The sequence below is a fragment of the Trichomycterus rosablanca genome, chromosome 4, assembly GCF_030014385.1.
Source record: "Trichomycterus rosablanca isolate fTriRos1 chromosome 4, fTriRos1.hap1, whole genome shotgun sequence".
Classification (NCBI taxonomy): Eukaryota; Metazoa; Chordata; class Actinopteri; order Siluriformes; family Trichomycteridae; genus Trichomycterus; species Trichomycterus rosablanca.
This window is the reverse complement of record NC_085991.1, coordinates 44,448,201-44,589,208: the sequence shown is the minus strand read 5'-3', so window position 1 is coordinate 44,589,208 and position 141,008 is coordinate 44,448,201. Positions and strand designations below refer to the sequence as shown.

At 39.1% G+C, this 141,008-nt stretch overlaps 3 protein-coding genes and 1 pseudogene across 4 annotated transcripts; 2 read left to right on the top strand and 2 right to left on the bottom strand.

Moving 5' to 3' along the window:
* The first annotated feature begins 18,119 nt into the window (after positions 1–18,119).
* LOC134311952 (basement membrane-specific heparan sulfate proteoglycan core protein-like) lies at positions 18,120–46,567 on the top strand (annotated as a pseudogene).
* A 36,369-nt stretch (positions 46,568–82,936) lies between these two features.
* kcnj10a (potassium inwardly rectifying channel subfamily J member 10a) lies at positions 82,937–114,187 on the bottom strand. 2 transcript variants are annotated; one of them, XM_062994383.1, is made up of 6 exons: positions 114,174–114,187; positions 101,870–102,229; positions 101,516–101,727; positions 100,255–100,386; positions 99,316–99,493; positions 82,937–83,557 (listed from the first exon to the last, which is right to left on the bottom strand). In XM_062994383.1, the coding sequence occupies exons 2-6, from the start codon at positions 102,225–102,227 to the stop codon at positions 83,178–83,180; spliced, it is 1,260 nt and encodes a 419-aa protein (XP_062850453.1). In that variant the 5' UTR covers positions 102,228–102,229; positions 114,174–114,187; the 3' UTR covers positions 82,937–83,177. The 2 variants fall into 2 exon arrangements, with proteins under 2 accessions (XP_062850453.1, XP_062850452.1); XM_062994382.1 differs by lacking the exon at positions 114,174–114,187 and adding an exon at positions 111,113–111,201.
* A 15,993-nt stretch (positions 114,188–130,180) lies between these two features.
* Positions 130,181–134,369, top strand: pnp5a (purine nucleoside phosphorylase 5a). Its single transcript, XM_062994385.1, has 6 exons — positions 130,181–130,357; positions 131,128–131,297; positions 131,811–131,914; positions 132,039–132,214; positions 132,346–132,536; positions 133,674–134,369. The coding sequence occupies exons 1-6, from the start codon at positions 130,335–130,337 to the stop codon at positions 133,886–133,888; spliced, it is 879 nt and encodes a 292-aa protein (XP_062850455.1). The 5' UTR covers positions 130,181–130,334; the 3' UTR covers positions 133,889–134,369.
* Positions 134,370–137,280: 2,911 nt separating this feature from the next.
* dusp19b (dual specificity phosphatase 19b) lies at positions 137,281–140,233 on the bottom strand. The gene is made up of 4 exons (XM_062994386.1): positions 140,002–140,233; positions 138,754–138,800; positions 138,237–138,389; positions 137,281–137,651 (listed from the first exon to the last, which is right to left on the bottom strand). The coding sequence occupies exons 1-4, from the start codon at positions 140,231–140,233 to the stop codon at positions 137,466–137,468; spliced, it is 618 nt and encodes a 205-aa protein (XP_062850456.1). The 3' UTR covers positions 137,281–137,465.
* Positions 140,234–141,008: the final 775 nt, after the last annotated feature.

Below are 141,008 nucleotides of genomic sequence, written 5' to 3'. Positions count from 1 at the left end.
GTGTACAGTAAAAGTCTTGATTTAACCATTCAGAACCTGGAAGTTCATTTCAGTTCCACATGTTTATAAAGTGTTATTAATAAATGCTGTATAAATACTTTCACAAACACATCAGTGTGGAGATGACATGCTTACAAATACATTCCTGCACACACACACACATCCAGCTGTTTGAGCAACAGTATGCACACCCCCACCAAATACATGCTTGCACCTGTGTGAGAAAAAGTATTCAGTTACATGCTTGCACACACACAATCACATATATAAGCAAAAGTATTTACACCCCCTAGTAATTCACTCTAGTAACCACCTTCAACATGATAGCAAGCGCCCTAGCAACCAACTAGTAACAGCTCAGTACCCCAAGTACACCTTGGAAACCACCTAGATACCTTTTAGCAACTGCATAACTACACCTTAACATTCAATCCGTTACCACAGCAATTAATATACCTTAGCAACTACCTAGCAGCACCTTAGCAACCCCCAGTAACAGCATAACAACCACCTGATATGCCTTGGCAATAGCTTGGCAAAACCTTGGCAACATTCAGCAACCATTTGACATCTTGTTAGTAACTGCCTAGTAACACTTACAACAACTTGTTAACATTGCAACCATCTACCTACACCTTAGTAACCACCTAAGAAAACTTTGACACCCAATGTCTACAGTGTGGCAACCAACTAGTAACACATTAGCATTTGCCAAGCATGCCACACACAATCACCTGTCTGAGCAAAAGTATTCATACGTTCACTGAATACATGCTTTCACACACACACACACACACACACACACACAATTACCAAAAGTATTTACGCTTTTGTGGAAATATTGTGGAAATCAAGCTTACCTGACGTATTGCACTCGTCTCAGTCTGTGTAGACGTCACATTAGAAGTGGGATTCAGTGGCAGAACTAGGTGATCTCTGTAATTAGACTGATTAAACTGTGTGTAAAGTTTGTTAATTGTTACAGTTGTGGTCAGTTCATACAAGAATTATAATTCTGTAATCGGAATTCTAGGAAACTAAAATATTTAGGTACGGTGTCCCACAGGGGTCAGTATTGGGACCTCTATTATTTGCACTTTATATGTTACCATTAGGAAAAATTATTATTCATGAACATGGTATCAATGTTTACTGCTATACAGACGACACACAGCTGTATATATCAGACAAAACCCAATGACATTAACACAGTTAGTAAGATTGAGGATTGTGTAAACGACATAAAAGACTGGATGTCATGTAATTTTTTTCTACTTAATTTAGATAAAACAGAGGTATTATGTTGGATCTACGTCTGTAAGAGATTAGTTGTCTAACCTGGTGCTAAACCTAAACACTTTCTCTGTTACTCTCAGCTCAGTAGTATAATAATAATAATAATATTATAATTAAAAATATCACTAGAGCTGCTTTCTCTCAGCTGCGTAATATCTCTAAAATAGGAAATGACCTGATCCATGTGGTTATAACTTCTCGGTTAGATTATTGTAATGCTCTTCTCACTGGATGCTCTTGTAGATCCATAAACAAACTTCACTTGGTTCAAAATGCTGCAGCTCGAGTGCTATTTAGAACAAGAAGGTTTGATCATATTAACCCTGTTCTATCATCTCTACACTGGCTGCCAATTAAATTCGGCATTAATTACAAAATACTTTTACTACCTATAAAGCGCTACATGACTTGACCGCACAGTATTCAAGTAAACTTATTGAGCACTAGAATCCAGCATGTTTACTTCGTTCACAAGGTGCAGGGTTACTTATAGTTTCTAGTAGGGCTGCACAATATTGGAAAAAACTGACATTGCGATGTTTTTTTCCCCTGCGATATACTGTATATTGCGATATTAAAACAATGCAGGAATTTTCACCACATTTTAATAATATCTTACTCTAAATAAGAGGCTCGTCTGTGAAAAATGGTGGTGCCTACAAGGGATACAAAAGATTATGACAAGCTACATCTTTGTACTCGGTTGAAACTGAGCATTAAACTAAGAAAGCTTCAATATCACATAAGGGAATTAACAGGATTGACAAAATGGGTCATTTAATATTTTATTTTACAATCAAAACCTCTTCAAGTGGTAAACTTTATTTTTTTAAAAACTATACAAACAAAAGAGCAGCTATACACCTGTTCGAAATCCGAGATGCCTTACTAAGCTCACTACTGAGGCATCTTAATATTTCAATGTTATTTTGACTCAAGAACGAGTGATTGCGGCATCTCTTCTTTCACAGATAAATAAACATGGCTGATGGTGCGGACAAAGTTATTTTTAAACGTAAATAAATAATTACTAATTTTTAACTAGTGTTTTTATTTGCAAGTTTGGGCTTGTCAGCAAATGTAACCGTTTTCTGTATATGAATCGAGATGTTATATTGACATGTTAGCGCTGTCCCACCTCATTCCATTGGCAAGATGCTAAAGGCGAAACCCGATGGAATCGCTGAGTAGTGCGTTCAAATTACCTGCCTTATAAGTCAATGACTTATTAGAATCCTCTCTACTGAGGCAGCTGCCTGTGTAGGTAGTAAGACAGCGAGGCAGCTCACTAGGTTTTCGAACACACTGGTAGATATGTCATGGAAAATGAGAACGGTTTGAATTTTCGTTTTGTGTCGTTATTCGTCCTGCAATGTGACTATTGCGCATGCACACATCACGATGACGATGCTGAAACGATATATCGTGCAGCCCTAGTTTCTAGAATTTAAAAAGAAAAAACAGCAGGGGAAAAGCATTTTATTTTTATTATTTTGCTTATGCATTTTCTCCACCCTGGTTGAGGAGAGCCGAGACTGACACACGCCCCCTCCGACACGTGTGCAATAGCCGACTGCATCTTTTCACTTGCGGGAGGTGAGTTCATATGCAGATCAGCTTTGTGTACGGAGAGCCACACCCTGATAAATGCATTGTCCCTCGTGCAGGTGCCATCAGTAAGCCAGCAATTGTTGTAAGTGCTTCAGTTATGAGGTCCCTATCCAGCACCCTGTATGAACGACAACCAATCGTTGTTCATTTAGACGCCCAGCCTGCCGGTTGTCAGCTCTGCTGTGCTAGCGTGTTTTACCGCTGTGCCACCTGAGCGCCGGAAAAGCATTTTCTAACATAGCCTATTCTCAATTTTTGAGTCCAGATTGAAAACATATTTATTTAATTTATTTATTGATTAGTCTTTCAAAACTAGAGTTGTGTGGCTCTGATTCTGGGGGTCTGGAATCTGGAATTTGTTTTTAATTTTGCTGAATGCTGCGTGTTGGCTTCTGGCTGCACCTGGTTGCACCTGGTTTTTGACCCCTGGGACCCGAACTGCCTACCCAGACTATAGACAAAGGTGCAGAGCTTGTGGGTTCTAGGTCTTAGAAATTTGCAGTGATCAGGGATGTTGGGTTGCTGTCGTTCTGCCTCTCGTGCGATCACTCAGGTTTGTTGATGGTGGGGGAGCTGGGCACTAACGTCATGTGAAAGCCTTCATGACTGTGTTACCTTCTGGTTCTCACTTTTAGTTATGATGTGTGGCGGGGTCTGCATGGGTAAGCGAAGAGGACTACTCTCCCAACCCTGAAACTACTTCGACAACGCCACCCCACTTTTTTATAAAGGGTAGGGGGTCCCTGCGAGGTTTCTCAAATAAATGAGAGATAAGGCAGTTTAACATGAAAATGTACAGATATAAAACACTCACCTAATTACTGCACAGGTGTACTCAACCACATGCGGACAGTGATGTCAGGGGAAGCTGCGGTCTAACTCTATACTAAAATTACAAACACATAACTCACCATTAACCGCCTTAGCCACATGTAGCCATCACTAAACCACGTCTAATGCCAGCGTGAACCCTTCCGAGCCAGCCGCTATTGACTCAAACAGCCTATATAAAACATAACTACACTTACCCAAGTCGTGAAAGCGAACCCGGTTAGTCAGTGGCATCCAAAGACCTACACATAAGCAAGGCTGGTGACCTGCTTATATCTCCTGAAGAGATTCACTTGGGGTTTACTCGTAAAACACCGAACTCAGCTCCCGCACGCCAAACGACCCGGCTCCCCCTTTGTATGCCAAAAATGGAAGTTGACGGTACAGGTGACCCCAAGGCTTTTATCATCCCAATCAACGTCCAGCATTAATTACCGCCATTCTCCACACCTGCGCACAATTTATGAAAACGCCACAAAACGCAAACAAAACATTGCAAGACCAAGAGGTCTAATAAAAAAAAAAAAAATAACTCTGCACCTCGATTCCCAATAGAATGCCTCAGTCCCACCAAATTGCTCACTTTCCCACCAAATTGCTTACTTTCCCACCAAATTGCTCACTTTCCCACCAAATGACTCACTTTTTCGTGATGGTGAAGCCGGTTAGTCAGTGGCATCCAAAGACCAATACATAAGCAAGGCTGGAGACCTGCTTATATCTCCTGAAGAGATTCACTTCGAATTTACTCGTAAAAACACCAAACTCGGCTCCCACAGCCATGAAAGCGAAACCGGTTAGTCAGTGGCACCCAAAGACCAACACATTAGCGAGGCTGGAGGCCTGCTTATATCTCCTGAAGAGATTCACTTCGAATCCACTCGTAAAAACACCAAACTGAGCTCCCACAGCCGTGACAGTCACACATGCCAAACATCCCGGCTCCCCCTTTGTTTGCCAAAATGGATAATTTACTCTTAATGATTTCATATCACATGTTATCTAAATCTAACGTTGTTTACTCTAAATCTAACGTTGTTATGAGGTCGCCCTCGACAGTGGCAAGGAAAAACTCCCTTAGAATTACAGGAAGAAACCTTGAGAGGAACCAGACTCAGCAGGGACCATCCTTCTTCGGTGGTCTGGAGGATATATAGCAATAAATAAATAATATGAGGTATTATTCAGTCCAGTCTGTAATAAAGTCTGATTTAGTCTGATTCCTGATTCAGATCTTCCATCTTCTCTTTTTGCAAAATGTTTTTTAGGAAGAGGAAGAAACAAAGTTTAAATTTAAATACATCTCTCTCTGTAGTGAGTTCTTGACATTCTTGGTGCAAACACGCCAGGTCCTGTCACATCTGGCAGTCTCGACTTCATTCCTTAACCTTGGGCAGGTAAACAGCTTTCCATCATAAGGACCTCGGGGTAAAACAACAGAAACTGTAGTTAAAAATGTAAAATGCGAGTTGAGTAAAATATCAGTTTTACAGAGAGAGTTTTAGACTCCGGCAGCCACCACCATCAAACCTGAGTGATCGGACAAGAGAGGCAGAACGACAGGAGTATTTGTGTAATGAACAACTTGACCTAACTGAAACTAATGAAACAACTATATTTTGATAATTTGCAGTAACTTAAAGCATATTGCTCACTTTATCTTAAAGATATTTTCTGATACTCCTGTGATTGAGAGTTGCCACAGCATATCTAGACCGCATTCCAGACTTTTTACACTGGATGCCCTTCCTGATTCAGATCTCAGTGTTGGGCACCTTCCAATGGCTGTGGAGATCGTTTCAGACCATGGACTCCATCACAGAGGTCAATGTCATGTTTTCTAGGAAATTCTGGATCACCACAAGTTTCTATGACCAAACAAGTTTCTGTGAGGTCCCTGCTGAGTCTGGTTCCCTCTTAAGGTTAGTTACTGTAATTTTAAGGGAGTGTTTTCTTGCCACTGTTACCCTTGGCTTGCTCAACAGGGTTTTTTGGTCTGTTGGTCTTGGATGCTGTAAAGTTGAAAAAGCATTTTACATTTGAATTGAATCACTATGGTGAGATTATGTTTGTCTTCTGCTCTCATCTTCTCTTTTTGCAAAATGTTTTTTAGGAAGAGGAAAAAAACAAAGTCTGATTATACAAAAGGAAAGTTAAAATACATCTCTATCTCTCTCTCTCTCTCTCTCTCTCTCTCTCTCTGTCTGTCACTCACATGCTATGAGAACAGGAAATGTTGGAGCTTTATCACACACTATCACTTTGTCATTTAGTCATTCAGTCAGTGATCAGTGGGGCAGGATGGAGATCAGTCCACTCTCTCTGATGTTCTGTGAGTACATGTTCTCTCTGGATCTTCATTAGAGTGATTAGTGGGTATAAAGTTCTGCTTCTAGTCTGAATGAATAAGTGATGAAGTTTTTGTGAAAGTACAACACTGTACCTCTATATGTGTGTGTGTGTGTGTGTGTGTGTAAATATGCATGTAAGACTCATGCTAAAATTTAATCACATAAAAATGGGCCAATCCAGCCTTGTAGCAGTTACTGTAGGTACCACACAGCACCAGGGTCTTAGTGTCACTTCTGTTGCTATCTGAAAGAAGTTTGGTATGTTCTCTGTGTCTGTGTTCTTTAATTTTTCATAGATATGTAGGAGTGTTGGTAACTAAATTAGGTAGGTGAGTGTGTGGTGGTGTTTGATGTTTGTGATTGGTCACAGTTTTAGTAATCTTCACAAAAATGTCTGTATCTCAGGTGACATGTTGCCCAAATAGGGGTAAAAGAAACCCAATCACTGCACAATCAGCAAAATTAACACACTAGCCTAAATAATCGATTGTTTTATATCCAGGTCCTTTCTGTGTGGAATTTGCATGTTCTCCCTGCTTCTTCGTGGGTTTCATACGTGAGCTCTGGTTTTCTCCCACAGTCCAAAGACATGCAAGTGAAAGATGCAAAATTGTCCATGACTGTGTTTGACATTGAACTTGTGAACTGATTAATCTTGGGTAATGAGTAACTGTCATGGATGTAACCAAAGTGTGTAAAACATGACATTACAATCCTAATAAATAAATAAATTAATTGATTAATTAATTGTTTTATAAGCTACTATTTACTTATTTCAATATAATGTTTTGGATTATAAACAATGAATACATCACTACTGTTTGTAAACACCCTCTATAGTAGAGGGAAAAAATGCAATTGTATTTATTATTTTTATTGTAAATATAATTATTGAAATGATTATTATTATTGTTATAATAATAATAATAATAATAATAATAATAATAATAATAATAATAATAATAATAATAATAATTATTATTATTATTATTATTATTATTATTATTATTATTATTATTATTATTATTATTATTATTATTATTAAAAACATGTGAATTGTGTAGGGGATGGCACGGTGGCTCAGCGGGTAGCACTGTCACCTCACAGCAAGAAGGTCCTGGGTTCGATCCCCAGGCGGGGCGGTCTGGGTCCTTTCTGTACGGAGTTTGCATGTTCTCCCTGTGTCTGTGTGGTTTTCCTCCCACAGTCCAAAAAGCATGCAGTCAAGTTAATTGGAGACACTGAATTGCCTTATAGGTGAATGGGTGTGTATGTGTGTGTGTGTGTGTGTCTGTGTTTGCCCTGCGATGGACTGGCGCCCCATCCAGGGTGTTACTGTGTACCTTCCACCCATTGAAAAGATGGATTGCTTATTGGATAAGCAGTTAAGACAGTGAGTGAATGAGTGAGTGAACTGTTTAGGTTCAAGCCAATTTTTAAAAATGACATTGTGTTGTTTTAGCTTCAACGTCTTGAAAATAGCAAGTGTTTTTCTTCTCCATTAAAGGGTTAATTTGGTTAAGATCAGAGTGCTCTATTATTGAGCGACAGGACACTAAACTTCTAGAGGACAAATATTTAACCACTTGTTGTTACCTGATATAATGTGCCTTTAGTGCACATGTTCACTTCACATTTACATACATAATATCTTTATATTAAAACAATCACTAATGTATAAACAGTGTTTTCCGTATCAACATTTCATATCCATTACAATATTTGTATAAAGTGGTTGAATATTGCTCCCACACTGAATAAATAAAGAATAAATGAAATAAATTGATCAAATACAGAAGAAGAAGTCTCTATACACTCAGTTGAAGATCTTAAATACACACATCCTTCCTAAAATTTACAAGAACAGTTGAGGTTTTAACACACACTACAGGTCAGTGAGTCACAGGATGGAGCTTAGTCCACTTCCTCTAACGCTTTCATTATTGAGCAGTCTGACTGTCCTGTGTGGTGCTTTTATTGTGTTGTTTGCTCCTTAATTTCTTTACCTGAAAACTGGTCAAAGTTTAAAGTTAAAGGTGTATTAAATGAGCTCAGAGGAGACTATCAGTGGTTCTTTCTATGAGAGATCTTCAAACTGTAGTACATGATAATCAGATCTCTTTGACTTTTTGCACTTTTTGTGTTGTGGTGTAAGTCCCCCATTATTGATGAAATGAAAACATGGTTTCAGAGATTCCCTCTTAATTTTCCAGTTTAGTTATTTTAATCTCCTGATGGTGAATCCACTACTGCTTGCACAACTACCAATCTGATCAAGGAGAGCCGGATCACCACACGCACTCTTCGACACATGTCCAATCTGTGGTGGGGTTTTATGGTTTCTATACTAATCTTTCTGTAATGTGTCCAGCTGGGCTTGGTTGCAGAATCTTACTTTATCTGCTGTGCTAGTTATGACTGACAAAGGGGCCAAGGAGGTGCTGACGATTTACTGGTCAGTTTCTCTTAAAAATAAGGATCACCTGAGCCTCATGAGCATTAATTCACTCTAGGTGGGAGTGTTTCTATATGTCATGAATTCTTTTTCAAAGACTTGCTAGCTCCTCTGTCTGGTAATTTGCCTTTTTTTGGAACTGTACCAGATACTCGTTAGGATACTGGGCTTTGGGAACTTACCCAATGTTGCATTTTTTTTTATTTGGGCATCACAGCGGGACCGCTGCCCCAGGCAACAAGACCCAGTCTTACAGTAATCATGCCTGTGTGTGGCTAGTGAAACTGTTAAAAGTAATTGTTAATAAAATCATAAAACTGGGGACTATGTGCAATATGTACAACCTTTAGCTTTTCAGGACCTCTCAGGACCTGATGGGTATATTGAGCACATGATCAAAGTGGTGTTCTAAGCAAGAATTTGGCTGGTGCCCCTTGCATCATTCATTCATCAAACATTGTGTTGATACACTCAGACACTTAATAGTTTTATGTCTTTAAGATTTTTTTTTTAAATAAAAAACTATTACAAATACAAGTGACACGTTTGATACAAGATTAAACAAATTATAAATACAATACAATCCATTTTTCACTCATTGTCTTTCTTTCTCCTTCTAGCCTGAAATCTGTAAACATGAATTTCATGCCCTATGAAATCTTCCAGTTGGTCAGCTTTACTTTATTTTTCTCTAAATTTTAAACATTTAAGACTTATATTAGGCATATCTAAATCTGGCAAATCTTTTGTGTCTTGCTGACATCATTGTACCAGGGAACTTGTATTATTGCACCACTGGATGGGCACAAATAAATTGATTGTCATGTCTAACTAGGCACTTATCACAAGTTTCCAAGATTAGCTCCATAGCTCAGACCGATCTTGGCTTGACACAGTTGACTCACACTTTTTATCCTCGTTTGGCCCTAATTCCAACACATGTAACGTGATTGCAAAGCTTTCTTACAACCTCTGACAGATATATGGGTATGTCTATAAAATGCACAATTGTTGTGACAGCCAATCATTCGATCAGTGGTCAGTGGGGCAGGATGGAGTTCAGACCACTATCTCTGATGATCTGTGAACAAATGTTCTCTCTGGACCTTAATGATTAGTGTGTATAAAGTTTTCATATACAGTCTGAATGAGTGATAGTTTTTATGTGAGATTAAGAACATTGTCCGTATTTCAGTAGCACTGCCACACAACCATATAGCATAATAAATAAACCCCCTATTATTAACAGCTGGTGAGCTTTTAAAATAATTAATTCTTGTTCTTTTCTTTAAATATTATAGTACATTTTTCTTTACAAATTGTGGCCAAAAATCTAAAAGAGTATTTTTAAATAGACCACATCACTTATCTAGATGTTGTTTTGCATACTTTGGTGGTCAGATTAAAGGTTTGCTGGTGATTATGTTTCTAAGCAGTTTGGACTGTGCAAGCAACACCACACAATGTGTCACAATGCACCTCCACCCCTGTGTCAGTTAAACCTTCCTGCTGGGTTTATTTTTGGTATACTGAATGAGGTTTTTGCTTTGCCCTTCCTGGTCTTTAAGATCTTGCCTTGACTAACAGTTCAGGATGTATTTTTGCTCATCATACACAACCTCTGAACCAGCCCAGATTGTTAAAATATGAATATACTTAATATAATTATGTAAACATATTGTATTGTTCTTTTCAAAATGTCAGGATGCAATTCGGCAATTTTCTACAGTCTTGTCATTACAGTTTAATTTACCTTTGCTAAGTCAGGGCTAATTTAGCAATTAACTTAAGGTGGATTTATGCACTAAAGTGGTTGAAATCTTCTCTCTGTTTGATGGAGGTAATTCAGTTACAGTTACTATACATATAACATGTAAAATAGTTCTAGTATGATCAAACAGACCCTGCACATGAGGAAGTGAAAGATCTAAAAGCAGAGACAAGTTGGCCTGCTGTGGTTTAGCTTCTATTCTTATTGGCTTCTGCAGTAAAACATGATGATGTACAAATGTGGAGATGTGGGGTAACTGACCACTGCTACTTATTCCTACAACTCATTATACTGAGCCAAAAGCAAACATGTTCACACATCAGTCTATGCTTAATTCTACATGTAATGAATGCGAGCCTGAATTTTGATAGTGAATATGCAGCAGTTGCTGATTTACTGTCATTTCTGCTCATTTTTTTATTCCATACACATCACCATCTTACAGTAGTGTTAAAAAAAATAGCAGTGATTTTAAAATAGCGAATAAAGCACAAAATCAATATAATAACTTTTATTTCCATAAATGCAAATGCACTGAAAATACTACACTTTCAATTCTAAATCAAAACATTAACAAAATTTTGCCAGTTTGTGTCAATCCTTTACAGAAAGTTAAGAAAAATGAATATTAGGCTGTTCAAAAAAATAGCAGTGCAGCATTTTTCTTTAAAAACTCAAAAAATTTATCTATAAACTGAAAATGTTTGAGGTTTCACTTTACTTTAAATTACTGAACTAATATTTAGTGGCATAACAATTGTTTCCAAGATCTGTGTTGCATGGAGTCGACCAACTTCTGGCACCTCTGAACAGGTATTCCAGTCCAGGATGATTAGACTATATTCCACAGTTCTTCTGCATTTTTGGGTTTTGCCTCAAAAGTACGCACTTCAGACATCAGCCCACAAGTTCTCTCTGGGATTGAAGTCAGGGGATTGGGCTGGCCACTCTATTACCTCAATCTTGCTTGTCTGTAGCCAAGATGTTTTGGGTCATTGTCATGTTGAAACATCCATTTTAAGGACATTTCTTCTTCGACATAGGGCAACATGATCTCCTCAAGTATTCTGATATATTTAAACTGATCCATGATCCCTCGTATGCCATAAATAAGCGTAACACATGGTATGAAAAACATCCCCATATCATAGTTTTGTACCACCATGCTTTACTGTCTTCACAGTGTACTGTGGCTTGAATTCAGTGCTCGAGGGTCGTCTGACATACTGTCTACGGCCACTAGACCCAAAAAGAACAATTTTGCTTTCACCAGTGCACAAAATGTTGAGCCGTTTCTCTTTGGACCAGTCAATGTGTTCTTGGCAAATGTTAACCCATTCAGGACACGTCTTTTTCTTAACAACGGGACTTTGCAAGGAGTTCTTGCTGGTAAATTGGCTTTACTTAATCATCTTCTGTACTCACTAGTAACTTCAGATGTTTCTTGATCTTTCTGGAGGTGATCATTGGCTGAGCCTTTGCCATTCTGGCTATTCTTCAATCTTTTTAAACAGTAGTTCCACGCTTCCTTCTGCGTCTTTCAGGTTTTGGTTGTCACTTCAAGGCATTTGAGATCATTTTAGCTGAGCAGCCTATCATTTGCTGCACTTCTCTGTATGTTTTTTCCCTCTACAATGAACTTTTTAATCAAAGTACGCTGTTCATCAGAACAATGTCTGGAACAACCCATTTTACCCAGTATTTCAGAAGAAAATGCGCTATGACCAACCTGTGCAACATTTGCTACCCTTCTAAATTAAATAAGGGCCAAAATTGACACCCGTTCTTCTGCAGAATGAATGACTTCACCAACTGAACTCCTCACTGCTATTATTTTGAACAACCCTTTTTCAATCAATGCTTCGATTACTCAGAATGAGTGGGATGTATGTCCTAATTGTTGGGTTTGTTTTGTTTTCATTACTCTACTACACTTTCAAGTAAATGATTTGCTATGTAGAAATATCACTTCTACTAAAAACAGTGATTGATCAGGTTAATGGTGTTGGACTGCTATTTTTTTGAACACCACTGTATGCTGCTTTAGATAGTGATTACTTGTGGTCATTATTAACAAAAAGATTAACAAATAAGACAGGAAAGGTAAAAACATTCAGGTCTATTTTCTAACATTATTACTAACCCTAAATTGCCCCAATCCCATTTTTGGAATGTGTTGAAATATCTTGTTTATACTGTCTGCAATCAAATAAAAGCCAAAGTAACAAGCACTGCATTTTTTATTTAGCATTTTCTATACTGTTCCAACTTTTTTGATTTGGGGTTGTAATTAAAAAAGCTTTTGAAATGTTATCTTTTAAGTTTCAAAGGATTTATGGTGGGTTGTGGGAGGAGTTTTAGGTATAAAATATTCCAGTTATCCAATAAAGGAGAAAGAGATCGACTCTGCAGTACAAGTTCAAGATGTTTAGTAATATAGAGATTGGGAATTTACAGAAGGAGGTTGACTTTATCCTGCCATCCTATCCTGTTCATTAAACAACTGTTAATTATTTTTACAGTCTGTTCAGGTACATCGTGAAATACTGAAATATTAGAAAATAATGTTAGCAGCATAGGGTGCACAGATGCCAGTAATACTTGTTTATACTTTTTGGCTGTGGTACAGCTATACAAGCAACCTTTGGACCTGGTGATATTTTTGTGGCTGGACTAATCACTGTCCAGCTGAGATGTGTTAAATACTGGATCATTTAACAAATATCCAGTAAAGTGGTTTTATCATGTAAGCTTCAACTGGTCACCACTGTACTTTTTTGCTGATGTTGTTTGTTTTTGTATAACATAAACTGCCATGACATGAGAGAGTACCTCTAAAATAACAAAATGTGTATCCAGTTTATCTTCAAGTCAAATCTTCATGTGCAGTTACTGTATTGTCCAACATTGTATTAATCAGCCTTCAAACAAGGGGCATTTGGGTGGCACAGCAGTCTTTTTCTTTCTCTAGCCAGTTATCTGAAAGTGCATGCAATGCTTTATAATGTGCTAGATAATGTGCTACTGACCGGCTAGGCATCCATGCAGATGAAGTTGGCTGTGCCTGAGGGAAGAGGGTTGAATGGATTTCTCACTGTTGCTACAATTGCAGTTGCAGCCTCTGCTGGATGGTTAAGGTACCTGCATGAGGGCTGATTGATTCATGAATAGAGATGTGTGTCTATCCATGCATAATACTGCTCTTTGTGAGACCCTGTCTCTGGCAGGTGAAAAAAAGCGGTTGATGACTATACACGTGTTAGTGAAAGAGAGTGATAGTCTACAGCTCTCCTAGGTCAGGGTGTGGTTCTGTAGCGCTAGAGGAAGTTACATTCAAAACGTTTGGGAATTAGATTGAAAGGAAAAGTGGGAAATGCTAAAAATAAGATTTAATTAAAAATAAAAAGCACACTGCACTAGGAAGTAGGTAGGTAGCTGGGATTTATTGCCACGTCAGCACTTCTCCACTGCCTCCGCTGGTCATACACGGCTCCACAGTCAGCAGAGCCGAGTCCTGTAAATTCCTGGGCACGACCATCCGACAGGATCTTAAATGGGACAGGCATGGCACAGCTTTAGAAACTTAGACTGCCCCAAGCTCTGCTGGTTCAATTCTACACTGCGATAATCGAGTCCGTCATCACAGCTTCTATCACCGTCTGGTTTGGCTCGGCGTCTCTGCACACCAAACGTAAGCTACAGCGTACAGTGAGATGTGCAGAGAAAATCATCGGCTGTCGTCGTCCCACCCTAGAAGATCTACACTCCTCTAGGATGAAAAAGAGGGCAAGGAAGCTTATGGCAGACTCTTCTCACCCTGGTCACTCATTTTTTCAGAGGTTCTCATCTCAGCGGAGACAGAGAGTGAGAGCATTAAAGACTCGTACAAACCGCCACCTCCACAGCTTCTTTCCCCAGGCAATCAGCTTACTCAACAAGGACTACTCCCACATCCCTCCGTTTTAATAAATGCTCGTGGGTTTCACACAAGCTTCCCGCATTTTAATAGTTAATGCACATATGCACCTTATGTGTAAATAATCTCTATTGCACAATTTTTTATCACTACTATATTGTTTATTTTATTCTATGTATATATATACCATTGTTTATTGTTTATTATACGTTTAGATATAGTGTACCTTTTACTATTTAACTTGTATGTATGTTGACACCTGCACCTAAAGAAATTCCTTGTACATCTGCTACTTGGCGAATAAAAAGATTCTGATTCTGATTCTGATTCTGATTCCGGCTATATACGTGGCATGTTGAGTTTTTGTTTTTCATATAAGGTTAAAAACATTTGTAGAGGGCGGGGTGTGGCTTTGTACTCCCATCGTTTCTTTTATTATATAAGGTGTTCTAGTTTGACGTGTGTTAGGTCATTTTGTATTTTCCCTGGTGAGGTCTTTTCGACGAGGTCTTTGATGTTGTCTGCACAGAAGTGTTGCTGTCTTTGTCGCTGCAGGCTAGGGCATTTTGTCAGGGTCATGTTGCAGTTCTGGCAGGTAGGGGGTTCATCTCCTGTAAGTAGATGTTTATGTGTCAATTTGGTGTGTCCTATGCGCAATCTTGTGTGGATGGCTTGATGGTGTCGGTTCTCCATCCTGTAACCTATCGGTTTTATGTTAGGTTTGATTTCTTGTAGTTTGTTGTTGGTTTGACTGTCCCATTTCTCTTGCCATTTTGTGTTTATGAAGTCTTTTATTGTTGGAAAGGTATCTGTGACTGGGATGGGGAGAAAGGTTATGTCCTTACTTCTGGCCGATCTGGCGATGTTATCCACTCTTTCGTTTCCCTGTATTCCACAGTGTCCTGGTATCCAACAGTATTTTATATTTTATTGTTTATCTTCCAGTTCCTTGTCTTTGATCACAATTTTGGTTATTATTGAGTTGTCTGTGTCCATAGAGTCCAGTGCCTGTAGGCAAGACTTTGAGTCACTGCATATAAGAAAGTATTTGTGTTTCTCTTTCTGAATATATTCTAGGGCTATTAATATAGAATAGGCTTCGGCTGTGAAAATAGAGCAGAATGCACTAGGAAGTAAAATATTACACCCGTCTCTTTTTGCAGTAGTCTGCAGCAAGGCGGGAAGTGCTTTTTATACCCAATATAAATAAATGATGAAATAATTAGATGTTTGATCTTGGAATACTGCTTCTCATGTGAATGCTCCTTACTGAACAGAATATGGTATTCCATTATCAAGCATCTCCACGATTAGAAAGCATAAGAAAATAATAAAGAGGTAAAGTGCAGGTTTTATTGTATTTGTACTGTTTTTTAATTGTATATATGCAATCCCACGGGACCATGAAACGTATTGACAGCGTTAATTTTTATAAAAATTATACATCCTTATGGGAAAACATATAAAGGCCTGGCACTCAAATAAAGGTGTGTCTCTGCATTGTAAGTTACTGGGTGTTGCTGGACCCACTGCAAACCTGACTATGATGAGTGCAGAGAACCTGCTATCTAGCTCCAGATGTTAGTTGAATGAGAATCTCTTTTTGAATGTGGGAGATCTACTTCACTTCTAAGTAAATAAATAGGACAAACCTAAAATTGCTTTTAATGGTCATAACAACAAATAATTGGGCAGAAAATTAGCAAGAACTGAAAAGTGCACTAACATTTGCAAATCTATTTTTGCCCTGGAGTGCATTACAGCAATAAACCTGCATTAACCTACGTCCCTAAAAAGAATAAAAGATGCTGATATTTAATTTAAATTTATTTTAGTTCACTTAGGTTTGGGCAATAAGTGGGTCAGTTTCACTTATAATTTCTTCAGTGTAATCTACACTGAGTAACCATGAAGCTTTTTGTATTATTATATATATTTGAGCATACATTAAATGTAAAGTTTCTTCTTATTTACATTCATCCATTAATCACATTCTTAACTTTAATTTCATGTTGTTAAATTAATTGTAATGTTTTTGTTAGTGAATTTATCTACTTATTCTCATATCATTTATTCAATTTCATATATGAAGTATTAAAATACATTTTACAATTTAACTATTCAGATCAACAATGTAGCTGTGGTTTTGATTTTAATAGATTTTCAGTGAAGTAATAGTTTCACAGTAAAGGAGGATAGAAATGTGTGATTAATGGCCACAGCTTCCTGTTCATGTTTCATGTCACAGAGTTCCTCAAATAGAAGAAACAAGTTCACACACTGCAAACTGCATCAGTAGGTGAATTATATTAAACCTCTGTAATCCCTCAATATCACCTTCCCCAAATCATTGTAAATAAACACTCTTTATTTTGCTGTATACACAGAATTGGGTATCACTGTTTTATCACCTGTCCAATATGATTTCATTAGAACAAGCTCATATAAAAAGTGGGGTTGTAGTAAAATCTATGTGAATACGATACACCAGGGGTGTCAAACTCATGATTCAAACAGATCCGGCCCGCCACGTCATTTTATGTGGCCCGCGAGAGCTTTAACGACTGTATGATTGTTGTGATGGTTTGAGTTGTTACAGAGACGCGTTTATAATTTAATGGGACTCCTGAGCCTTTAAGAGTCAACCGTTGACATCGTAGTCATGGCAACTAACTTTGACCTTCGCTGAGAAGCCAAAAAAACTTAAAAATATGGAAACAGTGAAGATAAACCGGTGACAAACGCAGCGACGTGTGTGTGTGTGTTTTGCCTCCGATTGGCTCTGTAACGTTTTCTGCTCTCATCTACATCAAAAGCAAGAACCGCTTACGATTTACCAAAGTGAACCACGAGTTTATATAACGTGCTGATAGAATCGACTCAGATGGGGTCGGGTTGAATTATCTTTTTAAAGTAAATATTTCAATCAGCAAAATTGCATCGTATGTACGATGCACAACGTTAATTATGTTATTTTAGGTTGTAAAGTGCGATAGTTGGAGCTTTGTAGCTCAAAGTCTGGATCAATCCACTGAGCTGTTAAGCTTAACATGGAGGTGATGTTTATATATCACGCGATCGGATCTGCTGAATTTAGGAAATATCGGCCGATCGCCAATCGCATATTTTGATTAAAAATCGGCCGATTTCGATACATAGCCGATCGATCCTCCCATCTCTAGTTTTAATATTTTTATTGTAGAAATGAATGATTTACACCATCTTCTCTGTTTTCTCTTTTAGTGCTGATTTTACTTGTCCAAGTAGGAAAATCTGAAGGTAATTTCTCTCTTTATATTGTGTACATGATTAATGGTATTGAATTAATGTGTGTTATGATGCAGAATTCGAGCTTTGTACAGTGGCTGTGTTTTTAATGAACTTTTACTGAGGTGCTTATGCTGGTTCCCACTGTTCAGCCTGTTGTATCACAAATACTCTTGTGGAAGTTGGTGTCCACATTCTTCATAGCATATAGTGTATGTTTCATAGCTTCTCTTGGATGGAATTAGCTGACGAGAGAACTTAACACAGGGGAGTGGGGTCCTGTGGGTTGGGACAGAACTACATTAAGCCCTACAGTGGAGGTATCATCCTCTGTGATGAAGGGGACCTTGAGATTGGGTGGTTTCAACACTGCTGGATCCATGGTTGACTCATTGACTGGTTGAATCATTCTGTAATGGGGGTGATGAAGATCACAGAGGAAGACTCACCACCAGAATGATTCTGGTCCCAAGTGCAGATACTAGAGAGCATCAGAAGTGGTAAAACTTACTTTACCAAATAAAACTAAATAAAAGATTAATTAAAATGTAAACAAAAAGAGACAGTTGAATAAACATAAAAGGATCACTGTCTGAAGCTGGATTGGATGTGTAGTTTGCTATGCTCTACTGCAGACCAAACAGCCTGACCTACTGTTCAACAAACCGGGAGGAAGGTGTCAGAGAGTTCTCCCATGATAATGCTCTCGCCCACCTACAGCTAAAGGGAGGTGAGAGCGCTATGGTCAGAGCGCTATGGAAAGAGTGCTATGGTCAGCCAACCAGCTACTTGGTCCACCAGTCCCTTGACACACTGATGAAGTGCTTCTCTCACTAAAGGAACTGAAAGTGACAGAAAAATCCCCAAAATGGGTTCAAAGAACAAACACAGCTGAAAAAAGTGTCTTCCAGGAATGCAGAAGTGATGGCAAACAGTTAGCAATAGCCTTCTAAGGCAAAATAGTAAGAGGTCTCATATATTCTTTATAAAAGGTGAAAATTTAAGAATAATTACAGGCCAGTTACCAATATCAACTAAGTGTAAACAGTGATTCAACATTGCACCAATCTCCAAGTCTTCCTTAAACAGCCCTAGAGTCAGGTACAGTGCATTAGTGCTCATCAGCGCTGCAGCTACTGGGATTCATAGTCTGTTCAGGGTGACTATAACTGGCTGATCTCTCGTTCCTGTCGCAAGACTTATATATACAGGCTGTGTGTATTGAAATGGTGTGTATAGCATTAAATGAAAGAATATTTCGATAATGTTCCATTTTTTTATAATAGTAGTTGACATACTGTATTTTTAGATTTAAATTTTAGACTTATGTCAGATGTAATGTCACATGTCTTACAAAAGTTCCAGCTTTGGCTTATTAGTTTATAGAATATTATTCAAACGTTTTGGGGCCGTTTTTAGCAAAAATATTGTGTGTTTTTTTTTTTTTTTTTTTTGTCACCATTGGTTTTCCCCCTGAACCTCTCACATGAATGCCATTTTTTGCCCAGTATCTTTCTTACTGTGAATTTGTGTACATTAACCTTATATATGAGGTATATGAGACCTGCAGATGTTCATTTGGGTTTTTTGTGATATCCTGGATGAGCCATTGATAAGTTTTTGACTCACGCTGTGGTTTGCTGTAGTCCCAGAGCCATAGCTTTCCATACTGGTAGATCAGTGACTTTGTTGCACATTTGTATTTTTATCTCTTTAGAATGTGGCATTGTATATAGGGTCAGGTAGGGCTGAACAGCATTTCTCCTTTAATAAATACACTCATCATTAAAAATTATTTATTGCACTTCCTAGCAAAGGTTTAAATTTGAAAAATTAAGCCAAAAAGTAAGCTGAAAGTTTACTTAAACTGTACAAACCTATTTTAGGTGTACTGAAAAAAACCCTCTGATGTCTTTATTATTTCAACAGTAAAACCCAAACCAACTGTGACTGGAGTTCCTCAGAGCTTCATCTACACTGGAGAAGCTGTTACTCTGTACTGTGAGCTGCAGGAGCAGCAGTCTGCTGAATGGACATTTATCTGGTACATAAATCAGTTTCCTCTAACACCAGTAACCCCAAACACCAACGCACTCAGTGTGCCAACCACTTATGCAGGAGAAACAGAGTACCAGTGTATAGCACGCAGGGAAAACTACTACTCAGACTACAGTGATAGAGTCAAAATTACAGTTAAAGGTACGACATGTTTTTTTTACTTTTTCTTACAGCTAAAACATTAGAAGTGCATTGAACAATTCAATTAAAATGATGTTTAATGATTGAATGATTTATATGTTTTTAAAGTTTTTGTCACGTACTGACACTGAGACTTAAAGCTGATTGTGTTCATCTGTGTGATCCAGACTAGCTGTGTTATTAAGAATTTTTATTTTACAAAGATGACAGTGATGATTACATAGTTGCTTGTCATCATATGTTTGGACACCCATGACATTTTTATGCGATTTGTGTTGTTTGTTTTGTAATCTTCCTCCTTTAAAGAGATGTACATAAAAAATAATCTGAGAGCGGTTCCCTGCACTTCTTATACTATATTATGTTTTTTAAATAAACACTCCTTCATAGGAAACAATTGCTGAACAAAAACTGTAATAATGCATTGAACACAAACAAGACAGTAAAGATAGAGTCATATATCCACCATAAACCGAATGTTTACAAATATCTTCTTCCCAAGATGATGCAAAATAAGTCCAAAAACAGTTGACCAAAGTAGACTTGTAGGGTTCAAAGTTTATACGCCTTACCGGAAGTCCACTTCAACTGAATCAGTTATTGCGTATAATGCAGTCCTTATCCATACCCTTAGTTAGTCCTTATTAAAGTTGAAAGTCCTTATCAAAAATCCAGCAGTTAATAATGGGTAGTGGATTCCCAAATAAACTCCTTTTCTACAGAAGTAGGAATATTCATGCATTAATCATGTAAATATACAAAAGGAAATTAGCATATAGCATTAGCAATGTAAATATACAAAGGAAATTAGCATATAGCATTAGCATCTACCTTCCATAATGTTTCCAAAAAGAGAAATTATACCAAGAATAATGATAATCAAAACATAGTTTGCAGTACTTACATCTAGGCATAACACATCAAAGTTTCCTAGGAAAGGAGCCTTTAAATCCTAAAAAAGATCACACATGCAAAGCAGCACACCGAGTACCAAACCTCTTTCGCTTCCATCAGGAAAATGTTGTGTCTACTTCTTTTCACAAAAGAAAATATGGGTAATTCCCTCTCTATTGCCCCCTAAGGGAGACCAAGGGAACTGACCAAATGTTACTCTGGTGTTAGTCACCAGGTCTGTTACAGTTTCTGTCTGTTTTTTTTACAGTTTAACATAAACATATTTTTACCAACCTAATACAAGAAAAGACTGCCAGCTGCCCACAGAAAGCATTTGCAAACTATTATATTTGTCAAAAATGTTACCTTTTGCACATGTGCAGTTACTATTTTAGCTTTTTTATATTTAAGTTCATCAGATTTTATTTATATACCTTTGTCCTTGTGTTTTGTTGACAATTACTTTACTGGCTTGTCCCAGAGATCCCAGTGTTGTGTGGATAAAATAAAATAGTTCAAAGTTCAAAATTAACTAAATGAACTGAAGCGTACGTTGGTGTGATAGGGGATTCTATCCTCCTGCCTTGCTGGAACTGCAGTTTCGGACACGTCTTTTCTGTTTTCCAAGAGCTGACCAGTTCTTATTTCTACACTTTCCCTTTTCTATTTACTTTCTCCATTGTGGGCTGAGACTGTTACTGTGTCTTTATTTTCGTACTTTGTTTGTACAACCCCATTTAGAAAAAGTTGGTATAGTATGGAAAATACAATTACAAAAACACAGATGGAAACAGTGTATAGATCCCTGAATTTTATTTGCATGCATGATTCTATTTTTAAGTTGTATATAGAAACACATAACATTTTATTTAGGTAACATTAGCATTCAGAGTCACTATGGATTAATTCAGACCTCTTGTTCCAGCCCACAGTGGGCTCCTACAGGTCCATTGCTGAATTATTTTCAAAACAGCTTTATGAAATGTTCCACTTCATAGTAGCCAAAATGTAGTCAAGTCAAATATATTGTACAGGTGCTGGTCATAAAATTAGAATATCATGAAAAAGTTGATTTATTTCAGTAATTCCATTCAAAAAGTGAAACTTGTATATTATATTCATTCATTACACACAGACTGATATATTTCAAATATTTATTTCTTTTAATGTTGATGATTATAACTGACAACTAATGAAAACCCAATAAAGCATCAAAACACAGATATGATTATTTCATAGATCTATTAAGAAAACCCTTTAATACTGTGTTTGTGCAGAAAGAATACTGGGAAATACTGTTCTAAATTACCATTTAAACACCTATAAATACCTGAAACAGTCAAGTTAGCAGACATTATCTATAAGTAATTGACTGTAGCTAAATAAAAAAAAGTGTTAATTAAAACAGTCCATGTAAACGCTTAGTCCATATAAATATCAGATACGAATGTGTTTTTAGAAAACTACAAACATCACAAATATAAATCATGTTTATAACCATGTGATAGAATAACCTGAATAAACTGTAGAGATGAAACATCACACAGAGCTTCACTTTTCACCGGAGGGGGAGGAGGCGGAGCTACACGGTTTTGATGGACAGCTTTAGCAGCCAATGGAGATACTCGTTACAGAGATCGCGTGGTTTCATTCATCTTTTCATTAACACGTAAAAAAAGTGAAAACCGCTAAAAGTAGTTTATCATCGGACAGTTCATGCGCTTTACATCCTAATTCATCTGAAATACAGATAATTACCACAGAGACACACATGTATATGCCAAATAAAAATAGTTAGATTAAAAATTTTAATCTTGATTAAAATTAACGCGATTAACGACAGCCCTAATTTATATATACAGTGTATCACAAAAGTGAGTACACCCCTCACATTTCTGCAGATATTTAAGTATATCTTTTCATGGGACAACACTGACAAAATGACACTTTGACACAATGAAAAGTAGTCTGTGTGCAGCTTATATAACAGTGTAAATTTATTCTTCCCTCAAAATAACTCAATATACAGCCATTAATGTCTAAACCACCGGCAACAAAAGTGAGTACACCCCTAAGAGACTACACCCCTAAATGTCCAAATTGAGCACTGCTTGTCATTTTCCCTCCAAAATGTCATGTGATTTGTTAGTGTTACTAGGTCTCAGGTGTGCATAGGGAGCAGGTGTGTTCAATTTAGTAGTACAGCTCTCACACTCTCTCATACTGGTCACTGAAAGTTCCAACATGGCACCTCATGGCAAAGAACTCTCTGAGGATCTTAAAAGACGAATTGTTGCGCTACATGAAGATGGCAAAGGCTACAAGAAGATTGCCAACACCCTGAAACTGAGCTGCAGCACAGTGGCCAAGATCATCCAGCGTTTTAAAAGAGCAGGTTCCACTCAGAACAGACCTCGCGTTGGTCGTCCAAAGAACCTGAGTGCACGTGCTCAGCGTCACATCCAACTGCTGTCTTTGAAAGATAGGTGCAGGAGTGCTGTCAGCATTGCTGCAGAGATTGAAAAGGTGGGGGGTCAGCCTGTCAGTGCTCAGACCATACGCCGCACACTACATCAAATTGGTCTGCATGGCTGTCACCCCAGAAGGAAGCCTCTTCTGAAGTCTCTACACAAGAAAGCCCGCAAACAGTTTGCTGAAGACGTGTCAACAAAGGACATGGATTACTGGAACCATGTCCTATGGTCTGATGAGACCAAGATTAATTTGTTTGGTTCAGATGGTCTTAAGCATGTGTGGCGGCAATCAGGTGAGGAGTACAAAGATAAGTGTGTCATGCCTACAATCAAGCATGGTGGTGGGAATGCCATGGTCTGGGGCTGCATGAGTGCAGCAGGTGTTGGGGAGTTACATTTCATTGAGGGACACATGAACTCCAATATGTACTGTGAAATACTGAAGCAGAGCATGATCCCCTCCCTCCGGAAACTGGGTCGCAGGGCAGTGTTCCAGCATGATAATGACCCCAAACACACCTCTAAGACGACCACTGCTTTATTGAAGAGGCTGAGGGTAAAGATGATGGACTGGCCAAGCATGTCTCCAGACTTAAACCCAATAGAACATCTTTGGGGCATCCTCAAGCGGAAGGTGGAGGAGCGCAAAGTCTTGAATATCCGCCAGCTCCGTGATGTCGTCATGGAGGAGTGGAAAAGCATTCCAGTGGCAACCTGTGAAGCTCTGGTAAACTCCATGCCCAGGAGAGTTAAGGCAGTTCTGGGAAATAATGGTGGCCACACAAAATACTGAAAAAGGGGTGTACTCACTTTTGTTGCCGGTGGTTTAGACATTAATGGCTGTATATTAAGTTATTTTGAGGGAAGAATAAATTTACACTGTTATATAAGCTGCACACAGACTACTTTTCATTGTGTCAAAGTGTCATTTTGTCAGTGTTGTCCCATGAAAAGATATACTTAAATATCTGCAGAAATGTGAGGGGTGTACTCACTTTTGTGATATACTGTGTGTATATATATATATATATATATATATATATATATATATATATATATATATATATATATGTGTGTGTGTGTGTGTGTATGTATGTGTGTGTGTGTGTACCTATTAGGCATAACATTAAAACCACCTACTTGTTGCTACACTCACTGTCCATTTTATCAGCTTCACTTACCATATAGAAACACTTTGTAGTTCTACAATTACTGACTGTAGTCCATCTGTTTCTCTACATGCTTTGTTTAATGGTCAGGACCCCCACAGGACCACTACAAGAAGAAAAAGCATACAACAAAGAAGTTAGCATGGGCACTCTAAAGTAGCATCATACACTGAAGGGTTCACAAGGGTTTAAACACAAACAACTGAGTTTATATTTTGTATCATTATATGTAGCATAATATCATTTTTCAGTTTTTTACTGTCCCACAATTTTTGTAATTTTATTTGTAATTAGACTTAATCACTATGATTATATAGAGCTCACATTACCAGAGCAGGGTGAGTTTATAACATGTAGAACTGTTTGTGATCACATTTATTTGGTGTAACTGTACAGAGAGACCAAAAGCTGTTCTGAAGCTGCTGACTGGTGGACGAATATTGAGTGGAGAACAAGTCACTCTCACATGTGAAATACAAGACACAAGTGAGGACTGGATGTACAACTGGTTTAAAGATAAGCAACAACTTTTCTCTGCTAATGAGAACAGAGAATATTCATTCACTGCTACAGAGCAGGACAGTGGTAGTAGCTACACCTGCAGTGGACAGAGTAAAATTCACTCCCAAAACAGCAATACTGTTACACTGACTGTATCAGGTGAGTGTGTTCATCTCTTCTACACACACATATTCACTTCAGCATCACGTCACTACATTCATCACAGATTACGATCATTACTTTAAACATTCTACTATTAGGCTATAGTCATTGGGAGGTGCACTTGCTGGTCCCAAGCCAAGATAAAATAGGGAGTGTTGCATCAGCAAGGGCATCAGCTGTAAAAACTGTGCCAAATTATGAATGTGGACCAAAATGATTTACATAATGAAAAGATTTTACACCAATTAAAGGTAAAAACACCAATACAATGTCTCTCCAACTTTTTAGAAACCTTCATTAAGATTTTATATCATAATTTATTAATATTTATTAACCTCTTCATTCAGATCAGGGTTTAGAGTTATTTTACAATAAAAAAAATTTAATAAATGCTACAGACACATATCTGTTGACAAATCCTCTGTTTGTATCGTAAAAGAAAAAACACTCTGATATCTTTATTATTTTAACAGCAAAACCCAAACCAACTGTGACTGGAGTTCCTCAGAGCTTCATCTACACTGGAGAAGCTGTTACTCTGTACTGTGAGCTGCAGGAGCAGCAGTCTACTGAATGGACATTTACCTGGTACAAAATAATTCAGAACCAACTGACACCAGTAACTCCAAACACCAACTCACTCAGTGTGCTGACCACTTATGCAGGAGTAACAGAGTACCAGTGTAAAGCACACGGGAGAAACTACGACTCAGAGTTCAGTAATACAGTCACAATTACAGTTAAAGGTACGACATGTTTTCTATTTTTTATTACAGCTAAAAAGTTAAAAGTGCATTAAAGAAATGACACTTTTGTTTAATTCTATATTGTTTTAAATTTTAAATGATGTTAAATGATTAAAGTTTTTGTCATGTACTGACGAGACTAAAAGCAGATTGTGTTCATCTTTGTGATCCAGACTAGTTGTGTTATCAATAAAATATTTTTTACAAAGTGAAGATGACAATGATGATTATGTAGTTGGTTGTTAACATAACATGTGGGCATCAATGACATTTTTATGTGGCTTTGTTTGTTTGTATGTTCATTGCTAATTTATTTTCAAAATTGCCTTTTTAATTTTTTAAAAATAGCCAAAAATGTATATAGAGCAGTTATTATTTAATGTAGGTGGAATAAGAACAAAACTTGCTCTTCAGCCACCTTTTGTTTGATTTTCTTGGAGTCTGCATTTAGCAGATTAAAACTGACTATTTCAGTGTTTAAGTCTCAGTTTGCATATTTTAGATAATTATCTGTAACCAGGAGTTTAAGCACACAGCTAAAAGAACTGGTGATTATTTTTATTTTTATTACATTTGGGCTTGTCATAATTGGGCTTGTGATAATTTAACTGTTTTCGGTACATGGAGGTAGATTTTAGCAGGTTGTGTCTCCTCAGCCCATTGGTTTGAATGGCCTGAGACTAACTCTATTAGTATATGAAGCAAAAACTGTGATGACATTATCGTGGTAACTGTTAAATAAGTAGTCTAAATAATTTGCCTAATAAGTTTGATATCTCATTAGAATCCTCTCTAGGAAGCTGCCTAGGTAGGCAGTAGCCAGCAAGGCAGCTCACTAGGTTTTCAGACCATATATATATATATATAAATATATAAATATATATATATATATATATATATATATATATATATATATATATACAGTGTATCACAAAAGTGAGTACACCCCTCACATTTCTGCAGATATTTAAGTATATCTTTTCATGGGACAACACTGACAAAATGACACTTTGACACAATGAAAAGTAGTCTGTGTGCAGCTTATATAACAGTGTAAATTTATTCTTCCCTCAAAATAACTCAATATACAGCCATTAATGTCTAAACCACCGGCAACAAAAGTGAGTACACCCCTTAGTGAAAGTTCCTGAAGTGTCAATATTTTGTGTGGCCACCATTATTTCCCAGAACTGCCTTAACTCTCCTGGGCATGGAGTTTACCAGAGCTTCACAGGTTGCCACTGGAATGCTTTTCCACTCCTCCATGACGACATCACGGAGCTGGCAGATATTCGAGACTTTGCTCTCCTCCCCCTTCCGCTTGAGGATGCCCCAAAGATGTTCTATTGGGTTTAGGTCTGGAGACATGCTTGGCCAGTCCATCACCTTTACCCTCAGCCTCTTCAATAAAGCAGTGGTCGTCTTGGAGGTGTGTTTGGGGTCATTATCATGCTGGAACACTGCCCTGCGACCCAGTTTCCGGAGGGAGGGGATCATGCTCTGCTTCAGTATTTCACAGTACATATTGGAGTTCATGTGTCCCTCAATGAAATGTAACTCCCCAACACCTGCTGCACTCATGCAGCCCCAGACCATGGCATTCCCACCACCATGCTTGACTGTAGGCATGACACACTTATCTTTGTACTCCTCACCTGATTGCCGCCACACATGCTTGAGACCATCTGAACCAAACAAATTAATCTTGGTCTCATCAGACCATAGGACATGGTTCCAGTAATCCATGTCCTTTGTTGACATGTCTTCAGCAAACTGTTTGCGGGCTTTCTTGTGTAGAGACTTCAGAAGAGGCTTCCTTCTGGGGTGACAGCCATGCAGACCAATTTGATGTAGTGTGCGGCGTATGGTCTGAGCACTGACAGGCTGACCCCCCACCTTTTCAATCTCTGCAGCAATGCTGACAGCACTCCTGCGCCTATCTTTCAAAGACAGCAGTTGGATGTGACGCTGAGCACGTGCACTCAGCTTCTTTGGACGACCAACGCGAGGTCTGTTCTGAGTGGACCCTGCTCTTTTAAAACGCTGGATGATCTTGGCCACTGTGCTGCAGCTCAGTTTCAGGGTGTTGGCAATCTTCTTGTAGCCTTGGCCATCTTCATGTAGCGCAACAATTCGTCTTTTAAGATCCTCAGAGAGTTCTTTGCCATGAGGTGCCATGTTGGAACTTTCAGTGACCAGTATGAGAGAGTGTGAGAGCTGTACTACTAAATTGAACACACCTGCTCCCTATGCACACCCGAGACCTAGTAACACTAGCGAGTCACACGACATTTTGGAGGGAAAATGACGAGCAGTGCTCAATTTGGACATTTAGGGGTGTAGTCTCTTAGGGGTGTACTCACTTTTGTTGCCGGTGGTTTAGACATTAATGGCTGTAAATTGAGTTATTTTGAGGGAAGAATAAATTTACACTGTTATATAAGCTGCACACAGACTACTTTTCATTGTGTCAAAGTGTCATTTTGTCAGTGTTGTCCCATGAAAAGATATACTTAAATATCTGCAGAAATGTGAGGGGTGTACTCACTTTTGTGATACACTGTATATATATATATATATATATATATATATATATATATACTGTATATATATATACATACACCCCTCACATTTCTGCAAATATTTCATTATACCTTTTCATGGGACAACACTGTAGACATGAAACTTGGATATAACTTAGAGTAGTCAGTGTACAGCTTGTATAGCAGTGTAGATTTACTGTCTTCTGAAAATAACTCAACACACAGCCATTAATGTCTAAATAGCTGGCAACATAAGTGAGTACACCCCACAGTGAACATGTCCAAACTGTGCCCAAATGTGTCGTTGTCCCTCCCTGGTGTCATGTGTCAAGGTCCCAGGTGTAAATGTGGAGCAGGGCTTTTAAATTTGGTGTTTTGGGTACAATTCTCTCATACTGGCCACTGGATATTCAACATGGCACCTCATGGCAAAGAACTCTCTGAGGATGTGAGAAATAGAATTGTTGCTCTCCACAAAGATGGCCTGGGCTATAAGAAGATTGCTAACACCCTGAAACTGAGTTTCAGCAAACAGTTTGCTGAAAACAAGCAGTCCAAGAACATGGATTACTGGAATGCCCTGTGGTCTGACGAGACCAAGATAAACTTGTTTGGCTCAGATGGTGTCCAGCATGTGTGGCGGCGCCCTGGTGAGAAGTACCAAGACAACTGTATCTTGCCTACAGTCATGCATGGTGGTGGTAGCATCATGGTCTTGGGCTGCATGAGTGTTGCTGGCACTGGGGAGCTGCAGTTCATTGAGGGAAACATGAATTCCAACATGTACTGTGACATTCTGAAACAGAGCATGATCCCCTCCCTTCGAAAACTGGGCCTCATGGCAGTTTTCCAACAGGATAACGACCCCAAACACAACCTCCAAAATGACAACTGCCTTGCTGAGGAAGCTGAAGGTAAAGGTGATGGACTAAACCCAATTGAGCACCTGTGGCGCATCCTCAAGTGGAAGGTGGAGGAGTTCAAGGTGTCTAACATCCACCAGCTCCGTGATGTCATCATGGAGGAGTGGAAGAGGATTCCAGTAGCGACCTGTGCAGCTCTGGTGAATTCCATGCCCAGGAGGGTTAATAATAATAATAATAATACATTCAACTTATATAGCGCCTTTCATAATACCCAAGGACGCTTCACAAAGTAATTACAGTCAAGAAAAAAAATCAAATAGAAACACGAGAATGAAAGTGTTGAGTAAACAAGAACGTTTTAAGAAGAGATTTAAACTCAGAGAGAGAGGAAGAGAGACGAAGAGGGAGAGGAAGAGAGTTCCACAGTGTCGGGGCAGCAACACTAAATGATCTACCACCCATGGTGGTCAACCTAAACCTAGGTATAACAAGGAGACCAGCATCAAACGATCTTAGCCTGCGGGAAGGGACATAGCGATGTAAAAGATCAGCCAGATACAAGGGAGCCAGACCATGAAGTGCCTTGAAAGCGAGCACTAAAATTTTATATTGGATACGTTTTTTGACAGGGAGCCAATGGAGTTGTTCAAGTACCGGGGTGATATGTTCATGTTTTTTTGACCGGGTCAGTACTCGGGCAGCAGCATTCTGAGCAATCTGCAAGGCTCGGAGGGATTTTGAAGGAAGTCCATAAAGGAGAGAATTACAATAGTCGAGTTTGGAAGTGACAAAGGCATGTACCAGGGTCTCAGCAGCTTTAAACGAAGGGAACGGACGCAAACGGGTGACCTTTCGAAGCTGGAAGAAGGCAGACTTTGCCAATGAATTGATATGTGGCTCCAGTGACAGGGGAGGGTCGAGCAGCACCCCGAGATTACGTGCCTTAGAAGAAGACTGAACAGAGATACCAGCAATAGTGAGGGATGTGTTGGTGAGAGAAGAGACAGCCAATTTGGAGCCAATAACGAGATACTCCGTCTTATGAGCATTCAATAGAAGAAAGTTTGCACACAGCCATAAGTTGAGATCACAGATGCACTCGGTGAGGGATGGGGGTGGAAAAGGATCAGATGGTATAAGGTTTAGATCAGGGCTGCCCAATTTGGGGCCCGCGGGCCAAACTTGGCCCGCCGTCTCTTTTTTCTGGCCCGCCTCACTATATCAAAGTAGCGCTTACTTTTGTCAGTAGCTGGGAATTTCTTTTAAGTGTTGAACTGCCTATAACGCTAGCTGCAATTCATTGGCTGACCACAATGTTACATGAGACAGTGGATAGGAGAGGGGGGCGCTGTGGAGCTCCTGTCAGCAGACATGATGACACGAGTGAGGCTGTTAATCATGGAGCGTATGAGGCAGTGGCATTGGATAAACGAACATTTAAAAACAGTTTGAATATTTTTTCACCGAAATAGATTAAACCGCAGTTTGCCTCATCTGCGGATAGAGAGTGGCTGCACTAAAGGAGTACAACATCCGTCAGCATTACGAAACAAAACATGCACACCTGTTCTCAAAGTACAGTGGCGAGGAAAGGTGAATATATTGAATATTTGAATATTGATGGTATATACGTATATATACAGTATATATTTTGCTTTGCATGTTTTTCTTTACAAATTTACATTTGTTCAAATATTTCTGCTCCTAAAAAGAAACATCTATCATCCGTTGAAATAAATAAAAGCACTGTTAATTAGAATAAACAGTAGTGTTTTATTTAACAACAAAAACGTGATATTTTTAAATTTAATGCAATATTAAAATTAGGGTGGGCGATTTTCACGATTAATTCGAATGAACGTTTTCACACGATGTTAGAAATGTGACAATCGCGATTGTTTACATACTTTATATTTTAATTAAAATACCAACATGTCAGTTTAATATCAAAAGAGTAAAAACAGTAAACGGAAGACAACAGGGGTCATACACGGTAATAGTTAGATTCAGAAATAAGGAGCGCAAACACGATCGGCAAAACTTCACAACGAGACTCACAAACAGAAGAGTTTAATTAAGATTCATGGAATCGAACACAGCTGAACTGAATCAAAACTCCGGAGTGGGAGGACCAATCAGAATTGACTGACCGGAGACTTGTGGTAGTCACGTGACAGTCTGTGAGAGCATGGGAGTTGTAGTCAATATTGTTAGAAGCGGAATGTGCCCCTCCATCCACCCCCCAATCACAAGGGGACAAAATGAAAGCTGAGTGATTACTTGTGGTCCCCCAGTGTAGATACTGATACACTAACTTCATTGGTGAAAACAGTATACAGGCTTGTGTTTCTTTTAAGAAATCTGTAAAGAACTTTTTGTAGCTTTGCACTTTTCTTAATGTAAGGAGGTTCTGCTGCAAATTACTTAAAGTGAGTTGTTTGTGAGCTGTTCCTAAAAAGCATATAGCTAATTAAGATTTATGTTTATTGTTAATTGTTATATTGTTATTGTTATAAAGTTTGAGTCCCTTGAAAAGATAATTATAGGTGGTGCTGTTACTATTTTTTCACTTCTGCAGTCTTTTAAATTAAAATGCAAAAAAAGTCTTTTTTTTTTCAATTGCATTATACAAAAACAACAAAAAAAAAAAAAAAAAAAAAAAACACAATCAGAATCTTTTTTTTTTTTTCAATATCGCCCAGCCCTAGTTAAAATAACTTTTAGTTTTGGCCCGTGGCCCCTCACTGAGATTAAATTTTGGCCCCTTATAAGGAATTATTTGGGCACCCCTGGTTTAGATAAACCTGGGTGTCGTCAGCGTAGCAGTAAAAATTTAACCCATGGTGACGGAAAATTTCACCAAGGGGCAGGATGTAAATAAGAAACAGCAACAGTCCCAATACTGAGCCCTGGGGGACACCCTGCTTAACAGGAGCAGCATCAGATGTGTGTTTACCTATGCCAACAAAGTGATGCCTATCAGATAGATAAGATTTAAACCAAGTCAAAACTATGCCGGAAAAACCAATGTCAGAGAGCCGGGTTATGAGAATTTCATGGTTAACCGTGTCAAAAGCAGTAGTAAGATCAAGGAGTAAAAGGATAGAAGCAAGACCTTTATCAGAGGAAAGAAGAAGGTCGTTGAGTACACACAAAAGTGCAGTCTCTGTGCTATGACGGGCACGAAAACCAGATTGAAAGGTGTCAAAGAGATTGTTAGAATTCATGTAGTCTAGTAGCTGGGATGCCACGACACGTTCCAGAATTTTTGCAATAAATGGGAGATTAGATATTGGTCTGTAGTTACTTAATATGGAGCTATCTAAATCAGGTTTTTTAATTATGGGAGTAACAACAGAAGTTTTCAGAGCTACCGGAACATGACCAGATTCGAGAGAAAGGTTGACGAGGTGACAAATAGAGGGCAACAAAGAAGAAATAACTTGCTTGAGAAGAACTGTAGGAGCAGGATCAAGGAGTGAGGTAGTGGTCTTGGAACCTGTTATAATTCTAGTGACGCAAACAGGATTGACAGATGCAAAAGACGAGAAAGTGTGCAGGGAAGAGGAAGTACCGAAAGAGATTGGAGATGAGAGCAGTGATTTACATGTCTGATCATTCAGTATATCCTGGTAGATGTTTGAAACTTTGTCCCTGAAAAAGTTAAGAAATGCATTACATAAATCCAATGATGGAGCTAGGGAGTCTGAGGGGGGACGTAAAAGTTTATTTACAGTAGTAAAGAGTCGCTTGGGATCCAGGCCTGCCTTTGTAATTGTAGAAGTGTAGTAGGTAGTGCGAGCATTGTTTAAAGCCTCTTTATATCTGACCAGATGATCCAGATAAGCTTGATGGTGAACATATAAGCCTGTTTTCCTATATAGACGTTCAAGACGCCTACCAGCTGTTTTTAAACCACGAAGTTCTGCAGTAAACCAGGGTGAGGAATGCGAGGAGGGCACAGACCGAGTTATAACTGGAGCAAGGGTGTTAAGGGTATCGGCCATAGACTGATTGTAAACAGAGATGGCCTCATCAATGTCGCATAGCGAGGTAATACGAGGTAAACTGGAAGATTCCAGGACAGAGGAGAAAGCTAACGGATCAACAGAGGAGATATTACGGTAAGAGAGAAAGGTCTTAGATGGGGGGTTAGCAGTGTGTAGTGAAATACATGATGTAATAAACAGATGATCGGATATTCCAATATCATGACCTGATACATTAGTGATAGTTCCCGCTGAGGAGCAGATCAAGTCCAAAATGTGACCATGTTTATGAGTTGAAAAATCCACATGTTGATACAAGTCAAAGCAGTTTAAGAGTGACAAAAAACCAGTAGAACCAGGAGATACAGAGTCAATATGAATATTAAAGTCACCAAGGACGACCAATGACTTTGACAGAGAACTGACAGTGGTTAGGACCTCACCAAGTTCAAGTAGGAAATCGGAGAAGGAACTGCTAGGAGGACGGTAAACTAACAACACAACAGTTGGACAAGGGCCCAGGATCCTGAGAGCCATGTACTCAAAGTGAGCAGTTTCCTGCATCTTACACATAGTTATTTTTAATTTACTGCTAAAAAAGACGGCTAGACCCCCACCACGACCACTCAGCCTAGGTGCACAAAGATATTTAAAGCCAGGTGGGTTGGCCGCATTTAGATGAAAGAAATCGCCTTGTGATTGCCAGGTTTCAGTCAGGAAGAGCAGGTCCAGGTGATGATGTCCGATGAGGTCGTTAAGGAGGACGGCTTTATCAGACATGGAACGGCAGTTGAACAGGGCCAGGTTTAGCTGACGACATTGAGCAGATGAGGTCTGAACAAAAGTGGGCAAGACCTTGGATCGTGGGACCTCACTTAAAACACTAAAGTCCACTCCTCGCTGGAACATCGATGGGTAGCTCCTAGGCCCAGGGACCAAGCCGTAAATCACAGGAATACCCGAGACAGATGACGAATGCACAGAGTGTTGATGTCTGTTGCCACGGTGGATGTAGTATGGTCGACGTGTAATGCCAATGGAATGACATAACTTGTAAGTTGTGGAGTCAAGACGATATGAAGAGCGTAGATGATAAAGTTCAGCCAAGGAGTAAACACGCTGAGAGATTTCTTTAAGATCTGGCAGCTGCCACATGACTAGGCGAATAATCCACAGGTAAGTGATCCAGACAAAAGGTAACATAACAGATCCAGGAAATCGTACAGGTACAAGTAGGCTCATGCAAGCAGAAGACCTACATGTATCCAACCGCTTACCATACAGTCACCACAAAGATGCCGGGTAGCTAAAAGCTAGGCTGCGTTAGCCCGAGACACAACCCGAACCACAGACCGGTATTCAGCAATGGACGTAACTAAAGCCGGACTGGTAGTAAACAACAGATTGAGAGAATTGAAGTTCACTCACCCATGTTGAAGCAAGCGGAACGGGCTATGAGAAGAGCGCTCGCACACAAGCACATAGCAACCGGCTAAAAGTGGAAGGCTTAGCATTAGTCGTGATCCAAAAAAGCGAGGAGTCAGAGTAGAAAATCCAGAAAAAAACAGTCCAATTCAGGGCCAAAAAATACAAAAAGCGAAAAAATAAATAAATAAAGCACATGAAACAAAAGAAAGAGGATCCAAGAGCAGCGGCAGGAGCGGCAGAACAAAACGCGCACAGCGTACCCTATAAATGCACGACGCGCTGGATTGTGCATTGGGTTAAGGCAGTGCTGGATAATAATGGTGGTCACACAAAATATTGACACTTTGGGCACAATTTGGACATGTTCACTGTGGGGTGTACTCACTTATGTTGCCAGCCATTTAGACATTAATGGCTGTGTGTTGAGTTATTTTCAGAAGACAGTAAATCTACACTGCTATACAAGTTGTACACTGACTACTCTAAGTTATATCCAAGTTTTATTTGTATAGTGTTGTCCCATGAAAAGATAAAATAAAATATTTGCAGAAATGTGAGGGGTGTACTCACTTTTGTGATACACTGTATATATATATATTTTGGCTTTGTTGTAAGACTGCAGGTGCTAGACTGGCCTGTCTGCAGTGCTAACATGTCTTACATTAAAAGTGTGAGACATATTATGAAGAGCAATATACAACAATATAGATCTCTGATATTTGATCAGCTTAGGTGGTATATCGAGCAAGAATGGGAAAACAATCCACATTCACAACAATAGCAGTTGGTGACCTCAGTTCTCAAACGTTTACAGAACATTGTATAAACGTATATGTATTTACAAAAACTCTGAACTTGGTTAGTTGAGAAATATTTTGTCATCCTGTATTACAAAATTATTTACTCTATTTACACATTAAAGGAATTTCATTAAATGGTTTAAACTTTAACTGAGGTTAATCTGTTTTTTTCATAGAGAGACCAAAACCCTCAGTGGACATTAAGCCTGATAATCTGGTGTTCACTGGAGAAACTGTCACTCTGAGATGTGATCTACAGGATGGAGGCGTCTCTCTCTGGCAGTACAGCTGGTATAAAGATGGTTCTGATGTCAGTAGTAAACAGGAGTACAGTATCAGTGGTGTTGATGTGACCCATGCAGGAAGTTACACCTGTAAAGGAAGATCAGGCTCACGTTCTACACACATCAGTGATGCTGTTACACTGACTGTATCAGGTAAGTGTGATCATCTCCATGAGAAACTCTACTGACGTAGAAATGAATACAAACCTACAACATCACACTGCAGTTACTCTCTAACACTCACTCTGATCAAACTGATGTGGTATTTTACACAGTTCTCTCCAGAATTACATGATTTGATGTAGACGTTCCTCTCTGTAGAAGTGATAACTGTGGTAAAGATTTCACATCCTGCACTGTGTGTTTATCTCCTCCAGCAGTGAAGCCTAAACCTAAACTCACATCCAGCCTTAATGGAGCAGCACTAACAGGAAACTCAGTGACTCTGTACTGTGAGCTGGATCCACAGTCTGCTGGATGGAAGTTTTACTGGTTTAAACACACACAGAACCATCAGACTGAAACTACAACACACAGCTACATCATCAGATCAGTTAGTGTTTCTGATGTGGGTCAGTACTGGTGCAGAGCTGGGAGAGGAAACCCAGTCTACTATACACACTACAGTGATGCACTCTGGGTAAATGTTACTGGTGAGTGACATTCATGCCTGCAAATACAACCCCAGATCAGACAGTTGGGACAGCATGGAAAATGCAAATAATAAAAAAAAACAGAGTTTCTTACATTTATTTTGACTTTTATTTGATTGCCGACAGGATGAACCTGAGATATTTCATGTTTTATCTGCTCAACTTCATTTCATTTATTAATAAACCTCCATTCCTGCATTTCAGGCCTGTAACACATTCCAAAAAAAGTTGGGACAGCATTAACCACTTTGTAATGTTGCCATAACTTTTCACCACACCAAAAATACTTTTTGGCACTGAGAGACCAAGTGATTTAGTGTTTCAGATTTTATTTTGTCTCGTTCTTCCTGCAAACACGTCTTAAGATGTGCAACAGTACGGGGTCGTCTTTGTCGCATTTTTCCTTTAAAAATTCTCCACACATTCTCTATTGGGGACAGGTCAGGACTGCAGGCAGGCCAGTCCAGTACCCGTACCCTCTTCTTCCGCAGCCATGCCTTTGTAATGTGTGCAGCAGGTGGTTTTGCAGGCAGCACATGTTGCTCTCAATGTACTTTTCTGCATTAATGCTGCCATCACAGAAGTGTTAATGACCTTTGCCAAGGGCACTGACACACCCCATAGTATGACAGACCCTGGCTTTTGGACTTGTTGCTGATAACAGTGGTGATTCAGTGCTGATTCATCTGACCACAATACACGTTTCCACTGTGTGATGGTCCATCTTAGATGCCTGAGAGCCCAGTGAAGTCGACACCGCTTCTGTACATGGTTAACATAAGGCTTCTTTTTTTGCACAGTAAAGTTTTAAGTGGCATTTGTGCATGTAACTCTGTATTGTAGTGCTTGACTAAGGTTTGCTAAAGTAATCCCTCACCCATGTGGTTATATCAGCTATTGTTGAGTGGCGGTTCTTGATGCAGTGCCGTCTGAGGGATGGAAGATCACAGGCGTTCAGCTTAAACTTGCACCCTTGGTGTTTACACACTGAAAATCCTCCCGATTGCATGAATGTTTTTTTACTTAGTAACGTGTTACTCTAATCTGACCGCATTTTTCAGTAACGAGTAATCTAACGCGTTACTATTTCCAATCCAGTAATCAGATTAAAGTTACTTATCCAAGTTACTGTGCGTTACTATTTTTGTCATTTTCCTTAGTAAAAAGATATATTTTTGCTTTCTTCTTGCGTCTCGGGGAGTGACGTCTGGCCTATGCGACAGTTAAGTCACGGGCTGCATCCGGAATCGGTTACTTACAGAGTGTGCACTAGATTGGAGGAAGTGTGCACTACTCGGCCAACGCCGAGTGATGACGTGAGGCCGTGATGACGTGAGGCCGTGATGACGTAATATCACCATGGTTACAGACTCATTACAAATCCCACTCGCCAAAATGTAGGATATTTATCGTCTTTTTGTTATTTATTTGTCTTTAAAAATGTTATTTTATTTATCTTACTTACACTTGTGAACAGAGGACTCCGTTTTCCGCGTCTTTCTTGTTTCTTAATCCGCTTCAATCGCAGCTCCAGTTGCATTATGGGATACATTAGCGGACCGCATTATATAACTAATAAAGTAACTTGTAATCTAACTTAGTTACTTTTAAAATCAAGTAATCCATAAAGTAACTAAGTTACTTTTTAAAGGAGTAATCAGTAATCAGATTACTTTTTCAAGGTAACTATGCCATCACTGATTGTTTGTAAACATTTTAATAATTTTCTCACACATTCGTTGACAAACTGGATCCTCTGATCATCTTTGCTCATCAAAGACACAGCCTTTCCTGGATGCTGCTTTTGTACCAAACCATGATTACAATCACCTGTTTGGAATCACATCATTATTTAGTTTTTCCACCTCATTGCTAGCCCTAAATTGCCCCTGTCCCAACTTTTTTTGGAATGTGTTGCAGGCCTGAAATGCAGAAATTGAGGTTTATTAATAAATGAAATGAAGTTAAGCAGACAAGACATAAAATATCTTGAGTTTAAACTGTCTGTAATGAAATAAAAGTCAATATAAGAATAAAAGAATAAAAAATATTATTTTATTTGCATTTCTATGCTGTCCCAACTTTTTCTGATTTGGGGTTGTACTAAAGCATTATGTTTCCTAAATTATAAAACATCACTTAAATATATTATGTATTAATATAACAGTAATTGTTGTGTATGTGTGTGTTGGTTTTGATAATAAATTTTAAATATATTTTTGCAGAGAGTTCTAAAGCTGTGGTGACCATAAAGTCTGATAATCAGGTGTTTAGTGGAGAAACTGTCACTCTCAGATGTGACATACAGAGAGGAGGAGATGCTGAGTGGAGATACAGCTGGTATAAGAATAATAAAGACATGTTTCCATCCAGAACAACACAGGAGTTCAGTATCAGTTCTGTTAGTAAGTCTCATGGGGGTAAATACACCTGCAGAGGTGAGAGGAAAAGTGACTCCCAGAAATCAGAGATCAGTGATACTGACTGTATCAGGTGAGTGATTGTTTAGATTTTTATTTATTGCAGAAAGGTTAATATTGAGAAAATAAATCACAAATATGATATTTTGTATTTCCTGTGTAACAGAGCGACCACAGCCAGTACTGAATGTATCTGTACAGAACTGGCTGACTGAAGGAGACTCAGTGACTCTAAGCTGTGAGGTTAAAGGTTCCACTACAGGCTGGATATTCAGCTGGTACAAAGTGATTCAATACAGCAGCAGCTTCATTAGAAGAGAAGACTTAGTTCTCCTCTCAGACAGCAGCAGAGGAGCTGGAGGCTCGTACACTCTCAGTCCTGCTGTTCTCAATCACACAGGGGTTTATGTATGTAGAGCAGAGAGAGGAGAACGAGTCTATCACACAGAGTACAGCCAACCACAACCACTGTGGATCACTGGTAAGAACATCTAACAATAAAAGAGCTCAGTTAAAGTGTAACACACTTATTTTTCAAAAGTATGTGGACGCATTTTATTTATTGAGTTTAGCCGTTTCAGCCACAACCACTGCTAACATTGCTAGAAAATCAATAATAAAAAATAAATCATATGCCTTTTAACATTGTGGCAACAGTTTGGGGAAGGCCTTGTACTGTTCCTGTGTAATTGTGTCCCTGTGTACAGAGCAAGGTTCAGACATTATCTTTGGTTCGATGTTGCAGTGAAAGAACTCCAGTCGCTCTGACCTCAGAATGAATTGGAACATTAATTGCAAAACAGAACTTCACATTACTCATAAATGCTCTTTTGACTAAATAAGCACAAATTCCCACAGAAACACTACAAAATTTTGTGCAAATCCCTTCCTGAAGAGTGGAGTCTGTATTAGCCACTGAAAGGATCGGTACCTACATTTTCTTGTCTATGATTTAAAAATACATTTCTAACAGGCTCTAACAGGTCAAGTGTCCACAAACTTTTGGTTAGCTGGTGTATGTGCATCTTAATTAAAATCAGATTTTTTATTTACTTATTAAAATGTACACTTGTCAAGCACTTTATTAGGAACATGCCTTAAATGTGAGTTATTTTGCCATTTTTTGAGCTACACCTGCTATGTAGATGCAGTGTGGGTATACTCACTGTCTATGTTATCCATCAACACTGCTGTGTCTGATCCAGTCATACCAGCACAACACACACTAACACACCACCACCATTTTAGAGTCACTGCAGAGCTGAGAATGATCCACCACCTAAATAATACCTGCTCATTGGGGGCCTGTGGGGGTCCTGACCATTGAAGAACAGCATGAAAGGGGGCTAACAAAGCATGCAGAGAAACTGATGGACTACAGTCAGTAATTGTAGAACTACAAAGTGCTTCTCTGTGGTAGGTGGAACTGATAAAATGGAAAGTGATTGTAGAAACAAGGATGTGGTTTTAATGTTATGGCTGATCATTTACTGACTGTAGTCAAATGTTCTTTGAGTGGTGTACTGTTCTCAGCACTGCAATGAAACAAACAATGTAGTGACATGTAAGTGTGTGTTGTACTGATATAAATGTATCAAGTGCAGCAGTGTTGTTGGGATTTTTAAACACTTAATTGTAAATACAGCTAGAAAAGTAAACTTTAACCAAAAATATAAAGCCAACAGCATCATGAGATCAAAAAGTGTCTATTGATAAAAGATTCTGATTAAAGGAGGATTAACATGAATTGTGCATGAAAAATATAGTTAACTGTCTCTAACTGAACCTCTAATAAGTCTTAATATATTATGTGTTCCTAATAAAAAGTGTCAACAAGTTAATAAAAATCCCAACAGCTCTGCTGCACCTGATGCACTCATACCAGTACACAGTGCTGAGAATGGTCCACCATCCAAATAATATACAGCTAGTAGGTCCCTATAGGGGGACTAGAGTCTGATGACAAGGTATACAGAGTATCAGGTAAGCTACAGTCAGTATTTACACCCCCAAAGTGAACAAATATGGTAGGTGTAGCTTATGAAATCACCAATGAATATAACTACAGCTTTGTTACTAACTGCAGAATTTGTTGTTTTATGTATTTTATATTTAAGATCCAGAGCTGAAAATGTTAAAAGCACTAAAATATTTGATTGATTGATTGACTGAATACTTTACTGATCCCTGAAGGGAAATTGTGGTGTAGCAGCAGCAATTACAATTATTACAAACATCACACAACGACGAGGTAGGAAAAAATAAAAATTAAGATATAAAACCTAAAAGATATATAAAAAAGAAAATAGAATATAATAATTAAAAAAATAATATAAAACATCTAACAGAACAAAAACTAAAAAGGGGGGAGCCTAAAGGTGCATAAATAGACATTGTGCAATTTAAAGCACTGCAAATAAAACAGTACCATGTGTAAATTGCACCAGTGAGAGTCATTATAGGTTGCCACCGCTGTGGGCAGAAATGACTTCCTATAGCGCTCTTTATTGCAGCAGAGTTGGCAGAACCTTCCACTGAAAGTACTTTGCTGTTTAATCAGCAGGTTGTGTAATGTGTGTGTGGTGTTGTCCATTATATTCAGCAGCTTATGTAAGATTCCCTGCTCAACAACTAGCTCTAGGGGCTCTGGAGCAAAACCCAGCACAGAACCAGCCTTCCTGATAAGCTTGTTAAGCTTTTTGGAGTCTTTGGCTCTAATGCTGCTTCCCCAGCAGATAGCTGCATAGAAAATTGCACTTTCCACTACAGACTGGTAAAAAATGTGTAGCATCTTGCTGCATACATTGAAGGACCTGAGCCTCCTTAAAAAATAAAGTCTGCTCTGGCCCTTTCTGTAGACAGCCTCTGTGTTACGCTTCCAGTCCAGTCTGTCGTCTAGATGGACACTAAGGTATTTGTAACTTTCCACCACCTCCACCTCCTCCCCCAGGATGCAGAGAGGTTTCAAAGCAGTCCTGGTCCTCCTAAAGTCTAGGACCATCTCCTTTGTCTTGGCCACATTTAAAAGAAGGTGGTTGTTCCTAGACCACGAGACAAAATTTCTAGCACTTGTATATGATTCTCATGTCTGTTTTCTGCTTTATAAAAGTAATTTTCATTTTTGTGTTTAAGGTGAATCTGGTCCAGTGTCTCTGATCATCAGTCCCAGCAGAACTCAACACTTCTCTGGTGCCGCTCTCTTACTGAGCTGTAAAGGACAGAGAGACTCTCTTGGATGGAGAGTAAGACGATACAGAGAGAGTAAAGATGTGTCAGACTGTTCATCACCTTGGGGATCAGCCTCTGGATCTACATGCAACATCAGCTCTGTCTATTCATTGCACACTGGAGTGTACTGGTGTCAGTCTGAATCTGGAGGCAGCAGTAATCCTGTCAACATCACAGTGCACTGTGAGTCTGTATGTGGTGTGTTTATTGCCAAGTGAGAAGTAAATGCTTAATCAGAGAATATTTACAGCAGAGAAAACTATTTAAGATTGTTCCTGGTTTATGCTCATATTAAACATGTGTGACCTCAATACAGCATCACTAATGTACAATTGTGTTTTTTCTTAAGCTGAATTTAAGATTTGAGTCTGACACCCCAATTTAAAGTCACATATTAATGTAATACCTGTATTGTACATACTATAAAGAAGGCAAACACAGAGAATGAAGAAAAAACTTCAATTCAAATAAAGATTCAATTTTTAATATACAGTACACTGTTAATAAATGAACTCTTTTTTGGTATTATTAAATGTAAATGTTCTTTGCACCCACAAACCCTTAGTAAATCAGTGTCATAGTGTAATACAACTGTCAGTTTGTTTTAATTAAAATAATGTAATTGCTGTACATGTATTATCTCTGTTCTAGATGGTGATGTGATCCTGGACAGTCCTGTCCATCCTGTGACTGAGGGACATTCTCTGACCTTACACTGTTTATATGGCAAATCAAGGCCTGAAAACCTGCAAGCTGATTTCTATAAAAATGGTTTAGTCCTCAAGAACCAGACAGAAAAGTTGTTCATTAACAGTGTATCAAAGTCAGATGAGGGTTTCTATCACTGTAAACAGCCAGAGAAAGGAGAGTCACCAAAAAGCTGGATCTCAGTACGAGGTACAAAGTTATTTTATGTTACTTAGTTGATGTTAAAACACAACAGATTTAATGTGCAGTGATTTATTTACATTCACATGTTTTGTTTTTCCAGGCTCAGGTTCTGGATCCAGTGGTTTAATTATAGGAATTGCTGTGGGACTGAGTTTGTTCTTGTTGTTCATCATCTTAATGATTCTGCTGTGCTGCTACAAAAGCAAAAAAGGTCTGATAATGGATTAAGCTAAATTTTATACAAAATAATCAAAACTTTTTCTACATACAAAGAATAAAACATATTATATACTATATGGACAAAAGTATCAATAGCTAACAATTGTAATAAATCAGTTATATAAAGGAAAGTCCAACTTTGCAGCAACAGTTTAGGAAAGGCCTTTTCCTGTCACTCTATATTAATACCATTTGTACATAAAATGTAATGTCCAACAAGCTCATGGTCAGGTGTCCAAATACTTTTGGCCATAAAGTGTAGTTTAAATGACATGACTATTAGTACATTACCAGGTATAACATTGTTGATAGCTGCAAAATAAGCACAGGTGCTCAGGTGACTAGCACACTAGAGCTGGGTCTTCAAATACATTGTATCGAATCTCAGCTCTGCCACCCGGCTGGGCTGGGCGGCTGCATAAACAATGATTGGCTGTTGTTCATAGGGTTAGGAGCAAGACGGATTATGGGTCCTCATAAGTAGTGCAATTACGACCTCTGCTGGCCGATTGATGGTGCCTGCACAGGGCTCAGGAATAATGCTGATTAGGGTGTGGCTCTTTGTGTACAGTACTGATCGGTATATATGAACTCGACTTATGCAGGTGAAAAATTCCGTATGTACTGAGCATGTGTTGGAGGGTGTGTGTTTGTCAGTGAGAAGCATCCTCAGTCAGCGGTGGAGGGTTGCATCAGTGGATCAGTGGAGGATGCATTCATGGTAATTGGTCATGACTAGATTAGGGGAGAAAATTGGTTTTAGTCATGTGGTTGTAGTATCATTAAGAAATGTATTTACCTTGTGGACTGGCCTGAAGCACAACTCAAAGATGAACATTAATATGAGCCAACTATGGTCACACTGTGGTAAGGTCTGATCAGATTTTCTTGTCATTTATTCCTTTCATTTTCATTTCTTACCACAGCACAGTTTTTACTAGCTTATTATTGTGATTCATTTATACTCTGGTCCTGTTCCTTACTCCCCATGTCCTGTTATTGTTGGATCTGTGTTCCTGATTTATGCTCCCAGTCCTGTTGCTAGTTCCAATGTCCTGTTCCTGTGTTTCGTGTGTATTGCTCTTACTATTTTGATCACTACATGTTCACTAAACTATGATTGTGGATTTGCCTACAATTACTCTGTCTACCTGTTTACTGATCCCTGCTATGGATTATCACCATGTTTCTTGAATCTGATGGTAAACCTGGTATATCTGTCCACCTACCATTACAATGCCATGCAAATATTCATTTATTTTGTACAAAGTAAACCAAGGTGTTACAGTTGTTGACTGAAGATAAAATCTGACTCTGCAGGAAAGCAGCAGAACACCAGTGAGAGATCAGACCAAAACCAAAGCCAGTCCAGAGATGAGGACTCTCAGTCAGGATACACACCACTTCAAGCTGGTCTGACAATGACTTACTTATAAGTATAATTTAATGCAAAACTGTGTTCTTAATAATATGCTACATATTGCTTTAGTTTATTCACATAAATTCCATCTATTCGTTCCACTAGCACAACTGACTTTGTGTGTTAATCTTTCATTTGTTTTCTGTAGGAACTGAACATGTTTATGACGATGTGAAGCCAAAGCCTAACAGTGACACAGGTAACTTTATTTACAATATTTACAACCTCAACTATACAGTAAATTGCAGAAATCTCTGTAGTTATTAACACACTCCACTCTGTGATCAGAAAATGCAGCAGCTGGACCCAGCAATGCCATTTACTCACAGGTCATCAAGAAAAACAAGAAAACAAATAAAGGTAAACTCACAGCAGTCCACATACATATGTTTTTTTAATATATATATAAAGATAACAACAGGGAATGTATTGCTTTAAAGACCTGTGACTAATAATCCTTTCTGACAAAACAGGAACTCCAAATATAGTAGCAGTGATGTGTTAGTGAAGGGAGCATAGCTTTCTCACCTGTTTTCCATGTATTATCATTTTTGTTTATGCATTTTCTCCAATTTTTCCTCCCGATTTAGCGCATCCACGTGGGTAGCAGTCGTATGCATTTTTTTTTTCACCTGCACTTTGACGAGTGCACATGCAAATCAGCACTGTATTCTCAGCCCTGGTTTGACTTTACTCACCTCTCTGCAGAGCTTTGTGTGACTCTGTGGCCAAGAGATGTGAGCTTTCTAGCTTACGCTAGCTAACTAGCTTCATAAACTTGTACCAAACTCCTGCCTAAATTTACTATCACTGTTTCCTAAAGAATGTGTTTACATTTGTGTGTTTTGTATATTTTTTATTTATTGTTATGTGCCCCCTTTGAGTCCATAACAGCCTTCACTCTTCCGGAAAAGCCTTTAACAAGACTTGAGTGTGTACCTGTGGGAATATGTGCCCATTCAGTCAAGGGATCATTTGTAGGGTCAAGCAAGAAGCTGACTTGGAGTCAACATTCCAGTTCATCTCAACCATGTATAATGGAGTTAAGATCAGTTCACACCAAACTAATCAAACCATGTCTGTATGAAAATCACACAGTTCATTTAACAGTGAAGTTAATTCCATTTGTAACTGAGATAAGTGCAAATTCACTTTTTTAAAAACACTGACACACTAACTTTTCCATTTGCATTTCTTTATATTGTAGGCTTTACCTTTAAAAATAAATATAAACTGATAATAAATCAACAATAAATAAACTATACATTTTACTTCATGTTGGCTACATGGTGCACTACATGTGTACAGTGTAATTGTACTAGGTTTGTACTCTATGTATGTTTGTTTATTAGGATTTTAACGTCATGTTTTACACTTTGGTAACATTCATGACAGGACAGGTGTAGTCACTAATTACACAAGGTTCATCAGTTCACAAGGTTATGGACAATTTAGTGTCCCCAGTTCAAATCACTTGCATGTCTTTGGACTGTGGGAGGAAACCGGAGCTCCCGGAGGAGCACGGGGAGAACATGCAAACTCCACACAGAAAGGACCCAGACCGCCCCACCTGGGGATCGAACCCAGGACCTTCTTGCTGTGAGGCGACAGTGCTACACACTTAGCCACCGTGCCACCCAGTACTCGATGTAAAACACACTAAGTTGTTCACATGCTGGAAATGGAATAATATCATGCTATTAATAAGATACATGTGCATTCCCAGCATATACTGTACATTTCTATGTTTTACATAAAAGTTAATTAACACTATTGTGGTAAAAACACAGTGTTTAATGTGAGTTATGTGTATACATGAGTACATGACGTAATGTATACATGTTATTTGTCTTTGTTATTTGTCTGCTATTACAGATGTGGATGCTGAACCCAGTGACCTGACTTACATCGAGCTTGATCTGAAACCAAAGAAAAAAGCAAAAGCAAAGAAAAAAGAAGGTAAAACTAAATATGAAAATTACCTGCTGTTAAAACTCACTGTGTAATATATCATGGAGAACATGATTTCTGATTCCTTGGTTTAATTGCCTGTTTTACATTATTATAATATTTCATGATTTTCTTGTAAGGATCTTATGAATGTTATTCTCTTTTTTTATTTATTTTTTAAAGATAAGGACAATAAGGATGAAACTGTGTACTCAATGCTGAAGGCCAACTAAGAGGTAAGAATAATGACAAAGCTCAGAGTAATAGTTAGGATCCAAAAGCAACTTTAAGATTAATCAGATTACAAATCTCAACTAATGGTTACCAGTAAACTGAAGCTAAAATGTATAATACACTGATCAGCCATAACATTAAAACCACCTCCTTGTTTCTACACACACTGTCCATTTTATCAGCTCCACTTACCATATAGAAGCACTTTGTAGTTCCACAATTACTGACTGTAGTCCATCTGTTTCTCTGTATGCTTTGTTAGTCCCCTTTCATGCTGTTGGTCAGGACTCTCCCAGGGCCAATACAGAGCAGGTATTATTTGGGTGGTGGATCATTCTCAGCACTGCAGTGACACTGACAATGGTGGTGGTGTGTTAGTGTGTGTTGTGCTGGTATAAGACACAGCAGCGCTGCTGGAGATTTTAAATACCTCACTGTCACTGCTGGGCTGAGAAAAGTCCACAAATCAAAAATATCCAGCCTAGCAATAGATGAGCGATTGTCTCTGACTTTACATTTACAAGGTGGATCAACTAGGTAGGAGTGTCTTATAGAGTGGACAGTGAGTGGACACGGTATTTAAAAACTCCAGCAGCGCTGCTGTGTCTGATCCATTCATACCAGCACAACACACACTAACACACCACCACCATGTCATTGTCACTGCATTGCTGAGAATGATTCACCACCTAAATAATACCTGCTCTGTGGTGGTCCTGTGGGGGTCCTGACCATTAAAGGACAGCGTGAAAGCAGGCTAAAAGGTATGTAGAGAAACAGATGGACTACAGTCAGTAATTGTAGAACTTCAAAGTACTTCTATATGGTAAGTGGAGCTGATAAAATGGACAGTGAGTGTAGAAACAAGGAGGTGGTTTTAATGTTATGGCTGATCAGTGTATGTCATTGTTAAAGCTGTACTTCTTTTGGGTTTGAGGAAATTAGAGACTCCTTTTTGGAGAAACTGGAGAGACACAATTTGTAGAAGAACATTTTGTAATCTTATGTTTGTATTTATCTTGCTTCTTTTTTAAAGAGAATCAAATTTTGACTGAAGACACAAGAAAGATGTATTCATTTTTTCTCTCGTTTATTTATTGTTTGTTGTTTTTCCTGCAAAAATCTTCTTTTCTACTTTATTATTTACTCTCAAAAATATTAAAAATGTAACTGATATTTGTTTACCTTGATATTGCTGTTATAATGTGGTAATACTTTATAATGCTGTTAATCCACATGTGCCATGACTTGTCAGTTTGTTCTAGTTTTTTTATGATGCACCTGCAATTTAACTCTCTTAGTTGCCTCAAAAAAATCATTTATAGCTAAAAGGTGCTGTTACTTGCAATCAGACTACCTGGTCTTACCTGTGTAGCTGTTTTAACAGTTTGAAACATACTGTATTTAAAACAGTCTCTTTAACGTTTTAATGTTTCATTACTTTAATATGTACAGTGTATCACAAAAGTGAGTACACCCCTCACATTTCTGCAGATATTTAAGTATATCTTTTCATGGGACAACACTGACAAAATGACACTTTGACACAATGAAAAGTAGTCTGTGTGCAGCTTATATAACAGTGTAAATTTATTCTTCCCTCAAAATAACTCAATATACAGCCATTAATGTCTAAACCACTGGCAACAAAAGTGAGTACACCCCTAAATGTCCAAATTGAGCACTGCTTGTCATTTTCCCTCCAAAATGTCATGTGACTCGTTAGTGTTACTAGGTCTCTGGTGTGCATAGGGAGCAGGTGTGTTCAATTTAGTAGTACAGCTCTCACACTCTCTCATACTGGTCACTGAAAGTTCCAACATGGCACCTCATGGCAAAGAACTCTCTGAGGATCTTAAAAGGCTACAAGAAGATTGCCAACACCCTGAAACTGAGCTGCAGCACAGTGGCCAAGATCATCCAGCGTTTTAAAAGAGCAGGGTCCACTCAGAACAGACCTCGCATTGGTCGTCCAAAGAAGCTGAGTGCACGTGCTCAGCGTCACATCCAACTGCTGTCTTTGAAAGATAGGCGCAGGAGTGCTGTCAGCATTGCTGCAGAGATTGAAAAGGTGGAAGCGAAAGGTGGAGGAGCGCAAAGTCTCGAATATCCGCCAGCTCTGTGATGTCGTCATGGAGGAGTGCAAAAGCATTCCAGTGGCAACCTGTGAAGCTCTGGTAAACTCCATGCCCAGGAGAGTTAAGGCAGTACTGGGAAATAATGGTGGCCACACAAAATATTGACACTTCAGGAACTTTCACTAAGGGGTGTACTCACTTTTGTTGCCGGTGGTTTAGACATTAATGGCTGTATATTGAGTTATTTTGAGGGAAGAATAAATTTACACTGTTATATAAGCTGCACACAGACTACTTTTCATTGTGTCAAAGTGTCATTTTGTCAGTGTTGTCCCATGAAAAGATATACTTAAATATCTGCAGAAATGTGAGGGGTGTACTCACTTTTGTGATACACTGTATATAAGGAGATGTCTATGTCAAGAGAGGAATGTCATATTTTTCTACCAGTTTAAGGTGCTCAAAATCGTGCTACCACTTTTAACCAATCAACCCTTTAACTAATTACATACGTTAACATTACTCAAACAGCTTTATAAAATGTTGTACAACATTCCTATCATTTTACAGTATTTTAGCTTTGATCATGCTTCATTGTTTGTTTTATCTCATGAGAACAGTACAGCACATAACTATAATAATTTTTTGTTATATTAAAATTTTTAATGTGAATGTACTTTTTAAAATCTATTTCAAGCATTTGTCAAATTGTTTTATATTTTAATGATTTTATTTCTGTTTGACATGTGTGCCTGTAATTGAAACTACAGTAAAATGTGTATATTTGAGAATTTAGTGGCCTCTTTGTCAGATATAAATTACTGCAACCAAAATCCATTTGTACCATCAGCTGTGGCATGGGCTGTAGCCATGGCTGGATTACTGACCTGGCCAGTGGGCACCCAGGGGCCCTTGAGGTCAGGGGGCCCCGGGGGGCCCTGGCCCAAAACATTTTGCAATGCCTATCAACATTTAAGATACAATATATTTTTATTTCCGAGGGCCCTCCATTTTAAGGATCCTCTGAATATTAGGGACTTTGACCCCAGGGCCTCTTGGTGGCCCTAGCCATGCTTTTGGGCCCTAGCCATGCTTTTGGGGGCCCTAGCCATGCTTTTGGGGGCCCTAGCCATGCTTTTGGGCCCTAGCCATGCTTTTGGGCCCCTTATGAAAATGGATGAGGCGTTGTGGCACTGCTCTGACTTCGACTTCTGGCTATTAGGGGTCCTAGGAAAGAGGGGGGCATATTTTTAGAGGGCCCTGGTTATGAGAGCCAACTCTTTGCCCAGGGGCCCAGACTATCCTTAATCCGTCCTTGGCTGTAGCAAGTTGCAAGAAGAAAGTCAACATAAAGAGGCAAGTAGTATTTAAATAGCAATTACAGTGCCTAAAAAGTAATCAGTCCTCAACCCTCATTTGAGATGTTTTAACTCGACTATGAACTGAGTAAAGAGCAAAAAAAATTACATCTGAAATCTATACAATCCACATAACACCAGTGCACTTTAAAATAGTTTTAATTCAGGTAATGTCAGGTAAATTAGGGTGTGGTTAACAACAAATCTGAGGTCTCATCACAGATGCTTAATTAAGTTAAAATTAGGACTCTGACTGAGCCAAAGTTTATTTTTGTGTTTTTGTGAAAAAAGTAAAAACTATTTTAATTTAAAATTGCTTTGACCAGAGGTGACCAAAATTTTGCATTTAAGTTAGATTAGTTTGTAGAGTAGTTTTACAAAATAGATCTATACTAGTCCACACAAAAAGCTATCCTACTTCTTTTTTAATAATTTAAAAAATTCAAACAACTAATTTACTACCATTAAACAGCGATTACCACCAGCAAAACACCAGTGACAATTAACCAGTGAAAACTTTAACATATACTGTACATTCATATCTGAATTCTGTACAAAATAAGGCAGAGTAATCAGAAGCATCATTTAACTGAGCACATGCACATCCCTGGTGAAAAAAAGTATACTTAAGTATACTAATCTTCAATATGCTAAAGTTTGTGTTTTGGTATGGTAGCCTTAGTCTGTGGGAGTCTTTTGTGTCCCCTTTAAAAAATACTTTTTTTGTTCTCAATGTTTGCCTCCATTCTGCTTAATAAAAGCCTTAATTACAAATCCAGATCTTGACTGCTTACTTCTAAACCTACCCAACGCTGCGGTACAATAACCGTTTTTACAAACTACACCTACCACACAGGTAGATGTGTCCAGAATAGTGCTCGTGTCATTAGTGATCATGTTGTTATGTTAAAGAATAGCCACTAGGTGGCACTAAGTACACTATCAATGCGGAGGATGTTTTACATGTACCGAGTACCGTCTATTTTTCTGTTCGGTTCTTAAAATGACTTCAGAAAAAGGAAACAGTGTAAAACCATGCTTAGGAGTATAAATCTGCTCTTAATGCCCTGGTACTAGACACATTTCAGAGGTATTTAAAAAAAAAAACAATCTCGAGTTACATTTTGGTGCAGCACTATAGGTTTATGCTCTAGAAGCATCTTTGTGTTTAATTTAAAAATTCAACACAGACAATTGCTAACCTCTTTAAACTAAAGTATAACCTTGACAGAAAAGGGACCATTGTGTTTTATTTTTAAGAGCTCAGTATTTTTTTTCCCCAGCAAATGTAATAAATACACTATATTGCCAAAAGGCCAGTCAAGTTCTTTCACACCAAACTCACTCATCCATGTTTTTATGGACCTTGCTTTGTGCACTGGTGCGCAGTCATGTTGAAACAGGAAGGGGCCATCCCAAAACTGTTCCCACAAAGTTGGGAGCATGAAATTGTCCAAAATCTCTTGGTATGCTGAAGCATTAAGAGTTCCTTTCACTGGAACTAAGGGGCCGACTCCCGAAAAACAACCCCATTTCACTTCGTTACTGCTTTAGAGTCCAGTGGCGGTGCATCCGACGCTTTGCATTGCGCTTTGTGATGTAAGGCTTGGATGCAGCTGCTCGGCCATGGAAACCCGTTCCATGAAGCTCTCTACACACTGTTCTTGAGCTAATCTGAAGGCCACATGAAGTTTGGAGATCTGTAGCGATCGACTCTGCAGAAAGTTGGCGACCTCTGTGCACTATGCGCCTCAGCATCCGCTAACCCCGCTCTGTCATTTTACGTGGCCTACCACTTTGTGGCTGAGTTGTTATAAAACCGCTGACAGTCGTCTCTGGAATATTTAGTAGCAAGGAAATTTCACGACTGAACCTGTTGCACAGGTGGCATCCTATCACGGTACCACGCTGGAATTCACTGAGCTCCTGAGAGTGACCCATTCTTTCACTAATGTTTGTAGAATCAGTCTGCATGCCTAGGTGCTTGGTTTTATAGACCTGTAGCCATGGAAGTGATTGGAACACCTGAATTCAATTATCTGGATTGGTGAGTGAATACTTTTGGCAATATAGTGTATTTACTAATTAACATGTGGCAATAGATCGGTTTGATAAATATGTCAAATCCCATCTGACAATAATTCAGTATTTCAAGAAAATACTAGCACCAAAAATTTAATCAATTGATCCTACTAAAAACACTTTTCCTCTTTTTATTTTTAGAAGTGACTTGTGACAGTTACAAAGCTACAGTATTTGGATTGTGTATTTAAAAGGGACCTGCCTTACAGACTGATATAAACCCACTAACATTGCTCCTCATATTTATAAGAACTATCCATGATTTTATAAATGAGCTGAATTTTGGTCATTCTTAAAAAGTTGAATGTGCAATGTGTTAATACAAAAAAAAATAATTTCCAAACCATAAAAATCTGGACATAGGGCACCCAGGTGGCACAACAGGATAATCCGCTAGCACACCAGCACCAAGATTCTAAACACCTCGGTTCGAATCTCGGCTGGGCGCTGTCTAGCGGGCACAATTAGCAGTGCCTGTAGCAGACAATAATTAGCGACCGTGTCTGCTGACTAAGTGGACTGAACTTAGTGAGTGGGGTCTTCAAACACTGTGTAAGGACCCTGATTAGCAGAAAGCAGATAGCCAATAATGTCGCCTGTGCAGAAGGGTTCGCTAGGACTGCGCACAGGTAGGAGGGGGCGTGAGCAGCAACATATCCTTCTTAAATGAAATCAGAGATTGACTACGCTAAATCGGGAGAAAAAGGGGAAAAAAAGCTAGACATAGATAAAGATTATGAGATCTTGAGAAAGAGAATGCCAGAGAATGTAGTCTTTAAATGTCATTTTATGTGTTTAATATATTTAGCTTATATACTTCTCTTTATTATTAACTTTATATACAACATGCAAAGTAATTCAATTACTGCAGACATGTAAAGCCTTCAGCTAGCTTCATATGCTTACAGATATAACAAATCTTTAAAATTAATATAATCTTTGTTTAAATATATCATATAGAAACAGAAGCAGTCAGAGTATAGAAGATCAATATATAAAATACAAATATCTTAATAAAAACAAACAAATGACAAATGATAGCTATATTCTGACATTTAAATATATATACACAGATTGACTTTTGTTCAGGCTATTATGAAGTAATGTTAAAGCCATTATTTAACATTACAATAGTTATTATTTCTCTTTTTTCATGTATCTTAATGGATTTTCATGACTGATTATGGCTGGTGTTTCTGTCCCAGTTTCCAATAAACTGTGCTTCCATCATCCTTTTGTGAACTGTCAACAGCAGCATTTTGAGGAGCCTAAGAAAAGGAAATAAGGAAAAATTACTTTGGTTAAACATTGCTGACACTATCTTGACTGGTAATCATTTTACAGTTTAAAGCATTATGTGTTTGGGGACGACCTTATAGTTCTTCTAATTGTCTTTATTGTGATGTAAGTACCACTGCAGTCTGGCAAGGACAGTTAGCAGATACATTAAATTTTTATTATTTTAGCTTGAATTAACATAATTAATATTATATAAAAAAAAATGGAAATAACTACAAAGTGGAGTGGTTTACATTGAAATATAAATTGTGTAGATAAAATAATATTTTCTGTTAAAATAATGTCACCATCCAAGTAATACAGTAGAATTATTGCTAAAACATTGGCCGAGTTATACATTGAAATGAACAGCATGCATCCACAGTGGCTTACAACTGTCAAAGAATTTAATTCAAGCAATTGAGTGTCCATACTGGCAGCTTGGCGGTAAAGGGTCATGAACCAGCGATCTTCCAATTACTTGCCCAGCCTGATTCTCTAGAAAACCCATCATTAAATAGCAGGCAGAGTGTGGTTTGAAGTCGGATGTGGTGGGAGGGTATAGAATACCCGAAACATCTGGAACTCCCTGAAATGTAAGGTTTGCTCTGGGTCTGTGTTGGTTTGAGTATGGCAAGTGTACTTACTGTTTTTACATTTTTAAAAATACATTACTTACAGTATCAGTTTAATAAATGTTTTATATGTAAAAAACACATACGGTCAGTTTCTGAAACTCAGTAATGATTATATTTAATGATTATGATAAGGACTAATAGATCATCATGCTAAACAAGAAGCCACTCCGTCATTAAGCTTCATCGCTTTTTTCCGCTTTTACTCCCTTTTAGCGCGTCCAATTGGCCGATTGCATCATGCTTCCTCTCCACCAATGCCAATCCCTGCTCTGATTGAGGAGAACGAAGCTAACCCACACCCCCTCCGACACGTGGGCAGCGTGCCGTATGCATCTTATCACCTACACTTTGACGAGTGCAGTGCAACTCAGCGTTGTGTATGGAGAGACACACCCTGAGAGCACTCTTTTCTCATCTCTGTGCAGGCGCCATCAATCAGCCAGCAGAGGTCGTAATTGCACCAGTCATGGGAGAGAGACCCCATCCGGCTTAGTCCCGCCCATATCTGAACAACAGGCCAATCGTTGTTCATGTGGCCGCTCAGCCTCAGCCTGCAAGGCAGAGCAGATATTCGATACGATGTATTCGAGATCCCAGCTCTGGTTGCAGCATGTGTTTTTACCGCTGCACCACCTGAGCGGCAGCTTCATCACTTTTTAATGCAAATAAAAAAAATTTTGCATCTTACACATGTTGAAGGATAGTCATAAACTGTTGTTGGTGAACTTTGTTCAGCACTGTTTGCTGTTGGAGCCTCGGTTCTTGGTGGTTTATTCACAACACTGTAGATAGTGTTTACATCTCTGTCTTGTTGAAATGTGCCTTCATTCTACAGAAAAACAGTAAAATAGGGCAAAGGGGTTAGTGAATGTCAGATTGTGTAAGTGCAACTAATAAGAATAAACATCAAGTCATTACCTGTACTTTCTTTTTGGAATATCGGATAATTCTGACAACAGTGATAATCAGTCCGATAAATACAATTGCGAAACATGTAATAAATATAAAAATAAAACTTTTTGTTTCATTAGTATCTGAACGGTGTTTATCTGGACCTGTAAAAATCAAAGAAAAAAGATTTAAATTACTTTTATTTAACCAATGCTAAGCTAAAGCTACTGTACAACTGAATAAAGCTGTATTTCTAATTGTATTTCAGTCACTTTAAAGTAAAGCTCATTTTCATTTTTATATTCATGATTTGTCCACCACATACACCAATCAGCCATAACATTAAAACCACCTCCTTGTTTCTACACTCACTGTCCATTTTATCAGCTCCACTTACCATATATAAGCACTTTGTAGTTCTACAATTACTGACTGTAGTCTATCTGTTTCTCTGCATGCTTTGTTAGCCCCCTTTCTGCTGTTCTTCAGTGGTCAGGACCCCCACAGAGCAGGTATTATTTAGGTCAGGGGTGCCCAAATAATTCCTTATAAGGGGCCAAAATTTAATCTCAGTGAGGGGCCACGGGCCAAAACTAAAAGTTATTTTAACTAGGGCTGGGCGATATTGAAAAAAAAAAAAAGATTCTGTTTGTGTTTTTTTTTTTTTTTTTTTTTTTTTTTTTTTTGTATAATGCAATTGAAAAAAAAAGACTTTTTTTGCATTTTAATGTAAAAGACTGCAGAAGTGAAAAAATAGTAACAGCACCACCTATAATTATCTTTTCAAGGGACTCAAACTTTATAACAATAACAATATAACAATTAACAATAAACATAAATCTTAATTAGCTATATGCTTTTTAGGAACAGCTCACAAACAACTCACTTTAAGTAATTTGCAGCAGAACCTCCTTACATTAAGAAAAGTGCAAAGCTACAAAAAGTTCTTTACAGATTTCTTAAAAGAAACACAAGCCTGTATACTGTTTTCACCAATGAAGTTAGTGTATCAGTATCTACACTGGGGGACCACAAGTAATCACTCAGCTTTCATTTTGTCCCCTTGTGATTGGGGGGTGGATGGAGGGGCACATTCCGCTTCTAACAATATTGACTACAACTCCCATGCTCTCACAGACTGTCACGTGACTACCACAAGTCTCCGGTCAGTCAATTCTGATTGGTCCTCCCACTCCGGAGTTTTGATTCAGTTCAGCTGTGTTCGATTCCATGAATCTTAATTAAACTCTTCTGTTTGTGAGTCTCGTTGTGAAGTTTTGCCGATCGTGTTTGCGCTCCTTATTTCTGAATCTAACTATTACCGTGTATGACCCCTGTTGTCTTCCGTTTACTGTTTTTACTCTTTTGATATTAAACTGACATGTTGGTATTTTAATTAAAATATAAAGTATGTAAACAATCGCGATTGTCACATTTCTAACATCGTGTGAAAACGTTCATTCGAATTAATCGTGAAAATCGCCCACCCTAATTTTAATATTGCATTAAATTTAAAAATATCACGTTTTTGTTGTTAAATAAAACACTACTGTTTATTCTAATTAACAGTGCTTTTATTTATTTCAACGGATGATAGATGTTTCTTTTTAGGAGCAGAAATATTTGAACAAATGTAAATTTGTAAAGAAAAACATGCAAAGCAAAATATATACTGTATATATACGTATATACCATCAATATTCAAATATTCAATATATTCACCTTTCCTCGCCACTGTACTTTGAGAACAGGTGTGCATGTTTTGTTTCGTAATGCTGACGGATGTTGTACTCCTTTAGTGCAGCCACTCTCTATCCGCAGATGAGGCAAACTGCGGTTTAATCTATTTCGGTGAAAAAATATTCAAACTGTTTTTAAATGTTCGTTTATCCAATGCCACTGCCTCATACGCTCCATGATTAACAGCCTCACTCGTGTCATCATGTCTGCTGACAGGAGCTCCACAGCGCCCCCCTCTCCTATCCACTGTCTCATGTAACATTGTGGTCAGCCAATGAATTGCAGCTAGCGTTATAGGCAGTTCAACACTTAAAAGAAATTCCCAGCTACTGACAAAAGTAAGCGCTACTTTGATATAGTGAGGCGGGCCAGAAAAAAGAGACGGCGGGCCAAGTTTGGCCCGCGGGCCCCAAATTGGGCAGCCCTGATTTAGGTGGTGGATCATTCTCAGCACTGCAGTGACAATGACATACAGTGTCATTGCAGTGCTGAGAATGATCCACCACTTAAATAATACCTGCTCTGTGGTGGTCTTGTGGAGGTCCTGACGATTAAGGAACAGGGTAAAATCAGGCTAAAAAAGTATGCAGAGAAACAGATGGACTACAGTCAGTAATTGTAGAACTACAAAGTGCTTCTATATGGTAAGTGGAGCTGATAAAATGGACAGTGAGTGTAAAAACAAGGAGGTAGTTTTAATGTTATGGTTGATCGGTGTATATTTAATATGTCTATTGTTATTAATTATGTTTATGAACTATTACTGAATAGTCAGTGTGTTTACTTACACATGCTGTCCCAGGGTATTGATGTCCTTTTTTGGCTCCCATGGTTGCTGACTAAACATTCCAACATTTTATCTTTTATTATATGAATGGTCATGTTTAGCTTGGTCAGTGAGATGTTTATTGGAGTACAATGTTGAAGGTCGCAGTTGTACACCACCCATTCTGTATCAGCAGAACAATGTACCAGCATGTGACAAAACGTGGAGTTTGATTGATGATCAATGATGTTTTTAATAAGTGGCTCTGGAACAACCTCTGAAACAGTAACAGAATTAATACATTAAACCCTAAATAATGCTGTGGTCCCTAAATAAAGTGTGTTCCTGTTTAAAATCCACCACAGTTTGGTTATTTACATTAACCACATAGCAAATCATGTTTGTGTAGACACCTGGTCAGCTGATAGGTGGGCTAGAGTAACACAGGGGTTTTCAACCTTTTTGGACATGCCCCCCTCCGTGTGCCCCCCCCCCCCCCCCCCCGTTAACGTTAATTAACGTTGTGCACATCATACATACGATGCAATTTTGCTGATTGAAATACTTCCTTCCGATTCTATGAGCACATTGTATAAATTCGTTGTTCACTTTCATAAATCGTAAGCGGTTCTTGCTTTTGATGAAGATGAGAGCAGAAAACGTTACTACACAGAGCCAAGCAGAGACAAAAGTACATAAATTGCTAAGTTCGTTAGTTCATACTCTGCTCTGACTGACAGAAAACTTTTAGCTCCACGGGCAATAAGAGTCTGACTTGGCTACCGCTCTGTGGTAATAGCAGTTTATTTAAACCTGAGCTTTTTAAGGTAAGCGAGTCACACAAAATGTTCCAGTAGCTGGTGTTTATTTAAAACCGCATTCATTAATAACAGTAAAAACGGAGAGATGACTGAGAAAAAAAACTTACGCTTTGCTTTATATGAATCAACTCCTGACTCACTTATAGCGATATTGTGAACAGAACATCTCCCACTATACACCTCTCTTAAAGACACACACACCCACATGTCCTATAACAGCAGTCATTGTTTTGTCAATGATTTATCTTAGCCCTATTTTTAAGGTTTTTTCTGACTGAATTGGACAACATTAAACGTGCGTGTGTGTGGTCAGCGAGACTAATCAAATATGTCTCCTGTGGGTGAAAAATTAATTGCTTTAGTTTTAGAAGTAATAAAAAATCTCATAATGACATGCCCCCCTGGACAGGCACTCGGGGGGCGTGGTCCACAGATTGAAAACCCCTGGCGTAACAGACCGCTGTACCACCCTAGCATTCCAGTTTTGTGATTTCTCTGTTAAATCATTTGCTATTTCAACTTTTTACAGATTCAGTACTGGACAAACAGCGGCCCTTCTGTCACAAACGAATCCTGTTTATAACAGTTAAACAAGTTTGTAAAACCTTTGGGATTCCATGTGGTGTATAGTGGATTAATGGTAATCCAAGTCACATTAAGAAATCACACAGTCTAAACTAATACATCACAAACAGCTACTTCTAATTACTTTATTTAATGCAATAATTCATTATTTATCCATTCTGAAAATTATCGTGAACCTCTGGCCTAACAATTTCTCAGAAACTGAAGGATTCTATTTAATAAGATTTGAGATGTGTGTTGTAGTGGTGCCCTGCTCTTTTAAAGTCACACAAAGTCTTAGTCTTCTCAAGCAGTATTACTCACTCACTCACTGTTTTAACCGCTTATCCAGTTAGGGTTGCGAGGGGGTGCTGGAACCAACCCAGCTTTTCAATGAGCGCAAGGCACACAGTAACACCCTGGACGGGGCACCAGTCCATCACAGGGCACACATACACACAGCCATTTACTTATAGGGTAATTTAGTGTCTCCAATTAACCTGACTGCATGATTTTGGACTGTGGGAGGAAACCGGAGCTCCCAGAGGAAACCCACACAGACACGGGGAGAACATGTAAACTCCACACAGAAAGGACCCGGACCGCCTCGTCTGGGGAATCAAACCCAGGACCCTCTTGCTGTGAGGCGACAGTGCTACCCACTGAGCCACCGTGCCGTCAAGCAGTATTAGTTTATGTAAAACATGTTCTAATAAAAGCATACATATTTTAAATGTCATCTCATTATTACAAGATGTTAAAGATCAAACTTTTGTTAAATAAGTTAGTGTTATAATACCTGTTGGCAAGCAAGATCTGACTCAATGGCACAGTTGATTAAATCAAATTTTACTTCATACACAGCTTAGGTTACAGTGAGCTCAACATCACGGAGCAGCTTAAAATTCTGTCAGACCTGAGTGACTTGAACAGCATGGCAAACTTCATGAGATATGTCATTTGTAGAACATGCTGAAGAATTTTTTGTTTGTTTGGCAGCAATACACCACCAGAGTTAGCAGCATAAAACCACAAAAACATTTAGACATATCTAAAGTTTGCAAAAGACTACGTAGAAGTTCCACAATGCTGTAATGATAATATTCTATAGGAAGTGGTGTCTTTTCATGAACTTAGACATCTTTGCCAGAAATGCACAATGCTATATTTAACAAACCAACATCAAAATACAATCTATTCCAGCTGTGAAAGGTAGAAAGAGAAGCTTTATGTTTTTTTAGCTTACCGTGCACTTTCAGCTGATACTTGATGACAAGTTCTTCCCATTTTCCAGTTTGGGCTTGATATGTTCCAGAATCATTCACTGTCAAATGTTTAATAATTAAGGTGCCATCGGAAGAATTTATGGCATATTTATTGGTTAACTGCACATCTGGCTTTTCATCTTCAAACGTTGCAATTAGATGTTGGCCCTTCCTCCACTTCAGATCTGTTGTTTTTTTTAATCGTAGCTGGACTGTTTCACCAATTGACTTGTGAACCACAACAACAGCTCCACAATCTGGGTAGAATAAAAAAAAACAATCAACATACACTTAGTAATTAGATTGCACTACAACAATAAGTGGCCTTACTACTATTTTTTGTTTTACAAAATGAAAGCAGTTGCAATAGATAAAATGAGCTCCTTACATTAAAAAATCTAATATTTTATAAGTAGGTATAGCAAGGTTTTTAGGTTAAATTTGTTTAGTGAAAACATTGGAAGGCTTGTACTTGTGTTGGTTAAAGAAAGGTTTTAAGAGGATTAGCAATTTACAGACTTGTATTTATGAAATGTTTTAAGGTTTTGGTAATATACCTGTAGTTTTATGTAAGAAACTGTCTCATTTACAATATACAGTACATCAAAAATCATTCAAAATATCAGGCTTAAGGAAGTGTAACAGGTAACACATCTGCATAGGACTAAATAAATCATCCAAATGTGATGAAAATAACTGATCTAACTTCATCTACATGAACATGAAGAAGATGAAAGCCATCATCTGAGACAACAGCTCAGGTCCCTGCTTAGAGCCCACAACCAAGCCTGGGTCAGGATTGCAAGTACAACCCATCCTCTTCTTCTAAGACTGACTTGAAGGTTTGATGCATGGTGACTAGTCAGCACTGGCTCTCAAAACCTATATTTTATTATTAATTAATAGCATACAGTTAAATTAGGCTCTACACTTACCCAGTTCAACCCCTATTTAATCCACCTCTCATAGGATCCCATCCTTAGACCATCATATATAATTTCTTAGCATCAGACTTGTGCCTACAGGTTTATACCTATTTTATTACCACTAAGTTACCTAATTTACATATTGATTACCATAGTACATGTTATGCTTTTAGGGTTTAATAAATATTATACCTATTTATAGCTTAGCACTGTAAGTTTGATTCCCTGGTGAGACAAATTAATTGGCTTAAAAAAATCACTCCATTATAGAATGACTAATCATACTAAAACATGCCAGTGGTGCTTTGTAACAAATTGTTAATTATCAATTATTGATATTGTTTTGAAACATTTAACAAAACACAGGTGAATTGGTAAAAGGTCGGGGAGAAAAAATGGATTTCACCATCTACTGTACATGATATTGTGAAAAGACTTATAGAATCTGGAGAGAGCTCAAGGCCGGCAAGCCTGGAAATCACTGTTGAATGTGTGTGTAGTGTCATGCTATGGTGATAAATACAGTGGGGCCAAAAAGTATTTAGTCAGCCACTGATTGTGCAAGTTCGCAATTTTGCAACTTAGAAAGATGAGACAGGTCTGAAATTTTCATCATAGGTACACTTCAATTTTTAAAGAATTTATTTGTAAATTATGGTGGAAAATAAGTATTTGGTCACCCACAAACAAGCAAGATTTCTGGCTCTCACAGACCTGTAACTTCTTCTTTAAGAAGCTCTTCAGTCCTCCACTCGTTACCTGTATTAATGGCACCTGTTTGACCTCGTTATCTGTATAAAAGACACCTGTCCACAGCCTCAAACAGTCAGACTCCAAACTCAACCATGGCCAAGACCAAAGAGCTGTCGAAGGACACCAGGAAGAAAATTGTAGACCTGCACCAAGCTGGGAAGAGTAAATCTACAATAGGCAAGCAGGTTGGTGTGAATAAATCAACTGTGGGAGCAATTGTAAGAAAATGGAAGACATACAAGACCATTGATAATCTCCCTCGATCCCGTGGGGTCAAAATGATCATGATAACGGTGAGCAAAAATCCCAGAACTACACGGAGGGACCTGATGAATGACCTGCAGTGAGCTGGGACCAAAGTAACAAAGGGTACCATCAGTAACACACTACGCCGAGAGGGACTCAAATCCTGCAGTGCCAGGTGTGTCCCCCTGCTTAAGCCAGTACATGTCCAGACCCGTCTGATGTTTGCCAGAGAGCATATGGATGATCCAAAAGAGGATTGGGAGAATATCATGTGGTCAGATGAAACCAAAATGGAACTTTTTGGTAAAAACTCAACTCGTCGTGTTTGGAGGAAGAAGAATGCTGAGTTGAACGCCATACCTACTGTGAAGCATGGGGGTGGAAACATCATGCTTTGGGGCTGTTTTTCTGCAAAGGGGACAGGACGACTAATCTGTGTTAAGGGAAAAATGAACAGGACCATGTATCATGACATTTTAATCCAAAACCTACTTCCATCAGTGAGAGCATTGAAGATGGAACGTGGCTGGGTCTTCCAGCATGACAATGATCCCAAACACACCGCTCAGGCAATGAAGGAGTGGCTCCGTAAAAAGCATTTCAAGGTGCTGGAGTGGCCTAGCCAGTCTCCAGACCTCAACCCCATAGAAAATTTGTGGAGGGAGTTGAAAGTCCGTGTTGCCCAGCGACAGCCCCAAAACATCACTGCTCTAGAGGAGATCTGCATGGAGGAATGGGCCAAAATACCAGCTACAGTGTGTGCAAACCTGGTGAAGACTTACAGGAAACGTTTGACCTCTGTCATTGCCAACAAAGGTTATGTTACAAAGTATTGAGTTGAACTTTTTTTATTGACCAAATACTTATTTTCCACCATAATTTACAAATAAATTCTTTAAAAATCCTACAATGTGATTTCCTGGATTTTTTTTCTCATTTTGTCTCTCATAGTTGAAGTGTACCTATGATGAAAATTACAGACCTCTCTCATCTTTCTAAGTAGGAGAACCTGCACAATCAGTGGCTGACTAAATACTTTTTGGCCCCACTGTATAGCAGCATGGGTACATTAGTATTTCAGAAAGCCACTGAAATGCAGAAATGACATCAGATTCTCTGGACTCTGGTTTCAGCTTGTTTTTGGGAAGAAAGGATGTTAAGTTATCTGTGTCAAGACAAAAAGGGCCATCTAGACTGTTTTCAGTGAAAAGGGCAAGAAAGGACATATGTCATGGTATGGGGGGTGTATCAGTGGCACAACATGGCGTGAATGTATTGCGTATGAAGTTGTTATTGATGGTATATTCTAGAGCAGCCTTTCTCAACTGGGGTGCCGCGGCACACTGCGGTGCCGTCTAGCTTCATCAGGGGTGCTGTCAAAAATATTCAGATAGTGATGGGTCGTTCGCGAACGATCCGATTCTATTAAACGGCTCTTTAAAAGGAACCGAGTCGCGCTTCTGGGAGCCGCTACATATATGTTTATTTCAGCGCAGTTCGGTTGTAATTCACCCAGTCCGCTTCCATAAGTAGAGGGAATCAATCAGTCATAATAAGAGCTGTTTATTATCGAAATTCTAATCTGCAAACGGAGAGCGAGCGAGCGAGACACACACACACACACACACACACACACACACACACACACACACAGAGCGCGTGAGAGAGAGAGAGAGACACTCAAACTCAAAAGAAGCTTTATTGGCATGACAAATAAAGACATTCGTATTTCCAAAGCAAGTTACAGAGAAATAATAAAAATAACAATAAGAAAGAACAAATATATACAAAACAGTTACATGTGCAAAAATATAAAATAGAATAAAATATTAATAATTTAATATTTAAATTATTAATATATAAAACACACACACACACACAAAGAGAGAGACGCACACACACACACAAACTGATCGTTATTACTACCGCAATAATGTAAATATTATAATTTGTATTGTTATTATTTTGTTTTTATTAATATTTTATTAATTTATATTAATGTATATTTTACAGAGAGAACATGCAGAAAAGAAGCAGTGCTCTTAGTATAATGACAAATAATTGAGAAATAAACTATGAACTCGTTTAATTATGTTAAATCTGATTAGTTCATGGTGCGAACTGAGTTTTTCGAGCCTAACTTACATCAATAACAAGTACAGGGAGCGACTGAGGGCTCTGGACCAGGAGCTCCGCGTCTGCCTCTCATCCATCCCTGCCAGAATAGGGCGATTGTGTGCATCATCCCAGGCTCAGGTTTCCCATTAAAAGTAAGTCACGTTTACCCCCCCACCCCGTCCCTAAATGACACCTTATGGTGTGTGTGCGTGTGTGTTAGCAGTCCGAGGGATGCAGAGTGTATGTTTTTTAATACATTTTAGGCTGGGGTGACTTTTAAAGGGTGCCGTGACTGAAAAAAGGTTGTGAAACACTGTTATAGAGAGACATATGCTGCCATCATGACAATATCTTTCCAAGGTAATTCATAGTTATTTTAACAAGACAATGCCATGCCTTATTCTATATGCATTACAACAGTGCGACTTCATAGACATGTGTGCTTGAGCATTTTTGCCTGAAGTCCAGGTCTGTCACTTGCAGCAACCACGATCTGTTAAGCAAGAGACTTGTATAAAGCAAGAACGGAAAATTCGTGTCCTTAGTTTTTTCTTTGTATATTAATCCAATTCAATCTTATATTTAATGTTTATTTTAATCCAAAAAAATCACAAATAAAGATTTCACAGATTTTTAAGCTCACGAATCTTTACAGTATACTTAAATACTGCACTTTAATCTTTAAGAAGAGCAAATTTATTACAATTGCTGCCTGATCCCTAAGCATTTCGATGTTATATACTACTCACTTAGGTGTCTTGAGAGTTACCATATTCTCTCACATTGCAATTAATTTATTTGTACATGTCAAAAGTTAAATTGTTGGCAATAATGCTATCATTAAAAACTTTAATTAAATACATGTATTAGTTCACTCTGAATGCTTGGTTTACAATCAGATTTGACTGGATGTAATTTTGATGAGTAAGGGCCAATGTCTTTTACTTTGTCTTACTTTGCACTTTTCCAAATGTTGCAAAGTTGCAACAGTTCTGAGAAATGTACAAGTCAGGGGACTACACCTTTAGCATAAACCAGTCTTGGGGTTTTTGTGGCTTTTTGTTTTTGGTTGTGTTGTTGACCAGGGAGATAAATTCTTCTCTAAGGTCACACTTCAATGCTCCATTTATACTCCATAATTTCATTGCTGATTATCAAACAAAATGTATAGACAGAAATGTTTACATTGCTTGCTTTGTCTCTGTAGCTTTTTCTTTTCAAGTGTTAAATATTTTAATCTTTGAGAACTTAATAAGCACCCTCACTGTGCTTGCTAACTGTTGTGTGAAATAGATTCATCCAACTGCAAAATCATTTATACTAAAAACAGTTGCAAATTTGAATAAATCGAGTGCACTTTTTCATTTGAATTTTTAATATCTGCATGCTAAAGCACCCAGCAGAGGCAGTTTGGTTGTAAAAATCAACTTTAATACTCCACTAATTTAAGCACCAAGCTTGAAACAAAGCCCTTAAATTCCATATCAGACAGTAAAACACTAACATTTACCTTATATATATATATATATATATCTTTTATAACCACACTATACATTTACATTTACAAATAAACCAAATTGTTTCCCCAAAAGCAGCAAACTTTTAGAAGCAGATACAATCCAAACTAAATAAGCTGGATTGGATTTGAAAAGTTAGCTAGCTACAGTTTACTTGTACTTGCCTATAAAAAAGTGATCACAGAATAGCAATAATACATTTAAATCTTAACTCAGTCATCCTTGACATTTTAGACAGCAGTTTAGATTTCCCTCTCTGGAGACTATATACCCAGTAAAGTTTATGTTACTAACATCTCAAAGATCAATAAACCACAAACCTGCTGTGAAATTCAGGAGGATGAAAGCGATGATCTGCCGGTAGCTCCTCATTGTAACAGGACAACTGTCGAATTGAGAGATAACTATTCAGATAACCATGTTCTCATGATACACCTGCAGGTTTTTGGGTAGGAACACAGAACGAAAGAGAGAAAGAGAGAGAGAGAACTTCCCTCTCAGCGTATTTAAGTGTAATGAGAGGGGATTTTTAAGAATTTAAAAATAGTAGTATGTAGTAAGAATAAAATACACAAATGAAATAACTGATAGCACTGAACTTTAAATGAAGTTTGATTTCATTTTGTTTTATCAGTACTAGCAAAGGTGCTGTTTTTGTATTGCAGACATTTGCTATACACTAGGGCTGGCTCAATACCACTTTTTATGTCCGATACTGCTACTGCAAATTGAGTATCTGCCGATACTGGTACCACTCCAATACCGTCATTTCTCCTCTCAAACAACTAAGCAGTAATAATACATGTCTCAATGCACCATGGTTAAACTAGCTATCTAAGTAACAATGCTCAGACTGTGAAACAAATATTTTAAAGGAATAAATACAGAAGCTACAACATTACACTTATGCAAAACTGCTGTTTTTATTTTAACTTTTACACACACGAACATTTAGCAGAATTTTGGTTTCACTTACAATCGAGCAATCAAACGCGATGGACCAATTAGAATTGACGCAGAGTTAAGATTTTCCGTTAAAGTTCTGTCATGTTTTTATTAAACCCTGCTGGATTTTGAGGAGGATATCTGTGGCTAAACGGGAAACGGTGTAGTCTGTTTTATTTCATAACACTAATGGATTAATGGTTGCGGATGTGAGATATCTCCAAGCCGGGACAAGATAGGTTCTTTATCTCAGGTGAGCGATTTATCATTTATAAAACGAAACAGTGTTTAAACAGTGTGTTTAGATGTGGCAGTAGTAGATGATTTTTTTAAATGCTAAAAGTTTAAGTAGATCAGTGTGTTTTAATTTGGCTGTTGCAGATGTGTTGTAGATCAGTGGCAGATGTTAATGATGTCATTAAAATGCACCTTGTTACGGCAGTTGCCGAGTGAGCTGGCAATAAACGGCACTCTGTTGGAACGTATCTTTGTGTGTTATTTGCTTTACACACAAACAAAAACTTATTTACATTAAGTGTTATTTACATTAAGCAACAGTATCGGATCTGGTTACACGTTTTTTACCTTCTGATATCTGATCCAGTGATTTGGGCCAGTATCGGTGCCAGCCCTACTATACACTAGACACAAAATGAAAAAAAAACATGTTAATCCAGTCCAGTCAAGCAGTTTGTGTATAAAAAGGCTAGTTGCATGTGTGTACTAGTGGTGGTAAATTCGGTTTATTTTATGGACTCTGGGTTAATCTGGGTAATGTGATCCGGTTCACTGGAGTCACTTGTACTGACATCTTAATTGAAATTGATTTACTGCATGAAAATGTATCCAAATATCACTTGTCTTCCGTGCACTCATCTTCTGTAAATAAATCCTTCTCTCTTAATTCTCTTGGCACCTCACACTTCTCTTATCAGTGACAAGTTGACACTTTTTTCTAAGTGGAATCTTGATCATGGGGCATAGGGACAAGGAGGGCACAGAGGGGGTGGACTTACCTACCAATCAGATGGGTATATTAATGGGTCAAGGGTTCAAGGGGGATGGTCAACAACAAATTGCCATGGTAACGTGACCCAGTCAGGCAGACACAGTGGCACCAAAACAAACAGTCAATACATTACCATGGGGGAAGACCTATGATACTCCTTAAGTGGTACAGTCCTAAAGTAACCTGTAAGAATTTGCATTTTAATAATAATATAACTATAATATATTGTTGTTGTTGTTTTGCTTACAAGAAAATATGCTGCATTACTAATCTATACCACTACTACTGATTAATAATAATAATAATAATAATAATAATAATAATAATAATAATAATAATAATAATAATAGCATGTGCATAAAATCAGCCACATACTGAACACCAGTGTGTTTAACCACTTGTTTATTGGAATATTTAACTTATTACTTATATTCACAGACTGTTGTGAAGTCGGTTCAGCCAAATCCCAGTCCGCGGTGTTTCCAGTGACTCTGCTCACTCGCCTTGTGTACTTAGCAGCAGCCAGTCAGAGGACTTGTAGAATCTGGGTTAATTGAGACCTCGGATTTGTGATTCCTGATTCAGTACGAAGATTCGAATCATCAACCTGGGTGATTCAGGAATCGCCCAGCTCTAGTGTGTACACATATAAGTACAACCACAGGGTTTGGTATACTTAAGATGTAATATGTTTTAAATATTTAAAAGCATTTCTAAAATCATCAATCCACATAAAAATCATCAATTCACATAAAATCTCAGAAACAGCTGTTAATAATACGTTATCTTGTTTGATGTAAAATGTCTGAAAAACAAGACACAAGCCTGCATTCCACTCAATATATAAACTGCTATAAGTACATGTAAATCTAGTCTTAAGCAGAGAAAACTGTGACGCAACAAAAATATAACCTGGGTGCTAACACATTACAGTACATCAGTCCCTCATATCTATAAGCAGTTTAATCCATCTAATGGTATGTTTAAATCTACTCATAGAAAACCCACTCAGACACAGGAAAAACATGCCAAACTTCTGACAGGTCTTGTGTTCTGTATTAGTCTGTATTAGCCCAGTCCAGGGTGTATTCCTCCACAGGTCCAAGCAGGCTCTGAATCCACAGTGACTCCATTCAAGATAAATATTATTTTTTTTAGCTCTGTACAACAATCAGACCTTGGTCTTGACCCTCAACTGTCACTGTCTGTGAGTTTCACATGTTCTCTCCATGTCAGAACTCCAATTTTTATCTCACCTCCTGAAATGTGTCAGACGGTGAACTGGCCGTGTTTATTTGCCCCTTAGGTTGAGTAAGTGATATATGGATTGGTATATGGATTGTCCCTCTGGGCTCAGTGTTTGAGTAGCGCCAGACTCAACACAAATGAATTATACATAAATTCATCACTGATCTAGAACACACAGGACTTTTAAGACAAAGAAGTTTTAAATTTCAAGCCATGCATTGTGTGTTCAATAAGTGACAACAAACTAAACTATTTGTTTGCAAAGTCATTCTGAACTTAATTGATTTTATTCTGAAAAGTTTTGCCACTTTTAAGGTTAAAATAAAAAAAAACAATCAAGCAGAATTGTTGCATATTGAGAATTAATAAAAAAAATTCTAGCTGTTTATTTTAGTCTTCTTTTTATAATAATAATAATAATAATAATAAATTTTATTTATAGGCGCCTTTCAGGACTCTCAAGGTCACCGTACATAAAAGAATAAACATACAAACAGCATAAAACAGCAATAAAACAGGGAAAGAATTTTAAAAATATATATAGTCAAGAGAACAAGCTAAAGACTGTATGCTGTCCTAAACAAGTAAGTTTTGAGGCGTGATTTAAAAATGTCTAGAGAGTCAATATTACGAATGTCTGGTGGGAGGGAGTTCCAGAGACGGGGAGCCGAACGGCTAAAAGCTCTAGACCCCATGGTAGTCAGACGGGCTGGAGGGACAATAAGACTAATGGATAAGGAAGATCTAAGGGTCCGGCTGGGTCTATTTATATGAAGGAGCTTGGTGAGATATGGAGGAGCAAGATGATGGATAGCCTTAAAAGTGAGCAGTATAAGTTTATAGTCAATGCGAAATTTAACAGGGAGCCAGTGGAGCTGTTGAAGAACGGGGGTGATGTGATGAATGGATGGGGTTCTAGAAATGACACGGGCAGCAGCATTCTGAACTAGTTGTAGCTTATGGAGGGACTTGAGGGGGAGACCAAACAGAAGAGAATTGCAATAGTCCAAACGGGATGTGACCAGGGAGTGGACCAGAATGGCAGTATTGTCAGGAGTGAGGGAAGGACGGAGACGGTTAATATGACGAATATAAAAGTATGCAGACCGAGTGATGTTATTTATGTGAGTTTGGAAAGACAAAGTGCTATCAAGGACGACACCCAGACTCTTTACCTGAAGGGAGGGGGAAACAAGAGTGTTGTCAATGGAAATTGAGAAACTGTCTACTTTAGCAAGGACAGATTTAGAACCAATGAGAAGAACCTCTGTTTTATCACTATTGAGTTTGAGAAAATTAGAGGAAAACCAAGACTTGACTTCCTGTAAGCAATTGCAGAGGGAGGAGGGAGGGAGGGTAGAAGTAGGTTTGCTAGAAAGGTAGAGCTGGGTGTCGTCTGCATAACAATGAAACTGGATATTATACTTATGGAAAATATGACCTAAAGGAAGAAGGTAAGTGATGAAAAGAATAGGACCTAGAACCGAACCTTGAGGAACACCAGTAGTGAGGGGAGATGGTTGGGATGTAAATGTCTTTAATTGAATAAACTGAGTGCGATCAGAGAGATATGAGGTGAACCAGTCCAGAGGTATGTTGGAAAAACCAATGGCTGATAGTCTATGGAGGAGAATAGAATGGGAGATGGTATCAAATGCTGCACTCAGATCAAGGAGAATGAGTATGGATAAAAAACCTGAGTCTGCTGCAGTCAAAAGGTCATTTGTTATTTTGAGGAGAGCTGTTTCTGTACTATGATAGGGACGAAAACCAGATTGAAACTGCTCATAAAGGTGATTATTGGAGAGGTGAGAATGTACCTCACCTCATAGTAACCTCTTATAAACACAGACTATGAGAATACAGAAAACACATTTAAAAATAAAACCTTACCTTTCAGAAGGTTTTACAGCTTGCAGGATGCAGGAGAAGTGTTCAGCTTTCACTTTCTACCTCACTCTTTTTTTAACCACCTTCAAAGATAAACACTCAGAATTTCCTGTAATCTAAAGCCACTTGTCAAAAGCATCGTTCTCAAAGTGTACTGTTTGCAGTAATAAAGTGTTTTTCGCTATAATATAGGCATTGGGTATATGTCACAGGTGTAAACAACGTGTTTAGCATATTTAGGTGTGATTTCCATATACATGCTGTCTTTCTTACTATTCTAACCGATATAGATCAAATAACATCAGACTGCTGCGGCTCAGGTGTGAAAAATGGTTGGTGATGATATGGCTCTGTTTTTAACCACAGTAAACATCTATGATAGGCCAACACTGCTCCCAAATGATTAAAAAAGACCAAAATGAATCAAACTCATTAAGCAATATATATATATATATATATATATATATATATATATATATATATATAAATAGATATATTTTATATATATATATTTATAATATATATAAAAATAAATACATTATATATATATATATATATATATATATATATATATATATATATATTATTTATTTATTTTTTAATTTATGAATTTTCTCCCCTTTTTTCTCTCTTTTTAGCGCGTCCGACACGTGGGCAGCATGCCGTATGCATTTTATCACCTACACTTTTGATGAGTGCGGTGCAGCTCAGCACTATGTACAGAGAGACACACCCTGACAGCACTCTTTTCTCATCTCTGTGCAAGTGTAGAGGGTTAGAAAACTGCCTCCATCTGTAGTTTTATTAAAACAGACACCCCCCACTTATTTTTTTATTTTGTTTATATTATTTTAATAATCAGAACCATTCTAAAAGCTTTTCAAGCCATTCCTACTTGTTTTACATGGTGTTACACCACTCAACCGCTAGACCTGGCGCCGGCAACAATTGGGGGCTCGTCCGGGATGTAGCGCCACCTAGCTGGGAAGGAGTGTACTGCGACGACAAGTGTCCAAGGCTACAGGGAAGGCTGCAGAATCGTGCGTCATCTAGAGAGCGGAGGCCAACAGTGTCCAGTCACAATGGCTACTTCTACCCCACGGCGGATGCTAGTCTACACAATTCAGAAGAGACTTTCAGCCTTGAATGAAAGTCAGCTACAGACTGTTGCATGTTCCATCGACGAGGAAGAGTCAACGATCAGCCTTGCCAACTTAAGTGAGCCAGAACTTTATGACTTTATTGTTGATTACCTGCGGAGTGAGCGGTTAAGGGACATGGAAGACGAGGGCATGTCTCAACTCCTCATTCTTAACGACATGCTCACTGATCTTTTGACCAAAGAAGTAGAAACTGATAACGTTGACCATGCTGCACCACTTCAGGAAGACCACACACCTTCTCATCAGCCAGATCCTGATCACATCTCTCCTGATCTACATCAGACTTCTGGGACTGCTGTCAGCAACACACAACATCTGCTCCTGGACAGAGACAGTAGCGCACCACCCAGGAACTACGTGACTTTGACATCAGCCAGGCCTACAAGGGGTGCTAGTGGTGTTCTTCCAGGTAGATCCAGTCCATCTTCCAGCCTCGCTGATCAGGTAGTGAGGTTTACTGATGTAGCTGCTCTGTTTCCACGCAGAGAATTTAAGCTTCATGGTGGTCAAATTTCTGATGCAGGGTCTGACATGTCTTACAGTAGCCTTTGTAAACAACTTGATGAAGGGTTACAAGAAGGGTTTAGTGAGTCTGAGATTATCCGCACAGTGCTCAGGATAACCAAACCTGGTACCTTTAGAGAGATGCTCACTAATAAGGATGACCTGACTGTAGATGAGCTAAAGCGATTTCTCCGCTCTCACATTAGAGATAAAAACAGTACTGAACTCTTTTTAGAGTTAAGTAACGCTAGGCAACAAGACAAAGAGAGTCCACAGCAGTTTTTGTACCGCATTATGGGTCTAAAACAACGAGTTCTTTTTGAGTCCCAACAACCTGGTGCTGACTTTAGCTATGACCGAAAGCTTGTTCAGGGCACATTCTTACACACACTCTACCAGGGTCTCAATGAGAAAAGTAGCCACGTTAGACGTGATCTCAAACCCTACCTGACAGACTTGCAGGTTAGTGATGACTGCCTTTTAGAACAGGTCACTAAGTCCACAAGTGAGGAGACAGACAGGTTAAAGCGCCTTGGGACAGTTGCCAAAGCCCGACCATTGACCGTAAATACAGCTCAGCATACCAGTAGCGGACAGAGTGACCAGTCTAAATTGGCCCATGTTGACTCAGAGTTACAGGCCAACCGTGCTGCTATCATGGAATTGACAGCCCAAGTGTCGTCATTAACCAAAAGCTTGGCTCAGATGGTTAAACCCACTGAGAGTATGACCTCTAATAACTCCTCAACTCCCATTCACCACCCAGCACCAATGCATGAGTCAAAGGGCAGATGTCCGAACTGTGTACAGCGAAACAATTTTAGCTGTTCTCACTGTTTTATATGCGGTCAAGAGGGGCATAGGGCAATTGGCTGCCTGCAGAGAAAGCCGTCGGGAAACGGGGTGGGGTCACTGGGACAGGGGCTGCCAGTGACCGTCGCTACTGAAAAGCCCTCTGTGCAGAAGCATTGCCAAGGAACAGCCAACGCAAAAAGCCCAAAGCAACCGTGTCCATCTCCTAGGAAGCATGTCGCCCAGCTCATAGGCAACAGGTGTATGGTGTCGTGCGCCATTAATGGGATCCCAATTCAAATGCTGCTTGATTCCGGGGCTCAGGTGACCATAGTAGGGAAAGAATGGGTAGAGAGAATGTTGCCCAACCTCAAGATACTGCCTCTTGACACTCTTTTCACTGATCACCCCCTCGAAGTATCTGCTGCTAATGGGACTGGTGTTCCCTTTGAGGGTTGGGCAGAAGTGGATCTTCAAGTATGTAGTGAGAGTCAGGGACATGTAGCTATTCGAGTACCAATATTAATTGGCCAGAGCTCTGTTAACTGTTCCCTGTTAGGTAGCAATGTCATTGCAGAGATTATCAAAGAAAACAAGGAAGAGCAGAGTGCAGTTAATATCACTGCCTTACTCAAGGAAGCTCTGAGTGTCAGTGGAGGTACAGCAGCGTCTCTCGTCTCTGTTCTTCAGATGCAAGTACCCGAAGAAACATTTCAGTCATTTAGTGTGAGAGTTGGGAAGCAAGGTGTGACAGTACCTGCTGGTCAAGTTTACGAAGTCAAGTGCAGGGTCAGAACAAAGCCAAGAGGGGGAACAATGCTCTTCCAACCTAGTCCCGAGTGTCACTGTCCTGAAGGGTTAGAGCCATTTTCCACACTAATAGATGTTCCCAGTGGTTTCTCTAAACTTGCAAAGATTCCCCTTCAGAACTCAACTAAGCATGACATTTACCTTCCGAGTAGGACTGTGCTGGGCACCCTCGAAGATATTATAGAAGTACAGCCACTACAGAATTTCTGTGGGGTGCCAGAGACTGTGCACTCCCCCACTGCTCAAACGTGTACAGCACAGCTTAACCAAAGTCAACAGCATAGTCCAAACCAAGAAAGAGATAGACCTTCATTCAAGGCAACCACTAAAGAAAAATGGCACCCACCAGTTGATTTGTCACATCTTAGTGAGGATGAGCAACAGGTGGTCAGAGAAATGCTATTCCAGGAGTCTGATGTATTTGCTAAAGATGAAGCTGACATTGGGTGCTTACCAAGCTTGCAACTGAAAATACATCTGCGAGATGAAACACCTGTGCAGAAGCGTTATAATGCAATACCAAAACCCCTGTACAGAGAAGTGAAAGAGTATGTGAGGAATTTACTTGACCACGGTTGGGTACGAAAGTCCACCTCCCCATACTCGTCCCCCGTGGTTTGTGTCCGGAAAAAGGACAAGAGCTTGCGACTCTGTGTGGATTTCCGTGAGTTAAACCGCAAAACGGTTCCGGACCGTCACCCACTTCCACGCATTCAAGATTTACTGGATAATCTTGGTGGCTATGCCTGGTTCTCCATACTTGATCAGGGCAGCGCTTACCACCAGGGTTTTGTTGATGAGGCCTCCCGACACTTGACTGCTTTTACTACCCCCTGGTCCCTTTATGAGTGGAATCGTGTTCCTTTCGGCCTGACCAACGCCCCAGCGGCATTTCAAAGGGCAATGGAGGGCATCCTTGATGGTCTGAGGGATGAATGCTGCTCTCCATACCTAGATGATGTTCTTTGCTTTTCCAAGACATTCCAGGATCATGTCAGGGACCTCAGGAGAGTACTCTGTCGTCTAAGAGAGCATGGAGTGAAGTTGCGTCCAAAAAAATGCGAGCTGTTCGACCCTAAGGACTTGGAAGCAGTTCTCCAATTAAAAGAGAAAGAGCCAAAGATGGTAGGAGAGGTCAGAGCTCTATTGGGGTTCTTAGGTTACTATAGGTCCTTCATTCAAGACTTTTCAAGAATTGCACGCCCCCTGTTCAAGCTTCTGGAGTGCCCTAGTGAAGTTAGCCAAAACAAGACCACGAGCAAAACCAAAACCAGGCGTACCAACCAAGGTCAGCTATCATCCAAGACACCTGTGCAGTGGACACCTGAACACAGTACCATCCTATCTAACCTGGTGGACATGTTGACAAACCCGCCCATCTTAGCATATCCAAACTTTGAACTACCATTCGTGTTACACACAGATGCGTCCAATGAAGGTTTGGGGGCTGTGCTTTATCAACAGCAGGGGGGGAAACTCAGAGTAATAGCTTTTGGCTCCAGGACGCTCACACCTGCCGAAAGAAACTACCATCTCCACTCTGGTAAACTTGAGTTTCTCGCATTGAAGTGGGCAATCTGCGATAAATTTCGAGATTATCTGTATTATGCGCCCACCTTCACAGTATATACTGATAATAACCCCCTTACGTATATTTTAAGCACAGCCCGGTTGAACGCAGTTGGAAATAGATGGGTGGGAGAGTTAGCTGACTTCCACTTTACAATTAAGTACAGACCAGGTAAAGCAAACGCTGATGCTGATACCCTCTCAAGGTATCCACTGAAACTCCAAGACAATCTAAAGGAGTACACTGAAATAATGCCCCCAGAAGTAGTGTCTGCTGTCTGGCAGGGCGACGAAGCTGCAAAGAGTCAGGATGTACCATGGGTGGCTGCCCTCCAACTGCAGACTGATGAAAAAGATGAAACTTCTGTGAGTGTTCCCTTCATAACCCCAGAAGATATCAGAGCTGCTCAGAAGGAGGATATCCCCATCTGTGAAGTGATGAGGTTAAAGAAAGGATGCTGGAATCCTAACGACAAAGACAAGAGACAAATGGGACAAGAAACACGACAACTAGTACATGAATGGAACAGACTAACAATTGACAAAGGACTTCTGTACAGGCAGGTGGGAACACGCAAACAACTAGTACTCCCATGTAAACTTAAGCCACTGGTACTTAAGCAGCTCCACAATGACATGGGGCATGTGGGGGCTGATAAGGTCATTCATCTAGCCATTGAAAGGTTTTATTGGCCTTTTATGCAAAAGGAAATTGAAGACTATGTTATCCGACAGTGCTCATGTATCAAGCAGAAGCGACCCAACATTCCAGACAGAGCACCAATGGGCTCTATAACATCCACTTCCCCTTTTGAGCTTGTGTCTGTCGATTATCTTCACCTCGAACCAAGTAAAGGTGGCTACGAGTACATCTTGGTTCTGTGTGACCACTTTACACGTTTCGCCCAGGCGTATCCAACTAAGAACAAATCTGGCAAAACTGCAGCCGAGAAGATCTTCTATGACTTTATTCCTCGCTTTGGGTACCCTGAGAAGTTACATCATGATCAGGGGCGAGAATTCGAAAACAATCTCTTTCAGCGTCTTGAACAGCTAGCAGGAGTTTCCCATTCTCGTACCACATGCTATCATCCACAGAGTAATCCGGTCGAAAGATTAAATAGAACACTTCTCCAGATGCTACGCACACTGCAGGAAGAGAAAAAGACAGAGTGGAAGGACCACTTGCCTCATCTCGTCCACGCATACAACTGTACGAGGCATGAAGCGACAGGCTATTCACCATATTTTCTCCTTTATGGAAGAGCTCCACGCCTGCCTATTGATTTACTGTTCGACCTCAAACCCGAAGAAGAGATCCGGACCAAGCAAGAATATGCACAGAAGTGGGCTTCTCGAATGCAGGAGGCATATAAGATCGCCTCAAGTAACAGCCAAAAGTGTTCTGCCAAAGGCAAGAAACAGTATGACCGAGGTGTTAAAGGCATCGTGCTTCAGCCAGGGGATCGTGTACTCGTCCGCAACCTGTCCGAGAGAGGTGGCCCAGGCAAGCTTCGTCCGTACTGGGAGAACAAGGTACACAGGGTCATGGAAAGGGTAGGAGAGGGACCTGTCTATAGAATTCAAGCAGAGAGAGGAGACCGAAACATCCGCGTACGGCATCGCAACCTTCTGCTGCTTGTAAATGACCTGCCAATTGAACCAACTGAGCAGACTTGTCAGAGACAAAGAAAGACCCGTGGACAAAACTGTCACCACGCAAACAGGGAAGACCCAGAGCAGCAATGTTCTGATGACTCTGACGATGAAGAATTCCTTTACAATGTCAGACCTTTACCTGTGTATGAAAGAAGAATGACCAGATCTCAGTCATCCCAATCCAAACCCTACTGCCGCCTTCGAGCTGTAGCACCAGAATTCCAGCCAGTGAGACAAGCAAGTGAGTCAGAGAGTGTGCAGCAAGAATCTGTGCCATTGGTAGCACCCAACTCAACCCAAGCATTAACGAATGATGATGCACTCGCTGGTGAGGATGTCCAAGAACTGCCCGAAAAAGACAACATGCTTCACCATGTAGATACAGAGGGATCCATAGAAGAGGCTGAGCCTGATACAGAACTGCCAGATGATACAGACTTACCTGTGAGGAGGTCCACTCGAGCTGCAAAGTCCAAAGAAATATTCACCTACGAGCAGCTAGGTCAGCCTTCATATCAATCTTGGAGACCTGGAGTGAATGCAATGTTTACATGTGGGCATTACCCTATGACGATCTATCCACCATTCACTGAAGCGTGCTACTTTGCAAGACCAATACTTATGACTTAGACAGTTGACGAACACCAAGACCAAGACTACACGTTATGTATATAGACAAAGGTTCAGAAACAGTTGACGACAGAAGACAAAACAAAACGACTTGAAATAGCTTTGTTAGTTTAGTTCTAGATGTCCGGAGACATCTCTTGAAGCAGGGGAGAGTGTAGAGGGTTAGAAAACTGCCTCCATCTGTAGTTTTATTAAAACAGACACCCCCCACTTATTTTTTTATTTTGTTTATATTATTTTAATAATCAGAACCATTCTAAAAGCTTTTCAAGCCATTCCTACTTGTTTTACATGGTGTTACACCACTCAACCGCTAGACCTGGCGCCGGCAACACAAGAGCCATCAGTCAGCCAGCAGAGGCTGCAATTGCATTAGTTATGAGAAATAGACCCTATCCGGCTTAATCCCACCCATATCTGAACAACAGGCCAATCGTTGTTCATGTAGCTGCTCAGCCCAGTCGGCAGGCAGAGCTGAGATTCGATATGATGTATTCGAGATCCCATCAATGAGCAATATTAATTATTATCATGCAAAATAATTCTTAGACACATACAAAATACATAACTGACACTGTAACTGCTTCATAACAGATCATTTATTTAAAATGGTCATTTAATATCATTAAAGGTTATTAATGAGGGTGTAAAAATGGATCCATTTATTAACTATTTTATGATTCAAAATAGTCTATTTTTACCCTACACTCCCTAAAATCATGGCAAACCAGGCTCATACATAATCTAAACAAGTGGACATCGATTCTCTTCACGTCACATATACAGCAATTAGTCCTTCCAAAAACAAAAAGTACAGACTTTTCTTAAAGTGCTTTAGTATTGTTAACATACTTCATCAATGTGCTTGTTCCAGTGACTAGAAAAAAAACTAGATCTATAAACTGGATGAGTCTTCAACTGGCACTGTTAGATAGAAATAATATTTACATGTAACAGAATATCATCATTCCAGTTCAGTCTATCATACAGAAGAGCAAGGCAAGTCCCAGTAGTTCTGATTCTTCTCGACAGTGGTTCAGTACAGTGCTTTATTAATTATATAATTTGATCTTTTACAGTCTTTTAATAGTCCTTTCATAGTCCATAAAGATATCCTGGAGCAAGACCAGTTTGAGTAGTTTTTGTAGCAAGTGCAGCTATGCTTGTCTTCCTTAAGTCAGCCCTTGTGCACTTAGCAGTCCAGTATACTCTAATATTATATACTATAATAATATGTGTGTTTATTTACAGTCTGTTTTCTACAGAAGCCCTGAACAGCCATGAACTCACATGAGTTTTAAAGTCAATGTTCATGACAAAGACTTTTCTTGTCATGTTTTCTTATGAAATAATGAAGGACAAATGATGATCGCAAAATCATGGGATGACCTGTGATCTTTAGACCTTGTGATAATGACACATGTGATGCTTTCTCAGCAGGGCATAAGGCAATTTCTTATTAGATCTTGATTGAAAATAACGTTAGGTAGCATACACTGATAAGGCATAACATTATGACCACCTCCTTGTTTCTACACTCACTGTCCATTTTATCAGCTCCACTTACCATATAGAAGCACTTTGTAGTTTTACAATTACTGACTGTAGTCCATCTGTTTCTCTACATACTTTCTTAGCCTGCTTTCACCCTGTTCTTCAATGGTCAGGACCACTACAGAGCAGGTATTATTTGGGTGGTGGATGATTCTCAGCACTGCAGTGACACTGACATGGTGGTGGTGTGTTAGTGTGTGTTGTGCTGGTATGAGTGGATCAGGCACAGAAATGCTGATTGAGTTTTTAAACACCTCACTGTCACTGCTGGACTGAGAATAGTCCACCAACCAAAAACATCCAGCCAACAGCGCCCTGTGGGCAGAGGCGATTTAACCTGCCTTTGGGCCCAGGAGCTACAGCTGGTTGTGAGCCACCACGTATAGTTTTCATAAAATCAGTACACAATGCAAGAGAACAGAGTTCAGTGGCTTATAGGAGCTCATGGGCCCCAGTGCAAATAATAATTTTGGGCCCTTCTCTATTTATATATATATATATATATATATATATATATATATATATATATATATATATATATATATATATATATATATATATATAGGTCTAGTAACGTTAAGCAGGTTACCTGGTGCTGCATTCTGATTGGCTGAGCTGAATGTCACTCACATACTAGCTCTAACGTTCATGTTGCTTAACTGAAACCACCAATCAGAATTACAGCAGCTCGTTAGAGTTTATCTGGCCAATCAACAGTCAGAAATATGAATAACGTGTAAATGATTTACAAAATCATTGGTTTGTAAGCTTCCCCCCATTCTTATTAACCAAAATAACTAACAAAATAAATAAAAAATAAAACAGCCAATCCGGGGCCCTCAATTATTCGGGGCCCCTGGGCTGAAGCCCAGGCAAGCCTGTGCATTAAATCGCCCCTGCCCGTGGGCAGCGTCCTGTGACCACTGATGAGGGTCTAGAAGATGACCAACTCAAACAGCAACAATAGATGAGCGATCGTCTCTGACTTTACATCTACAAGGTGGACCAACTAGGTAGGAGTGTCTAATAGAGTGGACAGTGAGTGGACACGGTGCTTAAAAACTCCATGAGCGCTGCTGTGTCTGATCCACTCATACCAGCACAACACACACTAACACACCACCACCATGTCAGTGTCACTACAGTGCTAAGAATGATCCACCACCTAAATAATAACTGCTCTGTGGTGGTCCTGGGAGAGTCTTGTTCATTGAACAAGAACCGAGTGAAAGCAAGTTAAAAAGGTCTGCAGAGAAACAGATGAACTACAGTCAGTATTTGTAGAACTACAAAGTGCTTCTATATGGTAAGTGGAGCTGATATCCAGAGATAACATTTCTTAATGTAACTTTTAAAAAGGAGTTTAATGTATCACTTTACTGTGTGAAAACTTTTTTTATTATTAAATTATTTAGTTATCTTGGGAAAACATCTTTCTAGCTATCTAGCTATCTAGACATAGTGGCACACAAACAAATAAAATTAAATAATTATTATTAAAAATTATTTTTTTTTTTTAAATAAATAAGCTCTAAAGACAAAAAAAGACAGGAAACCGGAGCTCCTGGAGGAAACCCACGCAGACACGGGGAGAACATGCAAACTCTGCACAGAAAGGACCCGGACCGCCCCGCCTGGGGATCGAACACAGGACCTTCTTGCTGTGAAGCAACAGTGCTACCCACCGAGCCACCGTGCCGCCCCAGTGTTGTGCAAGAATGTGTTATACAGTGCCTTGCAAAAGTATTCAGCCCCCTTAAACTTTTCAACCTTTTGCCACATTTCAGGCTTCAAACATAACGATATGAAATTGTAATTTTTTGTGAAGAATCAACAACAAGTGGGACACAATCGTGAAGTGGAACGAAATGTATTGGATATTTTAAACTTTTTTTAGAAATAAAAAACTGGAAAGTGGGGCGTGCAATATTATTCAGCCCCACAATATTATACTTTGTAGCGCCACCTTTTGCTGCGATTACAGCTGCAAGTCGCTTGGGGTATGTCTCTATCAGTTTTGCACATCGAGAGACAGACATTTTTGCCCATTCTTCCTTGCAAAACAGCTCGAGCTCAGTGAGGTTGGATGGAGAGCGTTTGAGAACAGCAGTTTTCAGCTCTTTCCACAGATTCTCGATGGGATTCAGGTCTGGACTTTGACTTGGCCATTCTAACACCTGGATACGTTTATTTGTGAACCATTCCATTGTAGATTTTGCTTTATGTTTTGGATCATTGTCTTGTTGGAAGATAAATCTCCGTCCCAGTCTCAGGTCTTTTGCAGACTGCAACAGGTTTTCTTCCAGAATGGTCCTGTATTTGGCTCCATCCATCTTCCCATCAATTTTAACCATCTTCCCTGTCCCTGCTGAAGAAAAGCAGGCCCAAACCATGATGCTGCCACCACCATGTTTGACAGTGGGGATGGTGTGTTCAGGGTGATGAGCTGTGTTGCTTTTACGCCAAACATAACGTTTTGCATTGTGGCCAAAAAGTTCGATTTTGGTTTCATCTGACCAGAGCACCTTCTTCCACATGTTTGGTGTGTCTCCCAGGTGACTTTTTATAGATATCTTTGAGAAATGGCTTTCTTCTTGCCACTCTTCCATAAAGGCCAGATTTGTGCAGTGTACGACTGATTGTGTCCTATGGACAGAGTCTCCCACCTCAGCTGTAGATCTCTGCAGTTCATTCAGAGTGATCATGGGCCTCTTGGCTGCATCTCTGATCAGTCTTCTCCTTGTTTGAGCTGAAAGTTTAGAGGGACGGCCGGGTCTTGGTAGATTTGCAGTGGTCTGATACTCCTTCCATTTCAATATGATCGCTTGCACAGTGCTCCTTGAGATGTTTAAAGCTTGGGAAATCTTTTTGTATCCAAATCCGGCTTTAAACTTCTCCACAACAGTATCTCGGACCTGCCTGGTGTGTTCCTTGGTCTTCATGATGCTCTCTGCGCTTTAAACAGAACTCTGAGACTGTCACAGAGCAGGTGCATTTATACGGAGACTTGATTACACACAGGTGGATTCTATTTATCACCATCAGTCATTTAGGTCAACATTGGATCATTCAGAGGTCCTCACTGAACTTCTGGAGTGAGTTTGCTGCACTGAAAGTAAAGGGGCTGAATAATATTGCACGCCCCACTTTTTAGTTTTTTATTTCTAAAAAAAGTTTAAAATATCCAATAAATTTCGTTCCACTTCACGATTGTGTCCCACTTGTTGTTGATTCTTCACAAAAAATTACAATTTCATATCGTTATGTTTGAAGCCTGAAATGTGGCAAAAGGTTGAAAAGTTCAAGGGGGCTGAATACTTTTGCAAGGCACTGTAGTTATGGCAAAAGGACACCATCAAAGCAGGCCATCAAATTCTCTGTTTTCTCATAACAATCAAAAATCATTGATGGGAACTAACTCCAACAATGCATGATTTACCAAAATCAGTTAACAAAACCTAGGTGAATTGTGTGCCCAGGGGTGAAAATTGCGCCTAAATTGACAGGAATTCAAAACGTGTAAAATACAATGTAAATAACATTCTGAGGTCACTTCTGTTTGGTTAATTAGTATAGAATAGAAAGACTGACAGGGATTTTTTGTTACTGAGGCAGCTGGGTCATGACACACAAATATTTTTTGGTGTGGCAATTTTACATGAATACATGGACGTTTAGGGCTTTCCTTCCTTTCTAGTGGTTTAGTATTAGTTTGTATTCACATATTCCCTTGCTCAGTATTAGTTCTCTTTTTAATTACAATTCTCTCTTTCTCTTTCCTTTTTTTCTCTCTATTTACACATTGCTTATGCGAACACTAAGTGGACTGCTATCTCGAATCCTCCCCCTGTCTCGCCCCTTCTCGTCCCTGTAGCTCTCCTCCAGCCTCGCCTTCTCAGGGTCGTTTTTTCTGTCTGAAGGTGGGCTGTTAGATGGGGCTGGTTTAAATAGCGGTGGGGTCTTAGTCTTGGCTACCTTATCAAAAAAGGCAAAGTCGGCCACATATTTGCCAGACGGGGAGAGTGATACGACTGGGGGAAACTCATAACCCCACAGGATCTCATCCGGCAGGTAGGAGGTGCGTACCTGGCACGTAGCTGACGTGGGTTCCACTGTGGCGCTCATTATTACCAGCAGCTCGAAGTCAGCCAGCTCTGGGTCTGTCCAACCACCACCTGGAGGAAGAAACAGATATCAGGGGTTATTCAGGGGTTAGTCAGATCAGATTAAACTTTATGTCAGGAATATTTCTGACCAGTGCACCAACTATTATTGTTGGTAATCATTTAGAGCTGGTTGTGTAATTCCCCCTGTCAAAATTATTCCCAGAAGTTTTTGATACCAGTCCTGGGGAACACATGCATGAGGGACTGGGTTTCCCCTTTGCTAATACTTGTGATTTATCACATCTGATAATTTCTTTAAAATTATTCCAGCTCTTTAAACTCCATCCTCAGAATCTGGTGTGTATGGTGATTATTACCCACCACAATTCAGCTCATTTCTCTGTATTTCTCAGATCAGTTGTCGACATCTATAATATATAAAAATATAGTTTTATTTATTTTACTCTGCTTCTTTTTAAATGCTATTATAGTTTTAGATTAGAATAAAATCTAGAATTAAATCTATTTATTTTGTTAATATATGTTTGTTATACATTTTAAGCAATTTAACTACAACTAATTAGGGTAAATACAAAAAAGAAATTCTCAAGAGGAATCAACAATAAAACTACCAGAAAAAAATGTCAGAAATAAGTCCTCAGGGGATACACAAATAAAAGTTCTCAGGGGATACACAAAAAATACAAAAAATTTTCAGGGTTCGAAAAAAGGAAGCCTTTATTATACACACATACATCGATAAGGCATTACATTATGACCACCTTCCTAATATTGTTTTGGTCCCCCTTTTGCTGCCAAACAGCCCTGACCTGTCGAGGCACAGAGTCTGACACCTTTCTATCAGAACCAGCATTAACTTCTTCAGCAATTTCAGCTACAGTAGCTCGTCTGTTGGATCGGACCACACGGGCCAGCCTTCTCTCCCCAGGTGCCTCAATGAGCCTTGGCCGACCATGACCTTGTCGCCGGTTAACCACTGTTCCTTTCTTGGATCACTTTTGATAGATACTGAACACTGCAGACCGGGAACATTTACATTTACATTTTCAGCATTTTCGCTTATCCAAAGCGACTTACACAATGAGCTGAACATGATGAGCAATTGAGGGTTAAGGGCCTTGCTCAGGGACCCAACAGTGGCAACTTGGTGGTGGTGGGGCTTGAACCGGCAAACTTCTGTTTACTAGTCCAGTACCTTAACCACTGAGCTATCACTGAGCTATCACTGGCCCCACAGGGAACACCCCACAAGAGCTGCAGTTTTGGAGATGCTCTGACCCAGTCGTCTAGCCATCATAATTTGACCCTTGTTAAACTCGCTCAAATCCTTACCCCCATTTTTCCTGCTTCTAACACATCAACTTTGAGGATAAAATGTTCACTTGCTGCCTAATATATCCCACCCACTAACATGTGCCGTGATGAAGAGATAATTAATGTTATTCACTTCACCTGTCATAATGTTATGCCTGGCCGGTGTATATTCATGTGCAGTACAATGAATTACTTCTTCAGTTTTATGTTGTTTGGAAGCTGGAGTTAGAGCACAAGATCAGGTCAAGGTCATTATACAGCACCACTGGGGCCAAAAGGTTCAAGGGCTTGGCTTAAGAGCCTAAAACAGGGTGCTCGGCAGGGCTATGATTTGAGCGCTCAAACTGATAGCCTAGAGCCCTAACCACTCAACTACCATTGCACCAAAAAGGAATAGCAGGGAGCGTGGATAATGATTATTCCTAAACTCAATCTAGTCATATCCAATTACCCGATCGTAGGTCACCTCTACTGCTCCAGACCTCCACTTCTGACCTACAAGAGCTGTGACTAACACACGACCCTCTCCCAGATTCGGCCCTCCCTCTTCCAGAAAAGCCAATTATTGTCCATATAGGTGCTTGGCCAGCCCATTGCAGAGCTGAGATGTCAGTACTGGTGGGCTAGTGTGTTTTACTGTTGCACCACCCATTAATGAAGACATGAATTAATTATTAGAATAAATAAATAGCTGAACATTTAAAATGGATAATATAAATGTAGAACTAGTGGCATTTTAATGTTAATAATTATTGTAATAATGATGCTATTTAAATATGTAATACCAAGTTTGTTTTATGTATAGTGTTTTCATTTGTCATGTCCGAGTACATGACATGCAGTTTTCTATCCAGTCCTCCAAAAAAAGATACCTAGTATTCACACCAATAAAATTTTGCACATCATGTACTGTTGTAGCAACATTCTGAGCTGAAATGCTAGAATAATTTTAGTTTTAGATACACATTAAATATTAGGGAGCTTTTTTTTATCATTTATAATCATGGTTAGTATAACACATGGTTTTTAACAATGTTTTCAGTTCATGAAATATAATGTGAATCTCTTCTGAGTCAGGTGTGCAGGAGTATGGAAAACTCCAATACAGTAACTCAAAGACAGGTTACTTGTGGTTTTTATCTCATCAAAACATCTACACCTACACAAGTCTCCAAACACCCTAGCCTACTGTAGGCAGAGACTTCAAATACACCCACAGTTGATTTTACTGGCTGAGAAAGTTTCGTTTATTTTAGGGGAAGTTACTTTGGTCTGCATCATAAACAGAAACAGCAGGATAACCCCACTCTACGTAACTGTCAGTCATACACTATGAAACTGCAGACGCCAGAAAAATACCCAACACAAATAAAACACTATTCATTATATCATGTTCCCACACACCTGCCCCAACATCCCCCACACGTCATGTAAATACATTGATTTAGTAACTATTTTTACAGTACAGTAAGTTCCACTTCCTCTTTCTCTATTTCTTTTTCTCTCCCATATGTGTGCAAGATTTTACAAACAGCACATAAACAAGGAACTTGTGAGTTTTATTGTACTGTTTACAATCAACAGCGCATATCAACTATAAGAGAGCTCTGATTATTATAAAATTATGAACTTATTTGTTATTATTTAATGTTATACGAGTAATAATGATTGTGGAACAGGTAAAGCAAGCACAAATGATCAGCAAAGAGAAACACTGGGCACTGACAGTAACAGATGGCCATCTACAGGATTGTTGCTGGTACATCCCCAAATATAACCACAGAATTACATGAGCACACCTATGACTTAGACTTAATCACCCATCATTAGTCACATACTAACACAAACTAATTCCTATGGTTCTTTGAATCATATATTTTGAGATTTTTATATTTTCCTTCTACTAAAAATGTGATTCAAACTTTAGTGCAACAGTATTCAACATGAATACTGTTGACTCACAGGGCAAAAATAACACAAACAAACACAGAGAGGCGTAGGGATTTTTTTATACCCACTCACATGTACTGTGAAGATATTTTTAGAAAACCCTCAAGAATTTTTTATACAATGGAGGGGAAAAAATATGCAACCGCTTATTTTGTTATTTATTTCGAATGCATGTATCCATTTCAAATATAAACACAATGTTTAAAGTCTGAGACCACTAATAAACATGTTTCTATTTTGCATGTTATTCATTACAAATCATATAATAAGAGCTTGTAAATAAAAATTGAGCTTTTACTCAGTTGATATTCATCATAAGCTTGTTATTATAAAGGAAAAAATTTTACACAAAATACTAAGAAATTCTGAAATATGTTACCATTAGTGTTCGGATACATCCTATCTGCTTTAATTATTATTCAGGTGTCTAGAACTCTCTTGGAATCCACCTGCTGCAATGTGTATTGACTGGACACAGTTTGGAAAGGCATAAACCTGAGTCTATAAGGACCCACAATTTAAACTGCATTATCAGGACAAAAACAAGCATCTAAACGTAGCCTGGAGTGGTACTTCACTGTCCAACAGTTAAAACAGTGGATTGGGATCTGGCAAGTCTATGAATGTCTTTAAGGGGTCCAGCCAATGCCCAGATTACAAACCAAATATGTGTACAGACCTGAAGTTACCATCTAATCTGACAGAGCTTGAAAGGATCGACCACAAAGAACTGGATACACTGCACAAATTCAGAAATTCTGATGTGCAAAGCTTGAAAAGAAATATCCAATATTGCCTGAAAACTGTAATTGGTGACAACAAGGTTTTGTTGTAAATTAGATAAAAAATAATAATAAATACAAAAAATTTATAACATTGTACAGTGTGCATTTATGCTTTTAATTATAAAGAATATACAAAATGCTGTATACCTCCAAAAACCTAACATGGACAAATGCAAAATAAGTAAATGTCTAAGAAAATAAATAGCTAAATAGAATGTAAATTAAATACATAATGCTGCTTATGCTTTTATCTCCTTACTCTCTGTTACTTACAAATTCTCTCTTTGTATAACAGTTGTAATATTTAAGCCATACAATATTTATATATAATAATAATATATAATATAATATATAATATAATAATAATATATAATAATATGTAAGTGTTCCACAAACACAAAACGTTGACATGAAATACAGAAAGTTCTAATGCCGATTAAATTTTTTATTTTATTTTTTTTATTTTATTACCTGTTTTATGATGATGATGATGATGATTATTATTATTATTATTATTATTATTATTATTTTAAAATTGGGCACAAAAACTAACACATGGCTTAAATATTAAAATTGTTATCCAAAGAGAGAATTTGTAAGTAACAGAGAGTAAGGAGATAAAAGCATAAGCAGCATTATGTATTTAATTTACATTCTATTTAGCTATTTATTTTCTTAGACATTTACTTATTTTGCATTTGTCCATGTTAGCTTTACAACAGTTGGACTACCTAGCTCCAGCACCCGAACAATCTTCTATGTTCAAAGTCTCCTAAACTGTAACTAACTGTAGAAAGTCCGAACACACATATATAAATGTAAATATAGGTCATTTAATGTCTGCAACAAAATGTTTTACCAGTCTGTTGTTGCGGGGGCTGTGTTCTTTGCAGCAGTGTGTTGGGGAAGCAGCCTCAGAGCAGGAGATGTAAATAAACTCAATAAACTGATCAGGAAGGCTGACTCAGTGTTGGGCTGCTCACTGGACAGTTTCGAGTTGGTGGTTGAAAGGAGGTCACTGAATAAACTCAAAACCATATTTGATAACCCATCACACCCCCTTCATGAACTGCTAGTCAGACAGCAGAGCACTTTCAGCAACAGACTCATCCAGCTCCGCTGTAACAAGGAACGGTACAGAAGATCGTTTATACCAGCAGCGATCACGCTGTATAATTTTGCACTGGTTCGGGACATCATTGAACACTAAAGTACTATCAGGACAGACTTATGGAGCATGATCTAGCACTCTGTTCATAAAGACTACACTACATATCTGTTATTATTTAACACTTACAACAGCTTAGTATATCATATATTACATATCTCATCTACAATTGTAATTCTAGAAGACTTCTTAAGTTTTTTATATAACATACTACGTTTTTTTTCTATTTATTCAATTACATAGTGTGTACAACATTACTAGTGTACTTTAATTCTTTGTACATTAATAAGTTTTGCTTTAATGTACCTGGAGCTGCTGTAATAACTGACTTTCCCTATGGGATTAATAAAGTGTTCTATCTACCTACCTACCTACCTATCTATCTTTATACAACAGTTAGTTCCGACCTTACAATCTGTTTGGTTGAGAAGCGTTCTAACCGTGCTGATATTCGTGATAACAGCACGGCCTTTTCACACCACAACTGTATTACTCCGCTGACGTGTTGCCAGTAACGACAAGCTTCATGCACACAAACGCGCATGCAGGCGACACAGACTTTTTTCCCGATTGCATTTTAAATCCGTTATCTGATATACAATCTAGTGCACTGTGTAGGGAACATAAATCAATTGTCTAATTCACTATCTAGTGCACCAGGGCCGGCGCTAGGGGGGGGCTGAGGGGGGCATTGCCCCCCCAAATTGTGTCTTTGCCCCCCCAAGCACAATGCAAGCAACGGCTATTTTTAAAATTATCTCTGAACCAATCACAAAAATGCATTTTGTTTTACAGTGTGAAGATATTTCCTTGCTTACTCCTGATTGGCTCTTTGAGTCATATAAAAATCGGCAGACTGCCCCAAACAGTTCAGTTCGGCAGTATATGTTCTGTTAGTGTGAGCGAGAGGCAGGTATACTGGTAAACACTTTTTTTTTACAGAATTAGTATTCTTTTGTTTTCTTTATATTTTAATTTCCCAATAATATAAATATTCTCACTCATTCCTATTTCCACGTTTGAATATTCTCAGTCTGTGTGTAGGTACATTTGTCAGCTTTGACTTAAATTTGTATTAAAGCCTTTCAAGAAATAGAGTTGTTCTATTAGTAATGGCAATTTAATTAAGGGGGCGTATTAAAATGAAATACAATTAGATAATCTTTTTTCTCCATTTACATAATCAACATGTATTTTTTAATCATTGGGTTTTAAGTTTAAGTTCGAAAACATGCATTTTTATTTCTTTACCTCATACATCACTTTAAGCCAGTATCAATAGCTTGGCTGTCATCATTCATGCACAAATCAAGCCTTGAATATATTTCTGGCTTCAAAAACATGACTATCAACATGCCCCCTCATTAGGTTTTACTGCCCCCCCCAAGCAAAGCAGTCCAGAACCGGGGCTGTAGTGCACTATGTAGTGAACATGAATGCGTTATCTGATATACAATCTAGTGCACTGTGTAGGGAACATAACCAATTGTCTAATTCACTATCTAGTGCACTATGTAGGGAACATAAATCTGTGATCTGATACACAATCTAGTGCACTATGTAGGGAACATTAATGTGTTTGTGACACGAACAGTTAGCTTAATAGCCCAGTTAGCAGCTCCTAAAAGTTCTGTTATCACCTACAGTGTATCACAAAAGTGAGTACACCCCTCACATTTCTGCAGATATTTAAGTATATCTTTTCATGGGACAACACTGACAAAATGACACTTTGACACAATGAAAAGTAGTCTGTGTGCAGCTTATATAAGAGTGTAAATTTATTCTTCCCTCAAAATAACTCAATATACAGCCATTAATGTCTAAACCACCGGCAACAAAAGTGAGTACACCCCTAAGAGACTACACCCCTAAATGTCCAAATTGAGCACTGCTTGTCATTTTCCCTCCAAAATGTCATGTGACTCGTTAGTGTTACTAGGTCTCAGGTGTGCATCGGGAGCAGGTGTGTTCAATTTAGTAGTACAGCTCTCACACTCTCTCATACTGGTCACTGAAAGTACCAACATGGCACCTCATGGCAAAGAACTCTCTGAGGATCTTAAAAGATGAATTGTTGCGCTACATGAAGATGGCCAAGGCTACAAGAAGATTGCCAACACCCTGAAACTGAGCTGCAGCACAGTGGCCAAGATCATCCAGCGTTTTAAAAGAGCAGGGTCCACTCAGAACAGACCTCGCGTTGGTCGTCCAAAGAAGCTGAGTGCACATGCTCAGCGTCACATCCAACTGCTGTCTTTGAAAGATAGGCGCAGGAGTGCTGTCAGCATTGCTGCAGAGATTAAAAAGGTGGGGGGTCAGCCTGTCAGTGCTCAGACCATACGCCGCACACTACATCAAATTGGTCTGCATGGCTGTCACCCCAGAAGGAAGCCTCTTCTGAAGTCTCTACACAAGAAAGCCCGCAAACAGTTTGCTGAAGACATGTCAACAAAGGACATGGATTACTGGAACCATGTCCTATGGTCTGATGAGACCAAGATTAATTTGTTTGGTTCAGATGGTCTCAAGCATGTGTGGCGGCAATCAGGTGAGGAGTACAAAGATAAGTGTGTCATGCCTACAGTCAAGCATGGTGGTGGGAATGCCATGGTCTGGGGCTGCATGAGTGCAGCAGGTGTTGGGGAGTTACATTTCATTGAGGGACACATGAACTCCAATATGTACTGTGAAATACTGAAGCAGAGCATGATCCCCTCCCTCCAGAAACTGGGTCGCAGGGCAGTGTTCCAGCATGATAATGACCCCAAACACACCTCTAAGACGACCACTGCTTTATTGAAGAGGCTGAGGGTAAAGGTGATGGACTGGCCAAGCATGTCTCCAGACCTAAACCCAATAGGACATCTTTGGGGCATCCTCAAGCGGAAGGTGGAGGAGCGCAAAGTCTCGAATATCCGCCAGCTCCGTGATGTCGTCATGGAGGAGTGGAAAAGCATTCCAGTGGCAACCTGTGAAGCTCTGGTGAACTCCATGCCCAGGAGAGTTAAGGCAGTTCTGGGAAATAATGGTGGCCACACAAAATATTGACACTTCAGGAACTTTCACTAAGGGGTGTACTCACTTTTGTTGCTGGTGGTTTAGACATTAATGGCTGTATATTGAGTTATTTTGAGGGAAGAATACATTTACACTGTTATATAAGCTGCACACAGACTACTTTTCATTGTGTCAAAGTGTCATTTTGTCAGTGTTGTCCCATGAAAAGATATACTTAAATATCTGCAGAAATGTGAGGGGTGTACTCACTTTTGTGATACACTGTATATCCTTTGGTGTGTGCAAGAGGTTTTTTATTTTTATTTTTTCCTTCGAAGGTTCTTGCCTTTTTCTTCTTACCTCCCTGAAATGAGTTTTTGCAACTTGGGATGTCTGCTTTGTAGAGTTAAACTTTATATTCGTTGTGGAACTACGTTTTGGCGGAAGGTATTGTCAATATTAAAGCATATTTATTATGAAATTCAGGGCTTCTTTGATTTATTTTGTAAAAACTGCTGTATAAAAGCAATAGAACACTTGAGGTCGTGTGTTATTGCGAATAACATCACGGCTGTGATGATCTACAGCACTCGCCTTTGGCTCGTGTCTGCGACCGAATCACAGCCGTGATGTTATTTAATATTATAGCCTGCATTTAATATTTACCAGCAGCAAGACAAATTTAAAAATAAAAACACTCTTTATTGACCCCAAGTGGACATTTCAGGTTAAAGCAATAACACAAATTTAACAGAAGAACTACAATGCAGTAAAAAATATTTACAGCCTTTAAAGTTTCTTTTGTCACAAATATTTATTTCTAATATTTAAACAAAATGTAATATTAGACACAGATAATCTGAATAAAAAGTTGCCTTAGAGGAACTGATCGGCATACCTGACTTGACATTCGCTGATGCCCTTCCTTACACAACAGACCACTGCTTCACCCAAATGTTAGTTAACAACTAATGTTAATTAACAATTAATAACCAATAAATCATGCAAGTCATGTTTAAGAATACTAAAAGAGTGCTAAAACAGCATGATGACACCAGAGTTGGGGTTTCGAATACATCGTATCGAATCTCAGCTCTGCCTTTCCGACTGGGCTGGGTGGCAGCATGAACAACGACTGGCTGTTGTTCAGGGTTAGAGGGTAAGAAAGTCGGATCATAGGTCCTCATAACTGGTGCGATTGCAGCCCCTGCTGGCTGACTGATGGCACCTGCACAGGGCTGAGAAATAATGCTGATGGGGGTGTGGCCCTCCATACACAGTGCCCGTCAGTGTATGAACTCGACTCGTGCAGGTGAAAAATGCAGTCTGTACTGACTGTGTGTACCGGAGGGGGCGCAAGTCAGTTGAGAGGCGTCCTCAGTCAGCAGTGAAGGGTCGAATCAGTATAGAGGACGCAACCAGGGTAATTGGACACGTCTAGATTAGGGGAGAAAAAAAGTGGGAAAAATAGAAAATTCATTTAAAAAAAATTGCATGATGAAACATTTTACTTGTTCTTTTTTTATATTTCTGCTTATGCTTATTTCCCCCGACTTTTAGCGTGTTCAATTGCCCGATTGCGTCATGCTTCCTCTCCACTAATGCCGACCCCGGCCCTGATTGAGGAGAACGAAGCTAACCCACGCCCCCTCCGACATGTGGGCAGCAGCCGTATGCATTTTGTCACCCACACTACGAGATCAGCTGCAGATCAGAAAGATGCAGAGAGACTCACCCTGATCAACGCACTCCTTCCCCACCCATGTGCAGGCACAATCAACCAGCCAGAAGATGTTGTAGTTTCATCAGCCATGAGAGAGCTATCCAGCTTCATGCCCCACCCCTATATGAACAACAGGCCAATTGGTGTTCATGTGATCGGCAGGCAGAGCTGAGACTAATAAGATGTATTCGAGATCCCAGCTCTGGTGTTTTTACTGCTGCGCCACCTGAGCGGCCATTGTACTTGCTTTCATACATATCACAATTACTGTAGCTCCTAATAGACAAGTGCCAGCAGTGACAGAAACAGTGACAGTAACAGGTTGGTGGTAAATTGGCTTCTCTAAAATCTCCAAGGTTAAAAGGCGTAGGTAAAGAGTATGTTTGTGTTACCCCGCAATGGATTGGCACCCTGTCCAGGATGTGCTCCTTCCTAGCACTCAGCTTTTCTGGGTGGCACCCAACCTATCGCGGTTACCAGATGAATGAGCTGAACCAAATTAAACTAAACTGTAATGAGTAGTGCAAGCAGCTACAGTATGAAAACAGGCTTGTTGTGGCCTCTGTTTCTTTCTGAATCTGTGCTGCAGTAACCGGATCCGGCACCTGCATGTCAGCACGGCAAACTGAGCCGCTTTGTGCCCCTAATGAGACCCTTACACTGGCATTCCAGTCAGAGAGGGAGAGACCAAGACAGATGAGGACAGAAAGAAAGAAATAATAGTAAATGAGAGTGAATGCCAATTGAGCACTAGGGATGAGGAAAGTAGTAAGACTAGAGAAAAGATGAAGCCAGAGACACATGCCAACTTCCTAATACTTCGCCCATTATGGAAACCCCACACTCGTGTAAACCCTAAACCTTCAGATACTATTCTGCCACACACACACACACACACACACACACACACACACACACAACTCACTGTGTGAGCAGCAAAGCAGAAGAATAAAGAATATCTGACTCATTGTTATATTACTAGCTTTAGTCTTTTAACCTCCTCAAATCAAATTAACATTCAACAGTTTACAGTCTTTGATATGATTAAGGCATTTACACAAAGCTCTTTCTGTCCTCCAGGCATCCCCACAAAGACCCCTCTAACACTCAAACAATTTTTTCACGAATCTGAGTTCCTGGTGCTTTGTCCCCCAATAATCCCTGTTCATGCTCTTGTAGGGGGGACTGAGTTAAGTTCATCAGTTCACAAGTTTAATGTCAAACACAGTCATGGACAATTTTGTATCTCTAGTTCACCTCATTTACATGTTTTTGGACTGTGGAAGAAAACCAGAGCTCCCAGGTGAAACCCACACAGTCACGGGGAGAACAAGCAAACTCCACACAGAAAGGACCCAGACCGCCCCACCTGGGAATCAAACCCAGGACCTTCCTGCTGTAAGGCGACAGTGCTACTGTCACGTTTCACTAAAAAATCACCCCTGCACTGGATGTGCTATTGTGGCTTGGAGTCATTCCTTTAATATATCCCACAACCTTGCTGCAGCATATCTACCTTCACCTGCAAGCAAGGTGTACCACTGATTAACATAATAAGCAGCTAGAATGTTAGCGCAGAATTGCATGGCAGTCAATTCTGTTAATGCTTGCTCACAATTGAGTAATTTTATGAAAAAAATAATAATTACAGGCTAATGCTCAGTGAATACTTATCTTCTGTGATGGCTCACTGACTCTTAATTAGGTGGTTACCCTGAGGCTCATGCATGCCGACTTAAAGAGAAATTACCTGAGATGGGGACAAGTTGCACACACATCGACTTCAGACTTGTTTCAAATGACTTGGACTCGACTCATGATTTGCAAAAAATGACTCCCTAGTTCACTTCATTTGAATATTTCCGTTACCTTTGGATTGGAATCCCACTTAAAATGGTGGAATACCCTACGTAGTGCACTTCACATGAACAACTGGGGTGAATGGAACGCTCATACAGAATCTGCGCTAATGGTTGAAAGAACCGCTTTCTGAACCAATCAGACCTTCTGATTAAAATTTTTTGTAAGAAATGCTGTTATTTTCATTTATTCAGTTTGTGTCACACAGATGATTGTCAATGAGATGCCTGATTGGCTTTCTAACAAGTTAGTGTTTTACTTTACAGCCGGGAAAAGTTTAATTATAAGCACATTTACAAACTAATGGATTATATTCCTAATTGGGCAACACACGTTTATAAATTTAATAGCATCTGGATGAACATAAGCTAAGGTAAGCAGTGGTTATGATTTTTTTTGCTGTGTTTTGGATTTTGGCTGCTGTGCCGTGATTTATTGCCTGCTTTTGTTTTGCAATGAAAACAAAATGTATCAGTTTAAGCTTTTAACTGGTACCTTCTTGTTACAGAAATTACATTCATTTGCACAATGACTAGGAAAGTAAAGGCACTAAGTATAACGGCAAAATACAGTCGCTAATCTGTTGTTGTTTTTGATCTGAACTTACATATTATTTCTTTATTTCTACACTACATTTCCAATATATGTTTTGTGTATATTATATTGACTCATGACTTGACTTGGACTCTTGCCTAAAGACTCGTGACTTTCGGACTCTAGCCTAAAGACTCATGACTTGACTTGGACTCTAGCCTAAAGACTCATGACTTGACTTGGACTCTAGTCCAAAGACTTGTGACTTGACTCGGACTCTAGCCTAAAGACTTGTGACTTGACTCGGACTCTAGCCTAAAGACTCATGACTTGACTTGGACTCTAGTCCAAAGACTTGTGACTTGACTCGGACTCTAGCCTAAAGACTCATGACTTGACTTGGACTCTAGTCCAAAGACTTGTGACTTGACTCAGACTCTAGCCTAAAGACTTGTGACTTGACTGGGACTCTAGTCCAAAGACTTGTGACTTGACTCGGACTCTAGCCTAAAGACTTGTGACTTGACTCAGACTCTAGCCTAAAGACTTGTGACTTGACTCGGACTCTAGTCCAAAGACTTGTGACCTGACTCGGACTCTAGTCTAAAGACTTGTGACCTGACTCGGACTCTAGTCTAAAGACTTGTGACCTGACTCGGACTCTGGTCTAAAGACTTGTGACTTGACTCGGACTGATATTTTGTGACTTGTAAACATCTCTGGAATTTACAGTCCTAAAACATCATAAATAGTAAATTGAGCTGTACTGGTTTTTCGTTTGAATTAGTAAAAACATATCTATTCCTAAACAGCCAGGGCACTTTTAGCCCCCTTGGCCAATCCTCTGGTCAGTCAACAGAAGAGAGAGCATCTCATGTTCTGCAGTTCACATTACCCTCATTGCACACCCCTTTCTTAAAAGCAGCTGTGCAGAAATACAGAGTGGTCTGTGTCTGACTGTATTCTCTGTGTTCTTAAGTGATCTGTACCACCAGGCTCCACTGGCAGATCATTATCAGTAGTTCTGGACAGCTATATAGATGTTTTGGGTATCACTGTTGCAGTGAAGACTCAGAATAGTAGCAGTGTGCTGTCCTCTTTCCTCGTTAGTATTTATCACATTGGATCATTTCAGAGCTTCTGAGCTCACAACACCATTAAACACCAGTTTTGAAAGTTATTTCCTTAATTATATTACAAATCTTTGTCTAAAATGCAAGTAATTATAAAATAAGTAGCATAGGTGGCACTGTGGGTAGTGTGGGTACTACAACTTTATTCAATGTGTTTACTCTGTGTCTGGGTGGGTTTTCTTTTGGTACTATTCTTTCTACCTCCCAAAAACATTACTTTCTACTTCCCAACAAAGCTGGCTTGCAACTAGCTGTGAGTGAGTTAATGAATGGGTGTGTGATGCCCGAAGCTAGACTGGTGCCATGTCCACGGTTAATTTTGCCTTGAACACAGTGTTTCTAGTTTCTGGTGGATAAAATGGCTACTAATTATTAAACAAATTGAGTTTTCTAACTGAGTTTTCACCCCAGCACCTGAGTAATCTCTATCAACAAGGCACCTACAGTGGTGCTTGAAAGTTTGTGAACCCTTTAGAATTTTCTGCATAAATATGACCTAAAACGTCATCAGATTTTCACACAAGTCCTAAAAGTAGATAAAGAGAACCCAGTTAAACAAATGAGACAAAAATATTGTGTTTGGTCATTTATTTATTGAGGAAAATGATCCAATATTACATATTTGTGAGTGGCAAAAGTATGTGAACCTTTGCTGTCAGTATCTGGTGTGACCCCTCTTTGCAGCAATAACTGCAACTAAACGTTTCCGGTAACTGTTGATCAGTCCTGCACACCGGCTTGGAGAAATTTTAGCCCATTCCTCCGTACAGAACAGCTTCAACTCTGGGATGTTGGTGGGTTTCCTCACATTAACTGCTCGCTTCAGGTCCTTTCACAATATTTTGATTGGATTAAGGTCAGGACTTTGACTTGGTCATTCCAAAACATTAACTGTATTCTTCTTTAACCATTCTTTGTAGAACGACTTGTGTGCTTAGGGTCGTTGTCTTGCTGCATGACCCACCTTCTCTTGAGATTCAGTTCATGGACAGATGTCCTGACGTTTTCCTTAAGAATTCTCTGATATAATTCAGAATTCATTGTTCCATCAATGATGGCAAGCCGTCCTGGCCCAGATGCAGCAAAACAGGCCCAAACCATGATACTACCACCACCATGTTTCACAGATGGGATAAGGTTCTTATGCTGGAATGCAGTGTTTTCCTTTCTCCAAACATAACGCTTTTCATTTAAACCAAAAAGTTCTATTTTGGTCTCATCCGTCCACAAAACATTCTTCCAATAGCCTTCTGGCTTGTCCACGTGATCTGAAGCAAACTGCAGACGAGCAGCAATGTTCTTTTTGGAGAGCAGTGGCTTTCTCCTTGCAACCCTGCCATGCACACCATTGTTGTTCAGTGTTCTCCTGATGGGGGACTCATGAACATTAACATTAGCCAATGTGAGAGAGGCCTTCAGTTGCTTAGAAGTTACCCTGGGGTCCTTTGTGACCTCGCCGACTATTACACGCCTTGCTCTTGGAGTGATCTTTGTTGGTCGACCACTCCTGGGGAGGGTAACAATGGTCTTGAATTTCCTCCATTTGTACACAATCTGTCTGACTGTGGATTGGTGGAGTCCAAACTCTTTAGAGATGGTTTTGTAACCTTTTCCAGCCTGATGAGCATCAACGACTCTTTTTCTGACGTCCTCAGAAATCTCCTTTGTTTGTGCCATGATACACTACCACAAACATATGTTGTAAATAGCAGACTTTGATAGATCCCTGTTCTTTAAATAAAACAGGGTGCCCACTCACACCTGATTGTCATCCCATTGATTGAAAACACCTGACTCTAATTTCACCTTCAAATTAACTGCGAATCCTAGAGGTTCACATACTTTTGCCACTCACAAATATGTAATATTGGATCATTTTCCTCAATAAATAAATGACCAAGTACAATATTTTTGTCTCATTTGTTTAACTGGGTTCTCTTTATCTACTTTTAGGACCTGTGTGAAAATCTGATGATGTTTTAGGTCATATTTATGCAGAAATATAGAAAATTCTAAAGGGTTCACAAACTTTCAAGCACCACTGTACCAACCTGCGAGAATGAGGATGAGTACACCTACTGCAGCTACTGCATCTTTTCAAACTGCTGGTCATGGATATACACACATATCAAGGGGGGCATTTACTGCCCACACTGTACACACATCACAAATACCAACCAGTGTCATTAATGCATCTAGTGCATCTTTGTTTCATAATAAATGCAGGAAGAAACTGTAGTTTGTACATTTTTTGACAAGGAGACAAAAGTAACATTTACCTCAACTATTTAACCCTCTTTTTAAAACTTCCACCTTATTATTATATTAGATCCTCCTACCTTTGGTGGCCCAGGTGCGGAGGGGGCTGCTGTCATCTATAACATGATAAAAGGTGAGAGGAAGGATGAGGAAGGGGCTGTCGGTGGATGTGTCAACCTGAAAAGCTACATTCCTCTGGTCCAGACGAACTGTCTCACCCTCTTTTGTCAGAGATGTCTGCAGAAGTTTACCTGTTACCTGGATTAGAATTACAAATTATTATAATTTTATTATATTATTATATTTGGGATAATATGCTTCACTCCAAACACAAAGAGTTTAAGTTCCATTTTTGTTTCATGTGACCATTTCTCAAATGTTTAGATGAATATGTGCACTCCTTCTGTGCTTTTTATATGCAAGAGGTTGTTAAAGTTGTCCAGGAAAACCTTTTGAGTGGGAACAACAGAATCCATGAATATGCATGATATACAAATAACTCATGCAGACTTGCCATCACAATCCTTCCCCCTTTCCCCACCACGCCATTCATGCTATTACTCACGGTGTGCTGGACTTTTACAAAATCGAGAGGCCACATCATAAGGAGTCTAATTTAAATGATGTATCAAAGTAGCAACTTCATTTAACCACTTACTCTACCCACAATGCTTTGTGCTGCTGTGCAGTTCTGTTCTGTGGTTACTGTAGCTTCTTTATTTATTTGTATTGATCTCCCAGTATTAAGAATTAAATGCAGATGTGTCAATTATTGCAAAAACAAAGGAAGATTGTACAAAGTATTAAATGCAATTATAATATATAGGTCTAGTATATATACAGTATATAGTTTATAGTATAAACTAACTGCAGTTAAAGGTTGGAGTCTTCTCATTTCTTTCAGTGTGAGGATAAAGATACATTTATTAAATCCCTTTTTGCTAATCTTTGGCAGGGAGCCAATAATTGTGGATTGTGATTGCACATACACATACACACATGCTCATACACACACTTACCTGACAGCCCAAAAGCAGACTCTTGCGCATGTTGGCTACACGGATCATGAGACATGGTTGTCCCTCATGATTGGCCACAACAGCATGTTGACTGAACTTTACAGTTTCTCCTCGCTTCTTCGGCCGAGCTACCTACACAAAGCACAAGCATTACAACTGCATCACTATACATACTGTACATACTATTAAACAACACCATAAATCTTATTTAGAGGAAAGCAAAACATAAGAGTTTGAGTGAGTCATCCTTCATATTTTTAACAAGTGTGCAAGTACACATGAGAACTGTACTGCTTGAATGGTTTGATGCCTATAAATATTATTTAAATCATATAACATGGCCTTTACAGTCACCAGACCTCAACCCAGTTTTCACCCTTGAAAGATTTCAGCATGTTAAAGAGGACTTACTCTGGTGGCTCTTGATGGTCAGATACATTAGGCTTTGTGTTAATTTATTGCTTGAAACTTGAAAGTTTTATTTTGTTTTGTCCACTCTATTAGACAGTCCTATGTAGTTGGTCCACCTTGTAGATGTAAAGTCAGAGACAATCGCTCATCTATTGCTGCTGTTTGAGTTGGTCATCTTCTAGACCTTCATCAGCGGTCACAGGACGCTGAATATATTTTTGGTTGGTGGACTATTCTTAGTCCAGCAGTGACAGTGAGGTGTTTAAAAACTCCATCAGCATCGCTGTGTCTTATCCACTCATACCAGCACAACACACACTTACACACCACCACCATGTCAGTGTCACTGCAGTGCTGAGAATGATCCACCACCCAAATAATACCTGCTCTGTGGTGGTCCTGGGAGAGTCCTGACCATTGAAGAACAGCATGAAAGGGGGCTAACAAAGCATGCAGAGAAACAGATGGACTACAGTCAGTTATTGTAGACCTACAAAGTGCTTCTATATGGTAAGTGGAGCTGATAAAATGGACAGTGAGTGTAGAAACAAGGAGGTGTATATACAGTATCAGCCTAATATGGTACTAGTCTTAGGGCACTAGACTGGTATGCTTGGGGAGGGGTGGATGTTAAGGATGTTAAGACTTTATAAACTAAAGGTCATTGTAGGGTTCAAGCCCCACTACCACTAAGTTGCCACTGTTGGCCCCTGAGAAGGTACTTAACACTCAATTGCACTGTACCTAGCTACAATTATACCTTGCTTTGAATAAAGACTTCTGCTAATTGTATTAAATATAAATGTATTTTGGTCTGTAAAAGAATTGAATAAAATTGATTTGGCTTTACCTTAGCAAGAAAGGTCCCTGTAATGAAGATCTCCATCACCATGGTGATGACTAGCTGCACAATAAGGAGGATTATGGCGACTGGGCATTCCTCTGTAATACAGCGGAAACCGTAGCCAATTGTAGTTTGAGACTCCAGTGAGAAGAGAAAGGCAGCTGTCAACGTCTGTACCTGCATCACACAAGGGGTGTGGTTGGATGGTGGGTCGAATTCTGCAAGATGAGAGAACATAAAGTCATGTTATACTATTTTCTATTTGTTAACATTGTCTGCACAGTTTATTTACAGTATGTCCAGAATATTCCTACAGTATATCAAATAGAATTATTTCTTCCTGTCTGAGGTCATTCTCACCCAGCAAGTCTCCATGCACCAGTGCCACCAGGTACCACAGAAGTCCAAAGGCAAACCAGGTGCCCGCGAAGGTGGCCGAGAATAGGAAGAGCTTGTACCGCCACTGCATGTCCAGAAAGGTCGTCCATAGGTCACGTAGGTAAAGAGCACCACGTCCGCTGACATGCTCAATGCGCACGTTGCTCCGCCCATCTTTAGAGAGTACACGCCTACGCCTCCTCAGTGCTGCCTGACCACCCCCTGTGGTACCACCACTCCCTCCACCAAGCAGAGGCTTCAAGATCTCTGTCTGCGTCTGAGAGTGGCACACTTTCTGAGGAGAGGATTTGCGGGATGATGGGGGAGTGGACGAAGTCATGGCTGGAGAGAAGTACACAGTACACTATTAAAAATGATGTAAACATTATGTTTAAGTTATAAATACTATTATGTGTTTGCACTTTGCATTTTAACACATTTTGTAAACAATATTATCATACTCATTTAATACAATCCTTTTAAGGTTTTTCGTCCTGTGAGGGCACTGGGGCACAGCCCCAAGTGCTGTTACACAAAAAAAAGTATTAACTTTTAATCAGAAATAAATACTAACACTATAATATTCTGGGTGAGAGAAAAAATTACGAAGTAAGCAACCCTAACTAACTGTAAATGTATTTATGTGAGTATTTATGTGTTATTTTAGTATATGGGTGGATATGCAGCACAAATTGGATATAAGCTGAAATGTAATTAAAATAAGACAGGTATCTTGCAGTTTGAACAACTAAAACCCACACTGGAACTCTTTTTGGGCAGTCATAGCCTAGTGGTTAAGGTACTGGACTACTAATCAAAAGGTCACTGTTTGGCACCCAGGTGGCGCAGCAGGATATTCTGCTAGCACACCAGCGCAGAGATTCTGAAATCCTGGGTTCGAAACTCGCCGTTGCCACCAGTCTGCTGGGCGCCATCTGGCAGGCATAATTGGCAGTGCCTGTAGCAGATACTAATTGGCCACAATATCTGCGGGGGTGTGGACTATGTGTGGGTGGGATCTTCATACACTATGTAAGGACCCTGATTGGCGGAAGAGACGCCTGTGCAGAATGCAGGGACGAGAAGAGGAGGGCTGTGCACGTGTCGGAAGAGGCGTGTGCAGCGACGTGCTCTCCTCGGATGCAATCTGGTATCTCTTAGCAGCAGACAAATTGGGTGCACTAAATTGGGAGGAAAATGGCGAGAAAATGCATAAAAAAGGTCACTGTTTTAAGTCCAACCACGGACAGGTTGTCCTTGATGGGCCCTTGAGCAAGGCCTCTAACCCTCAATTGCTTAGAAAGTATACTGTCATAGTAATGTAAGTTGCTTTAGATTAAAAAAAGGATCTGCAAAATGCCAAAAAGGGATCCAATTTGATGTGTCATTTAAAGTTTTTAACAAGTGAAAGATTTGCGACTGTGCCCCTGTGCACAAACTGAGGTTCATATGAACTTCAAATTAATGCCCATGTTTTTTGAAATAGGATCCAACAACATATTGGTCAAGCGTCCAGATACTTTTGACCATTCAGCATTCTTTTGATCATTGTCTCTAATGAATTGAGGTGTTGTTTTATCTGTCATCAGTCAGGAGCTCCAGTGACCTCCAGTCCCATGGTGATGTAAAACTTTCTTTACAAAATAACAAAACTGAAGGTTAGGAAGTGACCAGAACTCCTCTGTAAGGCTTTACAGCAGTTTACCTGGGCTGTGAAAATCTCATCATCTGAGCAGCATTACAAACACCAGTGCCAATGTGATAGCATCTCAGACAATGTGGCGCCCACAGCATGACCCTAAAATTGACACTCCCTCCCCACTGAAGAAGTGCACATCTAATACCCCTAGCAGGCATTTGGTGGCACTGAACCACTGTTCATACAGGGTGTCTAAAGTAGGTACTGTTGATGGTATCAAAGCAGGGCAACTTTTTCTCTTGAGGTTTCTGGAAAAGAGGGTTACATTGACACCCCTGGACCCAGGGGTCCTGCTGTTGTCTGCTGCTTTCCATTTAGATGCCCAGCTGCTGTGGCAAATAACGTGGGCTTATTAAGACATGCAAGGCAGCTGGCCTCTTCATTTTTTCTATTTCTTTTACCACAGTCTCACATTTTATTTAGTCTTAATCTGACACAAGGGTAGCTTATTCAGTAACCAAGCCCAGAGTAAAACAGTGGGTTAGGGACAGAGAGGGAAAGCTTAAAGAAGAGATTTATGCTCAAAGCAAGCTGTAATGAATACCTAGAACAAGTGTTCAAATCATTTCAATTACAAATTACATTAGAAATGACAAATGATAGAAATTATTTTTTATATATGGCTATATAATTCAAAACTGCCCAGTAGATTACTCAGAGACCAAAAACCAGAAGTGTTTAAAGCATATTTCTTAAACAACATAGTTCATCTTTTTTATTCTTTTGTCAACACTAAGAAAGTACCAGCAGCTTTGTGCTACCCACTTAGCCACCGTCCCACCATACCAGCAGCTTTAACATACACAAAAATGTATGGCCGTTTCTGAAATGGGTCACTACACCTACACTGGTTAAGTTTGCTGTAAAAGAAAAAAGAGTGCAGGCAACTGCACTGGCAGAAAGTCAAGCATGGCATCACGGCCTCAGAGAATAGCAGGTTGCCAACAGAGGAGCCCGCAACTCTGTGATAAAAAAAACCATAATAAATAGAAACACTTCCACTTCCAAGTGTATTAACACTAAACACAGCACATCAGTTACCTGCAGCCTCATGCACCCGCTGTTAACCATAAAAAGCAATGCAAAGGGGCATGATTTTGTAACCATTTACATTTTCGGCATTTGGCAGATGCTTTTTTCCAAAGTGACTTACAGTACTGTGACAGTATACGGTCTTGCTCAAGGGCCCGAAAGTGACAGGCTGGCAGTGGCGGGGCGTGAATCAGCAACCTTTTGCTTACCAGTCCAGTTCCTTAACAGCTAGGCTAACCAGACCAAGCCAATCAACCCCCCGCCCAATTCTCACAGCAGGCGGGCCCTTCACAATATATTAAATAGACAATCTGACACAATAATTGTAGTGATTGGCACCACATGAACAAAAGTAAAGTTTTTTTTTCTATTCCATTTCCTTTTTTTACCCATTTTCTTTATTTATACCCCGAAATTCAACTACACTCTGTTCTCCATTACAATCACGGCATGTCTTGGGTTAGCCCAGTTTCATTACACTGTGTTCCTCAGTACCATAATACTCTCTCTCTCTCTCTTTCTCTCTCTCTCCCACACACACACACACTGTTTCTCTCTCTCGCTGTTGCTCTTGCTTTTTCTTACACTGAGGATATGAATAGGTATCTGTCTGCCTCTCTGTGCTCTGAATACTAACACTGGATAAAGGAGGAGGGGGCAGCTCTCTGAAAGCCACGTGTTACCGGCAGAATGTACACACAGCTGATCTTTGAACTCCAGCAATTATGCACCCACACACACGCATACACACATACTGTTACTGTACGCACATTTGTACAGACTTAAGCACAAGAATATTATATTGCATTTGATTTACATATTCAGTCATATAGTAAAGTAAATATCAAGTCAAGTCAATTTTATTTGTATAGCTTTTTACAATAGACATTGTCTCAAAGCAACTTTACAGAATCCAGGACCAACAGATCAAAAACCTCTGTTGGTATACCCCTGAATTATAGTCCCATGAAGTACTAACAGCTCTGCTTTTCAACTATAAAACCCATTTTCCAGACAATCTGAGACATTTTGAAAGAATCAGTGATTTTGAACCGTTGTTGAACTGACAAAAAGATTTCTGATATTTTCAGTAGGGGTGATTGCATGTGAAAGTGGTCTATTATGCATGTAAAAGTGGTTAATAAAAAAACTTTATTAACTTAATTGTATTTTTAAAATACAAACAAATTTAGAAACCTCCATACCATGACAGATGTTTGCCTTTGCACCTTTTGCTGATAACAGTCATTTCGGTTGTTGACATGGAGAACTTGACATCAGTTTTTTTTTAACAAGCTGAAACATGGACTCATCTGACCACAGCACACATTTCCACTGTTTTTGGTCCACCTGAGATGAGATCAGGCCCAGTGGCATTTGTGTATAGTATTTGTGTAAACAAGTTTGAGGTTGCCTTTCTTGATGCAGCGATAGACTGTTAAGTGACAATGGTTTTCCAAAGATGAAATCCGAAGATGTTTTTTCTTATGCAATGCTGTCTGAGGACTCAAATGACACATGCATTCAAAAGTGTTTAATTGTCTTGTCCTACACTAACTAAGAGTTTTCTGGATTTCCTCAATTATTTTACAAGATGTTTTATGTTAAATGTTACAAGAGAATGTATTTTCAATCTTTCATCGAGAATTTCTTTACTTAAATTACTTTGTATGCAAAGGCGCCTCTGATGGATTTTTTTACCCAATCATGATTCCCTTACCTGTTACCAATTCACCTGCTTATTGTGGAATGTGGGGTGGCACGGTAGCTCACTGGGTAGCACTATTGCCTGACGGCAAGAAGGACCTGGGTTTGATTCCCAGGTGGGGCGGTCCGGGTCCTTTCTGTGTGAAGTTTGCATGTTCTCCCGTGTCTGTGTGGGTTTCCTCCGGGAGCTCTGGTTTTCCCCCACAGTCCAAAAACATGCAAGTGAGGTGAATTGGAGACACTAAATTGTCCATGACTGTGTTTAACATTAAACATGTGAACCGATGAATCTTGGGTAATGAGTAACTACCTGTTCTGTCATGAATGTAACCAAAGTTTTTTTTTCCTATTTTATTTATGCTATTTCTCCCATTTTCTCCCAATTACGTGTAGTCAGTTTGTCTTCCGCTGCTGGGGGATCCCTGATTGCAGTCGTGGTGGATATATTGCTGTTCACGCCTCCTCCGACCCGCGTGCAGCCCTTAGAGGAACCCTTTTTTACCCATGCACTCTGCACAGGCACCTCTCTATCTGCCCCCCACAGACCCCACCCACATAGTCCGGCCATCCCGCCCTAGCAGAACCGTGTCTGCTGCAGGCACTGCCAATTATGCCCACTAGATGGTGCCCAGCCGACCTGTGGTAATGCTGAGTTTCGAACCGAGTTAAGAATGTCGCCGCTGGTGTGCTAGCAGAATAACCTGCTGCGCCACCTGGGTGTTAAATGTTTTTTGAGTGTGTGGCAGACATAAATTTAGACTTTGTTTATATTTACCAAATACAATCAAGTTGATCAACCAAAACATTAGTCATTTCTTTGTACCTATGTCAGCTAAATAAAGGTTTGAGAGAATTAACAAATCATAAATTCTTCTTTGTATGCATTTTATAAAATGTCTTAATTTTTCCATAAGGTTTGTAGATCAGAATATCCTGATTTAAGATTTCTATGCCAAGTGTATCTGTCAAAATGCAAAGACTAATGTATAGCCAGAACATTGCAGATTTTCTCTATTCAGTCTTACAGCCTATACTTCTATTTAAAAAACCTTATGGTTTGTGAATGCAGGTTCAGGCAACATAAAAGTCATGCAGGGATTGTAGAGGTTAATGCTCAAACTTTGTCACTTCTGACTCTTCCTCTTACTTTCTCTCCTCTCTCAACCCCTCATTCCATTCCTCACATCTCTCACTCTGTGTCCTGCACGCACAACAATCTTTTGTTTCAAAAGGAGATGAAAGGGACAAAAGCCACTATTGAAAAATACGACACAGCGTGCAGAGCGAAAGACAGTATTTGAATTTGCGCCAGTTGTGAAAGGGGAGAAAGAGAACATGTGGATATATGAATTAAAAACCCAGATCGGTTCATCAGTATTCTGCACTGCATTCCAGCACACTTCTCGTTTCTGCTCACCCCAACAAAAAGTCAGTCAATCACCACTCAACCTCCACTCAATGTTCACACGACTTCCTTACAATTTAAATCTCCACATGGTCTTGTGATATCCATACTTTTCTCTTATCTTCTTTAGACTAACACTACACAACAGTTATGCAAGAAAAAGACTTTAATATGCAGTGGGTTTACAAAAAACACATAAAAAAGAAGCACCTTTAAATGACTAGATCCCAAAAATTAACACCTTCACTGACAATTACCACTTTAATTCATAACAAATTAAAGCAATTTTTAAACTATTTTGCCTACGAATATTTTTGGTTATTATATTGTAAATTATATTTAAAGCATGCCTAAGGATGTTTTTAATCTACAATTACTACAGCCAACTGCAAATATAGTGGGGGATCAATAAATTGGTTGTTATCATGTCAACAAATTAGTTTACATGGGGAAACAACCAGAGAAAGAAGTTTAAAATAATCTGGAGCAAAATATTGTCTAGCAGCTGTGCAGCTGTTTTAGAAACACAGGTCATAAAATTAACACACAACTTTTTCATCAGTGTGCCTCTTGCACAGCATCTTTTGGAGAAAGGTCTACTGTAGGGACCCTAAGAAAGACCAAGCCAGTCATCCCTTATCCAATGAAGGCTTCCAAGCCCAGACAAATCAAAATAGCAAAAGGAAAAATACCAAAAATATACACATTCTACAATAAGACCAAAGGAAGTGTAAACACCATGGACCAGATGCTTGGCACATACAGCTGCACGTGCCAAACACAGAGGTGGCCCATGGTGATGTAGTACAACCTTTTTGACATCTCCACAATGAATGCCTACACCTTTTTTACAGCTCAGCACCCTGAATTCTATAGTGGCAGCACAAATGCTCAATGACGCCTACTCAATGAGATCTTGTTTGTCCCAATTGTATACAGTAAGGACATACACACACACACAAATACACACAATGATTATTTACATTTTCGTTGCTGTTCTGTGCAATTCAGTTAATCAAACTTTTTAATATTTCAAATCTCAAAGTTGAAATGTGAATGTTAAAGGTTAAAAAGTAAAAAAGAGAATTTTTTTAGCATAAAATAATTTCTGTGATGACCAAAATATGTTTTCTATATGCTGAATCCTATTAAAATGTTAATAAAAAGCATAAAAACTAAAGTTTATCATAAGTTAAGAGCGCAACTTGACAGTGCAGCTGATAGCCTTTGTGCTGCACAACTCCAGCAATCTAAGTTTAATTCCCAGTTCCAGTTATTGTCTGTGTGGGTAGGTTGATTGGCTTTTCTACATTGCCTCTAGTTGTAAATGAGTTGGAAAACTAGTACTATGCTTTATCATATTATTTTCAAAATCCAAATGTTACTTTGTGCTGTCTTAACTAATTTGTTTAATGTTATTGGTGTTACATAGTGACATTCACATCGAGTTTAACAGATTTTAGCTGTGACAACTCGATGGACAACATGGAGGGTTCCTATATCTACATTTACATTTTTGGCATTTAGCAGACACTTTTATCGAAAGTGACTTACAGTACTGTGACAATATACTGTCTAAGCAATTGAGGGTTAAGGGCCTTGCTCAAGGGCCCAACAGTGGCAACCTGACAGTGGTGGGGCTTGAACCAGCAACCTTTCGATTACTAGTCCAGTACCCTAACCACTAGGCTACAACTGCCCTATAAAAGTAACAAATGTTTCATACAAATGGTAAAAGCATCATATTTATACAATTTGCACAGTAAAAATAGTGTAATGCTTCAAATGCTAGAACACAGTGAACAATTGTGAACGACTTAGATTGAATTTACATTGAATTGAGATGAAGAGGCAAACAAGAAATAAAAATGCCACCCTAAAGCCTTTGGATAGGTAACAGTTTCTACTTTCAAAAATATTTTTCACTGCTCCAGCTGGTTTATTGTACAGTACTTTTAAATTCTAACAGGCAACTAACAATTTTATCCCGTAAACATCTGGCTAGTTAGATCTTGCTAATATAAAAGATATGCAGTTAAAATATGAACAATACCTGAATGGGGCTGTGCACAGTCTGTGTCTGACAGATTGATTTGGGGACTTGAAATATCTTAAACACTATATACACAACGCTACTGTAAATCAGTTGTACTTAATTTTACTAATGTGTACATACTTTCTCACATAATTCCTGCTGATGTATCTCACCTCAAAATGTTATACCTTATTTATATACCCTTCGGCTCTTCCTTTTTACTGTGTCACCAACAATGGACACCACCAATATGTTTTTACAAATATATGTACTTATTGTCTAATAAATTTCTGTGTGAAATACATCCAAGACTTCATTACACTCGTTTCTCAAAGTGAATAATTTTGTTATTTAATACAGTTTTAAATTATGCTAGCCCACTACTGCTGAGATCTGGGATTCCAAACTTTATAGCTGTGCTATTGATCGGTTGGGCATCAGCACAGATTTGATTGGCTAATGTCCCTGGTCGAAACAGCCTAGCCAACGGTGGTGCACTTGTCAGTTTGCTACTGTTGCAGGTCACAAGCCCAAATAAAAATAGGAGGGCAGCATAAAAAAAAAGCATCCGGCATGAAAACTGTGTCATGAAAAGTCTGATATGCTGACCAGATCTGCTATCATGACCCCTAAATACAGGCAAAAAAGTCTAAATGATAAAGTAATGAAGCAACATAGGCTAAGCCCTGTGCTAAGCTTGCCTTTTAAGTTGTTAAAAGGGTTGTATATGATTTAAGTCATCTAAAATATGAGTTTGCAAATGCAAGACCATGTAATACTTACAAATTAGTAAAGCATTGCTTGTGTTTACTGGTTGTAAAAGCTTTCTTTACCTGTTAGCTGGGCGGCACGGTGGCTAAGTGAGTAGTACTGTTGCGTCACAGCAAGAAGGTCCTGAGTTCAATCCTCAGATGGGGCGATCCAGGTGCTTTCTGTGTGGAGTTTGCATGTTCTCCCCGTGTCCGCGTGGGTTTCCTCCGGGAGCTCCGGTTTCTTCCCACAGTCCAAAGACATGCAGTCAGGTAAATTGGAGACACTAAATTGTCCAAGACTGTGCTTGATATTAAACTTGTGAACTGTGTAACGAGTAACTACCGTTCCTGTCATGAATGTAACCAAAGTGTTAAAATCCTAATAAACAAACATACCTGTTAGCTTTTTAGTCTTGTATCACCTGTGCAAAGCTAAATAAGGACGTTGTGTGTTTTTGTATTGAAGACTCATTTGAATTTGAGTTAGTTACCTTAATCAGCCAAAATAATTATCATACTGTATATTGGCTTTGAATAATGCTGCAAGTTTAACATACACACAGATTAGATTAGTTAATTATTCTGTATGACTTACCTTGTGATTCTTGATAGTTGCTTGATGTACAAGAAAACAGATTTTTCTTTATTCTCTGTCACTGAGTCAGTGATGAAGAAAGAAAGATGGATCAGGTCAAGCAGATCTGAGAGCAGCGGAACTGAGATAACATGTCCACACAGTGCAGGACACTCAGCAAACTCAACATTTTATCAAAATAAAAAATATATTTAGTTATATACCTAAAATTTATAAGCAAAAACAAGATCTATAAAAGTTTCATTAGATGATGGTGTCAATCGGTGCCACTCTTGGCTGGTTGTTAGAGATTATTATGTAATGCTATGCGCTCTCTCTCTGTCTGTCTCTCTCTCTCTCTCTGTATCTCTCCTTTCTTCTCGAATAGTTAAACTTTTGAAAAGTTTTCTACCAGCTTCAAATAAACCGTTCTCCTCAGGTCTTCATTAAGAAAAATCCTGCTTGTCTTCCCTATCTCAGCACCTTTTCTATTTTTCTATCCATTAATTCTGCTCCTCCTCTGGCCTTCTCTCTCTCTTTCTCTATCTCTCTCCGTCTTTCTTTCTCTCCCACTGTTTGGGCTGAAAGGAGTCGTTGTTGGGTGCTGCTTGGCTATTCAGCCTCCGTAAACTTTTCATGTTCATTTAAATAAGCTGAAATGTGAGTGTGTAAATCACTGTTGTTCTGTTGATGTTATAGTGAACAGTGATACTGAATCAGTTCCACTTCGAGTTTGAACATTTGCAGCATTTTTACAGACAGAGATGAATTGGCCTAATTCTGATTGTTACATTAAATTGGATGAGATTGTATTACAATAACAATAATATATTAGGGATGTAACGATGCACCACAAGGCAGTTAAAAATTGGTGCACGTGTGCCACAATTCGAATCGGTAATTTATGTAAAATGAATCAATATTCACTTTAAACAGCAGAGGGCACTGGCGCTATTCACCTCGCCTGGTTGACATCACTACACAGAGTTGTACGATATTTTCCAGCCAAATTTATTTATGTGAGGATATTTCCTTTATTTGTATTTTTAGAAATAATGAAAGGAAACTTTGTCATAATTTGTTTTCAATTTCATTTTGTTTAAACAATCGGGAAAAAATCGTATAGTGAACCCAGTATCGTGAATCGTATCGTATTGTGGGTAAAGTGTATCTTTACATCCCTATAATATACATATTATTAGTTGTCTGTATGTGTAGCCTTTTTTGGATGTTTTTTTTTTATTTCATTTAATTTTCATGTTTGTCCCTTGATTTATCCTGGTCAGGGTTGTAGTGGGTCTGGTTTCCCCCGAAACGACTGGATGCGATGCCCTAACACACCCCTAATATCATGGGCCTCGGTCATCCTTCTACTGACATAGTCAATCATGTCTGTATGTAACTGTTCAAACCCTGGATTCCAGCGGTAGTAGGCCAGCCTATTTTACTACTACGCCACCCAAGCTCCAGACCTGATAAGAAATTACTTAAGGTAAAATCTAAAAGTCTCCTTTAATATTTGTATTTAAGTATTAAACGTACTTTATATTTAAACACTGCAAAACACCAGTGGAGTCTTTTTTAATAGAGAGTTTGAATTAAATAGGTTTTGAATTATTTAGGTATGCTGAGGAAAGTAGAAAATACAAACCCCATGGAGAAGTATAAAATTGTAATTTGTAATTATAAACAAATTTAGAATTTAGACAAAGTTAGGGCAGAAGAATGTTACCACAGTTACATCATCTTTTTAATTAATGACACTTTTTAATGGTTTTTCTTTAACAGAAATCACAGATTTTTTTTATATTTTGTTTTTATGCATTTTTCTCCCCTTTTTCTCCCTTTAGTGTGTATAATTGCCCGATTTCGTCATGCTTTCTCTCCACTCTGATTACCTCCTCTGCTCTGATTGGGGAGAACAAAGCTAACCCATGCCCCCTCCAACACGTGGGCAGCATGCCGTATGCATCTTGTCACCTACACTTTGACGAGTGCAGTGCGGATCAGCACTGTGTACAGAGAGACACACCCTGATTGACACCCATCTCTGTGCAGGCACCATCAATCAGCCAACAGAGGTTGTAATTGCATTAGTTATGAGAGAGTCCCTATCTGGCTTTTTTAAATATCCCACCCCTACCTGAACAACAGGCCAATCATTGTTTATGTGGGTGCTCAGACCAGGTACGATACGATGTATTCGAGATCCCAGCTCTGATTACAGCGTGTGTTTTTTACCGCTGTGCCACCTGAGCAGCCTACAGATTTTTGTTTTCACTGCATTTTACAAAATGTCCCAACTTGTCCCAAAAATCAGGTTCATATATACATGGCAGCAGCTCCTCAAATCAGAATCTGTTCTTTTAAGCCTGATTAAGTTGTCTCATGCCTGAGAACCAATGACTCTTGACACATAGATTAAGCTGGGTATAGGTTCATTGGCTCATCTTTTCAAGCTTGAGCATGAATGAGTACCATTAGATTTGATATGGAGTCTTTTACAACTAAAACATGCTAGCCCACCAGAGTTAGCGTCTTAGCTCGGCTACTGTAAGGCCAGATGCCTATACAGACAATGATTGGCTCATCCAAGTGTGGACATGCTGGTGAGGATTTCTTATAACTGGTTGAATATTGACCTTCGCTGGCCAGTTGATGGTGCCTGTACAGAGACGGGGGATAATGGAGGTCAGTGTGTGACTCTCTGTGTGCAGTACGGATTTCCATATGAACCTGCCCTAATGCACGTGAAACATCTCAAATTGGTTAGCAAGAAACAGTCCAAATAAACAATTTCTCTATGTGCTTGACCTCAGAATATCCATGTAAGCAGAGGATTTCTGGACTTTAAAAGACAGGATGTGACCTTTCTTTGAGAAGAGAAATAGGAGATCTAGAGGACGAGGAGGAAGGAAGAAGTAAGAAAGTGAAGAACAAAGCAGGTCAAAGCAATTCTTGGCTTTGATACAGCTTGGTTTGGAAAGGGTCTTTCCCTCTTTCCTTCCCTCTTTTTGTTGAACCTTCTCCTTGGCTTTGCACATCTTTTGTATTTACATCACATGGTCACCCGCTCACTCACTCGCTCTCTTTGGACTTCTCTTGGGCTGTTGATATTCAGAATTCGCTGTGTCCATTTAGCGACCCCTTCTCTGCAACTTGTCCCAGGATCCCTAAACAGAAAAAAAATAGTACACACACACACACACACACACACATACACATTCATGCACACTCAGCAAAAGACAAGGTGCACAGCAAACTGTGAGGCAAACCCTTTGTACTACATTACTCACCTCACACACACACACACCACCACACACACAGGGGGACCTTCATTCACAAGTTTTTTCAAACCTTTTCTGAATGGAACACATTAGTTTTCTACTGACCAAAAAGATAGATTGTCTTTAAACAGATGGTGTGTGTGATCCAGATGGCCAGTCTTACTTTCTGTCACAGGGAGTACCTCACCAGAGATTCATGCGCTTCTACTTCAGTGGGTCTCCAAGACGACTTTGGTTTATTGGTGTAATCAGATCGCTCCGGATGCCAAGGCCTCAGCTAAGTGTTGTCTGTGCTGTTCACTTTCTTTTGAAACTGCACACTTTTTGGTTTGTATTTCCGGTAAACAAAAGACAGACACTTCTAAACCTGCTTCTGCAGAGCCTGAGTTGTCATGAGTAAACATGTGCTTTCCTGTATTTCTAAAACTGTGTCTGCATCCTGTGTGGTTTTTACTTACAATTCTGAGCATTTGGAAAAGTATTTCATATGCTGCAAACAAGAAAAATTCTGTTGCAAGGAGACATTTGTGAACATCATGAAATTACCCTCAAGCATGCATTAAAGGTTAAAGTGAACTATTAAAACAGTGGAGTCATTTGTTATCATTTTAACCATATGATAACGGATGATAAAGGATATTTAACATGAGAGTTTGTCATGTTTCCATTTGAGTAATGCAGGGTCCTATAATATGACTCACAGGAGAGATGTAAACACAACCAGGAGTCCAGCTCAGATTTGTTTTCCAGGTGTAAAATATACTTGCTTTGATTAAATTATTCTTTATATATTTCATGGGTTTTTTAAATATTGATTAGTTCACCTTTTCTACTTCTAAAAAGTGAACTGATCTTCATGCCAGTCATAACAGACAAAAATATTTTGCATGACCCAATAAACCACAAGCATTAAAGGGTATTGGAAATTTAATGGGATAAGGTCAGCATTGGTCAATCAGCTAAAGATAAATACAAGTTGAATATTGCAACAAAAACTGTGACCCAAAATACACACATTAATTTATAATAGAATAGTTTAAAAAGAGGATTAGTGTTTTGGAATGACCAAGTCAGAGACCAGAATATTAACTGAGAATATTTGACATAAAGCATAAGGTATGGTCTAGACTCTACAGTACTTCCTTCCATTGTGTAAGCCTTATTAGCAGCTACAGATGCTATTGTAATGCATATAAGATTTTTGTTAACTTTTGATTACTGAAATAATTACAATATGTTTTCTCCACCATCATTTCCTTTATTATTGACTATTTTGTCTAATAAACTATAGTATAATAGCATTTGCGACAAAGCAACAGTTTAGCCATCGACGAGATATTCTGTCGTCAGATTCTTGTGTCCTTTAATGAGCTCTGACTTAATTACACATGTGGCAGTAATTTCATCTTCAAAGAAATACACAGGATTGTACTTTGGAAGACTAACTGAAAACTGACACTATAAAGTCATCTATCTGAATGATATATAATGTAATATTTGTCCTGTATGCATGAGTGTCCATGTCTGGTCTCTTTGTTTTTTTACCCATGATGAGCAAAAGTGTATTTTTGTAATGTTCTAAATATTCTAAATATGTAAATTTGTGCTGTATTCTTTCTTACTGAAATGTTGTTAATATATTGAATATTTGTAAATATTCTGTAATTTTTTCAGATGTAAATAATGTAGTCTTTCATGTTTTTTATGTCATATAATTTACTTACTAACCCCCTCCCACACACATACATTAACACCCCACACTCACATACCTTCTATAAATAAATATATAAATATTACATACATTAATATTCTCTTACCTTTATACTGTATTTGTCCCTTGTCTTTTACCTATATGCTCATGGTTGAACCGTAAACTTTACTGTAAACATTAAACATCAGAAAAGGTGACTATGAACTATTCTTAAACTGTAACCAGTAAGTTGACTAAAAGTGTCAAAACTGAATTTCACAGTTCATCAATATTATGCTTACAGTTGAACTGTAAACTTCACAGTCCATATTATCAAACACTGGAAGAGGTGACCATGAACTTCATAGTAACATGAGAGTTCACAGTTGTACTCATGGTTAAACTGTAAAGGTGACAGTAGAACTATGAACTATTATGGTTCAACTGTAAACTTAACAGTTTTACTGTAAAACTCCACAGTACATTTTTATCTGGGTTGTTGTCCACTATACTGAACTGATGTAAACACTCGGCACCTAAATGGCTCATTTATGCAGTTCAATACACTACAATACAATAACATTTGCCATATCCGTTATAATTTTGTTGTAATGTTCTGTATTGTTTATTGTGGAAAATTATTGCATGCTGTACCCTGTTCTGACTAAAAACTTAAGCTTGTAAAAGAACTTGATCTGTCAGTTCAGTTCAGTCTCACTTTCATAGTTGTTTCTATTAATTTACTACATATTTTTTTACAAGTAGTTCATAAATCATATTACTACTTCACAAGCTGGCACTGTTTCAATTTTTTAAGGTTTTAACTGTGTATCCAAAAGTCTTTTAGTGTTTTATGGCAAATAACGTAAACACATATCCAGTGGGGTTTCTAGACAGCGTTTGGGTGTTGTCAGGATGGTTTAATTCAACTTGTTTCCACACTAGGGCAGCAGAGTTATTGATGAAGGGCCACATAAAACGTTACATTAAATTGAGCATTCCGAAACTGTTTGTATTAAAACTTGGTGTAACACAAACTTTGGAGCACATGGGAAAGATTAATATGGTCTGATAAGTCAACTTTTATCATGTACCTTGCATACAAACAAATTAGTTTTGTAAAAAGCTAATATGATTGTAATGTTGGTAATGTTTCCATACATACTGTTAATAGTGTATATATATATATATATATATATATATATATATATATATATATATATATATATATATATATATATATATAATATTTCTTAAATTACTTAGGACTTGTATGACATAATTCCGTGAATAATACAAAATGTTCCAAATGTTAATATATTAAAATATATATTAATATATTGGTATAATTTCTGTTAATGCTTTAAGTTCAGCTTTAATATCCACAATCTGGGCAGGGTTGTAGTGAGACCTTAGCGGAAAACACTGGGCCAGAAATATATTTGGGCCAGAAATATCACACACTATTTATTCACACCTATTTATACCCAGGGGCAATTCAGAGTAGACACCTACAACGTATTTGCCTTTCTGCTATACTTTGTCACACAAAATATGTAACCACATCTTAACTTACCTAATTTACATCAATCGCCAAAGGTCGTTAACAGCAGTTGTCTCACATGACCTCTTATATCTGTCTTTTCCTTTAGCATTTTATACATTTACATTTTCGGCATTTAGGAGCTGCTTTTATTCAAAGTGACTTATAGTAGTGTGACAGTATACACACCTGGCAATGGTGGGGCTTGAACCAGCAACCTACTGATTATTAGTCCAGTACCTTAACCACTAGGTCACAACTGCCTACATTTGACTTGATCATTTCCTAAAACATCCATTACTAGGGAAAAGCTCTGCTTTAAAATATATGTAACTACTGATCATATGGTAAATATTGGCAAATACAGTAGGAAAAAAAATACTAAAAATATGTGAATTCCTAAACACAACTGCTGCTTACTAAAATAAACTTTCTTTTTCCTGAATCTATATTGCCTGCTAACATCTATCTATTTGTTCTAGATAAAGGAACTTAAACATCACAAGCGCAATTTCAGCCAAGCTTATTATAAGAATTGGGCTAAAAACTGGCACCAGCCAATAAGATTCCAATTTGTGGCTAAATAGACATCATTACAAAGAAAACAGGCATACATGGTCATGCTGGGTCAATTCTACAGGAAACAAGCTTTCAATTGATGTACGGGATGATGGGATTTACCCAAATTATCAACGTGAGTTGACACAAATGCAAAGAAGTGGTTGAAAAAGCTCAAATAAAAACATTTTTGTTATACAAACCCCGTTTCCAAAAAACATTTTGTAAAATGCAATAAAATGAAGAATCTAAGATTTGTTCATTTTCTTGTATCTTTATTTAAATGACAAAAGTAGAAAGACAAAGTAAAATTTTTGGAGTGTGTTGCAGGTATCAAATTCAAAATGGGTTGATTATGAAAACACTCAAAAAAATGTTGTTTTACATTCATCAGTTACTTTTTATTGTGTTTTACAAAGCGCCCCAGCTTTTCTCAAAAGGTGATTGTAGTTGTAAATTTTACCTTTAGCAATGAGAACATAATAATGCTATTGTCACACTAATGTGACATTTTTGTCGATGTTCAACAATTCATCCAAAGAGCAAATGTTTAATTAATACCAGCTAAAAGCTCCTCACATGTTCCAATTACGATCTCCGGCGTTATAAAATTTTGCATGTCTGTAAATGACGTGTCCTTAACTATGAGAAATAGAAAATAAGATACTTATTGTTGTATTTGGCCACATGCGTCTGTTGTGTCGGTGCCCTTCTTACAGTATACAATGACTTGCAAAAAAACACGGATTGTGCAAGAGAAAATGGTGAAGTGGTTATTCGTTAACCTAGTGAACTGAAAGACAAGGGCTGAATTGTGTACCTTCACCTTTCCAGAATATACTTCACAATAAACAGATGTCAGTAACAAGTGTCCTTCCCAACACTACCCACGTCATATGTCAGTCATTATTGCCAGTGAACTCTGATCTTTGTCGGTTTTTCTATTTTATTGCAATACAGCTACAACCTGTCAGGATGAAGACTAACATATGCTTCCTTTTAGAAACATAAAAGCAAATATAGCCGCAAGTGGTGATTTCTGGGGTCCAAGCACATATTAGCCCAATGTGGCCCAATACATGACATGACCATTCCTGAATGACAATAGGACTAAGAAGCATTATGCCAAATTTCATGTCGATTAAACAACCTTTGTTTGAATATTATTATGTTGCATGACAGAGTGCCAACTAGCACTGCAGTTACACTGTATTTTCTGCCATAGCCTAAAAACCTCCTATGCTTCATGACAACTCGTGAAATGCCTTTGAGTTAGAGCAATGTTCATTTTTGATAATTATAAAGTTGGAGTTCTTTGGGTTCCTTTGATAGCACATTTGTGGATGTGGAATGAAAATCCAAAGACTAGTTTGTGCTGAAAATTTTGTGTGAGTTTGTATATTATGCAAATTAGCTCAAGATCTAGGTGGGCGAAGCTATATGGTTCTTGAGGGTTGTTTGTAGGGTGTGAGACAACTAACCAAGTCATATGGGGTAGGGGACATGGACCTCAAAGTTTGACACTGCTTATTTTTAGCTAAGTAAGCAACAGTTGCTTTCTTTTTCTTTATTAGCCAAAAATGCATCTGACCTGGATATCCAATTGTACATGACCAACACACGCTACCATGTCATTACATTTTACATTTACAAAATTTAGCAGATTAACACTGGCAACTTGGCGAGGGCTTAAATCAGCAACCTTCCAATCCATAGTTCAGTACCTTAACCGCTGAGATAACACTGCCCACATATCGTGTTTCTGTCATTGCAATGCTGTGAATGGCCAACCACCCAAATATCATCTGTAAGTGGGGATCTTCTAGGACAGGGTTTCAAACTTCTGCAGTGAATCATTTACTTATTAACAATTATAATTGGATGTAGCTTGACAGCAATTAGAAAATTGTACTGGGCCATCATAATGTGTGGAAATGTGGATTCTGTTGTAGACCTTAGATAATGATTTTACCCTAAAGATAAAATCACTTTCATGTTCAACCTTTGTAACTTGTTTTTTGTTAAAAGTCTGTTTTTAAATAGAAAAGGGCAATTTCTCCAGTGATGACTAATTTCACCCAACCTAAACACTACCTGCTCAGATTCGGTCTTTTAATAATGTACTTTTTATTTTAGGTGCATTGAATGTTAGTTCAAGTATAATTTGCGGTGTTAAGTAGTGTTGGCATAGTAAAATGGGTTGGCAGTGTTTCTCCCTTCTACTCACTTTTGCCAAGAGAAGGTTATGTAAGGTGTCATGATTATGTAAGAACGCTTCCTCTGAGTTCGTACAAAGTGTGTTTCTTAATAGGAAGGTTGGCACACTTTTGGCATTTAATGGAATTTAACAGTAAAGACTATTTCCAAACTTCTCACTGGTGTGTGGATATACAGTAAACCAGATGAGCCAATATAGACTCGGTACATAACACTCAGCTGTGAAGAGCAGAGTTCTGTGACTGGCTGTACCCACCATGTACTTTCATTTTATTTTTCAGTATCACAGAGCCTTAATGTTTCAGAGTTACATAACTTTTATAAAAAGTAAGCGCCCTTATACATTGCAACATGTAACTTAATACTTCTATAGTACAATATATTCAAATGTTTAGAATACACAATAAAAAGCCAAATTAAGAAAATGAACATTGGGGAATTGCCCACAACAATAACTGAGAATTGCCCATATGCTAAAGATAATGGTCAAATCTGCAGCACCAGACATTAGTAAAGTTCCAATATTCACAAATATTTCAGAATATTTCTTTTTATAGTTTATGAGATGATTGTTGCTGGCATTGAAAAGAAAATTCTGTTTGGAGTGTTAAGAGCAAAGTTGATGCTCAGATAGAAGGTCTACAGTAATGCCAGTTCAGTGTGCAGTGTGTAACTCGTGAGTAAGCATGTGATTGTTGATCAGATGGATTTTAGTTTACAAAAGCTAAATAAAGCTCAGTTTATAGGATTTGGGTCATGCTCAAGAAAATTAGGCTCATTGCTGCAGGTAATTTTTAAAAAATACAAGTGTTCATGAGAGAGAAAGAGAGAGAGAGATTTAAAGCTAGACAGTAATGATGTTTCCAAATATTTGCTATGGTGATTGGTACTTCCAAACCTGGACACCCTCAGGACTCATGTCCTTTGGTTTTATTAGTAACTAACTGAGAATGCAGCCTCATGCCTGATTTTAATATACCCAGGTAAGAATGTAAGAATGCCATAGTCAGGTGGAAATCTGGATTGTGGTTTTCTGTTGTGATTGTAATTGTAGTTGGGTGCCAAATTCGAAGCAGGTTAACCTGCAGGAAAGAAAGTGCCAACAAATTCCATTTGTACATTTGTATATACTGTATATAAGGCTCTTTTTTCTTTAAATCAAAATAAGTTCAATTGTGGCCGCTCAGGTGGCACAGCGGTAAAACATGCTAGCACACCAGAGCTGACATTTCAAACTCATCGGTTCGAAACTCAGCTCTGCTATCCGGCTGGGCTGGGTGGCTATATGAACAACGATTAGCTTGTTGTTCATACAGGGTGGGAAGCCGTATAGGGATCTCATAACTGATAATTACAACCTCTGCTGGCTGGTTGACGGCACCTGCACAGAGTCGAGGGATAATGAGGATCAGGGTGTGGCTCTCTGTACTCAAAGCTGATCCGAATATGCACTTGCCTCAAGCAGGTGAAAAGATGCAGTCGGCTACTGCACACGTGTCAGAGGGGGCGTGTGTCAGTCTCGCTCTCCTCAATCAGCAGTGGGGATCAGCATCGGTAGAGAGAAAGCATAATGTAATCGGGTAATTAAATACGACTAGATTGGGAGGAAATTTTTTTTTTAATGCATTTTCTCCCCTTTTTCTCCCCCTTTATCGCATTCAATTGCCCCATTTGCATCACGCATCCCCTCTGCCGATCCCTGCCCTGACCAAGGAGATCGAAGCTAACCCACATCCCCTCCGACACGTGAGCAGCAAGCCGTATGCATCTTTCCACCCACACATTGATGAGTGTTGCGCCACCTAGCATTGCGTGCAGAGAGACACACCCTAAGAGCACTCCTTTCTCATCTCCGTGTAGGCACCTCTAATCAGCCAGCAGAGGTCTTAACTGCACCATTCTGACAGAGAGAGACCCACATCCGGCTTTAGTCCCACCCAACTGAACAACAGGCCAATCGTTGTTCATATAGCTGCTCAGCCTCGGCCGGTAAGGCAGATCTGGATTCGATACGACGTACTCGAGATCCAGCTCCAGTTGCAGCGTGTGTTTTTACCACTGCGCCACCTAAGCAGCGGGAAAACATTTTTAAAAAAATAATAAGTAAAATTGTGCTTACAAATCAGATAAAATAAGGATACATACTCAACATGAACATGAAGCCACAGCTAAATTAAATTGCTTCTTTGCTCGCCAATGTAACTGCATTTATTGTATAGACGGGTCATAAAGTAAAAAGAAAGTCTGTATTCTTTCTAGGTTTATTGTGTGATCTATGACCTTGAGAAAGATAGACTGACATTAAAGAGGGTGGGAGCAAAAGGATCTTTGTCATTTTGGGAACAATTTAATTGATTTTTGAAGTTCTGGAAAAAAAACATACTTACCTAATAAAATTACAGCACATTCGGTCATGCCACTGTAGGCGTGTTGCTCAGTTCAGCTCTTTTGTAGCACAGTGATTGGTTGTCATTCTGTCACTGAGTTCTGACCTTTTTTCATGACCATGACTTGGCCATGAGTAATAAAAAAATATATAGAACATCTACAAAAACAGTGCAAACCTTGGCACAAATCCACCTGCTGATAAGAGAAGTTCACATGCTACAGATGTGCTTGTGTATATCCAGTTTCCAATGATATGAACCTTGTAAAGAGGTCTGATTGAGTAAACAGACAGGATGCAAACATAGGATGACTTATCACAACATATAGACTCATATAGGATGTCAGTACCTGTTAATATGATTTTTATTAATGTACATTCTGCTATCAGGAATACAGGTTATGACAAATGATGGCAGTGATTATGGTTAACCAATAAAAATTAAAGCTGTTCCTTTTCTTTACCGTGTTGGTTCATGTCCTGATAAGGTTGTATCTATTTGTATTCATAAATTAAATTTTTTTAAATGTCATTTTCATTTACTGATTTCTGATTTATCCAGGTCAGGGTTGCGACAGGTCAGGTTTCCATTTAGAAATGCCGGCCACAAGTCAGAAATACCCTGGACAAGGCCACTTAAGGGTATTCAAAAATGTGGCCTGAAATCTCTCTAATGTACTTTATGCTGTATGCTTTGGGTCACTGTTGTGTTAAAAAGTGTGTGAGTATGTGTGTGTGTGTGTGTGTGTGTGTGTGTGTTTTGGAACAGGCTGTTCCTGTATCTGGCTGCATTAATCATCCCTGTCCCAGCTCTATAGTATAATGCTGCAACCACCCCATTCCACTACAGATATGGTAATGGCCAGGTAATTTTCAGATGCAGTGCTTGCTGTTCTGCCCAAATAGTTGCTTTTTCGTCTAATCAGGCAAATAATCTTTGCACAAGAAATGGAGCTCTTTTAAAGTTGCCATTGGGTTAAACTTATCTCCATGACCAAGGCCCTTCTTGCCTGGATGCCCAGTTTAGCTGGTAGAATAAATCTAAAAAGGTTTTAAGCAGTGCCAAACTTCTTCATTTTTTAAATTACTGAGGCCACTGTGGTCCTAGGAACACTTAAAGTCTTGGGTATTCTTTGATATCCTTGCCATGACCTGTGCCTTGATAAAATTTGATTACAGAAGTTCAAGGCAATTCCTTGGTTTTGTCTTGGCATAGTTTTTGGCCTGACATTGCAGTGTAATTTGGAGGTCCTGACCCAGGTGTCACGGCGGCTTAGTGGGTAACACTGTCGCCTCACAGCAAGAAGGTCCTGGGTTCGATCACCAGGCGGGGTGGTCCTGGTCCTTTCTGTACAGAGTTTGCATGTTCTTCCCGTGTCTGTGTGGGTTTCCTCCAGGAGCTCCGGTTTCCTTCCACAGTCCAAAGACATGCAGTCAGGTTAATTTGACACTGAATTGCCCTATAAGTGAATGTGAATGTGTGTGTGTGTGTGTGTGTGTGTGTGTCTGCCCTGCAATGGACTGGCGTCCCGTCCAGGGTGTTACTGTGTGCCTTGCGCCCACTGAAAAGCTGGGAGAGGCTCCAGCACCCTCCGACCCTAATTGGATAAGCAAATAAGAAAATGAATGAATGACCCAGGTGTGTGCCTTTCCAGACTATGTAAAATCAATTATATCCATTAATCCACAACACAGTAAATTGTTAAAAAGTCAGAGTGTCTGAATACTTTGTGAATATGCTGTAAATGTTGTGTTTTTGTTAAACCATTAGTATTCCCTTTGTGTAATATCATGTTTAGTTTAATGATCTCAAATCATTTATTCGGACACATATGCAATAGCAGAGGGAATCAAAATGGGCAATTATTTTTTTACTGCACTGTAAGTCACATTCAAATTTACTGCATCATCTTTAAACTTAATATACTGATACATTTTAGTCAGCATTTGAGGCAATTTTAGATTAGCAAGCTGTGCAATGTAGATCAATTGACCAGATAGTTTTTCAAAAGGAATATTGGCAGCACCGATCTTTTGCTATTTGTGACTGATACTGGAGGTAAAAGGGTCATGCTTTTTGACCTCAGAGCATCACTGGTGCCCTAAATTTAAACCATGGGACCAAAATATCATGGTGCTACTGTGTGAGCATTGCTTACGTCTGTGGCATTTATAAAACTGTACTAAAGTCAGACAATGTCACAAAGACGCATTAAATCTTAAATAGGTTCACAAATGATAATGACATAGTACATTTACAGTCATGAATTTACAGAAATATCCAAACAAATGAATATGTGCCACATATTTGACAGCATTTTTGGATCAACCTACTTGTGTGAATCATCTAAATATCGGTCCAGGCTTACTGATGAACACTTTTGCTGATATGCTGATATTTTGGAGTATCTTGCAGTGAGCCATGTACATGAATTCCCCTACAGCATATTGAGTTGCCATGGTGATGGTGGACGCTGGCGCATTTGGCTGCCGCTACCGTTACCGTATTTTACCGTATTTTATTGTATTTTTATCGTTTTTCGTTTTCATCTTTTTACACACCTTGTGGATCTATTTCTTTTATGTTACTTTTGATACTTTTATTTGTGCTTTTGATACTTTTTGTTCTTTCTACTGTACATCGCGTCTGCGGCCGGTGGTGAACGGTGGATGAGTTTTCCTGGGATCGGCACGATGTTGAACTATTCCGTTGACCAGCTGAGGAAGTTCAACAACTGCACTACTCCATCGTGTATTTCAGTCATCAAACAGCTTGGACTCCTTCGCCGGCCTCGTTATATTCACAGGGGCTCCCGGAGAAAGCTTGTTTATCTTCGAAACGGTAACGCTATTCCATCCTTCTGGTCAGCCGTGCGCACTGTCGCTCCGCAAACACGTCATCAGAGCGCTGCTGCCTTGCACACCAGTAGCGGTGTAGTCTCCATGACAACGCTGTCCACGGAGTGGGATGGGAAACGCGGAGTGGACTTAGCAAATCTCCGTTCTCTTCCTCGTTCCTCACAGCCAACTACACAACAATACCACTTGAAAATGGCATTGCTTAATGTTCGTTCACTCAACACAAAAAGTACTGTACTCAGTGAATTTATATCTGACAGTGAACTAGACTTTTTCTGTCTCACTGAAACTTGGCATAAACCCTTGGATTATTTTACGTTAAATCAGACCACGCCAATGGGATACTCGTATATTGATGAACCTCGTATGGAAGGGCGAGGTGGTGGTGTTGCTGCAGTCTATAGGGATGATATTAAAATAACCACTTTGTCTTTTCCTGCTGCTCTTTCTTTTGAACACCTGGCTTTCAAGTTGTCAGGGCCTACTCCTCTGGTCACTGCTGTAGTTTATCGTCCGCCAAAGCCAAACGCTTCCTTTCTCTCTGATTTTTCAGATTTTTTAACCCAGCTTAGTGCCCTCTCATCCTCTGTACTGCTTATGGGTGATTTTAACATCCATATTGATGACAACAACTGTAAATTTGCCAGGGAATTTTTGGAATTGTTACAGTGTTTTAATTTCACACAACATATACATTTTCCAACTCATAAAAAAGGTCATACTCTTGACCTTGTCTGCTCTACTGGTGTCCTAGTTCATCAGCCGTCCAGCCATGACCTTACTGTCTCTGATCATTTGACAATCATCATGGACATTGAGGTCACTAGGCCCATCACTAGAGCTAAACGTAAAATATCCTTCAGGAATCTTCAATATATCTCTCCCTCTGCTTTCTCAGATTCTCTTGTTAAAAAGATGTCTGTCTGTCCTGTACTGTCTAGTACTTCATCTGACCTTGTCGATTACTATAATGACATACTCGCCTCATGTCTTGATGAGCTGGCTCCTTTGAGAACCAAATTTGTTTCATTTAGTCATTCCGCACCATGGTACACAATTGAGCTTCACCAAATGAAATCCCGTAAACGCCAGCTTGAAAGACTTTATAAGAAAACCGGTCTAACAGTACATTATCAGATTTATTCTGATTATCTTCAACATTACAAAGACGCTCTTACGGCAGCCCGATCCACTTACTATTCCGAACTCATACATGCTGGATCAACAAATCCTAAGACTCTCTTTTCCACAATAAATAAACTTCTCAAACCAGTTGACAATACTACCAATTCCTTTACAGTTGACAAGTGTAACTCTTACCTCTCATTTTTTCAAACAAAAGTTGAGAATATCCACAATTTTCTGACAGTTTCCCCTGTCATCTCTGTTTCTCCGCCTATCTCATCTCAATTTATTACCCAGCCTCTGTCTCAGTTCTCACCTGTGTCTCTTTTGGACCTATCTGAGATCTTAACAGGGATGCGAAGCTCCACTTGTGTTTTGGATCCTGCTCCATCAAAACTTGTTAAGGGTTGTTTTCCAGTTATCTCATCACTTATCACAGAGATAATCAATTCCTCTCTTAGTTCTGGCTCAGTCCCTCAATCACTCAAATTGGCTGCTGTTACTCCCATACTTAAAAAACCTGGACTTGACTCTAACATTATGAGTAACTTTCGGCCCATTTCCAATCTTCCATTTCTGTCGAAAATACTGGAACGTGTTGTTGCCTCACAGCTCAAAGATCACCTAAATTCCAATAATCTATTTGAATCATTTCAGTCTGGTTTCCGCCCCCAGCACAGCACTGAGTCAGCCCTCCTCAAAGTCACAAATGACCTTCTTCTTTCCTCAGACTCTGGACAAATTAATATTCTCGTCCTCCTTGATCTTACTGCAGCTTTTGACACCATTAATCACTCCATTCTTCTGTCCCGCCTTGAATCCTCTGTCAACATCACTGGTACTGCCCTTTTGTGGTTAAGGTCATATCTCGTAAACAGACAACAGTTTGTTAATATCAACAATTGTAGTTCTGCCATTGCTCCACTGTCCCAAGGCGTTCCCCAAGGCTCAGTGTTAGGTCCCCTTTTGTTTATTCTTTATATGCTCCCCCTTGGTGACATCATACGTCGGCATGGTTTACATTTCCACTGCTATGCTGATGATATTCAGCTTTACATCTCCTCCAAATCCATTAATACTGAACTTCACTCCACTCTGACAAATTGCATCACTGAAATGAAATTGTGGATGAAAGCTAATTTCCTCAAATTAAACTGTGAAAAATCAGATATGATCATTGTAGGTCCTACAACCCTGGCAAAAACCACAAAAAATTTTCAAATTACCATTGATAATGACACTTTGTCTCCGTCTTCTAACATCCGAAATCTTGGTGTAATTTTTGATAGCAACCTCTCTTTTGACCGCCATGTAAATCACATCACCAAAACTGCTTTCTTTCATCTAAAAAACATAGCACGTCTACGTCCATCACTCTCTTTTTCTGCCGCCGAAACCTTGATTCATGCTTTTATTACATCCAGAATTGATTATTGCAATAGCATCCTTTATGGTACATCTAACAAAATCCTAAAAAAACTTCAGTATATCCAGAATTCAGCTGCTCGCCTCCTTACTCATACTCGCTCCCGTGATCATATTACACCTGTTCTACAAAAACTTCATTGGCTTCCCGTTGCTCAACGCATTCAATTCAAAATTCTTCTATTCACTCACAAAGCTCTCCATTATCAGGCCCCATCCTACCTCACCGACCTGCTCCATCAGCACATTCCCTCCCGTAGCCTTCGCTCTTCTGAGGCTAACCTACTGTCCATACCCTCTAGGACCAAGCACCGGACCTGGGGTGACAGGGCCTTTTCCATAGCTGCTCCATCTTTATGGAATGCTCTCCCCAAACACCTACGAGATTGTCCTGACCTGTCCAAATTCAAGTCACTTCTCAAAACTCATCTATTCAATATGGCATTTAACTTGTAACAACACGAAATAAATGCTTTTATTTTTGCTATTCTTTTTAATAGTTTTTATACTTAGATCACGACAGAAATGTGAAGTCCTAGATCCTAAAACTTGTAAAGTTTTCAGTTTCCTGATTGCATGTAAATCTGTCCTGTTTCTGTCTAATTTTAAGAAATTGTTCTATATTTGTTGTTCTCTCTCATAATTTAGCTAATTTTTAATGAACTGTCTTATGCTGCTCTCTTTGTTTTTATCTTAATTATTCTTGATGTTGATGTACTATTTTGATTTTGTACTATGATTTGTATGGTGTATGTACGTATTTGTTTTGATTATTTGTCTTATGTAAAGCGTCTTTGAGTATCTTGAAAAGCGCTATATAAATAAAATGTATTATTATTATTATTATTATATATCCGATTCTGTATGATTTGTGTAAGCTGTGAAAATAAAAGGATCTTGTTACCACACCTTACTAAGTGGTGGCCACGACTTAACTATCTCGTTCACATGCCTTACTAAGTGGTGGCCACGACTTAACTATCTCGTTCACATGCCTTATTAAGTGGTGGCCACGACTTAACTATCTCGTTCACATGCCTTATTAAGTGGTGGCCACGACTTAACTAACTCGTTCACATGCCTTATTAAGTGGTGGCCACGACTTAACTATCTCGTTCACATGCCTTATTAAGTGGTGGCCACGACTTAACTAACTCGTTCACATGCCTTATTAAGTGGTGGCCATGACTTAACTATCTCGTTCACATGCCTTATTAAGTGGTGGCCACGACTTAACTATCTCGTTCACATGCCTTATTAAGTGGTGGCCACGACTTAACTATCTCGTTCACATGCCTTATTAATATGGTGGCCATGACTTAATTATCTCGTCCCCACGAGTTAATAAGGCGTGGCCACAATTTTTTTTTTGGGGGGGGGGGGGGGGGGGGGTCACCTTAGGGGCTCCGTAGTCACTTGCTCTGTAATGCTGAATATCAATATAGGCAACTGTAGCACATTTAAAAAAAGGTACAAAGCTTTTTTGAAAAATGATGAGGCCAACTTTTTCAAAAAGTAGATTGCGATGACCTGTCGACTGAAATAGTAGATCTCAAGCCACGAAAGTTTGGGCACCCCTGCTTTAAAATAACTTAAGCATTATGGGTGATTAAGTGTAGATTGATGAGGTGAATTGTTGTTATAGCCATTCCAAAGTGAATCCACGTGTGGTAAATGTCAGGATCCTAAACCCACTGTACTTTTAATCCCAATGATCAGGTGATACATTAGATAAACAGTTTTATTGAACTGCAGTGATCCTTCTCTCTAGCTTGTACGTCTACCATAATCAATACGCTTTAGAAATATAAATAAAAAACATAGAAAGCGCAACAGTGAATCGATACAATGACTAACACGTGCCTGTAAATTAGACTGACGTCAGAAGGTGTGTCGATCTGCGCGTGTCCGCGTGAGATTGTGGGCGGGGCGACGGCACAGCACTTCTATAAATATACCGAGGCTCAGCAGGTCGAAAAGAAATCTAATCTTATCTTATCTAGGTGTACTGATACAAGGTCGCGTTTCAGCACATTTTTGTTTTATTTCACACTTCTATTTAAACTGTTGCTTTGTTTATTTTCTTAAACTAGGGTTAGTTTACAAACGCGTTATATTTTTCTTAAAGAATTAACTTTTTAAAGGACGCAGTCATGTATCCTGAGGGCAACACCGGGTAAGACACTAGTTGCTTTTTAGTAGTTTTTTCTCCAGGTTGCAAGCTTACTTAATATATGATTGTTCATTTTTTTATTTACCTATTCATATATTTACTTACATTGCAGTAAAAGTCTGTGTTTTTTACTTGAGATGCTTCTGGAAACGCGTGCGCCTCGTTGCGCGTGTGCGTGCGCCTTGGTGAGCGTGAGCGCGCCCGTGTTCAAGCATTTAGCTTTGTTTGATAATAAATGCTGAAGATGTCAGAGGATGTTTTAAAATTAGATACTGTATGATGACCACACAGAGTAATCTTGTACCATCATATATATCCCATCTACATTAAGGCCACAGGGGATATGACAAGATACTTTCCCATAATAGCTGAGAGACCAGATAACCAAATGGCTGCATGTGGCTGCATGTGAAATAATTTTGCTTTCAATTTTAGATGGCATAATGTTCGATTCATGTAAAAAAGAAGGTGGCTTTTCTTCATATTTGCATGCAGGGTGCATGGGTAGTGCAGTGTGTCTGGTCAGGTGTCAATTTGACCTTTCTGCCTCCCTAGGGGTTCAGAAGGGGATTATTTAGTCGTGACTTGTGTTATGTAAGAGATCAAGTGACACACCAAACTCTGTGTATGAGAAAGGCAAAGAAAGGCCCTGTTGTTTATACACACGTGGATGTCGGGTCATTTTCATTACATGTGGGAGTTACAGACTTTGAGTCACATGTAAACTCTGGATTAACGACATTTAACAGCTGTTTGTATGTGCATGTGTTTAGGTACAGCTATGAGGAGTGCAGGGCTACGGCTGACTGGCTGATGGCCCAGACTGCATTACGTCCCCTGGTAGGCCTTGTGTGCGGCTCTGGTCTGGGTGGACTGGCTGAGTTGCTGAAAGATCAAGTGGTCTTTAACTACAGAGACATCCCCAATTTCCCCCAAAGCACAGGTCAGTGTGTTCGTGTGTACACACTTATGCTCTGTTTGGATTATGGTATGTGTAGGGTGCATGTGTTGGGACATGTCCAAGCAGATTATTATTCCCAATCTAGTCATATCCAGTTACCTGGTTGTATTTTATCGCTACTGCTGCAGACCTCCAATCCATAACTAAAACACACTGCCTCTGACACGTGTGCTGTAGCCAAGAGTCAGAGTCATGCACTGATCTCCGGTATCCCCCATCTCTGTGCATGCACCACAGACCAGCCAGCAGAGGTCATAATTGCAGCAGTTATGAGTAATCCCTTCAACAACGTGCTAAGTGCCACCCAAGCGCCTTAAGCATATTTTTTTGTAAAAGCAAGAGTACCGCATTAAAGGAAAGAACATTTAGATTTTACTATGTGTTTTAGCTCTGGATAACCTTACTTTACAAATAATATCTTATTGTGTACCATTGTGTATCATTTATTTATGGCGATGGTTTCATCTTGATGGTTTCTCTTATCATCCTAACCAGTGCATGGTCATGCTGGGCGTCTTGTGTTTGGGACCCTGAAAGGGAGACCATGTGTCTGCATGCAGGGCCGGTTCCATCTGTATGAAGGATATCCTATTCAAAAGGTACAAACTTTATATAAGCTGAAAACCCAGTCAGCATACAGTGCTATAATAAACCATAAACTGTTAAGTTTACCCATTGGCCTGTAATACTGTTATTAAAATAAACCTTACGATCCTGGCCTAGATTACTCTGCCTATGCGGATATTTAAGCTAATGGGCGTGGAGACGGTGATCCTTACAAACGCTGCTGGAGGCCTCAATCAGGACTTCAAGGTGGGAGACATCATGATCATGAAAGACCATATAAACATGCCTGGATTTGCTGGCAACAATCCCTTGACAGGACCTAACGATGAAAGGTGTGTGTTCTGCACTTGTAGGATATTAAGTATCTGATGAGCTCTATTTCTTTCTATTTCACACTAGATTATGAATACATTTTATTTGTATTTACTTGTGTATTATTTAATGTGCTGTGGATCTTTTGCAGGTTTGGTGTGCGGTTTCCCTGCATGTCTGATGCATACGATCGAGAGCTTCAGCAACTGGCCATGGATGTAGGCACGGAGCTGGGTTACGGGGACTTTCTTAAAGAGGGGGTGTACTGTGTGGTCGGAGGACCTTCGTTCGAGACCATTGCAGAGTGTCGCATGCTGCACAAACTAGGAGCTGATGCTGTTGGTAAGAATCTCGATCCTGTAGATCATGGTTGGCAACCATTTTTTTACAATGTGCCATCCAATACATCAGTCTTATAACACAAACTGTTATAATGTACATTCTATGGGTAAAACTATTGGGACGGCTTTTCTAATTATTGAAATCATGTGTTTTAAATATTGCTAAATTAATTAAATAAGGAAAATAATATGCTTCCAACTTTGCAGCAACAGTTTAGGGAAAGCCCTTTTCTATTCCAGCATGACTGTGCCCCTGTGCACAAAGCAAGCTCTATACAGACATGAAGAAAAGCTCGGCTTAAAAAAAAAACCTCTAGTGAAGTTTGACCCTCATCTGTTCCCTGAATGGGCACAAATTCCCACATACATACTTCAAAGTATTGTTTGAAGTGTGGGTGTTGTTATAGCTGAAAAGAGCACATAGAGGTCACTAATACCATTTGCTTTTGAAATTGGATGTCCAATAAGCTCAAGGTCAGATGTCCAAATACTTTTGGCCATATAGTGTAGTCTCTGTCAGTGAAGGGTGATCCATGTTTAGCAATACACTGAGCTATCTTGTAACTTGCAAGCTTTACATAACTTTTACTGTGGCTTAAATTTTAAAGAACAATCATCCGTCACTTATACATTTTAACTTGCTTGATTGTTTAAATCTGTCCACTCTTAAAATGATTAACCTGCCATAACATACTAAGTTCGTACAAACTTGAAACTCACACCTTGATTAGCCACTAGCGTAAATTACCCCACCCTAACTTGACTGCTTTCCGTAAGTAAGAATCCAACCAATAAGGCACAGCCAAGAGTTTAAAACCCCATGTACTGTATTTGCTCTTACAAATCAGCATGCCAGACAAACATGGTCCATGTGCTACAGGTTGCTGACCCCTGCTGTAGATAGTTAGGCAATCAAAAGCTTTTCTCACTTTTGTGTGTGTCTCAATCTATTAAAATCAATAAAGTTGAGTGTAAAACCTGAAAGACCTAAATCAGCTTACTAAAACATTGCATATGAGATGAGGCCACTTTCCTTTATCTTTTACCTTCCCTGTGTCTAAAAATAAATGTGTAATGTGCTGGGAGTGTTCCAGAGTCATTCACAATGTTTGCATGGCTGTCTCTCTCTGACTGTCAGGCATGAGCACGGTTCATGAGGTGATCGTGGCTCGTCACTGTGGCATGCGTGTCTTTGGCCTGTCTCTGATAACCAACCGTGCAGTGATGGACTACGACAGTGAAGAGAAGGCTAATCATGAAGAGGTTCTAGAGACGGGAAAACAGAGGGCATTGCAGCTGGAGAGACTGGTGTCCACTTTGGTCACTCGCATAGGGCACAACAACTTCTTTTAACCATAAACTTGAGATGCATACCTCAGATCAACCAAGTGAATCTAAACTGATTATGGGTGTGAGTGGATGAATTTCAGTGATTCACACTGATTTCAGTACTGTAAAACATTCTGGTTTTCATAACAGAACAGATTAAGCATTAAGGAGCTCTCCTGTTCAGTGCTTGTTGGTATTGTTGGATATATAGGTGTGCTCTGGAAGGTGCAATGTACAGTGTTAAAGATTATTTACTTAATTTTATTGTTGCTCTATAGTGTCAAGAGTTTTTACATTCCGCTGGTAGATGCACAATTTTAATCTATAAAGAATGTGTTATTATGTCCTTTATCTTTACTCATGTTGTAATTATTGTTATAAATCTTTGTAAAAATGGTGATTTCTTTATATGAGGTCAGTGTTTAAGATGTACAGTAGATGTCATGGACTACGTCTATTCCGTGTCTCTTTTTCTAACATTATTAAAGTTATATATTTATTATTATTATGCCTTAGTCTTGGTTTATAAAACTTTCATGTCAGTAAAGTCAAGTCATTAATAGAATTTCAGAAGGAGAACCTGCTGACTTGTCAATGAGTTACTGGCTACCAAAATGAGCAATGATTCGAGTTCAATCATTTTCCAGCAGCCCCGGTTCTGGACTGCTTTGCTTGGGGGGGCAGTAAAACCTAATGAGGGGGCATGTTGATAGTCATGTTTTTGAAGCCAGAAATATATTCAAGGCTTGATTTGTGCATGAATGATGACAGCCAAGCTATTGATACTGGCTTAAAGTGATGTATGAGGTAAAGAAATAAAAATGCATGTTTTCGAACTTAAACTTAAAACCCAATGATTAAAAAATACATGTTGATTATGTAAATGGAGAAAAAAGATTATCTAATTGTATTTCATTTTAATACGCCCCCTTAATTAAATTGCCATTACTAATAGAACAACTCTATTTCTTGAAAGGCTTTAATACAAATTTAAGTCAAAGCTGACAAATGTACCTACACACAGACTGAGAATATTCAAACGTGGAAATAGGAATGAGTGAGAATATTTATATTATTGGGAAATTAAAATATAAAGAAAACAAAAGAATACTAATTCTGTAAAATTATATGGGGGGGATATTCGTCACATTTCTATTTTGAAAAAGAAAAAAATATGAAAGTACATAAAATAAGGAAAATTTTCCTATCTACTGCACTTTAATGGTAAAAAATCTGGTAAATTATTGAAGTTTTTATTGATGTTATGAAACGTACTGGTACAATGCAGTATTTATGCACAGTATAACAAATTATGTAAAGACTATAAGTGCAAATGAACAACAGTAATCATATTTTCATTGAACACAACTATACACCTATATATTGTTGCAGTAACACTCCTGCCTTGCAACGAGAAGGTCATGTAAAAATAATGCCAAGTTAAAAATAACGTAACCAAACAAACTATATACAAAAAATGAAATCTCTATATGCACACTGTGGATACAATTATCTAAAACCTTTAGCTGAGCCTGTATTCTAAAATGAACTCAGAACAAAGAATTACCGCTAACCGCTAACGGCTAATAAAATAATTTAAGCAACACCTATGTAAGAGGTAAGTAACATTAAAGCAACGAAAAACCACAGTTAAGCAAATATTACCATGTGGAAGTCAGTTTAAACTCAGAAGAGTGTTTACCAGTATACCTGCCTCTCGCTCACACTAACAGAACATACAGGTCCTTCTAAAAAAAATTAGCATATTGTGATAAAGTTCATTATTTTCCATAATGTAATGATAAAAATTAAACTTTCATATATTTTAGATTCATTGCACACCAACTGAAATATTTCAGGTCTTTTATTGTTTTAATACTGATGATTTTGGCATACAGCTCATGAAAACCCAAAATTCCTATCTCAAAAAATTAGCATATCATGAAAAGGTTCTCTAAACGAGCTATTAACCTAATCATCTGAATCAACGAATTAACTCTAAACACCTGCAAAAGATTCCTGAGGCTTTTAAAAACTCCCAGCCTGGTTCATTACTCAAAACTGCAATCATGGGTAAGACTGCCGACCTGACTGCTGTCCAGAAGGCCATCATTGACACCCTCAAGCAAGAGGGTAAGACACAGAAAGAAATTTCTGAACAAATAGGCTGTTCCCAGAGTGCTGTATCAAGGCACCTCAGTGGGAAGTCTGTGGGAAGGAAAAAGTGTGGCAGAAAACGCTGCACAACGAGAAGAGGTGACCGGACCCTGAGGAAGATTGTGGAGAAGGGCCGATTCCAGACCTTGGGGGACCTGCGGAAGCAGTGGACTGAGTCTGGAGTAGAAACATCCAGAGCCACCGTGCACAGGCGTGTGCAGGAAATGGGCTACAGGTGCCGCATTCCCCAGGTCAAGCCACTTTTGAACCAGAAACAGCGGCAGAAGCGCCTGACCTGGGCTACAGAGAAGCAGCACTGGACTGTTGCTCAGTGGTCCAAAGTACTGTTTTCGGAAATCAAGGTGCCAGAGTCTGGAGGAAGACTGGGGAGAAGGAAATGCCAAAATGCCTGAAGTCCAGTGTCAAGTACCCACAGTCAGTGATGGTCTGGGGTGCCATGTCAGCTGCTGGTGTTGGTCCACTGTGTTTTATCAAGGGCAGGGTCAATGCAGCTAGCTATCAGGAGATTTTGGAGCACTTCATGCTTCCATCTGCTGAAAAGCTTTATGGAGATGAAGATTTCATTTTTCAGCATGACCTGGCACCTGCTCACAGTGCCAAAACCACTGGTGAATGGTTTACTGACCATGGTATTACTGTGCTCAATTGGCCTGCCAACTCTCCTGACCTGAACCCCATAGAGAATCTGTGGGATATTGTGAAGAGAAAGTTGAGAGACACAAGACCCAACACTCTGGATGAGCTTAAGGCCGCTATCGAAGCATCCTGGGCCTCCATAACACCTCAGCAGTGCCACAGGCTGATTGCCTCCATGCCACGCCGCATTGAAGCAGTCATTTCTGCAAAAGGATTCCCGACCAAGTATTGAGTGCATAACTGAACATAATTATTTGAAGGTTGACTTTTTTTGTATTAAAAACACTTTTCTTTTATTGGTCGGATGAAATATGCTAATTTTTTGAGAATTTGAGAATTGGAATTTTGGGTTTTCATGAGCTGTATGCCAAAATCATCAGTATTAAAACAATAAAAGACCTGAAATATTTCAGTTGGTGTGCAATGAATATAAAATATATGAAAGTTTAATTTTTATCATTACATTATGGAAAATAATGAACTTTATCACAATATGCTAATTTTTTGAGAAGGACCTGTATACTGCCGAACTGAACTGTTTGGGGCAGTCTGCCGATTTTTATATGACTCAAAGAGCCAATCAGGAGTAAGCAAGGAAATATCTTCACACTGTAAAACAAAATGCATTTTTGTGATTGGTTCAGAGATAATTTTAAAAATAGCCGTTGCTTGCATTGTGCTTGGGGGGGCAAAGACACAATTTGGGGGGGCAACCCCCTAGCGCCGGCCCTGCTTTCCAGTATAGTTCAGTTCAACGAAATACCTGCTTGATCAGCCATAATGTGTTTCATGGTACATACTGCTGCAGCTGAGCGAGGAAGCCGGGGTTTGGCTGGATTGAAGGTCGAGCTGATTTAACTTGGTTATATGCTTCTGCAAATGACATCTTCAGATTCGTCATCAGGTAAGCAATAGCGACAGAGGCTGATCGGGACACGCCTGCATTACAGTGCAGCAGCACAACACCATCGTCCTGAATAAGGAAGAGAAGATTATAAGAGCAGTTTGTGTTTTTATAGTTTTATTATTATTATTATTATTTCAGTTTTATCAACCTCCTTATTCTATTAGGGTCACTGCAGGTTTTATGGGTAAACACTGGGTGCAAGGCAGAAATACCCTGAAAATGGTGCTAGGCCATTGCACAGTTTCAGCCACCACCTCTCCCAGACACAGCCAATCATGTCTTTGTAGATGGCCGGCCAACAGACCCACTGAGATCCAAATCTCAGTAGTGGTGTGATATCATAATAAACCGCTGCACCATCCAGCAGTTCAGTGTTTCTATAGTGTCTCTCAGGGCATTACACATATCCAATTTACTAACTCACTCACACTTAAAGGCAGTTAAGTCAATCCACCTTATTCATGTTTTACAAGTCTTCCAATCAGTAGGTCAGTACCTTAACCACTAAACTACCACTACCCAGAATCCTAGTGCTGTTTGGCACCCACACTACCTGCTGCATCACAGACCCACCATGAATCAGAATTATCTAATAAAAACATTACATTTTCAAGTATCATACCACATTTGAGTGACCCCTCTCAGACACACCTGTTTTCTGGCTTGATCGATGAACTCGAAGCACTGTAGGAAGTAAGAAGTGAGCTTCGTCTCTGGCAGGTCCAGCATGGGAACCGTTTTATAGGTAAAGTGTTCAGGAAAAGCATTCTCCACTCCATAAGCCACATTTAGTATATGAGTAACCTGCAATAAAATCAGATTTATTTCAAGTGACAAGGTATGATACAGGCATAATTCTGACCACAGCTCACTGTTGGTTAGATATTTTCTATTACTTGTACCAGCAGTGCCGAGGTTCCAACAGGTTCAAGCTCTGCCATGGTGGGTTAGTGTATTAGACTTCTGCACTCATATTTCACTACTTTATTAATTAAATATTGTTTACTAGCTTGAATTTTCAGTGTTATTTATTGTGTTGTTTATAAATTGGTACATCAAATCATCAAATTTTACTGGGATTATACTGACTACCAAAACTTTGGATCTATGAACACTAATAACTCAGTAAATCACAGAAGATGACAGCTGATAGAAGATTAAATCTTACCTTGAATTGTTGCAGTGTCTCGATGTCACTAGCAGCATCTTGAGAGGCTGCAAAAAAGTATTGGTAATCCTTTACTAAACAAAATAACAACATGTATATTTCACGTTATTATTGGGGTGGGATGATACATCAATTTGCTAAATATTGGTAGCATCAGAAGCTTGTCAGTGCTTTTATAACCCTATAGTTACTCTAACAAGATGTTTTGACTGAGTCAAGCCACAAAAGGTTGTTGGACGGCCTGGACTAATTGATGCCAGAGGACTATGGCTATGAAGTCTGTTACGTACTAACAGAAGGGCTACTGTAGCTATATATTAACACTATTAATAATATTAATACTGGTGATGAGGCGAACACAGAACAGGAAACCTTTCTGTGTAGTCACAGGACAGCTGACAATGCTCCTGTCCACCATAGGAAGTACCTACATGAGCATGCAGGCATCGGAACTAGACATAGAAGGAACAAAAGTTGGTTGACTGACAGACAAATCCTGCTTTGTGCCATATACTGTGAACAGACAGGCACCAGTGTGCATCGTTTACCCGTGTAAGAGATGGCACCAGGATGCACTGTGGGGTCCACTTTGCAACCTATAGAAGTTGATGAACCTGCTGGTAATGTCCTGGTACTTGATACTACAAGACATGATATGTTATGTGGAGTCTCTGTCTCTGCAAAGCGAGTGCTAAGTGTGACACCTGTTTTGACAGTGTTTTAGGCAGGGTGTCCTAATGTTTTTGTTCATCTGTGTTTTAAAACTGTAAAAACTGTTTTGGTGAAATACGCTAGCACGCCAGAGTACGAATACATCGTATCGAATCTCAGTTCTGCCATCTGGCTGGGCTGGGCGGCTATATGAACGTTTGGCTATTGTTCATCCAGGGAGGGAGCCGGATAGGGACCTCATAACTGATGCATTTACGACTTCTGCTGGCTGATTGATGGCGTCTGCACAGAGTAGAGGAATAATGTTGATCAGGGCGTGGCTCTCCGTGCACAAGGCTGATCCGCATATGAACTTCCCTCGTGCAGGTAAAAAGATCCAGTCGGGTACTGCTGACGTGTCGGAGGGGGCGTGTGTCAGTCCGCTCTCCATTACGGGGCGGAGGTCAGCACCAGTAAAGAGAAGGCATAACGCAATCAAAATTAAATGCATTAAAAAACTGTTTTGCCATTTAATTTATTATGTGTCACCAGGTTATAATATACATAATATATTTCTAATCATGAATGGTATCTTACAGAGGAGAAGAAAGGGTGTGATGATGCCCACTTGCAAATCCAAGCTGAAGTCTTGAACAAAACCACAGGCGGCGGCGCTCCCCTCCTCCTGATCTCCGACTTCTCCAACAAACCCATCATCTCCATTTCGCTTTTCTATAATGACCTTCCCGGTAGCCGTAGTTACTCTTGTGGTTTGTTTCTTTAGTCTCGCTGTGGAGAAACTCTGCAGCTCTTCACTTAAAGATTTCATATTTAATAATAATGATGATAATATTTAGTAATAGTAATAAAACAGCTGCACATCATTACAAACACACGCTGTACGAGTCTGAATCTGTTACTGAACACTATAAACTCCTTTCCGGATGTAACTAGCAGTTAGTCGGCGTTTTAGAAAACTTCCTCTCATTAGAATAATCACTACTTAGTTACAATTAAATTATAATTAATATGCCGGTTTAACCAGTAAACAGAATCTGGTAGTGATGTCAACCTCGAAACTCGTATTCGAAACGGAATCGATTCATTTGAAGCTCAGTATTTCAAATACAGCTGGGCGGTTCCTGAATCATCCGGGTTAATGATTCGAATCTTTGTACTGAATCAGGAATCACGAGTCCGAAATCTCAATTAACCCAGATCCTACGAGTCATCTGAGCTGCTACAAGGCGAGTGAGCCGACTCACTGGAAACACTGCAGACTCAGATGACTTGGCTGAACCGACTTCACTCCAGTCTGTGAATCTAAGTCATAAGTTAAATATTCTAAACAAGCGGTTCAACACACTGGTGTTTGTCGTGTGGCTGATTTTATGCACATGCTATTATTATTATTATCAGTAGTAGTAGTATAGATTAGTAATGCAGCATGTTTTCTTGTAAGCAAAACAACAACAAAATATAGTTATATTATTATTAAAATGCAAATGCTTACAGGCTACTTTGGTACTGTACCACTTAAGGAGTATCATAGGCCCCATGGTAATTGTAAACCCTTGACCCATTATTATATCCATCTGATTGGT

Bases quoted from the DNA above. Each gene is read 5' to 3' on its own strand.
- kcnj10a (XM_062994383.1), bottom strand. From the start codon at position 102,227: ATGACTTCGTCCACTCCCCCATCATCCCGCAAATCCTCTCCTCAGAAA. The intron at 101,728-101,869 runs GTGAGAATGACC...CTCATCTTGCAG, and splicing joins GGTGCATGGAGACTTGCTGG to AATTCGACCCACCATCCAAC. The intron at 99,494-100,254 runs GTAAGTGTGTGT...ATTCTAATCCAG, and splicing joins GTCTGCTTTTGGGCTGTCAG to GTAACAGGTAAACTTCTGCA.
- pnp5a (XM_062994385.1), top strand. From the start codon at position 130,335: ATGTATCCTGAGGGCAACACCGG. The intron at 130,358-131,127 runs GTAAGACACTAG...GCATGTGTTTAG, and splicing joins TATCCTGAGGGCAACACCGG to GTACAGCTATGAGGAGTGCA. The intron at 132,215-132,345 runs GTGTGTGTTCTG...GATCTTTTGCAG, and splicing joins ACAGGACCTAACGATGAAAG to GTTTGGTGTGCGGTTTCCCT.
- dusp19b (XM_062994386.1), bottom strand. From the start codon at position 140,233: ATGAAATCTTTAAGTGAAGAGCTGCAGAGTTTCTCCACAGCGAGACTA. The intron at 138,390-138,753 runs GTAAGATTTAAT...ATTTTATTGCAG, and splicing joins AGACACTGCAACAATTCAAG to GTTACTCATATACTAAATGT. The intron at 137,652-138,236 runs GTGTGTCTGAGA...TTCCTTATTCAG, and splicing joins TCGATCAAGCCAGAAAACAG to GACGATGGTGTTGTGCTGCT.